The sequence below is a fragment of the Syngnathus floridae genome, chromosome 17 (assembly GCF_059516105.1).
Source record: "Syngnathus floridae isolate MCC-2025c chromosome 17, RoL_Sflo_1.0, whole genome shotgun sequence".
Classification (NCBI taxonomy): domain Eukaryota; kingdom Metazoa; phylum Chordata; class Actinopteri; order Syngnathiformes; family Syngnathidae; genus Syngnathus; species Syngnathus floridae.
In genome coordinates, this window is record NC_142429.1 from 4,258,717 (window position 1) to 4,394,301 (window position 135,585).

The 135,585-nt window shown below is 46.3% G+C and overlaps 14 protein-coding genes and 3 long non-coding RNA genes across 28 annotated transcripts in view; 12 read left to right on the forward strand and 5 right to left on the reverse strand.

Moving 5' to 3' along the window:
* The first annotated feature begins 22,478 nt into the window (after positions 1-22,478).
* On the forward strand, positions 22,479-30,594 carry nptx2a (neuronal pentraxin 2a). 2 transcript variants are annotated; one of them, XM_088358386.1, is made up of 5 exons: positions 22,479-23,233; positions 25,133-25,379; positions 25,528-25,772; positions 27,003-27,182; positions 27,707-30,594. In XM_088358386.1, exons 1-5 carry the CDS (start codon positions 22,667-22,669, stop codon positions 27,932-27,934), a joined length of 1,467 nt encoding a protein of 488 aa, XP_088214512.1. In that variant the 5' UTR covers positions 22,479-22,666; the 3' UTR covers positions 27,935-30,594. The 2 variants fall into 2 exon arrangements, with proteins under 2 accessions (XP_088214512.1, XP_088214513.1); XM_088358387.1 differs by having other exon boundaries at positions 25,136-25,379.
* An 8,097-nt stretch (positions 30,595-38,691) lies between these two features.
* baiap2l1b (BAR/IMD domain containing adaptor protein 2 like 1b) lies at positions 38,692-49,685 on the forward strand. The gene is made up of 14 exons (XM_088358509.1): positions 38,692-39,056; positions 40,244-40,319; positions 40,392-40,478; positions 41,986-42,047; positions 42,796-42,867; positions 43,502-43,636; positions 44,625-44,777; positions 44,854-45,009; positions 45,094-45,211; positions 45,276-45,495; positions 46,653-46,715; positions 47,033-47,255; positions 48,991-49,037; positions 49,239-49,685. The coding sequence occupies exons 1-14, from the start codon at positions 39,006-39,008 to the stop codon at positions 49,309-49,311; spliced, it is 1,536 nt and encodes a 511-aa protein (XP_088214635.1). The 5' UTR covers positions 38,692-39,005; the 3' UTR covers positions 49,312-49,685.
* Positions 49,686-51,676: 1,991 nt separating this feature from the next.
* On the reverse strand, positions 51,677-60,969 carry smc6 (structural maintenance of chromosomes 6). The gene is made up of 27 exons (XM_088358508.1): positions 60,840-60,969; positions 60,453-60,645; positions 60,076-60,211; positions 59,807-59,912; positions 59,487-59,623; positions 59,221-59,282; positions 59,067-59,147; positions 58,894-58,995; positions 56,951-57,070; positions 56,768-56,866; positions 56,554-56,700; positions 56,393-56,481; positions 56,157-56,321; positions 54,796-54,974; positions 54,512-54,719; positions 54,318-54,432; positions 54,091-54,251; positions 53,880-54,015; positions 53,691-53,771; positions 53,444-53,614; positions 53,178-53,315; positions 52,972-53,117; positions 52,723-52,848; positions 52,539-52,644; positions 52,309-52,463; positions 52,144-52,239; positions 51,677-51,981 (listed from the first exon to the last, which is right to left on the reverse strand). Exons 2-27 carry the CDS (start codon positions 60,579-60,581, stop codon positions 51,897-51,899), a joined length of 3,276 nt encoding a protein of 1,091 aa, XP_088214634.1. The 5' UTR covers positions 60,582-60,645; positions 60,840-60,969; the 3' UTR covers positions 51,677-51,896.
* Positions 60,970-61,445: 476 nt separating this feature from the next.
* Positions 61,446-64,806, reverse strand: bri3 (brain protein I3). Of its 2 annotated transcripts, none has more exons than XM_088358510.1 (3): positions 64,218-64,793; positions 62,858-62,954; positions 61,446-62,454 (listed from the first exon to the last, which is right to left on the reverse strand). In XM_088358510.1, the coding sequence occupies exons 1-3, from the start codon at positions 64,396-64,398 to the stop codon at positions 62,322-62,324; spliced, it is 411 nt and encodes a 136-aa protein (XP_088214636.1). In that variant the 5' UTR covers positions 64,399-64,793; the 3' UTR covers positions 61,446-62,321. The 2 variants fall into 2 exon arrangements, with proteins under 2 accessions (XP_088214636.1, XP_088214637.1); XM_088358511.1 differs by lacking the exon at positions 61,446-62,454 and adding an exon at positions 62,520-62,591 and having other exon boundaries at positions 64,214-64,806.
* Positions 64,807-65,523: 717 nt separating this feature from the next.
* tecpr1b (tectonin beta-propeller repeat containing 1b) lies at positions 65,524-73,906 on the forward strand. Of its 5 annotated transcripts, none has more exons than XM_088358515.1 (26): positions 65,524-65,686; positions 65,783-65,871; positions 66,658-66,889; positions 66,963-67,145; positions 67,256-67,378; positions 67,447-67,569; positions 67,962-68,136; positions 68,217-68,317; positions 68,396-68,497; positions 68,726-68,853; positions 69,027-69,589; positions 70,085-70,188; positions 70,271-70,426; positions 70,499-70,648; positions 70,716-70,873; positions 70,976-71,103; positions 71,197-71,290; positions 71,368-71,464; positions 71,562-71,641; positions 71,954-72,010; positions 72,094-72,268; positions 72,517-72,652; positions 72,745-72,837; positions 72,913-73,019; positions 73,096-73,215; positions 73,298-73,906. In XM_088358515.1, exons 2-26 carry the CDS (start codon positions 65,840-65,842, stop codon positions 73,430-73,432), a joined length of 3,552 nt encoding a protein of 1,183 aa, XP_088214641.1. In that variant the 5' UTR covers positions 65,524-65,686; positions 65,783-65,839; the 3' UTR covers positions 73,433-73,906. The 5 variants fall into 5 exon arrangements, with proteins under 5 accessions (XP_088214641.1, XP_088214644.1, XP_088214645.1 ...); XM_088358518.1 differs by having other exon boundaries at positions 71,200-71,290; XM_088358517.1 differs by having other exon boundaries at positions 65,546-65,686; positions 65,810-65,871.
* Positions 73,907-74,285: 379 nt separating this feature from the next.
* On the reverse strand, positions 74,286-86,356 carry lmtk2 (lemur tail kinase 2). Of its 2 annotated transcripts, XM_088358513.1 has the most exons (14): positions 85,877-86,356; positions 84,707-84,828; positions 84,478-84,631; positions 84,293-84,369; positions 84,096-84,214; positions 83,895-83,982; positions 82,498-82,628; positions 80,871-80,955; positions 80,414-80,535; positions 79,635-79,784; positions 76,696-79,555; positions 76,467-76,599; positions 76,174-76,404; positions 74,286-75,958 (listed from the first exon to the last, which is right to left on the reverse strand). In XM_088358513.1, exons 1-14 carry the CDS (start codon positions 85,977-85,979, stop codon positions 75,930-75,932), a joined length of 4,404 nt encoding a protein of 1,467 aa, XP_088214639.1. In that variant the 5' UTR covers positions 85,980-86,356; the 3' UTR covers positions 74,286-75,929. The 2 variants fall into 2 exon arrangements, with proteins under 2 accessions (XP_088214639.1, XP_088214638.1); XM_088358512.1 differs by lacking the exon at positions 74,286-75,958 and having other exon boundaries at positions 75,993-76,404.
* Positions 80,619-81,374, forward strand: LOC148383705 (uncharacterized). The gene is made up of 2 exons (XR_015853508.1): positions 80,619-80,977; positions 81,154-81,374. It is a non-coding gene; the product is annotated as an uncharacterized LOC148383705 (long non-coding RNA).
* Positions 86,357-86,571: 215 nt separating the features above from the next.
* On the forward strand, positions 86,572-89,159 carry LOC148383706 (parvalbumin beta-like). Its single transcript, XM_088358520.1, has 5 exons — positions 86,572-87,230; positions 87,639-87,709; positions 88,153-88,285; positions 88,574-88,683; positions 88,907-89,159. The coding sequence occupies exons 2-5, from the start codon at positions 87,649-87,651 to the stop codon at positions 88,930-88,932; spliced, it is 330 nt and encodes a 109-aa protein (XP_088214646.1). The 5' UTR covers positions 86,572-87,230; positions 87,639-87,648; the 3' UTR covers positions 88,933-89,159.
* An 815-nt stretch (positions 89,160-89,974) lies between these two features.
* On the forward strand, positions 89,975-91,852 carry LOC148383707 (parvalbumin beta-like). Of its 2 annotated transcripts, none has more exons than XM_088358273.1 (5): positions 89,975-90,125; positions 90,684-90,753; positions 90,911-91,043; positions 91,193-91,302; positions 91,381-91,852. In XM_088358273.1, the coding sequence occupies exons 2-5, from the start codon at positions 90,693-90,695 to the stop codon at positions 91,404-91,406; spliced, it is 330 nt and encodes a 109-aa protein (XP_088214399.1). In that variant the 5' UTR covers positions 89,975-90,125; positions 90,684-90,692; the 3' UTR covers positions 91,407-91,852. The 2 variants fall into 2 exon arrangements, with proteins under 2 accessions (XP_088214399.1, XP_088214400.1); XM_088358274.1 differs by having other exon boundaries at positions 90,040-90,125; positions 90,687-90,753.
* A 1,725-nt stretch (positions 91,853-93,577) lies between these two features.
* pvalb8 (parvalbumin 8) lies at positions 93,578-95,341 on the forward strand. The gene is made up of 5 exons (XM_088357319.1): positions 93,578-93,972; positions 94,121-94,190; positions 94,715-94,847; positions 94,924-95,033; positions 95,151-95,341. The coding sequence occupies exons 2-5, from the start codon at positions 94,130-94,132 to the stop codon at positions 95,174-95,176; spliced, it is 330 nt and encodes a 109-aa protein (XP_088213445.1). The 5' UTR covers positions 93,578-93,972; positions 94,121-94,129; the 3' UTR covers positions 95,177-95,341.
* A 1,950-nt stretch (positions 95,342-97,291) lies between these two features.
* aimp2 (aminoacyl tRNA synthetase complex interacting multifunctional protein 2) lies at positions 97,292-100,019 on the forward strand. 2 transcript variants are annotated; one of them, XM_088358091.1, is made up of 4 exons: positions 97,292-97,538; positions 98,229-98,447; positions 99,082-99,316; positions 99,424-100,019. In XM_088358091.1, exons 1-4 carry the CDS (start codon positions 97,416-97,418, stop codon positions 99,810-99,812), a joined length of 966 nt encoding a protein of 321 aa, XP_088214217.1. In that variant the 5' UTR covers positions 97,292-97,415; the 3' UTR covers positions 99,813-100,019. The 2 variants fall into 2 exon arrangements, with proteins under 2 accessions (XP_088214217.1, XP_088214218.1); XM_088358092.1 differs by having other exon boundaries at positions 97,292-97,424.
* A 191-nt stretch (positions 100,020-100,210) lies between these two features.
* Positions 100,211-103,591, reverse strand: zbedx (zinc finger BED-type containing X). Of its 2 annotated transcripts, none has more exons than XM_088358086.1 (2): positions 103,233-103,591; positions 100,211-102,401 (listed from the first exon to the last, which is right to left on the reverse strand). In XM_088358086.1, exons 1-2 carry the CDS (start codon positions 103,422-103,424, stop codon positions 100,689-100,691), a joined length of 1,905 nt encoding a protein of 634 aa, XP_088214212.1. In that variant the 5' UTR covers positions 103,425-103,591; the 3' UTR covers positions 100,211-100,688. The 2 variants fall into 2 exon arrangements, with proteins under 2 accessions (XP_088214212.1, XP_088214213.1); XM_088358087.1 differs by lacking the exon at positions 103,233-103,591 and adding an exon at positions 102,973-103,123.
* Positions 103,043-109,076, forward strand: cacng4b (calcium voltage-gated channel auxiliary subunit gamma 4b). Of its 2 annotated transcripts, none has more exons than XM_088358088.1 (4): positions 103,043-104,769; positions 106,986-107,069; positions 107,340-107,480; positions 107,598-109,076. In XM_088358088.1, the coding sequence occupies exons 1-4, from the start codon at positions 104,544-104,546 to the stop codon at positions 108,128-108,130; spliced, it is 984 nt and encodes a 327-aa protein (XP_088214214.1). In that variant the 5' UTR covers positions 103,043-104,543; the 3' UTR covers positions 108,131-109,076. The 2 variants fall into 2 exon arrangements, with proteins under 2 accessions (XP_088214214.1, XP_088214216.1); XM_088358090.1 differs by lacking the exon at positions 103,043-104,769 and adding an exon at positions 106,192-106,779.
* A 1,316-nt stretch (positions 109,077-110,392) lies between these two features.
* Positions 110,393-114,354, forward strand: cacng1b (calcium voltage-gated channel auxiliary subunit gamma 1b). Its single transcript, XM_088357972.1, has 4 exons — positions 110,393-110,937; positions 112,841-112,915; positions 113,274-113,411; positions 113,523-114,354. The coding sequence occupies exons 1-4, from the start codon at positions 110,697-110,699 to the stop codon at positions 113,753-113,755; spliced, it is 687 nt and encodes a 228-aa protein (XP_088214098.1). The 5' UTR covers positions 110,393-110,696; the 3' UTR covers positions 113,756-114,354.
* A 4,141-nt stretch (positions 114,355-118,495) lies between these two features.
* Positions 118,496-121,747, forward strand: LOC148383713 (uncharacterized). Its single transcript, XR_015853481.1, has 3 exons — positions 118,496-118,699; positions 118,783-118,872; positions 120,417-121,747. It is a non-coding gene; the product is annotated as an uncharacterized LOC148383713 (long non-coding RNA).
* A 377-nt stretch (positions 121,748-122,124) lies between these two features.
* The window catches only part of pitpnc1a (phosphatidylinositol transfer protein cytoplasmic 1a), a 16,695-nt gene continuing 3,234 nt past the window's right edge, over positions 122,125-135,585 (forward strand). The window contains exons 1-5 of the mRNA XM_088358461.1: positions 122,125-122,537; positions 132,726-132,874; positions 133,368-133,456; positions 133,887-133,894; positions 135,190-135,261. Coding sequence (XP_088214587.1) covers positions 122,490-122,537; positions 132,726-132,874; positions 133,368-133,456; positions 133,887-133,894; positions 135,190-135,261 — 366 coding nt within the window. The 5' untranslated portion in view covers positions 122,125-122,489. The remainder of the gene's footprint in view (positions 122,538-132,725; positions 132,875-133,367; positions 133,457-133,886; positions 133,895-135,189; positions 135,262-135,585) is intronic.
* Positions 133,991-135,585, reverse strand: part of LOC148383715 (uncharacterized) — a 2,579-nt gene continuing 984 nt past the window's right edge. Inside the window, exon 3 of the long non-coding RNA XR_015853493.1 lies at positions 133,991-134,602. This is a non-coding gene — a long non-coding RNA (uncharacterized LOC148383715). The remainder of the gene's footprint in view (positions 134,603-135,585) is intronic.

Genomic DNA, 135,585 nt, shown 5'->3' on the forward strand with positions numbered 1-135,585 from the left:
CCGGAGATTTCATGAGCTGCTTCGACTTTGCAAGAGTTTCCCTAATAATAGGTTCACACCCAGGTGAAAGCGCAAGAGAGAAATCATGTAAATTGGAGAACCAAACTTCGGGCAACCTAAGCATTATGAAAGCAACTGTCAGACAAAAAAAAAAAAGTTTCTCCAGCATCACCTCCCACCAGAGTGCTCATTAGGCAGAAAGCAAACACGGAGCCACTTGCAATGTATAGCCTGGCTGACTTTGTACTTTGGCTACACAAGGAATTGCAAATGCTCAAGATTTAATCAGCACATTCGCTGCAATGTCAAAAATACCAATGAGCGACAGCACTCCAGTTTGTGATTGCATGGGAGTGGATGGCTGTGGGCAGAGTAAATGAATGAATGAATGAATGAATGAATGAATGAACGAACGAACGAACGAACGAACGAACGAACGAACGAATGAATGAATGAATAAGTTAATTAATAATGGATTTTAGGCTGTATGAGCTCAGTGTCTAATGTCGTGATTCTCTAAAGAAGAAAGAAGGTCAGCACCATTCGGTTGTATTTAACTTTGATATTCTATTTGCATTTCAACTATTTTACTCAGTATCGGATGGGAAAGTAAATTGAGGATCAGTAATTATCACAGGCTCATTAAGCTTCATTGTGGAAGCCTCGCTTTTTAAAATAATGTCTTTTTTTTTTTTTTTTAGCAAGGACGCATGACGCGTGGCATTAATACGAGGCAGCGGAGCAATGCCGACTCACTCGGTTTCATTTGGAGCCACAACGCATAAGCGCGTCTAATCAATCAATGGAAAAATACACAGGCGGCTATCTGCATGTCTACTCACAGCCTAGCAACAAATTAAACCATTGATTGCGCTCCATGTTCCACCACTGCTATTGATCCGTCTCAGACGTCTGAATAACCTCCAGCCTGGGTACGCACAATATTAAAAAAAAAAAAAAAAAAAAAAAGACACAAGGCAACAACGAGATCTGGCAGTCTGTCTGTCAGTCATTGAGTCAGTCAGTCCCCCCCGGCTGTACGTGCCATCGATCTGCCTGCAAGCAATGCCGCACGCTCGGAAAGGAACGGCAGTGGAATCTAATTGAGAGACTAAATGAAAACGGAGAGGCAATTTAGAGAGCCAATGGAACGTCAGCTTTTTTAGGAAACGGAGTCCTTCGTGTGCGGGGATGCTTGTGGTGTGTTCTCCCTCCAAGCAAAAGTTCATGGGGATCGCACTTCCCAACATTTCGGCCCTTCACTTTACACAGAAGCATGAGCAAAACAATCGCCACAATATGCTAGGACCACAAATAAAAAATCTTTTAAATATAGTTTTATAAGAAGACACTTGGGCATGGTTCTTCAAAGAAGCGGCACATTTTAACTCCAGATACGATTGCCACCTACATTTTGACCATCGAATTGACCTTTTTGTTTGTAAGTCCTTGCACATCCAACCAAAGATAAAAATCACCTTTCTACACTGCAATTGTATAGCTGTAATTAGTATAAATGACACTGACTAGTTATTTGTTTAGTTAATTGCTTGATTTAAAAGCAGACCTTTATTATTTTTGGTTTATTTTCAACGTTTTTTTGTTGTGGACACCTGGGGGCAGTATTGGGGGGGAACGGGGGGACTAAATAATTAGGTTCTGTTTGCTTATGTGGAATAAAAACAAGTAATGTCATTTTGTACAGCCTGTAAGAAAAACCAAATGTACCAATGTAAAATGTAATGTCAAACAATTTACTTGATTGCTTAAAGCAGGGGTGTCAAACTCATTTTTTTCGCGGGCCGCATTGTAGTCATAGCTCCTTTCGGAGGGCCATTATGACTGTCAACCCAAATAAATGTATGAGCACCTCATATTATACACAGTAAAAGCTACAAAACAAACTGACAAATAACTTGTTTTCAAATCAGACGAGTAAAAACTGGTCAAATATTTAAAATATATATATATTATTAAAAGTGAAGACAATTTGCAATTCTAGTAATGACACACGAATTTGATGCACAGTTTGTCTTCGCGGGCCACATAAAATGATGTGGCGGGCCGTATCTGGCCCCCGGGCCTTGAGTTTGACACCAGTAGCTTAGAGTGTGGTGGCTGGTGGGTGCTTTGCTTGTGCTTCTGCTGCTTGCTGCTCTTTGTTGGGTTTGATTTTGAAGTTTTTTAGACTTGGCGTGATCATCTAATGCAGTATTACCTTCATATTTGAGGAGAATCTTTACTGGGCACAGGGAGCAGCTAGCATAAAATGGATTGCCTGGGCATGGTCTTAGCCACATAGGGCATTTCTCCTGTTTTCATTGTTAAAACATGTCGAGCGTTTATATTTTTACTTTACTGGCCTGTCATCACCTCCTGTAGCACCATCGTCATCCGTTTCTCCACCCATTTTTACGATATACTCTTCTTAGTCACTGGATCCTTTCCTTTCTGTCTCCTTATCCTCCACACTCTCCGTTTCCACCTCACCATTCCGAATACGACGCCACTACCCACCACAAATGAGTATGCTACGTCATTTTTCTACAGCCAATAAGGACGTGCATAGGTTTATGGATGTAGGCAGGCTACAATAAAACTGAAATGCAGATTTTGCATAACATGTGCAAAAATCTGGGACATCTCAGTGTCACGGACTTTTTATTTTTTTTATACCTGGACAGACCATGAAAATGTGGGACAATCAGGACAATCCGAGACAGGTGGCAACACTAACTCCAGATGAAGTTCACAGGAAAACTGAAAAGCTGGAGAAATGTGAAAAGAGTTTGAGATTGAAAAAGCTCACATAATTCTTGTGAGCATTTTTGTGTTTCCCTGTGTCTGCTCACAAAGTGACATTTGCCAGTAAATGCTTTTGTCAATGAATCAAATGTCAGCACAAGAAAAGTAAATGGCAAATGCTTAGCTGATTAAAAAACAAAAAGGCCTTTGACAATTTGTGTGTCCATCAGAAAAAAGAAAAAGAAACAAGATCCCATCAGCAACTTGAGCTTTAATCAAAACAAAAGCATTGTTTGTTTGTTTTTGCTACTAGATCGCATTATAGTGTGTACCTAATCGTTTGGCCAGTTTGTGAATTCAAATTGATCTAAAAAGTCTACACACCTTTCACATGTTGTAGTTGACCCCCCCCCGAAACCCAAATTGAGTTTCATGCCAAAGGTCACAACTAGGTCAGAAAAAATATGCAACTCACAACCTTGCTCTCATTTCTTTATCATTCACGTGGCATTTGAAATGGGGCGTGTAGACTTTTTATATCCACTGCACAATGTACTATAACGAAACCAGCATGTGCAGCCTACTGCATTTTCTGTTCATGGAAAATCTATCAGCGCCCTCTAATGTTTGAAACAGCAACACCAAAAAGAATCGGCATAAATTTGAAAAAAGGCTGAGCGCAGCGAGGTGTCACCTGCAGAAAGACACATACGCACGCACACACACACACACACACGCACGCACACGCGTACCCCCGTACACACAGTCACCACGTAAGCGCACGCGCCAACTAATTGCTCTGATTTAATGAACGATGAAATGATCTTTTGGCTGACCTCAGCAATTTGGCCTCAGCACGCCCTTCCACTTTACACATCATTACATCAATTAATTAAGCACGTTAGGGTCAGGCCTGTCGAGCTCCCCGTGCACCTTGAGCTCCAAAGGAGACTGACTCTGTCAGTTTCTTCCATTTGGACATCCTGCAGGTGTTTTTTTTTTTTTTTTTTTTTTTTTTTTGCAGGTGTACCTAATATTGTGGCGAAAGCCTGCTCACACGACGTCCAGTCAAGTGTCGTCCAGAGTTCTTAACAACAGGGCCATGCTTGCACATGCTGCAATTCCAACAATCTGCCAAAAGAAGTCGCTGTAAGATAACAATACATCCGCCTCAGACGCCTTCATTTACCGAACCCTTTTATATAATCCTAATCGTGATTTAGTGCTTTCTTAGTGACCTATACGACTTGAAGATTTCAAATTTATTTGAATGAATGAGCTGCTTCACATAAAAGGCAAGAAAATAAAATGAAAAGAAAAGAAGATTTCTAAAATCCAGATCCTTGAGTTGCTGAAGCAAAGGCATGTCCTTCTGTGTTGTTCCTATGAATGGCAAATCAACGTGATGAATAATTGTGGGGGGGAAAAACAGCCCTGTCAACATGTGTGAGCGACACGCAAGCATGAACTGAACCTAAAATTTTCATCATGTGTTGCCCCACCCACGCCAACTGACTCCTAATCTCTTAATCTCTCCAGTCAGTCAGGAGCGTTGTCCTAACGTGTGTGTTTGCGTGTGCGTGTGTGTGTGTGTATGTTTCTGCAATGTCCTTTGCAACAAAAAAGCTCTTTTTTTCCTATCATGAATGTGTACCTTCTGTACAGAAAATAAGACAGAACGAGTGAATGGTTGCACGTCTCTATGTCTCCTTTGATTGACAGGTGACCAGTCCTCAAAGAAGATTTGAAAACAAAACATATGTAGACAGCAGTCTGGCATATATTCTTTATCCTCGACTGATACCTCATCTTATCGAGTTGTTTCACACACACAAAAAAAAGCAGAAAATGCTCCACTTGACAAAGAGAGATGTTTGATTTCGTGAGAATTGTCGGTAGCGATAAACCCGGATTTCAAGTAGGACTGCTGCTTCGCCTCATTCTCTTTCATCATTTGGCCTTTTTCACTTTCAAGATTCTCTTCAAAGATCTTCTTTTTTTTTTACTATTTCTTTTTGCTATCAGCTGTCTTAGCCGTTCATTTCAGTGGTGAGAAAAATTGTGTCACGAGTGGATGTATAGAAGCAAGGGGGCTACTTTCCTTAACAAAAAGGAGAAACTTATTCGGGGAGGCTGGAACGGATTAATGGCATCTCCATTCATTTCAGTAGGGAAAGATGATTTGCGATGAGTGTCAAGCCAAATGAGGACTTGGATACGGATGCTACTATAATTGGGGTGCTTTTATTGTTATGCTCTTTCAGTCATCGGGAGCAGCTACAATTAGAGGCAGCTCTTAATGAAGCAAATGTTGTGCCATTAAGCAGACAAATCAAGTATCATGCCCTCTCTCCTTGTTGTTAAAGCCAAGCGTCATTGATGCAAACATTTTCACCACCTCATGTAACATGCAAATCTGATTCAACTGATTCCCACGTGTCAATGAACAGACAGAGTTATTGCGCAGCCAGTCGAGCGTGTCTTGCAAAATATCCGCGAGATCATAAACAAGAAGTGAGCGGGGGAAAATGTGTTGTAATTTGCTTTTCAAAAACAAACAAATGTAACAACAAATGAAGCGACGCCAGCGAGAGTTTGCGCTCCGAGCAAACAGAAATCAAAAAGGTCCTTGAGGCGCTGCAATGAGACCTTGGGTTCTTTTAGCCAGAGACGATAGTGTTGCCATGGAAACGCCTGTTGAACAGAGCTTTTATGAATCTTTCAGCCCAGCCCTTTTTGGAAAATGATAAATGATTATTTTTCATTATACGATCCTTCCCCAATCTTCGTTACGTACGGGACCTACTTTCCATGACGGGCGCCGTGTCCCGTACTCGCCAAACGGGTCAGCGTGCCGCACCAACTTAGATGTAAGTGCCTCAGTCTCTTCAACACCGTCATGCATGTGAACACACACACACACACATATATGTACATATATGTACATATACGCACGCACATACACACAAATGCACGCATACACATGCACGTTAGGCATTTGAGCAAACACGGCGCATGCTATAAAGATGTTTGAGGCACAAGAATGTAACTCAGCCTGGCTTTGTTTTTACGATCGCAGGCAAACGTTCATCGAGTTCATGGTGACACAATGAACAACATTCAGTAGCTTCGATTTGGTGTTGTCACGAATCGGATTGGAGTAGGGCGACCAAATGCAGCTTGGACCAGGGTTTATTGGAGAAAACAAACTAACAGACTCGGCAAACTGACATGACTTAACAAAACAATAACTAGACTGACTGACTAGAACGTGAGACAAGAAAACAACAGGACATGAAGACATCAAGACACGACCACGACGACGACGACGACGACGACGACGACACAATTATCCGACGGGGCGTGAGGGTCTGACAGGACTTATATACATGACAGGTAACAAGAGGCAGATGAGAATAATCAAACTAATCATGGGCACACAGGAAGGGAGGGGCGACGCGAACAGAGACTATGGCAACCCAGACACATAGCAAAACTGGGGACGAGACGTGACAGGTGTCCTTGTGCCTGCCACAAAATTAAGCGAGACCAAAGAGTTGAGCTACAAACTGCAATTTGAATGAGAGCTAGTCGGAAAAGCCAGGGGAAAAAAAGGAAAAAGCAATCATGAGCCGCACCTAGCCGCATGTACTTTGACTAAGTATGAGTGCGCGAGGCCTCGGTTCTGGACGATTACAAACGTTTTGACGGCGTTTGGGGCCACTGAGGCCTTTCAACTTGGGATTCTTGTTTATTTGCAGCTTGTCTCCGCTTGTCTCCCAAACACAACGGAGAAGGTCGATAAGTTATTATTGTCGCCATGACACATATGAATGCTCCTGACATCACCCACAGTAGTTCAAGTGCCACAAAATAAAGGTTAGGTGCACTGTGAGGAGCAGTTGTCATGGTTACTATGTGGAGAAGAAGAACTGAAAACAAAAAGCAATAACCTGCTTGAGGTAGGTTCAACACTTGGGTTAACACTCCGCGGACTGGTTTTTTTTTTCTATGTTCCTTATAGATTCAGAAAAGTCCTAACTGAGAACCAATGATGCTAAAACTGAATAAACAAAGTAATGCAATATCTTTAATACATTGGGTTATAGTACAAGAGAGATGTTTGATGAGAAATTGGTTCATTTGAAAATATTGATTTACTGGCTTGGATTAAAAAGACATTTAATTATGTCAACAGCGTGTGCTTTTATAAGGTATATATTTTTGAGTGCCATTTTCCTTATAAAATAGATGACAAAGGTCTGGGGGTCTTTTAGGGGGGGAAGCTGGAACACAATGGCATTTCTTCTCATGTCAATGGGCAAAGACGATTCCAGGTACGTTTTGCGTTTCCAACTGCAACAACTAGGGTGTCCTTTGTCTTCAAGAGGCAAACTCCTTATCAAATGAAAAGGTTCCTCCAAAGTGAAGCTCTCCTCTTATGTGGTCTTAAGGCAGAGAGAGGAAAAAAAGCAGGCTGGACAAATGGACGCATAGAGTCGGAGTCCCCCGAGTAGAAGTTGAGCCTAAGCGGCGATCAGCGTGGGTGATGAACGCATTTGCCTAATTGAAGCCAACGTGAGCATGACGAGCCGCCGCTCGGGAGAACGTGAGGAGCTATTATCCCCACCCCGGCGGACAGGTGAGAATGCGAAAAAGGCCAATTCCGAGAGTCACTTGAGGATGTGACTCTACAGGCCTGTAGAAGCTCCTTTCATGCAAATTAAAATGAATGCTTTATGTTGGCATATTGAAGGAGACATATGGCTTTAAAAGTTTGTTTGCTCGGCTAATTAACGTCTTCTTGTTTCCTCTCTCAGCATCAAACGTGTGCGCTTATGTTTGGAGACAAGTTGACAACAAAGCTTGAGTCTGCTTTTATGACTTTTGAGGCAGTGTGAAAGCACAACAGGAGCGAGCTGCTCGCCTTCAATGCAAGCACTCGCACTAAACATGCAAAACAAATGAAAGTTTTGCACATTCAAACCAATGGCATGCAATGAGCTGAACATAGCTATCGGATTTTGTGGCCGTTACTGCATCATGCGAGCTTATTTGAAAAAATACAAGATGGGGTTTGTTGATGATTTATTCAAGCAGAGTTGTCACTACACTGCAGAAAGTAATTCTCACTAGTGTATATTCCATTCTCAACGGCACGTATGCAATGTTTCTCATTTATTAATGTTCATCACGCGTGCTGTGCACAGTTGAGCATTTATTTATTCATGTACGGACACCACATACTCTGCCGGCGCGGTTGATTAGCGCTCGCCTAACCAACAGATATGAAAAGTAGCTGTTTGTAGAAGTGAGAACATCTGAAAATAATTGATAAAATTAGTACAGTATAGTCATGCGCACAAAGAAGAGTTTCACAGCTACTGTGAGTGTCTCAATTTGTTGCTTTTCGTAGATGATATTTGTTAGCCTGTTCGTGGCATTTTGCATTGTTAGCATTAAGCTAGCGGACAAAATGATTCCATGCAGGGGGGAAGCACCTGGGTTATACGAGGCGTTCTACACGCAACCCCTCCAGTTTGTTTGTCATCAGCTGCGCCGCGGACTCGACAAGCTCTTCAGATCAAGAGAGTGAAAAGCCACAAATTGAAATTGAGCCTCAAGGGTCCAAACCTGAGGAGTCGTGCGCGGCGAGAAGGCAAAGACCGCAGGCGATGCCGATGCGGAGCAAAGCTGCAGGGATTCCACCGCTGGCATTGACTTTTAATGCAGCTTCGGGCTTTTTTGGGGGTGGTTACGTGCTGCTTTTCAGCAATTTAGGGTGGACACACTCCCGACCACTGCGCCGAGAGACCAGAGCACTGCAGTCTGGAAAGCCTGCAAGGGTCCGCTACCAGCGGCCATGACATTAGGTACACTCCAAATCAAACTAATGTTGAGACAAAGGCATTTACACATTATGAATTTACACCGGGAAACAAGTTCTAATGAAAGGGCCCGCTAGCTTAATGCTAGTCACTGACATGCTAACTATTAGCATATTAGCAACATCTCTTTGGGTGAGACTTGATTTGGAAAATACATGAAACGCTCCCATAGAACGCACTTTTATGCAAAACGCAACATCATGTTTGTATTTACGATCGTTTTTTAGCTGTGTCTACCTTTCTCAAATTGCAGCATTTGGACAAAATGATGCTCACCGACGCCTCATCACAATAGCAGCACTTTAGCGTCTCCTTTGAGTGCTTCTCCATTTCGACTCCGGCGTGAGGTATAACGCTGCACTCGTCATGCGATCGGCAGCAATAAAACTTGCCCGGCCCGCCGAGCATCTCCACGCGCGGAGGCGTTAAGAGGGATTGAGGAAACGTTATTTTTATCATGATTGAAAATGCAACTCGATACTGCCCCCGTGGGAAATAAAGGCGAATGGGCTTTGACGGTTATTGTTTGCGCCCGACGTGGATAACGATGGGGAGGTAAGCGCCGAGGTGGGACGCAAAGTGGGTCAGAGAACAAAAGCTCAGGTGCAAATGGGCCTCATTAGCTACACAGCAGCCACGCTCGCTTGCTCGCTCATAGACAATGATCACGCACGTGCACCATGAAAATAATCAACAAAAACATCTCCAGCATTTTCTTTTCCATCCGCACGTTTCTTGCAAGTGTGCCAGAAGAAGACAAACTTCTAACGCGGGCATGGAAGAGCCGATGTGAAAAGTTCAGGTGGAAGCTGCGAGACAGTTTGTTGAGCAAAGCGCTCGAGGTTTGTGAATAATTTAACTCTGAGCGAGAGCGTTGTGCAGAAAATTGACGACTCGCGCGCAACGCAATTTTTTTCACCCCCTCCTTCTTTGCCTCTCATTTGTTTTTCTTGGGTTTTGTTGATGTTGTTTTTTTTTCATTTTGATTACGGTCCAGTTCTGATGCACGTCTTAATGATCCTACCCTTACTTTTTAAAAGTCATTTTTTGTTGGGTAGTTGTGTTTGCAGCATCTGTTGAGTTGCGAACGTGCGCACTCGAGTGGGCGGAATACATTTCATTCGCTGTGTGGGCACTTTTCCACTCCTTTCCTTTTCCATTCCGCATGCAGGTATCAGGAAGCGTCGGCTCCGAGATCTCATTATGAGCCACAGACGTGTGGTGTGGCAAGCTCGTTATGCATTTTCTTCCGACGCTTCTAAACGTCAACCTGTGCCCAAATGGTGTCGCCAGGGTTTTGGGCCCCGCAACCGCTCTTCATTCATTCATTCATTCATTGGACGGACATAGAGGAATATACTGACTCTGTTACCTCTTACATCACGAAGTGCATCGATGATGTGACTTGCTCGAAATCCGTCGTCACTCGCGCGAACTGGAAGCCGTGGCTGACGGGGGCTGTCCTCAGACTGTTGAGGGCCAGGGACAAGGCTTTCAGAGCAGGGGATGAGGCTGGCTTGAGGACAGCGAGGGCCAACCTGTCCCGAGGCATCAAAGAAGCGAAGAAGGCGTTCTCGTGCAAGGTCTCCACCCATTTCAAGGACAGCAAGGACGCACGTAGCCTTTGGCAGGGCATTCAGACCATCACAGACTACAAGCCCGCGCCGAGGAGCTGTGAGGGCGACGTCCGCCTGCTGAACGATCTGAACCGCTTCTTTGCTCGCTTCGACGCCCAGAACAGCACTTGCCCGCTGAAGACCACTCCCCCCCCACACGAGCAGCCCCTGCGCCTCTCTGCCGACGGTGTGAGGAGGGCGCTTGCCGCTATTGACACCCGTAAGGCGGCGGGCCCTGACAACATCCCGGGTCGAGCGCTGAAGGACTGCGCTGGGGAGCTGTCGGGTGTCTTCACAGACATCTTTAACGTTTCCCTGCAGCAGGCCATCGTCCCCTCGTGTTTCAAGGCTGCCACCATCGTTCCTGTGCCGAAGAAACCTGCACCGTCCTGCTTCAATGACTACCGCCCTGTGGCACTGACGCCCATCATCATGAAGTGCTTTGAGCGGCTGGTCTTGGAGCACATCAAGTCCGTTCTCCCCCCCACCATTGACCCTTTCCAGTTTGCGTACCGTGCCAAGCGGTCCTCTGAGGATGCCATCTGCTCTGCCCTCCACTCGGCCCTCACCCACCTGGAGAGGAAGGACTCATATGTGAGGTTGCTGTTTGTGGACTTCAGCTCTGCCTTCAACACCATTGTGCCGCAGCGACTCATCTCCAAACTCGACGAGCTGGGCCTCAGTACCTCCCTCTGCAACTGGATACTGGACTTCCTCTGTCAGAGGCCTCAGGTGGTGCGTGTTGGCGACAAAATCTCCGCCAGCATCACGCTGAGCACGGGGGCCCCCCAGGGCTGCGTGCTCAGTCCATTGCTCTTCACCCTGCTGACGCATGACTGCACTGCGACCTACAGCGACAACCGCATAGTGAAGTTTGCTGACGACACGACTCTGGTGGGTCTCATCACGAAGGGCGACGAGACTCGGTACAGGTCGGAAGTTGACCTTCTGACCACGTGGTGCAGGGACAACAACCTCCTGCTGAACGTCAGTAAGACCAAGGAAATCATTGTGGACTTCCGGAAGGGTCACACAACACACCTGCCGCTGATCATCGACGGTGCTGTGGTGGAGAGGGTGAGCTGCACCAAGTTCCTGGGGGTGCACATCAGTGAGGACCTCTCCTGGTCCGCGAACACCTCGTCACTGGCAAAGAAAGCTCAGCGCCGCCTGTATTTCCTGCGGAAGCTCAGGCGTGCATGTGCTCCTCAGGCAGTCCTGTCTACATTCTACCGTGGCACCATTGAGAGCGTCCTCACCAGTTGCATCGCTGTCTGGGGTGGTAACTGCACTGAACAGAACTTGAAGGCCCTGCAGCGCATAGTGAATACGGCTGGTAAGATTATTGGTGCTTCGCTTCCCTCCCTGAAGGACATTTACACCTCCCATCTCGCCCGCAAGGCAACCTCGATTGCCAGAGATGTGAGTCACCCGGCTCACTCCTTGTTTGACCTTCTGCCCTCTGGGAAGAGGTACAGGAGCCTGCGCTCCCGCACCACCAGACTCGCCAACAGCTTCTTTCTCCAGGCTGTTAGGGCCCTGAACTCGCTACCCCCTTCTGCGTAGCGTGCGGCACTGTTGCGCTATTTTCGGGAATGTCTGCTGTACGCGTTTTTACGCTCCTCTTAATTAATTATTTATTTATTTATTGTTGTGTTATTTATTCATTATTTATTCAGCACGCTTTTGTTATACTTGTTTACTGTTTGTCTGTTGTGAGCCATGTCTTGTCACCGTGGGATAGGGGGGAACGAAATTTCGGTTTCTTTGTGTGTCTTTGGCATGTGGAGAAATTGACAATAAAGCTGACTTTGACTTTGACTTTGATTCATTCATTCATTCATTCATTCATTCATTCATTCATTCATTCATGCATTCATTCATTCATTCATTCATTCAATAATTCGTTCGTTCGTTCGTTCGTTCGTTCGTTCGTTCGTGCGTTCATTCATTCGAGGGCCCCATTCAGTCATTACTAAATCCATCTGACAAGTGGTCTTTTTTTTCATTGGTCAGTTATGAATGGGTAATGAATTCTGAATGGCAACAGATGGCTGATGATTTATGATTGAGCCATCTAATCTGTGCCAGGTGACAAAATACGCAACTTTATCAATGGCTAATGTAACAGTTAGGGTATAATTGAGGCGGATGAAACAGCAAACGGTGATTAGCCCCATTGACCTACAGTTCAGATCTGAACCCGTGCCCGGGAACAAGCAGTCAATTTGTTTGCAGCGCCCACGGGGCAATTACGATTGAGTCGTTTAGTCTCCGTCTATTAGCAACGCGTGCCCGTGCAAACGAGTGCGGCACATTGGGCTGAATTTACGTATTCATTTTTTAGCTCAAAATGATGCATTGTTGCTCATCTCTCTATGCTGCTGACATAGTATATTGACAGGCAGAACAGTTAAATGCCCTTCCACTAGATGGCAGTAGGCACAATAATGCGCTGGCTGGGTGAAGGTTTGAAAGGACCATACGAGTTGATTCAAATGTTACTTCTGTTTAAAAGTTTCATAATTAGTTACAAGGTTGTACCAGTGTGCTTCATATCACTTTAGTTGGAAATGAAATTAGAATTGCAAAAACGCAGAACGAGAAAGGAGAGTTGTTACCCGGCCGAGGATGTTGCCAGCCATTTTTCCGTTCATATAAAAACGCCAGCGAGTGTGACAGCAACTGTTATTTTGCCAGCCAAAAAAACACTACACTGAAATGACCACATATTGGCAATTGAAAAAATCTTGATAAATATTCAGTCACTGTCATCTATTTTAATTGCCTGCATGCAACTTTAATCTTTTCAATTTCATGTATAATTTGGCGGCGTGCTGCAAATCCATTTAAAGAATGGTTTTTATCTGCCGCCTCTCCTTTGCCGGGGAAGGAACCACTTCTAAATTCATCCTCAACATTAATGCCTTGTCAAAACACACTGCGAGGCTCAGCCCCCCGCCCCACCCCCACACACTTACCCCGCCCCCTCCCTGGCTTGTCGGCACACAAACCAAGGCTTTGACAATGACAGCTGTCCGTCCGGTGCTCCACACACTGAGCCCAAACATCCATCACGCGTGTGACCACCACGTGGCAACTTGTGGCTCAAATTAGCAATGAGAGCAAGCCAGTGTGGGTCAGCGTTGTCTTGGCAGCTCTCTCTGGCTCCCGCATACCCTCGGGAGGGGGGGGTGATAATAAAGAATCCATGATGAGGATGTGCGAGGCCGAGAGGCCCAAAAGAATCCAATAGCAGTGGGGGGGAGCAGCAAGTAGCGCACGCTCCATTTGTAAACACAAACATTTGGTTCTTCTACGTGTGAAAAAGATGAAGCAGCATGCGGTTCATGAAACCAATTGTTCCTTTTTGTTATTGTTCAATAAAAGCCTTGCTTCGGGTTCCGTCGGGTTAACCCGTAAACAAATTGCTCCTGGATGAATTTAACGATCGCCGTACTGGAAAGTAGCTGCGGTTTCCTTATTTGTCTGCTCTGATTTATTGAGACTTGCTGATGCCCGTCCGCCGATCACGAAAGGCAAACATGTCTTGCGGAGTGAAACGCAAACAAAGCCAGTGTGAAAATCTCTCTGAGTCGCCTGGATTAGGTGGGATTAAATGTTCATAACGCACGTGGGCGCAAGAGTTAGGTGACCTTCAGTAGTCAATACGAAAAACTGAAATCTCTTTCAGAAGTTTAGCAAGTGAGAAGCACTCTCAGCATTGTTTCCCATTGACAAAAATCTTTCATCCTTCAAGCCTCAAACGTCACAAAGTAAAACAAGTCGACTTTGTGCGACACAATCACACAGGCCTTGGGCTGCACCTTCACTTTTAGTAAAAAGAAAAAAAAGATGGCAGGATGGAAAACGTTTCTATTTCTTCAAGCAAGTTCCCCAATGACGCCAGCTGTTATGACGCCGCCTGCCCGTCATGGCCACCGGCAAACATTTCCAGAGTGGCGGGAGGCCGATTTGCTTTCGTCGTGAGAAGTCAAAGCGATGGGCAATAAGAGCGAGGCGGAGGATGGCCGCGGACGGAGCGGCAGCCCGGCGCGCATTTCTCAGCGGGTCGCCTTCTGGCACCGGCGGGCATTAGCTACGGCACGTCACACAGAGCGCGGAGTTTTTTTTTTTGAGAGATCAATTTTATTTTGAGCTTAAAAATAGAAAAAGATATCAGTAAAATACAAAAGGAAAAAGAAAAGGAAAAAGAAAACAGGACAATATCAAAATGTCCCAAGCAAGTCGTAAATAACTTAAACAACAACAATTAGGACAGCTCAAAAAGGAGTGGGAAGAAGTTAAAGAACTTTTCAAATCCTACCCCCTATCTCTTTTATCTGTTCATAACACAGATTTTTCTATGCCTATGTATTTATATACCATAATTATATACCACACACATTACTACACTTATGTAATAATGCACAATAATCAGAACAATAATACCATCTGCTAATATGCAATAATCAGAATACCGTATTTTATATACGGTAATCAATAATAATCAATGATATAATCATCAATACATTATGATCAATGCCATAGTTTTTGAAAACCATAAAAAAACCATAGAGGTTTGGAAAAGATGGATTTGGCAACCATGGAAACTGTCGCCGGCGTCATCGGAAAGACACGCTTCCATCAGTCAGAAGAAGAAGAAGAAGGGGAGACGACGAGCAGGACAGCTTGACGCGGCCGAGACTTAAACGAGGGCTTGAGGAGCATGTGTCACTGCATGATGACCTTGGCGTTCCATTTTACTCAATGAGGCTTTCCAGCACAAAGATGGATTCAAGTGATGAAATGTTGACTCATGTTCTCCTCAATTACTGCAAGAGATGATTTTGCTGTCATCAACCTCAATAAGACTCTGAAGGGCTTTATCGGAGAAGTTACACTTTTTGAAAATCTTTGCAGTTCCCACATGGGAACGGGGTTCGCTTGGGGCTCAAAATATGCCAGACATGGTTTTCAATTTGAATTTTGAGTGCGACTCCAGACTTCCCAGAATGAGCAATTTAGCGTCCCGTTGGTCATGTTATATTAGGAATTGAGTCACGTAACGTTCAATGCTATACAATTATTAGTGTGGCCTTAAATCTTCTTTTCCGAGGCTTAATTCCAAATACCGTACATCGCCGTGCGCACGTTTTCTTTCAATGCAAGTCTGAATGGGAGACAAGTCTCAAAAATGCGTCTCGCCAGAATAATCTCCTGCAGGATTGAAGAAACACTTGCAAACACTATTTATTATTCTCAACTCGCAAATGCGAAGGTTATTTTTTCTGCGAGTGGCTCCGACTTGAAGTTTTTGTACGAAGCGTATTTTGAGAGTAGAGCGAGGTCATGCCCACAGTGCTCGCTTCCTGACTGACGCAAGTGTACTCTTTCTTTTTTTTTACTCAAGGGTTGCGAGGCTGCTGATGCCCAAAATGTGTGCAAGTTTCAGCCCATCTGCCTGAAACCTCGGCAGGTGTTGTTTGCGTTCATCCGAGCAACGCGGCCGCGCACGCACGCTCAAGCCGGGGGCGGCACGGCCAGCATATGTGTGACGGGCGACGCTTAATTCAGAGGGGCGCCAACATGCCCCCATGTGCTTGCTTGAGCTGCCTGCCATGCATATGCACGAACAAGAAGAAAAAACGGCATCTTTTCCACCAGAATTGTTTGAAGTCCAGTCACAGTTAGCTTAGCGGCGGCGGCAGCGGCAGCCTGGCTGCTGCGTGAGGAGAAAACTAACGCACGCTGCACTCCGGTGAAGACATCTTGTTTTCATTTTGAGACACAATTCACTGATGACGAGCATCCTGCGTACGTGGCCGGACTTGAGCGCTTGTTTTTTTCCCGAACATTGTTTTGACGGTCGCTTGGGAGGGGGCAGATTACGACACCAGCAATTTGATGTCAAATGTATCAAGCTCCGCAATTGACAGGCCCTTGTTGCACAAGTCTTGCAAAAGACAAACGTGCCGCCCCGTCTCTGGCCCTCGACAAGGCTGCTGCTTTGCAACAGGTCTGGATGACATTTGGCTTTTTTTTTTTCAATCCGCAGGTGTGGACGCTGTCAAGGCAGTAGCGCCGCCCTCGGGGTCGGGCCAACAGTTGTTGAGCGCAGCTGGCCTACTTTTAGTCAAAAATTGGCTCCTTTGCTGACTTTTGTGTGCTTTCAAAGGACTTCTTCTACTCGAATTGATGTGCTTTTAAAAAGCAACAATTTGTTTGCTCACAAGGAAGCACTCCTAATGAAGAAGGCGCAAAACAGTGATTCACTCACACGGCCGAGCGCGGATGGCGCAAGTGGGCGGCGCGTCCCTGCGGCAGCATGCAAATTACGTAACGTCAACCTCGTTTGTTGTCTGTTGCAGACGAGTCATTAGGAGCTGTGCGGCAGCGCAGCCAAAGGAAAATTTAGACCAGCCAGCTCAAAGATCTCATTCAGCTTTGAGGAGAGGCAGTAACGGGACCTTCAGTGGGGATTTAGGAACAGGGGTATGTAGACTTTGGATATTTAATGCAGTGCAGATATTGTCAGCGCATAACTTGACATACTTGGCTGTTTGATGGTAGCTAAAACCAAACTTCAACACATTTATCAAGTAAGCATCTGTGTCACTCTAAACATGACAAAACGCATCGTATCTTATTTTTTTTCCCATTCCTTCAACGCTAAGTTACAGGCAGACATGACCTTGAAACAGAATTGGATCCGCATTCATTTGCCAACGATAATGCAACTCACTGGCCACTACATTAGGAACACCTATACAAAATCTCAAGCTTGAATAAAAGGACCCATTTCAAAAATTGGCCCTTTATAAGGCTCGTTTTTAATCCAACGCTTTCATACTTTCAGTAATATTTTGATTTTCTAACCAGATGAGGAGTGGCGTGCGAACCAAATGGCCACTCCAAACGGGCAAGCCAGGACGACAATCGCACGGCGCTAATGACTTCTCACGCAAATTTGTGAGAAACATGTTCAAGCAAGCAGGAGAACATCAAAAGCCATACGTTGCCAATGAAAGCTGAAGCAGTTTGATACCAAGGCGGGAGAGGAGTGCATTTCAAACACAATTGCTCGATGGTCCTGGACAAACGTTAGCAGCAAAGCCTTCACGTCAAACGCGTTCAAGTGCGTCAGTGGCGGAGCCAAAGTCTATTGATTCCAAATGCTAATTTTCTTCGACCGCCTTAAGGTAGCCAAAGACAAGGTTCAATTTGTTCAAACTGATGTTTTCAGCTACCTTCAAATTTGATTTCATTTAAGTCTAACAAGGAACGGAGATGTAATCGTCTGGTTTAAAGACGGGCTGACATCAGCCAAAGTGCTTCACAATATTGAAAACATTCAGTGGAGCAAAAGAAGAAGTACGTCAATAATAAATGAATCACATGCTTCACTGAAAAATCAATTTCTAATAATAAAGTGTCTCAGCACTTTTTGCTCTTTGTCCTCTCCAGTGTGCGTGTGTACTTTTTTTTTTTACACGTTTCCATACTCTCCTTTTGTTTGATGCCATTCAGCAGTCACACACGTGTGATGCAGCTCATCATGCAACGGCACCGTATGAGTCAGCAGCAGGATTTCATATGCCGGTCACGTTTTGTGGACGATGTGTATTGGCGCAATCTTCCAAATGCCCCCTGACATGAACGAAGTAAGCGAAATGAATGTAATACGCATCTTCATAACAGCCTGAAATGATCTTGTTGACTCAATCAGTTCTGCCCATCTGCACCAAATAATATACACCAGTGGATGGATATTAAGGATCCATTTAGGCTTTCCAGGAAATATCACACCTAACTAAAAAAAACGGACTTGCATGGTGTTACTTCTACAAGTGCAGAAAACAGGAGATCTTTGCCTTAAAGGCACACATGATTAGAACAGTAGATAAAATTCAAAGCCTGGGGGCCGATACGATTCTAATTCAACAGCCCCCTTGCTTAATTAAAAAGATTCACCGTTGAGCTGTAGGGAGATGGAAATAAAAAATGCTCATTTACGTCAGGGACATATGATATAACCGACAAATAAGAAGGGGCCCAAAGCAGAAGCTTGTGGCACTCCTTTATGGAAATTGAACGGGTACTGAAGCTAATCCTGAGGTCATTTGAAAACATGTGCTCTGACGTATTGACAAATGCGTTTGACAAACCGACAAAAGGAGAAGCACGGTGTGGAAGAGTGCCACAAGAAACCATCGATGCTCCTTTTGTAATTTGCACAAGCCGAGTAAATCTCCCTCTCGCTAAAGCAATCCTGGGCTGAAGTGTTTTACGTTTGCCGGCAAAGTCAAGCGAGGAGAAGCTTTGGATTGCGGCCTATTTGCTAACCCCTCCGCGAGTCAAGAGGATTAGAGAGGGAGCAGGAACTCGGCCGACGCTCACCAGTCGCCAGCATAAAAGGGAAATAACTCCGCCCCGTCAACTTTCAAGTCAGCCATGTCATCTCTCCTCTCAGGGGTCCTCAAGTTGAAGACGGTGAGAGAAAAGGTTGCCATGGAGATATATCTCGTCCGTCCTGGTCTCTCAGGGGACTTTCCATTCTGTTCCTTCGACGGGTTTTTCTTGGCCTTTTGAACCCTGGCGACATCCGGCAATTCTTTGCGCCTGACATTTAGCCTGCGCTTTCTTGCCGGGAGATACGAGACGGCGACCGCAAAGTTTTTCCGACCAAATCTTTCGGAAGCCGAGACCACATTTGACGATCTGCGTCCCGATGTGATATTCTTCACAGCAAGATAAACGAGTGAAACAAGTCCCCCAACCAGTACACAACCCAAAATGGTCAAATTCCAAAGTTTGGCCAGTTTACCACACGAGTCTGAGTGCAAAATGGTGTTCTCATGCTTCAAGCCGGATTAAAACAAACGCCAAAGACCACTACAAGTGCTCTGGTGGCCTCGAAACGATCCTTCTTCTCAATCCAATTTATTTTATAAAGCACATTTAAAGAAAGTTGTGCCGTACGCCAATAAAAAGGTAAAATAGAGCATAACATGAAACCGCCAGCAGGAAATAAAGGCTGTTTATGAGAAGGCAACAGAATTTGTAGAAACATAGAAGCAGAAAGTGCCAATGCTAAGAAAAACAAATTATTTTCTAAAAGAGATTCAAACGCAATGTTAGATAGGTTCTTCAAAGTAATGCAAAACAAGCCAACGTTCTCGGGCCCGTATCAGATTGTCGCAAATTCACGGAATCGCCGTAGCACATTTCAAGCTGTAAAATAAATTATTTTTGGTTTTGAATTTCTTTTTTTTTTTTTTTTTTTACAGTATAAAGTTTCCCATTAAGGTTGACATTCAGTCAACCCGCCTAAGTCCAACACAATCTGTGATGCTGTTTGAGTGCCAAAACAATTTATCCCATCGGAAATCCTATTTAGCAAATTAATTAGTTCCAGACTCAAAGTGTCACAAATTTGTTAATTAAAAGTAGGATTTTCTTCCTTAATTATCATAGGTCACCACTTTGTATAAAATATATATTATATACATATACCGTAATTTCCGGACTATAAGTCGCGGTTTTTTTCATAGTTTGGGTGGGGGGGCGACTTATACTCAGGAGCGACTTATATATGTTTTTTTTCACAAATTTTTACTTGATCATTAAGACATCACTTACAAGTATAGTTGACCACTTCCCATGTTATTTTTAGTATAGTTGATCACTTCACATGCTTTTATATCTTTATCTTGAACATATTCAAAACATGAAAAATAGAGAAAACATCAAATAAAGCAATTAACACTTTAAAGCACCATATCCAAGTCCACTGTCTGCTGTATGTACACTTGCTCCATTTTTGCTCCTATTATATTTATTATTATTATTTATTATTATTTGTTTATTTATCATTTATTCAACACTCTTATTTATTCATTGTTTGTGCCTTCTTGTTTTTTTTGTGTTGCTTGTATGCACATGTGTACTATCTCACCAAGGGATAGTGGAAACGTAATTTCAATCTCTTTGCGTGTCTTAGTATATAAAAAAAAAAAATCAACGATAAAGCAGACTTTGACTTTGATAAAACAACCAAAAAAAATTATATTTTCAGACGAAACTGGATGAGGGCGCTCTAAATTTCACCGTTGGCCGTGACTCATCAACTGGGTGGGCTTAAGAAAAATGGCACCAAAAAGAAACTCATATTTTGCACGTTCCAAACTTCAAGTTGTAAAATATGCAGCTGAAAACAGTAATCGAGCAGCAGAAAGAAAGTTTGGAGAACTGTGATGTACCAATGGATTACTATTTCAAGTGACGTCAGTAGCGCGGCGCGGCGGTTGTTTACATACAAACGTGCCCACACAAGGACATCATTAGCGGTGATCATTTCTAAGTGACACGGAGGACAAAGAGTTTGAAGGAATTAAGGATTTGGAGTGACATAGAAGGTTTGAAAAACTATTATGGCTTTTACGCACGCCCGGTCCTACTCTACTGAGTCGGGGGCCGGCGCTCGGCCGAGTGGTTGTCCGCGAACGGTGCGCGGGGCTCGGACATGGCCATTACGCACGCCCGGTCTGTCTGGAAGTCCACGCCCCCACACGCTTGGAAGTTTGTTTTGTTTAATAAAGAGCCGTTTACCAAACCCACGTCTATCCTTGTACTTTGTTAACGCTACAATATAGTAGTTATATACTAGATCTGTGGAATAAAGACGAGGCTGACGTCAGGGCGCACGCGCGGCGATGTTGACAAAGGACGAGGAATTTGATCGATGGATTTAATGGAATTAAAATGCACGGATGGTTTGATAATATTATTGGCTTGTATTATAGTTATTTGAAATATAGTTTATCTATCGTTATATGAGCCTGTGGAATATGTGGAATATTTTGAAATGCAAGCGTCCTCAGCCGTGCGCACCCATTGTTGACAAAGAACGATCGATGGATTTAATGAATTGAAGTGACACCGATGGTTTTATAAACATGTTATTCATGTAATAGTTGTCCTTAATCACTCTATATGTTACGTCAGGCCCGTTCTCAGCGATTTGTTTGTGTTTGTCACGTTAGCATACCTATCGTTTAGCCTGTTGTTGCTATTTAATGAATTGGAGTGACACCGATGGTTTTATAAACATGTTATTCATGTAATAGTTGTCCTTAATCACTCTATATGTTACGTCAGGCCCGTTCTCAGCTCTTTGTTTGAGTTTGTCACGTTAGCATACCTATCGTTTAGCTTGTTGTTGCTATTTAATGAATTGGAGTGACACCGATGGTTTTATAAACATGTTATTCATGTAATAGTTGTCCTTAATCACTCTATATGTTACGTCAGGCCCGTTCTCAGCTCTTTGTTTGAGTTTGTCACGTTAGCATACCTATCGTTTAGCCTGTTGTTGTAATTTAATGAATTGGAGTGACACTGATGGTTTTATAAACATGTTATTTATGTAATAGTTGTCCTTAATCACTCTATATGTTACGTCAGGCCCGTTCTCAGCTCTTTGTTTGTGTTTGTCACGTTAGCATACCTATCGTTTAGCCTGTTGTTGCTATCGTTTAGCCTGTTGTTGCTCGTTCATGACTGTTTTTGGTGTGGGATTTTGTCGAATAAATTGCCCCCAAAATGCGACTTATACTCCGGAGCGACTTATATATCTTTTTTTTCACTTTTTGGGGCATTTTATGGCTGGTGCGACTTATACTCCGGAGCGACTTATAGTCCGGAAAATACGGTATATGTATATAATATATAAAAAAGGATCAGGTGAAACAACTCACCTTTATAAAATGATGCGAGAGCATGTCGCCGTGGTGACATTTGGTAGCAAAGTGGTGCCTTGCATACTGACAACACATTTTAGGCTATCGCAGCCGCTCGTGCCTGCAGAAAAAACAAAACACAAAGAAAACACACAGTTGTCAAAAAAAAATGTCTTGTCATAATTGCGCACATGCCAGCATTTGTTTGAATTTTTGGATGGATTTTGCTGATTGATTAGATTGAGAATTCCTGATAGAGAGATGTGTGAGTGTGCTTCATTTGTGGTACTTAACATTAAAAAGTGAATGAAAGCAACCCTGAGCATGCGGATGCATTCCACTAAGATACTCGATGATGGCGCACAGGCTGCCGCGTGGAGCGCGCGCGCTCACTCACGCACCTCGCCATCATCCTCATCGTCATCCTCGTCATCATAATCCTCCTGCCTGCCTGCCTGCCTGCCTGCGCAGTTCAGTTGCGTGTCGGGGAGCACTCGCTGGGTGATGCCGGAGCGAGCAGGCACGCTGGCAACTTCTCTGCAACCATTTCTGGATCTTTTGGGTTTTTTTCCCCCCAGTGAAGGAAATATCAGCTGAGATGGTCATATTTAACCAAGCACGCGGATGTGTGATTTGTCATCGCTCCACTTTTGTTTTGAGCTCAGCAAACACTTGAATGGGCAAGGGTAAAAGTTGTTGTAGCAGGAGTACACCACCCCCCACCCCACCCGCAGCCCGCCCGCCCCGATCCAGCCAACTTTCACGCGGCAGAATGCTGTCTGCAGCGGTGGCGCTGCTCTGCCTGCTTGGCGTGGTGGCGGCAGCGAGCGCGCAGGACGCGGCAGCCGCAGCCACAGGTGGCCGCTTCGTGTGCAACGCCATCCCCCCGGGTGCCGAGCCCGGCTGCGGCTACGCGGCGAAGGGCAACCGCCTGCAGGTGAGCGGCCCCGTGGAGGACGAGCTGCGCAACACCATCATCCGGCTGCGCGAGACCATCCTGCAGCAGAAGGAGACCATCGTCAGCCAGCAGGGAACCATCAAGGAGCTCAACTCCAAGCTGGCGCGCTGTGAGGCGGCAGCCGACGATTCGGTGCCGCCGGCGGGCAAGTCGCGAGGTCACGGCTCCAGGAGGAAAGAGCTGGGCAAGAACACCATGGGGGACCTGCCGCGTGACCCCGGCGAGACCATAAACCAGCTTGGGAAGACCATGCAAAGCCTGAAAGGGCGCTTGGAGAGCTTGGAGGTAAGACACGTGTGGCTGCATAAATGTGATTGAGCAGCCAGGGGTGGTTCTAAAGCGCCAAAGACAGGGCAAGGTGCCCCCCACCACACCATTTTTGTTCATGCCCCTAAACAGGACATCAGCATTTGGCCGAGAGACAGCATACACCTGGGACTGGTCGCCAGCCAATCACGCAAAAACAAACAACCATTCATTCTTCATCTTTCTTTGGATGAAGCTAACATGCTTGTTGTTGCAATATTGGCAGCTAGCACTTGGACGTATATTGAGTCACTGTAAGGTTTTCTGCGGGAATAAAGCATGCAGAGATTGGCGAGCGTACGTCACGTGAGCCAATTCACTCGTGAGAGTGAAAGGACCTTAAAATGGCGGCCCCCATACGCAAGTAGATGCAATGTCTTAAACACATTTGTTAAATAAATGTCTCACAGATTTAAGGAAGTGATGTCAAAAGGTAAATGGTTTATCGAAGGTTGTCGTTTATCAAATTATTGTTGATCAAATTATTGTTCAGCCGCACGTGCCTGGACCTTTGCCGTGCAATTGCTTTGTCATTAATATGGTCCAGCATTTGCCATCTCCCGGGTCCCGAGGCAATTACTGGCGTTGACTGCTGCGCCTGCGATGGTCACACCTGCAATTCATTTTACAGCATCACACTCGCACGCACGTCGGCTAACAAGTGGGCGATAACGTCAGAGAGGGCCCCACTGGATTCGAGCTCGGAAACAAAGCCAGCTTCGTGAGATTCAGAAGGTTGTCACGCATTCAGGCATAAGACCAAACGGGCCTTGGATCAGACGAGTATCAAAAAGTGTTGCCAATCAATGTCAGGAAGCGACTTTGGAGGTCTTTTTGCGCTCGATTCAAGTCTGTCGCTCGACAGGTCACCAGAAAGTCAAGCGCATGCCAAGGTGGAAATACAACTCGGCTTTATGGGCGAGTGAAAAGGCATCTTTCACCATCTGCTACACACTCGCCATCCTGCTTGATTCAGTTCCGTGTTGAAAATGCTGCAACGACTAAAACGTCACTTTTTTTCCCCTCCCTCATTGTTGCCTCTTCATCTTTGCTCGATTGGAAGCTTTATTGCCCAGATCGACCGCCGATCCAATTGAAGAGGCGAACCGTATTTCATTACGGTTACGCATCTATCGATTCATATCTGCTAGATTTCATGATGGATGAGAGCACGAGGCTCCTGTCGCCAATTGAAGCTCATCGATGAAAATGCAAAATTGGATGCGAAGCTTCAAGACAGGACTTTCGACAATCTTGCGGGAATCGAATTAATCTCGTAAGATTCCAGCAAATTTTGTTTAATGTCAGCATGTCACGTTTCTCCTAACAATTGTGTGAGCGTGAAGAATATTGAAATGTTCCTTCATAATCCTCTTTGCTGTGAATGGAAGCTTTGTGTGGAAATTTGGAGTCTGCAATGGATTACAGGGAAGCTTTTAATTGAACAAACTGGAGGCCGTCCAGCACCGGAGCGTCCGCCGTGTTGATTGACACAAAATAATCAACAATTGTGCGGATGATGATGATGCTCACATGCGGCTCACTCTCTCGTTGCATTTAATTTTTAATGCTTTACCTTCAGGAAAAGCAGATTTGTCAGGAAAGATTCATCAAACTCGGTGAACGGGAAGGATCCAGATGGGCGGGGTCAACCAAAATATGACACATTTGTATCAGAGCTCGGGCATGGGCAGTTTTTGTCCTATTTTCAAAAATCCGTCTGTTATTAGGCCTGGTGTGAAGTCTGGGTCAGGTCACACACAGCTTTTTTTTTTAAACTCATTCCAGCCGTGGGTGTTTGCTGGGTCAGCAAGCAAGCACAGGTGCACGCCGACTCTCGACATGCATTAATTGTTTTTTTCCTATTCTGTCCTCCAGCAGCAGAGTTTGCAACTCCCCGGCGCGAACGCGTCAGCCGGAGGTGTTCCGGCACTGAGCCCTTTGCCGCCGCAGCTGCGGGAGCTCCTGGGCCAACGTCTGGGCCTCCTGGAGATGCAGTTGCTACGAAAGGTGGCCGAGCTGGAGGAGGAGAAGAGCCGGCTCTACAACGAGACGGCGGCTCATCGCCAACGCACCGACAATGCGCTCAATTCGCTTCTGGAAAGGATCGCTGAGCTAGAGAAAAGTAAGCGCTGCAGACGGAGCTGTAAATTCTTGTATTTGTTTTCCTGGATACCAACTCAAAATACATTTGGAAAACAAGTGTTCCACTGAGCAGTTGGGAATGAAAGAATTGAAGTTGTATTTTGTAATTGGATCCAATTTGTGGTCAGACAACAACGCCTTCAAGTCACCCGAGGACTTCAAGGTGTCCCTGTCGCTGCGCACCAACTACCTGTACGGTCGCATCAAGAAGAGCCTCCCCGAGATGTACGCCTTCACCGTCTGCATGTGGCTCAAGTCCGGCGCCAGCCCCGGCATCGGAACGCCCTTCTCGTACGGCGTGCCAGGCCAGGCCAATGAGATCGTGCTGATCGAGTGGGGGAACAACCCCATCGAACTGCTGGTCAACGACAAGGTAACTTTGTTGTCTCTTCTTCTGTCCTTATTCTTTGAAGCCCTCCGGCACGAGCGGCATCGCGGCTCATTAAAAGTGCCTTGGTGCGCTTGTCGTACAGCGCCATGCGTACCTTTGAGCGTCTCTGACCTTCAGCGGTAATTATTTAATGAGCATCTTCAGAACGTTTCATCCAAGTGACCCACATTCCACATTGGCTCGGCAATAACAGCAATTCATTAGAGATTTGCTGTGCTGATTTGAGGCTATCTTGTTTTTAGCTCCCACTTCCTGTAAATAATAAAATGGCAGCTGCACTCATGTAAGCGTCCCAGTAATCGTTGAGAGTTGCTTATGCACAGGTGAAACTAACGCTCAGCAGTTCTCTGCTCCCTGATTGGCTGATGCTGCAGGTGTACAATGTGCTGTTTTGATTTTGTTTTGTGATCTTTTGCATCTCCAAAAGCAAACTTAATTTGGCTGTTTGGCTTTCTTTTGCATTTTATGGAAGGTTCCCTATACCGGCGAGAAAGAAAAGTGTTCTTCCCCCACTGGTTTACTTACATTGGAGGAGTGGGGGGCAAAGCTGAGGCGCAGTCAGTCAGCTCTCCTCACTGCTTTTCCTCTGTCATGCATTATACATGCGCTCAAGTCAAACAGATGAGAGGAAGACGGTGCGAGGAAGGCTGGTGAATACGAGACCCCCTAAAAAGGAAAACTAGATTCCAGGTCTGCAGAGACTTGGAGAGGGGGAGAGCATGTAGAGAAGATGAAGAAACTATGACAGAAACTATGACAGATGAGACGGATAGATGAAGGCCGGTGAATATGACGACGGCGGTCATGTGTCCGTTCCACGAGGTCAGGTTGGTTATGAAATTGTGCTATCGAAAAAAGCACCTCAAAAGTCCAGAAAGCTGTCTGGTTGTTTTCGTTCTGCAACTCTGGAGCACAGCAGAGATCTCAAACAAAGAAAAATACTTTTCGTATGGATTTAAAAATGAAGAACCGAGTGCAACACGCATTACATAGATGGACTAACGGATGGCCGTAGCGCTTGTGATGCTGGGAAAGCTCCTCACCCTCTTTGCTGCGAGCGTCGCATCACCTGGGTCATGTATATTTTATTCGGCCGGAAAATTTGTCGTTTGAAGCCGCCCTAGCCGCTGCTTTTAATTGGCGTCCTCGTTAGCAGCGGTGCAGCACTTTCGGGCACGTCTCATCTCGACTCTGGTTCTCTCCTGCGTCCAGGTGGCGCAGCTTCCTCTTTCAGTGAGTGACGGGCGTTGGCACCACATCTGCATCACCTGGACGACCAGAGACGGCTTCTGGGAGGCTTACCAGGACGGCGAGAGGCTCGGCACCGGGGACAACCTGGCCCCCTGGCACCCAATTAAATCTGGTGGGGTGATCGTGCTGGGTCAGGAGCAGGTGAGCGCTTGAGATGGCCCGGGGGGGTGTTGTTGATGTATTAGTGCAAGGAATTTTCCAGCCCCCGAGGCAGAGTGCAGAGGGGTGAAGTGACTCTTCTCACGCTATGATGTTCCTTTTTAATTATGACCTCATTCATCTGCTGCAAGGACAAAGCATGATGTCATTTCATTAGCCGGTAAACCGGATGACTAATTTGCTTTCATAATCTTCAGCGAGACCTTCATTCATATTGGATGATGTTTGGCTTTAAAGCGCACTCAAAGGGAGATGGCTGCAAAGATTGTGCTCAATGATATCAAAGACAAGAAGAGTCATAGTCAACTGAGCTTCTTATTTATTTAACTAATTCTCGAAACGTGTTAATACGCTACAAAATCACATCTTTAAGCCAACAAATAAAACAAACGAGGGTGTGATATTTTCCCAGGAATATCGCGAACTTAAAATTTGGTTCATTACTAACTAAGAATTGAAGTCAGACGATGTTTTCTAAAGCTTGCATCATCTGATTGTGTACCAAGGACATCGTCGGAGGTCGCTTTGATGCCACGCAGGCCTTTGTGGGCGAGTTGAGCCAGTTCAACATGTGGGACCGAGTTCTGCGGCCAGCCGACATCGCAGGCCTCGCCAACTGCTCGGCGTACATGCCCGGCAACGTGGTCCCTTGGATAGACGCCAACGTGGAGGTCTTTGGCGGGGCCACCAAAGCGCCACTGGAGATCTGCGAGGACCGCGCCTTTGAGTCCTAGTGCCAGGAGAGCTCGCAATTGAAAAAGAAAAAAAAAGAAAAGACAAAAAATAAAAAGCCAAGTATTCAAGATCATCGCAACGACACTGATGTCAAATATAAACCCATGTTGGCTTCAGTGTGTGTCATTCCAGTCTTAACCAGACCATGGAGGAAAACTTGAGGAGGAGATGGCATGTTGACATTCTGGGCTGCTCACCAAACAGATGGGAGTGCAAGCTGAGAATCGGCTACGCCAAGCTTCCATGTTTGAAAAGCTAGAAGGAAAAGAATCACGACATTCCATCCGTGCATTCCAATTGTGGAGCTTCTGAATGAGCGAGAAGGAGTCAGCGAGAAGATCGTTGCAACCTGTTTCCATGAACAAGTTTAGGATTGTTGTCAATCAGGCCAAGTGTCTTTTCTCTTCTTTCATTTGAGTCAACATGCTGTGCGTTCGTGCTGCGTTCGGGCTGCCTTTCATGTTGTGTGGAAACATTCTTCCTGTGTCGAGCAAAAGGTTGCACGTCCGCGCTTTGAAGAGCGCACCATCGAGGGGAAGGCGTTCAAGAGTCGGCGGCATTATTGTTGTCAAGCAGCGGCCATATTTAATGCATGAGCATTGTTTGGCAAAGACAGCGCATGCCTTCTTTTAGTGTGCACGCACGTGTACGTTCCAAACAAGCAAGCGTGTGGACATTACGTAAGACAATGTCTTGCGTGATAAAAAAAAAAAACAGATTAGCAGGGAGGGAGGACATTTTGATTCTTGTCAATCTCCGCTTAATACCTCTCTGGCCCTTGAGCGGCTGCCATTTCCCAAACAGCTTTACATGAATGCCGGCGACGAGCCCACAGCTGCCCAGAACCAGCTGAGAGCTGGCACCCGACGCCCGCCGTCATGCCAGAGGGATTGAGTGGGAAGGACAAACCGTAATTCCGCCATCATCAAGTGCGCTTGCGAGTTTAGGTCCTGGTGTTTAGTTCCACGCTCACAATGATCCCAAATAAACGTTTCCCATTGAAATGGATGGAAATGGCGTTAATCCATTCCAGACCCCCCGAAAAAAAACTTCAATGACTACTCAAAGTGGAATGTAACGCATTAAAAACAATTTGCAACATGAGTTCATACTTGAACAGACAAAGATTTCAGTTCTTTGAGAGTTTCTAATCGCCTGTCAATGATGTTTAATATGCGTTGAGCTAGCAAACTGTCATAAGATGTGCTTTGGTGAAATACACCAGGTGTCATTATTAGTATTGTTTTGTGTTTTGTTTTAAAGTAAATGTAAACAGCAAGTGGCAAGCGACACAACGGTTAATTGTACCGGCTCAAAGTCAAACTTTTGCTTACAAGACAAAGCAAAAATTGGCTTGTAGGTCAATGTACCACTGAGTGCTTGTGGATGTTTTTTCTTGTTCAATGTTGGAACGAATCATCATCGATTCAATCTGTGTTTGAATATGAGCAGCAGTCTGGACATTATGAATGTTGAATAACAATCATGCTATTATTTGGGGGGGGATACAGAGATTTTAGCACTAGTTTGTGCATAAATGAATTACAGTGGCAGCCCGCATATTTGCATTTCTGTTTTTGTGCTCCAGCCAAAGCCATGTCTAACACAGTATAAAATGTTGCTTTGGAGCTCTCGTGGCATTACAAATCTTTGCGAGACGATTCTTGCTGCTTGCCAATAATGGCTGCCCACTGTCCTTGTGCAGCTTCATTTGTGTTTGTAATTTTGTTTTTGCTCAAACTTGGCTCACAAAATCTTCAAGGTTGATCTGAGGCAAGAACAAGATAAAAAGCAAGAAGCTTTCATAGAACAGAAATGTCAGCAATGGGCTTTTTAATCCCTGTGTGCTTTCATTCATGCTTGTATCCACATTTGTGTGGTTGAGTATTACACATTGAAAAGGAAAATAATTAAAAATAAAATTATAGAATAAAATTGTAATTTAAATATCAAATACGGAATAGTAATTGAATTACATTACATTTGAAGAAGAAAAAAAGAAAATAATTCATGCTAGAGACTTTTACTAGAAATATCCTGCAGGATTGCGAGGGTAAAGGCTTTTTTTCATGAATATTAGCAATTCCCGACCAGAACTGAAATTTATATTTTGCATGACGTTCTTCTCATGAAATTACAACTTGATTGTCGGTGCACATCCATTCTTCTTTTAAGTGCAGAATTTGATGCAGTAACCTTCAAGACAGCGCAGAATGTCATTGTCGTGCTTTGGAAATCATGAAAGATTGTTTTGGTTTTTGTTGTCTTGTTTACAGAGCAAATTGTCCTGCTCATTTCTGCTTGATTTTTGCTCATTAGCAGGACAAAAATGACAAATGGCCTCTTTTGAAACAGCTTTTGTTTTTGCAAGAGGAAAACAAAAGAAGACATTTGATGTTGTTTGATTAGGTGTATTGTTGAGGTATTCAACCAAGCATTTGCAATCATTAAAAAAAAGATATCTTAAAAAAAATATTTCAGTGAAGAACATTTTTCCCAATTTTTCTTTTTTTTAATCTGTGCATCAATCTGTAATTCCGATGAACAAAGACCAAAGTACTCAGTCAGTTTTCATCACACAACCTCATCGTGTATGCGTGTGTCATGCACCTCACTGGTGAGAGCAACCACAAGAATAAACCAAACCAAAAAAATTGTCCATGGTTTGTTGTTATCCTTGTTTAAAAAAAAAAGAACAAGAAAAAAAAACTGACGCAACTCTCTGTGGCCTCTCATACACAAACCCGATACAAGAAGTGTGTGTGTGTGTGTGTGTGTGTGTGTGTGTGTGTGTGTGTGTGTGTGTGTGTGTGTGTGTGTGTGTGCGTGCGTGTGTGTGCGTGTGTGTGTGTGTGTGTGCGTGCATGTGCGTGTGTGTGCATGTGTGTGTGTGCGTGTGTAGGTGTGCGTGTGTGTGTGTGTGCGTTTGATTGGATTTTCCGCACATGCTGATGTTTGCAAATGTCAGCTGTAGGACAACCAATAAACAAAACATTCCAAACCTGCACCTAAGATTCATGCAGTGTCTTTTTTTAAAATTATTTTTAGACTTACAAACGTGATGCAGACAAGTTGCATTAAACTTGGATTTGGCAAACTGCAATATTCTCTTTGCAAGCCAAAGTGTTTTTTGTGGTGTCATAACAAGATTGAGTGGTGTTGTCATTGCAGACAAGATGGCCGCCGTGTGGCTGTGCCGGATACACTTCTGTGCCATACATGCTTTTGTGCTTTGCTTTCAGGTGTCGATTGAAACATTGCAGCCACAAAACAAAAGTTAACAGATGAGATCAATCCAATTTATAGTTTCATTGTTGCACTTTACTTGAGATGTCTTGGTTTTTACACCACTCCATTTTTTCCTGCACTTGCCGGTTTTTCACTGCGAGATAAAAGAAGCGAGAAAAGGGGATTTTTTTTTTCCATCTTGACAGCCAGTGTGCAGAGCAGCACTTGGCTCTGGCGCTGCCACTTTGGAGTACCTCGTTGTCACAGCAGGAAAAAGCCCAGTGAGAGACGTTGTGGCTACACGAGGCTTTTTCAAGATATTTTTTTCATGGCTCAACATCAAACACCTTTCCAATTCATGGCAGTGATATTTGATTGACAGTTGAGCGGGGCCTCATTTCAGTCCAATCACCACAAGGACTTTAGTTACTTATTTTATTTTAAACACCAACCAAGGTTTTTGTTTTAATAACGTGGCTCAGGAATAAGATCTAAGAGAGATGTTACTCAATTTGTTGTTTTCTTGCGCCATGGCGCATGTTTTAAACATTGTTTACCAAGTGAAATATTCAACGGAGGCCCTTTGGCAGCGCATTTCCATCCAAGCACATGTCGGGAGAGCGAATACGCTAGAACATTCTGCAGTGTTGCCCAAGGCGAGGCAAGGTCAGAAAGTGCGAGCGGCCCAAATTCAAACGAGAATGCAGGTGCCGCCGAACCAAAGCGCCATCACCGAGAAGGAACCACAAGTTGAGCGACTCTGTTCTCCAAGCAGCTAATTAAAGCCCATCAAGAAGTCACTTCCAGGCATTGGATTATTTTTTTTTTTTTTTTGTTCAGGATGTTACGTACGAAGCCTTCAGCCTGTATCGCTTCTCTCGGGAAAAGAATATTCTGTTCCTATCGTCACTTTTGTCTTGCAGCTACTTTTAAATGAGTCACACGCGTGCCTTCGCGTGTTGGCGGGCAAAACTTTGTTGCCAAGCAGCTCCCGCAACACAATTATGAAGAACAATCCTGTTCGAAAGAGTCGTACTTTTTGAAGGCAAGCCAGCAAGCGCATATTTGCTCCACCAAGCAAATTGCTCACAGGCGGCAGATGCCGCCGACACAATCAAAAAAGTCACACCGAGACGAGCGACCGATGCGTCGTTTGAATGATGAAACCTCGCCAACGTGCTCACGTGTTGACAGAAAAATCACTGGCCATTCACGAGCGGAATATCAAATGCCGTTTGATCAATTTGTATTGATTAGCAGCTGAGGAGTGCAAGATATTAGTCGGAAGCCATGAAATGAGTTTGAAAATTGCAACCAGCTAAATAAAAGTGCCAAACAAATCAGAATCTCTGTTTAAGATGTGGGATTGCCCATCTAAATAAATATATATTAAAGAAAAGAGTGGGCCACCATTTTGTGACATGTCCCTGTGTGGAAAAGTTCAGCGGGGGATAATGCGGCACTTGCTCCACTCCCACCAGCGCCGCAAGCAAAACAAAAACTTGTTATGAAAGTGAACCAAGTGAGTCAGACGAGAGAACTCGCCTCAAGTTTACCGCAAATCGGCTCCACATTCAAACGTGGTTTATTATCAGGTGTCAATTCAGGGGGATACCCCCCCCCTCCCCCCCCCCCCCCACACACACACACACACACGTGTGATTGGCTGTGGTGCTTTTATCTGTGCAATCTAATGTGATGATATAGTAGCCCCCCTCCCCCACAGGGGCTGCGCCAAGTCTATTATCTAGTTCATCCAGCGCTGCTAACAAAATCATCAACAGCCCGAGAGAGGAAGCCGCCCTCCCATCGACCCACTCTCCGGCAAACACGCACACGCCACTGTGATTAAGTCCTGCTTCTCTGCTGCCACCAGCAGATCACGTGACCCCCATCCGGAAACGGACCTCGAGATATAAAGCTGTTTTGTTTAATCCCTTCCCTGTCTATTTATAGCACCTCTGTGGCCGCTTACTATTTACGCTTCTGGACTTCCTGTTGCCGCTGAGTCCATCCGTCTTTGGTTCAGGCAACAAAACATGTCGTTTATGACTTCTGCTGAAGATGCACAGCAGGTGGCCTGGTTGGAGTCGGTGATTGGTCCAAATTCAAATGAGCATTTGTTGCAGAGGGAGCACAAGAGGAAGTGACAGATGGGCAAATAAGCATCTGTCCTTTTGCGCGAGGGGGGGGGGCGTACGAGAGGAGCGCTTTGGATACGAGCAGAGCAAAATGAGCCCGGATCGACAGCGCCGCCGCATTTTTCAAATGACCTCATGCAAAATACCCAGCAAATGTCTCATTTTCCTAAAGGCTTTCGACTTTGAATGATCATTTTCACAGACGTTGTTAAGAGCATGATGAAAATCTCCTATCTCATCGCTCCATTCAAAGCAAAAGTAGGCAAAGTTCTACCTGTGTCCAATTTTGTAATCCTTTCGTCCCTTGAAGCAGGGAAGACATCAAAGTGCAACAGGAAAACGAGGTCGGCTGAGCGGCAGATAATTTATTCCACAAAGCGGCAGAACAATTTCCCCAGCGTCTCCTATAAGAGTTTGCGTTAGGGCGCTCAAAACACAGCACAAGTTTGGTGCGAGCCTGATTGTGGGATGTACTCATCTTGAAGATCTTAATTATTTTGCTTCCCCCTGATTTGTCTACCAAAGTTTCTTTTTATAAACGCCCGCCCTCTGATGCCTCCTGCTCAGACTCTGGGAACGTTTTCTGACTGTGACTGCTCACAAGATGACCACAGAATGGGAAATGAAAAGTGCCTTTTAACTCATTCAGTGCCAGCATAGTTAAAAAATATGTCTGACGTCTAGAGTCGTCAATGGCAGTGAATGAAAACCTAGGCCACAAATCTGTTCTACCCACCCATCGAGAAGAAGACAGTCATTCCATCCGTTTGCCTCACAAGATCTTCTGAATGTCTGAATTTGGGCGAAGCACCTGAGCTATGGTTGCCACGATTGAGCGCCGACAGCATTTGAAGCAGGGCCACCGCCGTTGCCGGCTTCGCGAGACTTTCAAGGCTGCTCACATAAGAAGCTGTAAATTTGTGCGCTGTGTGGGAGCCGTAGCTCAGCCGAGAGCTACGACGAGCTTGCAAACAGCCTTGTCAGCTCGTTGAGGGTGTGAACTTGACTTGTTTGTGCAACAAACTTTTTATTTATTTATTTATTTATTTATTTATTTATTTATTTATTTATTTATTTATTTATTTATTTTACACGCATGCTGCTTGAGATGTAAGCACTGTTCAGCGAGGCCAAGTTCAAAAGTCTTTCTCTGCGACACTCATCACTTATGAAGCGTACTAAACGCTCGCTCATTGCGTTTGCATTTAGCGCCGATACAAACAGAACGCATCGGATGACGGAGGCGTCATTGTCACAAACATACACGTGGAATATCGAGACAGCTCGCGAATTTGTACGCGCATGTTTGCGAGGCCTTTTCACGCGGGCGTCAAGGTTCTCGGGCTGCTTCAAAATGACAGCTGGCGGGCACAAAGGAACGCGGCGACGTGGCGTGTTTATGGCGAGCGACGTTCACGCTAGGAACACTCAGCTGAACGCTTTGCGTAAATAAAGAATTTGAATGGAGCGACTAGGCCACCAGAAGCGCTCACAGGATGAATATTCGTGCTTTTAAACACTCTCCATAAATACAGTGACACCGTTGTATTGAAATAGAGGAGGAAAAAAAAGGAACCAAAAAAAAATCTAACTTGTTTACCATTCACTTTACTTTTGGAATGAGAAGAAGAACGTTTGTCATTTTGTCTTCATACATCCACGAAGGCATTCAGAGCCAAACAACCAGCTGCTGTTTCATTTTTGTTTTACTATTCCTAATTTCTCAAATGATCTGCTTTGGGCCCACGCGGTATGAGGCAAAGACCAGCTGTGGCCCATTTAATTGGGGAATTTTTTTACAAAACACATTAGGTAAAGTAGAACAAACGGCATTCAATCAACAAACAAAAATGTTCCCTAATTAAATTAAAAGTTCCTCGCGCAGCTGTTTACATTTCATTAAATAGCAGACAACGTCAGTACAGTAATCCCTCGTTTATCGCGGATAATTGGTTCCAAAACCCACCCGCGATAAGTACAGTCACCAACAAGAAGTACTGGGCAGGATAACGAGTTAGCGGAAAGATACTACTTCACAATCGTGCTAACACGCAAAAACGGACTTCTAAAGGAATGTAAACGAACATTTGGAGCAATACTACATTTTCCTAAAGGTTAGACACATGTTTCCTCAATTTAGAATTTTATTTTGACTTTTAAATGTTTTTTTTTATTTGAAAAAAAATCTGCGATGTAGTGAAGCCGCGATAAACGAAATGCGAAGTAGCGAGGGATCACTGTGTGTGTGTGTGTGTGTGTGTGTGTGTGTGTGTGTGTGTGTGTGTGTGTGTGTGTGTGTGTGTGTGTGTGTGTGTGTGTGTATATATATATTTATCTATTATTTTCTATTGCCACTCTTGAATCAGTCTGAATGTTTTTGAATAGGAAGCATTTGCCAAATGTCCTTGCACCCGGCTCAACGAGATGCCACAACAAACTTTTCCAGGCTGAAGAGAAACATTCTCGAGTGAGCATTGTTTTTTTTTTTCTTTTCTTTCTTCTCTATTGTACTATGGAGTTATTATTTTCAGTATTTTTTTACTTTCTTTTCTTGTATTTCTTTAAATGTTCAAAATAAACAAACAAACAAACAAGCTTTGTTGCCTGAGAATATGCCGAAAAGCAGAGCGGCCTTTGCTTGTCCTCTCGCTCCTTGTGATGCAATTTGCAAGGGCTCACATATAGCGCATCTCGCTCGCCACAAAACGAAATGTTTCAAGCTTGACATCGTTGTATCACTTCAAAATCAAAAAGAGCTAATAAATGTACCTGGTGAACAGAAATGTTGCTAATTGCTGACGTCTTTGTCAAGTCAAGTTTATTTGTATAGCCCTAAATCACAAGCAGTCTCAAAGGGTTTTACATGTACAAAAAAAAAAAAAAAAGACAATTAGGGTGTTTTCACACTTGGTCCCTTTCAGCCCTCTAAACGAACTCAGATCGATGACTCAGCATTTTTTGTGCATATGTGAACACACCAACCGTACTCAGACCCCTTTAAAACGAACCGTACTGAGACCACCTCCGGAGGTGGTCTCAGTACGGTTCGCTAAAAATTCAACGGTACGGTTCACCTAATCTGTGCATTGTGAACACAAAGCGCACTGGGTTCTCTTCGCCTTTTTGCATTGTAATGTAACCTCCTTGGCTTGCCGTAGATTGGTGACGTGACTGCAGGCGCAAAAACAAAACTGTAGAGATCAGAGAATCCAAAGTATGGCAGCAGCAAGTCATGGTCGTGGTCGTGACCGTGGTTCTAATAGTAGAGAAGCATGTGCCGTTCAAAGTTCTGCCACGGCACCTGGACGCGGCATAGTTTGGGGAGAAGACAAAACGGAATGTCTTTTGGAAATTTGGAACGACGACAGCATTAAATCACAACTATCTACGACCCACCGTAATGCGAAAGTATTTCAAGAATTTCTGAGAGAATGAAAGCAGCCGGTTTTGATAGAACTTCTATACGATGCAGAATAAAAGTGAAAAAAACAACTGAAAACTACCCAGAATGCAGTGCAGTGGGAGTGTGAGAGCTCGAGAGGACCTAATGTGAACAGAAAGAGAACTGAGGCCCCATCAAGGCTGAACTGAACCAGAAAGAGAACTCGGTCCTCTTTAAAATACACTCACAATGTGAACACAAAAACAACTGAGTTTGTTTCCTCTTGGTCCACTTTTTGGTCCACTTAAAGAGGCCTGACTTTGGTTCTTTTAAAAGGGTCCAGGTGTGAAAACACCCTAATTCTCAAAGCATCCCCTGATCTTAAGCTTTGCTCGGCAGCTGAAAAGAACACATGAGCAGGACATAAGACCTCCTCATCTTCCTTTTATTTCAACTTTCAAACAGATCCCACGTGTCTTCTGTCCAAATATCCTGATCATTGGCAATTGTAGGACGTTACACCCTAGATTTTGTCTATCGAGAAAATTGCACTCTCTTTCTCTTTAGCTGCAAATTCGACTAGTAGGTAGCGTTAAGTGTAAGCAAAGGTTCCCATAAATATGCATGCCTTTGCAGATGAGGCACACTTTGCTCATATCTCATGTGCGCGGGCTTTCACTTTTTTTGTAGTGTCGCTTCTCAGCAGGGAGCGCTCCTAAAGGTGGAAAACATCAAATGGCGCTTACGAGGCTGACTGGATGATATTTGCAGAACGGCTCTCCCATCCACATTCGACAGTAAACATTCTAAAGAGGCGAGCTTGTATTCAATATTCAAAACACACAAGTCACGTTTATAAAACAGGACTTATTAAAAAATGGGTCGGACTTGATCCTGTCAGTCTCTGTGAAAAACCAGTTGACTCTTGTGACACCTAGCGGTCGGTTAGGCTCAAGCGCAATACTGCGGTGCTGCTCAAACTTTGAATGAGCAATGCTCAAATTAATATTACTAACGCAAGATTTAATGAACTAATGCCACAATTATACCTCTAATCTCCAGCACTTGATATGCGTTTTATTTATGGAGGTTGCGTACTATTTCTATTCCCAGAGGGCTGATGAGTATCTTCTCTTGGCTGCCGCATTGCATCACATCATCTGTATTCATGCCTGCCTGGTGCGTTCCAACTTCGCAAATATCTTGTTTTTCTGGACTTTAAACTCCCCTTTTAGTGTGAGTGTGGTAATGATTGGTTGCCTCCAGGGAGCGCGACTTTTCATTTTTACCCTCGTTGTTCGCTTTCCAGGTTGTACACCTGCGTTGCAGTTTGTGTCAAGTTACATAAGGATCCGCTACAGACGACAATAGTAGTGCTTTCAAAATAAAACGGGCCGCTGGCGATCCATTTCAATGTTTTTTTTTTTTTTAATTCTAATTTAATGGGAACCCCCCACTTACTTGAATAAAGAGAAAAATATTCAAAATATATACTTCAGTGAGGGTGGCACGGTAGAACACTGTTTAGCACGTCGGCCTCACAGTTCAGAGGGTGCGGGTTTGATTCCATCTCCGGCCCTCCCTGTGTTTGCAGTTTTCTTCCCGTGTCTGTATGGGTTTTCCTCGGGAAGTCCGGTTTCCACCCACATCCCAAAAACATGCTTGATAGGCTGATTGAATTGCCCATAGGTGTGAGTGCGAGCGCGGATGGTTGTCCGTCTCTGTGTACCCTGCGATTGGTTGGCAACCAGTTCACAGTACTTAAGTGCAAGTACAGATATGTAACGAGAAAAACTCGGGTAAAAGCAAAGATATTGATTTAATTGGAAATACTCTGCAATAAAATGAAGCAAATGTTTCCCAAATAATTATTCGAGTAAAAGAATTGGTAAAAACGAACTTAAATATGCAGGACCAAAGTATTTTTACTTAGTTCGTCTTTGTTTTAATTTGAAACCGATAACCGGAAGAAGTTGGGTGGACTAAAAGAACTTCATCTGAGCCTGCCGCCTCCCCTCGCGCGAACTCGCCAACCTGCAACAAGTTTGACAGCAGTTTAGTTTCCCTGCTTGGCAACCTGACGCAGCCGGGACTTCCCTCATCTTTTTAAAAAAACAAAACAAAAACATTTTAATCGATGTTGCTTTATGAGCCCGTTTCGCTTCTCTTCTCGGCAATGACGACTTTTCTGCGACCGTAGTTTTTTTGGCCACCCTCCCTCTCCTCCTCTTTGTTGTCGACCGAAGGTGGACATCTTCAACCGTCGCGTTGGAGTTGTATTTTTGTATCTCCATTTTTTTTTTCGAAAGGGATTTAAATATGTCAAGGAGCGCGGAGGAGGTGAACAAGCTGACTGAAAGTACATACAAGGTGGGTCGATCGGATCCTGTGGGAACACAACAGGTGTGCCCACAGAAGCGCGCAAAGGAGGAACACAAGCCGGAAAGAGCTCGCGTCTTCTAAAGCGTAGATAGACACGTTGCAGTTTTGCGTCAGTTATCATCATGCTTTAACATCTTACTTTTGATTACCTTTATCCTATTAGTACAATTGTCCGTGTCATTTTTCAGCAAACAAAAACAAAGCAAGAATCCTGAGCATAGCTTGTTTGTGGACTTCCATATGACTGTCAAAACAGACAGACAAAATTTCTGTCTTTGACGGTTGCTATTTCTTTGACGTAATAGTGCTGCTATAACAACACAATTTCAATCACGGGATGAATAGACTACCAATACTAGAAATCATGTACTGAACAGTATTTGCTTTCTGACAACTTTTTTAATTTTATTCCTCCAATAATTGAAAAACAGATTTCTGTACGATAAGGCTTTCTTTGTTATAACAGACTTATTGCTTTTTTCAATCTCCCCGGGTGACAATATGATGCAACAACAATCAAAAATGTGCAACAGGTGACATCATCAAAATAATAATAATCATCATCAATCATAATAAGAGAAAAATGAAACAGCAATAATTCGTAAAACTGTCCGCTATTATCAGTAATAGTAATAATAATAATAGTAATACTAATAATAATAGTTACAACCACAAATTGTTTTCTATCTTGCTGTCACAGCATCTTGGTGGGAACACAGAAACGGCTGCAGATTTAATTATTCATGGGTGTTGTTTGGGAAGCTTATACAGCAAGAGCACCTAATGATTTCCATCCAACGAGCGCTATCTATAGTGTCTCCACTTCACACGTCATTCATTGGCAAAAGGTCATGACAAGTTGCTTAAGGCGGCGGAAATGTTTGGCTTTCATCATTTCCTGCATTCTGAGTTTGGGTGTGAGTGAGCCGGACATGGATATGCACACAAGAGGAAAAGATAAGCACACCTCAACGTAAGCAGCACAATTCTTCCTGCAACTGGATCACACATTGGTGATTTAAAAAAAAAAGGGAAAATCAGCTCGGGCATTTGACAACATTCCAAGTTCCTGAGATGCAGACTTAGTGATGCGCTAAGTTTGGGAAAGCTCACGCTATCCCCAACAGTGTGCGATTGTCATTCCGTTTAACCAAAGTCTCTTTCTTTGCACATAGAATGTGATGGACCAGTTCAACCCGGGTCTGAGGAACCTGGTCAACCTGGGAAAGAACTATGAGAAATCTGTAGCGGGTGAGCATTTTGCCGCCGCCCTCGTCTGGGAGCACTTTGAAGACTTGATGTCTTTTCTAATTTTCTCCCCAGCAATGACCTTGGCGGGAAGGTTGTACTTTGACGCCATGGCTAAAATTGGCGAGAGCGCCGTTGTGTCTCCCGTCTCCAGAGAATTAGGTGAGTGCATTGGATGACTTTGTAAGCAGACGCTGGATGTTTGCCACCGGCCTTGTGGCTGCTAATTAAATGAAGCGGCCCAATGGGAGCTGGCGCCCGGTTGCTCTCCCGCCACACGTTGTTGTCGTTGAGCGCTCAACATGAATGCGGCCGCGACGTCAAAGACCGCCAAACACCAAAGGGGTGTCGCTCACGAGGCCGCTCAAGACCTGAAACCTGAGCTTCAGTGACGCGTCGCAGGCCAGAAACGGGACACCCTTGAGAGATATCGGAGGAGCGCTGCGCCTTGTCCTCTTGCTGCCTTCCTTGAATTCCTTCGGCCTTCCTTTTGCTCCTGGTCATCCTCCTCGACCGCAAGAGGTCAAAGGTTGCCACTTCTTTCCTTCCAACACTCGCGCAATCCCTAAGTGTAAACGCAGCTGAAATGCTAAGGGGAACGCCGACTTCCTTTCCTGTTTGCATGCTGCGTCACGTGGTGCTCACCATGCCAGCATTATTTGGACCACAAAAACCAAAGTGTGGAAGGACTGTGGGCTGCTTTGCATGGTGCCAGCAAACTGCTGCTTGGAAGGGCAGCACTCGGAGAGCTCTCCTCCCGAACAATGATGGACCCTCAGATTGTGACAACTCTATCACAAATTTACGTTTATCATCCGAGTTTAGGTCCTTTGCTATGACCTCGGTTGCTATGGCAACGGCCAATGAAACGAGGCTGTCCGCTCACAGTGGCACAAGCGACACAAAATGAAATAATGCATCTTTCCTTTAGTCTTCTATTTGTCGCCACCTTTTGGGACACTTCTGTGCTTTCCATGAGAAACACTAAGTCATGTGTGATGCGTTGTCAATTGAGTGCGCAAGTCGCCAAATGTAGTGGTGGCACCGTACACATGCAGCATGTTCGAAAGCAGACGGAAGTGAGCCGGTACGCTCGAGCCGCATATTGATTTTTGGTCCTCTTCAATGTCAACCTGTTTCATTGTTTCCAAAGGTTTCCTTACATGTTGCTTTTATGTTTCAATCTCAACTATGGCGCTTTCAACATCAAACGCCGCCCTCCTGAAAGTAGGCCAAGCGAGCGCACCAGTGGTCAAAGGGAGGCTTTTTCTTTTTAAAGATCAGTTTTGGGTTTGCACACGTCCTAATCCTGAATTGATGATTTTGGCGAGGTGCACACAGAGACATCAAATGGCCCGCCCGCCCACCTGCCATCTAATCTCTTTCTGATTAGCCCAACACTTGCCGGTCCAGTTTTTCTGGTTGCGACGCACGCCTTTTCATTTCCTTTTTCTTTCTTTGAGCAAAATCTTTTGTAAAATCATCCGAAACTGATGACGGTTGACGGGTCCGAGCTTGAGGGTCAAAGAATCATTTTGCAATATGTGATGTCGCAGTTGGCTCGCTTATCAAAAAAGAGCAAGCAAACGTGCTGGCTTCTTGCTTATCTGCTGTTCATCAAGCATCGCATTCCATTCATATTTGAACTTTTTTCTTCTTTCCTGGGCAGGAATGGTGCTAATGGGAATCTCTGAAGTCCACAGGAAAGTTTTTTTCGAGTGGGAGGACAATGTGAGTACACGTTATGTTGTTGGCTGAGTTGACTGTCTGGTTAGTCATTGCCCCCCCAACTAACTAAACATTTACAATACAAGAGGACCTGACTGTCTGTAAAAGTCACGTCGTTTTAGTTTTTTTACAGTGAGCCTCATTTAACCTGCACAAGCTCCTACTTGTTTGTCATTGAAGGGGAAAAACAAAACAGGGCATAGCCCAGTTTGATACTGTGGAAAAAAACGTGCGCGGAAGCACAAGTGTCGACAAAGTTGCGAGCCGCTCCGCCGAAATGCTTTTTCTCAGAGTATGAGCACAGTATGAGTGGGCAGGCTTGGGCTGGCTTGTGGATGGACAGTGAGTCACGGCATGAATCCACGTCAGAGGAATTGATGGGAGGGGCACAAGCGGCGGTCATCAATCGCGGCACGGCGTGCGGTTAATAGAAGGGTGATTTGGGCTTGCTCTATAGTGCTCCGTGCGGACGCCGCATGCAGGCTGGGCCGCAGGCTTGGCCACCCTCGCACCATTGAGCCAGAGTCACAGCTGAAGAGGAAGCGGGATGAGTCTGTGGGCATTCCCACGCTTGCTTTCTGACTCACTCACAAGGGCAACCTTGAATCCAGCCAGCCAGCCAGCTAGCGCCCGCCCGCACACATGCACCAAAACAATCTCAATGCTCTTTCTCTTATTTAACACGCTTTTCCTCATCCACGTTTCTAATTGTCTTCTCTCCTCTTTTATCAACCCTGGTGGCTACCTGAAGTTCAAGAGGTTCCACAGGGAAATCATAAGTGAGCTGGAGCGAAAGACCGACATGGATGTGAAATACATGACTGTGAGTAAATGCAATTTTAAAAAAAAATGGTTTTGTGGAGGGGTTGGAAACCCTTCACCAAGATGAAAAATTATGACATCACAGGCCAATGTAAAGCAAGAGACAAAGTCAAGTTTGTCAAAACAGATTTGACAGTTTGACTCGACTGCAAGCGGATTGATTTGGAGAAATGTCCCCACATGCTGCCCATCCTGAACTTGTCTAAGAAGGGCTACCCAAAACACAAGCAGAAATGTGGGGCAGGTGCAACAACATTTGCTCAGCAAACAACTTACGTTCGGGTCATTTTTGTGCCACTTGCGAGCAGACACCACAACGCCACTGAAGCCAATTAGGCTCATTTGTATTTCGAGCAACTCTCCCCGAGTGTCTTTGTTCTGACTGTTTGGCAGCGCCAGTTGACATTGGAGTCATTATGTCATTACTTCTTTTAATTGCGGTTCTTAATGTAAGCTGGCTGTAACTGCTTTGGCGTTAAACAAATTGAGGAGTTGAAGTTGTGGTCGCCGCCAGCTAACGTGTTTAAATCCAAAAAGGCACGTGCTGCAGAAGAAGTCGCAATAAAGCAACACTGTCCAGAATTTAAAAAAAAAAAAAAAAAGACCTGTGCATGACGAGATTGTGCCGTTTGCAGGCCACGTTTAAGCGGTACCAGATGGAGCACAAGATGAAGCAGGACTCGGTGGAGAAATCGCAGGCCGACCTGAAGAAGCTCAGGAGAAAGAGCCAAGGCAAAAACGCCAACAAGTACGAGAACAAGGAGAGCGAGGTGAGACGGATGCCGACGCACTGCCAGACACCTCGCCGCGTCCCTTCACCAACACGCACACGCAAATGGCCCATATTAGCCAAGATGTAATTACGCCGCGTCGGCGGTTTTGAGGGAGACCCCGGTTGAGCAAACGATCTCTCGTTGAGGAGCGCCAACATTACGGATCACCGAGTTGACTTCTCCGAGGATAGTAGACAGCGCTCAGCTTCCGTAAAATACAGGTTGCCCGTAGCAACAGGCATGGTCGGGCGCCCACGGGTGAAAAGTGAAAAGCTTTGTTTGTCTTCGTCGATGTCCGCCGGAGCCATCTCGAAACATTTGCATGCCTCGTTTTGGTTTTCTTGCCTCTTTGAATTGTTAGTAGGAAAGATGCCAACTGGCCACCTTCCACGCTTGCTTTGTTTTCCGAGCTCTGCCCGAGCACTTGCTTTCAAAATATCAGTCTTGGCAAAAAATGGCTCGCTTCTACAAAACCTTTTCTAACGATTAGATTATCTTCATTCATTACACAGTCCCAGTCACAACATTGTTTTCTTTATTTTAATTGCCTCTCCTTTTAATTGACAAACAATAGCCCAAAGCTTGCAAGCGAATGACACCTGATTTATGACACAAAACAATGATTTGGTGCATAATAAAGAATATCCGCCAGTGGGTGAGCGATTCCCGAAGGGGGTGAAGCAAAGCTTTCAAGGAATCATCAATCGATGCAGCCTGCAGACACGCACGCCTCTGCTTTTTGGAGATAACGCACTGGACGTGTCCTGCCCCCTGTTTTTTGTCCATCCTTTCACGAGCCCTTTTTGTCCAAACCCATGACCCGCTGCCCGGGTGCGATTACAAAGTGGAAAAATGGAATCGCTTCATCTTGAGAAGCGAGTCTTTGGCTGTCTAGCATGTGGACGGCAAGATAACGCCACGTAAGGTTGCCTTCCCGCAAGCTCGAGACAGACCGGAAAGCGATTTTGTGTGCGTGTGTGGTCAGTGCGTGGAGACGCTGACAAGCCGCCAAATGGACATGCAGCTGTTTATCGCCGACGGCTGCAAAGAGGCTCTGCTGGAGGAGAAGAGGCGCTTCTGCTTCCTGGTGGACAAACACTGCATGTTCTCCTATCAGATCGCATCGTTTCATGACAAGGTGACGCACGCGACACGACACAGCTGACAGTTTGCACGCCAGCCCTCCGCAAACATTGTTTTGCTTTTCTGGCAAGGCGAGAGAGATCCTGATGTCCAAACTGAGCAGTTGGCAGGACCAGTGCAACGACGCCACGGACATGCCTGAAACCGTCACGAGCATGATCGAGGGACTGCGTACGCCCATCTCAATAACGCCGCTGCCGTCCCCCACCCCTTCGCGACACAGTCTGGTACGTGGATCTATCCCCCCAAAAAAAAGTCAACAGGCATCGCAAGTGCTCCTTTGCAAGCTAACATGCTCACAACGCTGACAGAACATCTCAGCTCCGCCCGCTCCATCGCAGAAGGCGCACGTCAGCCCTCTCGTCAACATGTTCTCTCCAGACAGCAAACAAAGTACCGGTGTCACGAGCAGCACCACCACCACCACAGGTAGCGCGCTGGCTTTCTCAGGTGACCCCCCCAGCACCCCACTCGAATTTTTTTCCGCCGGCAGATCACGAGAGCAACGGCGAGAGCAATCTGGCCAGGTCGGTGTCGGTGGCCACGGGTCTCAACAATGTGGCGAGCAAAAGGCCGCGGGTGCGCACCATCTTCCCCCACACGGCTGGCAACAACAACACCCTGCTCAGCTTCGACGAGGGCGACGTCATCATCCTGCTCATACCCGAAGAGAAGGACGGCTGGATGTACGGCGAAATGGAGAAGAACGGAAAGTAAGTGTTGTGTCGGTTGCTCCTTTTGCTCGACGTGACGAGAAAGTCCGAGTGGCCAAGCGCAAAAACTATCCTAGTTCTCTTAAACAAGTCTCACGAGCGTCTCACGAAATACCGTGTAAAGAATTTGACTGTTTTTTGCCACTGCCACATTCTTACCCCCATCTACGGAACCTTGTGCTCCTCCTTCTGGTTTCCTACTTAGCCACTACATGTATCCGGACTTTGTACAAACATCGAAAGGAGCTTGTCAAAACTCCTCAGAAAGCATGACAGAAGATGACACGACATTGGTCGTTCTTTGCAGAGGCGAAAGAAGATATGCCTTAGGTCTTGTGATCATCTACATGTTTTGCTTCACTGGTTGTGGTCAAGCAAGTGCTGTTTGTTAGCCCATCAGAGGCACTTTGCCTTTGTTAGCGTTAAGATGACCAGACTTTTATTCATCAAAGACAACATTTATATTTGTAAATTCTGGTAAACGGGATCCCTCATATTTCAAGGCAGCTTGTACTTGCGAGAGAATATGACAAAATATGCATCTCGAAATAGCCAAATCATAGAAACAGAAAAGTCTGATCTGTTGGTGGGGGAGGATCAAGGTCTAAGATAAATCACGGCTCAAAAATTCAAAAGAAGTTGACAAAAAAGAGAAAGAGGAAGGTCTCATGGTGCTTATCTGCATTGGACCTTGTGAGCAGGCTACATTGTGCTTGCTTGCTTGCTTGCTTGCTTTTGTCTCCAGCTCTGATAATGTAACTGGGCAACTCACCCACGCAAACACAAGTGAGGAAAAGAAAAAAATCATCTTCACACTCACGCTGAATTTGAAACAGATGGATCGTTAAGTTTTTGGTTTTTTTCTGGCAACTGTTTTATGGCGGCGCCGCTCAGGTCTCAATTGTGCCGGACGCTACGAGTCAGCACGGGCGACCGTGTATTTTTATCTTGTGTGCAAATATTGACACACACGGAGAGAGGGGTGCGGTGGCATTCACCGTCAACGCCTCGATAGAAACAAAAGCGGAAGCGCAGCAAAATATGAATCTGCTCAAGCAAAACAAAAGTTGCCGAGTGCCATCTGACACGCTCCCAATTTGAAATATTGCCCAGAAAATGTTAAGCTGATTCATCATGTGTCTTTTTCTTACTTGCAGGAGGGGCTGGTTCCCCTCATCATACTGCCGTGCGTTCTCGGAGCCGCTCGTGAACAACAACAGGTAAGGAGACTCCGACCAACACACACACACGCACACACACACACACACACAGGTCTCACATTGCAAGCAGCCGCATTGTCAGCCTCTTGGAGCGATAAGCTATGGAACCCTTACGGGGTCACCCCTCGCTCAACATTTGCTTCTCATTGTCACCCCAAGCCCCCTCCCACAGGTCAACCCTTCTTTTCCATTGAGTGTGCTGTGAACAAAGCAAACTTTTTCAGCTTCCTAAAATGACTGTGGGGGGGGCAAGCTATTGAATGTCCATTTTGCTCATCATGACCACATGTGCTTTCTCCAATTCAAATGTGCTGCAGTGCGTCGGCGACGACGCCATTCCGCAGCCGCAGTGTGGTCAACCTGCACCACCAGGACACGGAAACAGACGAGGCCACCATGATCCTCCCACCGGAGGACTACGGCGACGGCCCCCGCCGCGCCGCCATCAAGACTCGCCAGCCCTTCGCCGCCAACAATCACAGGCACCACTCGCCCACACCCTCCGCTGTCTCCTCCTCCTCCTCATTTGATCATCACACGGTCAGTCGCGAGCTCACATGGTGCTCATTCTTTTGTTCTCAAGTCGGTAGACAAACCGTGACTGTATGATACTTCACCTGACACTCTCTAAACGCTCCCCGCCCCTCCGCAACTTGAGGAAATCAAAACAATTGATACACGAGGAATTAACTCCCTTGCAACAATACCAACGGAGGCCGCTCCCAATTGTTGTACAATAAATGTGCAAAATGACACTTTGAGCCCATAGAGGGTCTTTGTTGCCATTCTAAAATACATTTCCACCATTAAGTGTGACATCAAACTTCAGACTTGAACCGTTCACAATTGCCTCCACCCCTTCTCCAAATTCTGGAATGTTGCGCTCCAGTTTTATCTTGTGCTAGTCGAGGTCATCGTGTTTCTTTTTCTTTGACGCATTTGTACTTTAAATTAGTCTGGTTGGATGAACACATCGTTTACTGTCGTGTGCGCAACGGCCGCCGGCGATATTGTTATGTCCTCGGTTGCCCAGTTACAGAGAAAAACACCTGCAACTCCCTGACAAAGCTTTTCTGCTTTAGCGCTTGCACACCAACTGCCACACAGACGCAACCTCCATTTGGCCAAATAAAAAAACTGCTCGTCTTAACGTAGCGGCAACCAGGTTTTGACGTTTTGGTCGGTTTCAGTCAAGTGGGGAACCTTTCCAACAAGAGGCATTTGAATTTTTCGAAACCCCTACCGAAGGCCACAATGAATTTAGTATTTCAAGAATTCCGCAATAGATGAAAGAAATGCTAATAATTGCAGGCTGTGGACATTGGACGATTAGATGTATGGGAGAGTATTTAGAAAATCCTTTCACATAAATTGTTTTAGTGTCCAACGGATTTTGTCCAATCGCTATAATCAAAGCCTCAAATTTGACAATTTCACCTACAGCAGAACAGCGAGCGAAGCCTTCACAATCAGTAGCCTGCAAAGTACGCCCGAAGGCTTTGTTGAAAATTGAAGAGAATCGAATCAAACTAACAGAATAGGAGAAAGGCGGGCTGAAAGAGGGGTGTGGTTTCTCTGGAATGCATTGACACCAGGACCCAAAAAAATGCAACCTCACTGGTTTGCTGTTGAAAACGACTTCCACCAAACGGAAAGAAATAGGTCAATAAAGTGTGCCCCGGGGGGGGGGTTCATCACCTCACATTGTTGGACGGGAAAGGTGTTATATTTTTAATGACACGAATGACGGTAGGAAAATAATTGAGTGGGACGTGCAAGTCTACCGAAATGGTTTCTATTTTTGTTTGAGGCATAAACCAAAATGCTGATGTTTTTCTGTGCTTGCCTGCTCTCTTGTGGCCACTGCGGAGAACTGCAGGTTGCAGTGAAAGAGACAATGTCCAAACAACCTCATGCAAATTCAGAATTCCCAATAAGAGTACCACACGAAGTAATGCAAAAGGAACTATTTTTAAAAGTTACTTTTTAGTCTGTGATGAGATTTTTTCAACCCTTTAAACTGTGGCTGTTGAGTAGATTATGCAATGCGTATATAAATTCAGCTCAATTAACAGTATCATAACGAGAATATAGTAAAGACGACTTGTTGTCCCGACTGGCACTTCCAGACAATCAAGATTTCGCACGCTGCCTTGTGTTGTCTTTCGCTCCACAGAAACATGTTCAGTGTTTTTTTAAGAATGTTTCACAAAAGGTATTTGCCAACATGTCATGTAACTAAAGAGAATTTTTTTTTTTTTTATTTCCTTCACAGACGAACCAGATCAACGGCACTTCCAGACCTCCACCGGCTTACCTGGCGTAAGTCGGTCACTGTTGTTCAAAATCATTTACTTTTTTCCTAATCACTGTCAAGACAGTTCTATAAAGAGAACCCATACGTCCAAAAAAAGAGAAAAACTAACGTTATCGATCGACCGGCGCTGGTCCTTGTTTTGTCTTCTGCTATGATCTATTGCTCGACCCATCGGTTAACGCACTGATCCTTCCCGTGTTCTCCAGGGGTGGCAACCCGTTTTCCACCGTGCGACTACGTCCGACAGTCACCAACGACCGCTCGGCCCCGGTCATCTGACCTCGGGTCAACTTTTACTTCTACAGGACTGATTTCATGATTTCAACACAAAATGTCTCTTCGGGGTGGTGATACTCGGAAACAGACACACGCCGACTGTGCACGAGGAGCCAGGAGAAATAACTGTACACATACGTACTTTCACATCTACAGTTGTCAGGATGATTGTTGTTTTGTTGTTGCCTTTGGGAATGGAGGAACAGCTCACCCATCCATGTAGGCGCTAGGCCCAGCTAGTTACGCACTACTTGTCTTCAAGTCTGGAAAGTTTATTCAAGTTGTAGTTTCACAAGAAAGTCATTTTCCCAGCATAAAGTTTCAGTTTTACTAGATCACCCCCGTTCTTAAAGAATAAAGACCAACCAGTGTAAAAATGTGCATAATACAAGAAAGAGTTGTTTTTTTCTGGGGTAAATAAGAAGCATGTCTCCCAGCCGCTATCCAGCCATACAACAGTTCATACTGAACACAGAACCAACTGAAAATACTACATTTTCAAACCAAGTGTATGTACAGAATCTAGCCATGCCAACGACATAACCCGAACCACTAGATGGCACAAGACAAATGCAGTAATCCCTCGTTTATCGCGGATAATTGGTTCCAAAAAGCACCCGCGATAAGTGAAATCCGCGAAGTACGGTCACCAACAAGAAGTACCGGGCAGGCTAACGAGTTAGCGGAAAGATGCTAATTCGCTATCGTGCTAACACGCGAAAACGGACTTCTAAAGGAATGTAAACGAACATTTGGAGCAATACTACATTGTCCTAAAGGATAGACACGTTTCCTCAATTTAGAAGTTTTATCTTGACTTTTAATTTTTTTTTATTTGGAAAAAAAATCCGCAATGTAGTGAAGCCACGATAAACGAAACGCGACGTAGCGAGGGATCACCGCATATCCAATTTGTTTTCACCCTTTCGAAAATATCGTCGTAAACTTCCTAAACTAGCGTCCTAAGTCAAGTAAAAAAAACACGAACAACGGAACCAAATGTTGAGTATATGCATTCACAAACCCGCCTTCGAGGTGTGACATGTAACAACTGTTGAGGAAAAAAACAAAACACGACCGACATAAAAACGAGTGTACCGTTAATGAGAAATACAACTCACGAGAAGGGCGAATCAGTCGGACGAACTTCCACGATCTCGCTTTACTTTGTTGTGGTGACCCTAATTGCGTCCCTCTTTCATGATCACGTTTTTTCTCTAAAAACAACGAAAGATTGAAAGTCCATCTTTTAATCAGGGGTGCTTGTTGTCCAAATGCCGAAGCAATTTTGCAGGCATCATTTGCTCGTTTGCAGCCTTAATTGGTTGAGTCACCTGTTGCTGCATTCAAGCAGCGTTTCAAGTCTAAGGACTTCTATTATTATTTGTTAAAAGAAAGACTTGTTCTTGGAGGTAGTAGGCTCCTCAGTTGGCATTTTCCCGTTGAGAAAAAGTATCGAAGACTGATTCTCACTAGTTTGTGTGCTTTTTGGGGTTACTCAGCTACCCGAGACTAGCATCATTACGTAATCAAGGCGCACCGGTAACGTTACGTCGGAAAAAATCCGTTTTTTCCAAAATAATACATCTTTTCAATTCATGCACTACAACAGAAATTTAAAAATGTCTATTTTGGTGTGGCCCAATTAACAAATGCCTGAAGATGGTAAGGTCATTCGAAATCTGCTTACTTGATATGACGTTTGTTTTTTGTTGCTCGGGACTAGAAGGCGTTTAAGATTAAGCCCAATGAATTTTGACTCGCAACTGAAAATTGTGGTTAGTATACGACACATTCCATTGGTGAACGGAGCACTTCCGATTGAAATAAACTTTTGGTTTTGACTTTATGGGGCATTGATGAAAATGAAAAATGTCATGTATCCTTGCTAAGCTACGCGGCGTTGTACTCGAAGAAAGAGTGCGTTGGAGGCAAATACTTATTTTGGGCTCTTAGCCACCTTATTTGGAACTATGTACACATGCACTTGTTGCTTCATCGGTTAGAATGGAGAGAAAAGAAAAAAACTTAACCGCTCGACATATCCCTTTTCAGGTGGGCATGACCTTAAGACCATAAATGAAAGTTTCTCAACAACTTGCGCCCCCTCGTGTCATAACTGCGTTAGAACACTGCATTAGAACATCAGTATTATATCGGTCTCAGCGTCCGAGTACACAAACACAATTAGGCTTTATCTTAACCTTGTGACAAAAATGCCAAGAGATATGTTAAGAACTACAGTGGCCCTCCGAGACCAAATTGAATCACTCTGAACTCTGTCAAGGCACACTCCCATTACATTCTGGAAAATACTTTGTGTTCTAATAAAGACGTTTTTGAGCAACTGAGACAAGCATCAATTCAATTCAAGGTGCAAAATAGTTTATTGTGTTCAAAAACAAATAAAAAAAATATATTTTTGTGCTCAACATACTTAGAAAACAAATACTTGAGGGCAGGGGGTGGGGGGGTGAATGGAGACAAACAACCACAAACGCCCCTCCACAATGTGAAAAATGCAAACCTTTCAAATCTATGTAAGAACATTTTTTTGTTCAACATAAGATGCAAATCTCACATGCGCATTAGGATTGCTCATCTTGGTTTTCTTGGCCTCGTTGCGGATCCTTGAGACGGAGGATGTTGATGAGATCGGTTTCCGGGAGAGAACTTAAAAGAGGAGAAGGAAGATGTAAAAAAATGTTTTATAAGAATCAATTAAAACAAAGTCACGGTAGGTGCGGTGCGAATGACTCGTTATTTTGGGATGCGCTTTGTCGGTCTGATTGTTACTTTGTGAGACGAAAGAAGAAAATATTTGACATTCTTTACCTCATGCTCTGTGGCGTGAGGAAGATAAACTGGCGGTAGCGCTGGCTCTCGGCTACCTGCAACATCATGTCCATGGAGATCCTGCGGTTCACCATGTCCTAAAGTCGACATCAAAGCGCACGTCAAGACGCGCTCGTTTGCGAGCGTTGCCATCAAACTCGACTTTCCATGTAAACGTCAAATTCGTCCAGGCAGCGGAATGGCGCCTCCGTGATGGCCCAGAGCGAGAGAACGAAGCAGACGGTGGAGAAGGAGCGCTCGCCCCCCGAAAGTGAGCGCATGTTGACCAAGTCACCTTCGCTTCCTCTTCCGGGCTGCACCTGCAGGGACCAGATAAGACCACCTTGAAGATGCGGTCGCTGCAAAACTATCCAGGTAGGGGGAGGTCTCCTCACAGAGATGACGAGGGTCTCATTCTTGTGGTCGAAGTTCATGGTTCCCGTGTAGCCCCTCTGCGACAGCATGACACTGAAGTAATATATACAGCGCGCCGACAGAAAACTGAAAACAACGCGTGGAGACTTTTCAAGTTCGGACGCAGCGCACAGGGAAAGAAGCATGGCGGCTTTCCCGGCCTACCTCCTCAGGTCACCAAAAACTTTAAGTCTTTGATTCATCACCCTGTCCAGGCTTTTGATGAACATGTTAAGGTTCTTCATCTGCCGCGCCGTGTTCTTGTACTTTTCCAGAGCGTCACGGTATTCTCTGCGTTTTGTGAGGGAAAAAGAATCACATTGCAGGATCCGCCATTGACTGTGGCCACCATGAGCTCCCCCCAACCACACCCTTTTTTTTTTTTTTAGTACAATTCTACGTGTGTGTGTGTACCTGATGATTTCGTGGCGATCGCCCTCCTGCTCCTGCTGGGTGGCAAGCTTCACCTTGAGTCGGCTGATCTCCGTGTCCAAGCTCTTAGCGGTGCGCTTCACTTGGAGGCGCTCAGGCCAAATCTGCGTGGCTTTGAGCACGTTGACCTGGCACAGAAGGAGCGTCCTGGTAAATCCTTGCCCAACGTGCACAGCGGACGCTCCTACCTGTACTTCCTGCTCTTTGTTGCGCAAGGTGTCCTCCAGCTCCTGGATGCTTTGGAGATGGCCACCGCGTTTGTCGTCGTAGTACTTCTTGTGATGTTTGCACTTCATCACCTCCTGGTCCACTTTGATCAGCTCCTCCTTGGCGCGCACAAGTGTGGTGCGATGAACACGTTTACGGAAGTTCTCCAATAGCAGGCTTCAAGCTTGATGGAATTGCATCACTGCTACGCTGATGCTAAGTGAGCGACAACACGAGAACCGCCTACCTTGATGGCGTCGGCCTTCTCAACGATGGTGTTGATGCGCTCCTTGTGCAGGTTGTACTCCTGCTCCGCTTTCTGGTAGTTCTCCTTGAGCTCAGACCTCTGGGCTCTCGCCTCGTCGCACTTTTGGTTCTCTTCCGCCATCTTGGTGACAATCTCCTGAAGATCCTCCTCCTGTGAAGTTTACAGTTGAGCCGACCGGAGGAAGCGCGCTCCGACTCGTGCATGGCGCGCTTGGCGACCAACCAACCAGCGGCTTGAGGTCCTCCAGTTGAGGCTCTTCCAAGTTCTGCAGGTCCGACAGCTCCAGTCGATACTTTGTGGCTTTGTCCTGCAATAAATGCGCACCTCTGAGGAGTTCCGCACTCAAGTCATACAATGTGGTTACAATCAATTTGTTCAACATTTGACAACAAACTCAACGAGAGGGAAGCAATACAATGGCAATCTTCATTTCTGCTTGGGCTTCCATCTCCAGTCTCTCATTTTGTTTGATCTCCTCTTCCAGCTTGCTCATTTGCCGCTGCAGGGTCGACGCCTGAGATTTTTTAGTCTCTACCTCTCTTTGCAGGTGTCTGCCAAACAGGAAAGAGCAGCACCGGTTATGACTCCCGTCTGGCGGCGCCAACACCTGGCCAGCAACCTTTTACCTGATCTCCTCCTCCACGTCTCCTGACAGGTAGTTTGCTCGCGTCTGCTCGGCAGCGTAGCAGCGGTCGGCAAAAACCTGGTCGCCGTCTTTGGAGAAAGCCTGGTAGCAGTTGGGGGGCGGCTTTCTGGAAATCATCACGTCACAAGCCTCGGCCCGATTCTGTGGGGAAGCGCGCGTGAAGTCAACGGAGCCCGAGTGGCATTTTTTTGTTTTTTGATATCACACCTTGATGAGTAAAATGCTCTCAATGCCCCTTTGATCAATCAGACAATTGGTCACCACCGGGTCATCAATTTCTAGAGTCTGAAGCACTGATGGGTAGTCCGGGTGGTTCACAGCCCTAAATGAGACAAAGCAGGCCAAGTTCAACCCTGGATATGCGTGTGAATGTGTTCAGTTCCAGCCGGAGCCTCCCTGACCTCCTCCTGGTGTCGTGGACGTTTGGGAGAAACTTGCAGGTGATGATGGGAGGCCGGCGGCCCGACTGCGGCCCAAAGACTCTGCCCATGAGTCCCTTCAGCACTTTCTCGTCGTCGTAGTTGTCACAGGTGAAGGCCTGCAGTAGACTTTGCAAGCACACCTCGATGGCGAGAGCCTGCTCCGGGTCCTTCAGTCTGATCAGGTAACCTGCGGCGCACAAGTTGACGCACGTCCACACCACAGACTTGTTGGAGCTGCGCGGAATTCTCGGGTCGAACATTACCCAGGGGTCCTCGTGGCTTGTGCTTGAAGAACCCCTGCTTGTGCGCATCCTGGATGGCGTAGAGCAGCTCAGGCATGTGTTCGCCAAAGCGCCGCAGCCGATTGGATCGACTGCCTTCCATCGCCCGCAAGTTCCTCGCCTGGGCTTCAGTGGACTTCTTCAGTGCATCGTGCTCTCGTCTGAGAGCACGTCAAATCAAAAAAGAAAAAGAAAAAAAAGAGAGAAAGAGCGAGAGCATGTGCGAGAGAGAGAGAGCGAGAGAGAGAGCGAGAGAGAGCGAGAGAGAGAGCGAGAGAGAGAGCGAGAGAGAGAGAGCGAGAGAGAGATTTTGGCCAAGTCTTTGGTGAACTCAAACTAAATTTTGTCTATACAGTGGAGCCTCGGTTTTCGAACAAAATCCGTTCCAGAAGGCTGTTCGAGAAGTGAAATGTTCGAATTCTGAATCATATTTTCTCATTATAAATAATGGAAAAAAAATTTATCCGTTCCAAACAAAAAAAAAAAAAACGCCTTTTTTTAAGCATTTTTTCATTTCCGCATTTTTGTCCAATTGCGCAACTGCAGCGCGTTGTCAAACGCACAACCGTAGCGCGTCGTCGACCGCGCAGCTGCACCGCGCTGGTCACATTATTGTGACAGAGCCGTCACTGAAATTTAGAAAATATTTTTGAAGTCCTGTTGTACTTTCCAAAATTTAAGTGGACATCAGTGCGCAGGGAGCTTAATTTTGTCCAATCGCGCAACTGCAGCGCACCGCTGAACGCGCAACCGTTGCGCACCGCTGACCTCACAACTGATCGCATTATTGCGACAGAGCGGTCGCTAAAATTTAGAAAATATTCTTAAAGTCCTAATGTACTTTCCAAATATTAAGTGGACCTCAGTGCACAGGGAGCTTAATTTGGTCCGATTGCGCAACCGCAGCGTGCCGGGCTCTCAGTGTCGCATTGTTTTAGGATGGCTTTACTGCTCCCACTTGCTTCCTTTGGAGGCATGATTAGAGTTGATGCAATCCTCAGAGTAACGAGAACGTAATAACGAACGGAGTCAGTTAGCATGCGGGTCCTCTCAGCTCGTCTCGCGAGGTTTGACAACCGAATTTCGTCCGACATCCGAAGCAAAAAAATCTCGAATTTTTTGTTCAAATACCAATTTGTTCGAGAACCGGGGCGTTCGAAAGCCGAGGCTCCACTATATATTTATTTGCAACCCGTAGATACAGCTTAGGTTATGATAACAATGTGAAAAACGTTTGTTTCTTTTTAAGCCCAACACGGCTTGGGATTTTGTTTAAGTATTATTCCAAGGATATTACCATATGTTTGTAGGCCTCCCTTCATTGTTTTTGTTTGTTTTTTTACCGTATCTTGGCATGTTCCTCCTTGGCCCGGGCGCAGGCGTGTTGATACTGGCTAATCTGCTGGCCCAGCGTTTCCGTCTGGTGATGGAGATCCTCCAGGTGGCGGTTGATGCGCTGCATGCTCTCAACCCTGGCCTGCCTGGCAGAGCCCGTCGCCCGGTTGATGCTGGAAGGATGTGCCGAGTGAGAACGCGTGAGAGGGCGAGCACGCTGCACGTGAGCGTTTGCATGTGGCACCTGAGCTGCAGATCGTTGATCTTGGAAGACAGGTGAGCCTTGTCCCGCTCCAGGTCCCTCAGGCTGACCTGGCATCTGTGGACCGCGACCTGGAGACGAGCGGGCCATTGCTATGGATGCATCCGACTTTTGTTGGAACGGAAGACGCTAACAAGGCAAACCTCGCTGGACTTGAAAAGGGCATCGCGGTTCTGCGCCTCTGCCTTGAGCTCGGCACATTTGGGCTGCAGTTCCTGCACCTGCTGTGTGATGCCCTCCAGCTGTTCTTGGATCAGTTTGTACTTCTGCTCGGCTTCCTTGACCTTGTTCTGGAAGCAGAGGCGGGCATGCTCTTCATGTGGACGAAAACACTCGAGGCCGCTGCGGCGTTATTACCTTCCATTCGTTCACTTTCTCATCGTATTTCTCCGTAGATTGTTTATTGGCCTGCAGTTTCTCTTTCAAAGGCTCCAGTTCCTTCTCTATCTCCATCACCTGCCAAAATTTGCCAGGTCCGGCCCAAAATCATTTCAGATAAAGTCTCTTTGACCTGCTTCATGATTCAAGCGAAAATCGAACCAGAGCCCAGGCCATTTGCTTCTGCAACTCCTCCAGCTTGGTCTGCATCTCATCCACGGACGACAGGCTCTTGTAGCGATCCTCTTTCTCCAGATACTTTCGCCTCAGCTCCTTCAAGTACTGCGACACATTCAAACAAATGTCCAAGATGAACTCAAACCGTTCTCAGACCTCGGATGGCTGACAAGAGGACATCGTGTTTAATTAGTTCACCACCATAAGAATAAAATAAGAAAATAGTTTTTTTGTTGCTTTACCTCGCCAGGACACTGTTTACAGTGGGGATGGCGTGCTGCTGACCTCGACTGGGGACATCGTGAGTCGGTGGGGAGAATACTTCGAAGACCTCCTCAATTTCACCTACACGCCTTCCATTGTAGAAGCAAGGCCTGGAGACTCTGAGGCGGACTCTCCAATCTCTGGGGTCGAAGTCACTGAGGTAGTTAAAAAACTCCTCGGTGGCAAGGCCCCGAGGGTGGATGAGATCCGCCCGGAGTTCTTAAAGGCTCTGGATGTTGTGGGGCTGTCATGGCTGACACGCCTCTACAACATTGCGTGGACATCGGGGACAGTGCCTCTGGATTGGCAGACTGGGGTGGTGGTTCCCCTCTTTAAGAAGGGGGACCGGAGGGTGTGTTCCAATTACAGGGGAATCACACTCCTCAGCCTCCCTGGTAAGGTCTATTCAGGGGTGCTGGAGAGGAGGGTCCGTCGGGAGGTCGAACCTCCGATTCAGGAGGAGCAGTGTGGCTTTCGTCCTGGCCGTGGAACAGTGGACCAGCTCTACACCCTCAGCAGGATCCTCGAGGGTGCATGGGAGTTCGCCCAACCAGGTCACATGTGTTTTGTGGACTTGGAGAAGGCGTTCGACCGTGTCCCTCGGGAGGTTCTGTGGAGGGTGCTTCGGGAGTACGGGGTGCAGAGCCAACTGATAAGGGCAGTTCGGTCCCTGTATCACTGATGCCAGAGTTTGGTCCGCATTTCCGGCAGTAATTCGGATTCGTTCCCAGTGAGGGTTGGACTCCGCCAAGGCTGCCCTCTGTCACCGATTCTGTTCATAATTTTTATGGGCAGAATTTCTAGGCACAGCCGAGGCATTGAGGGGGTCCGGTTTCAGGACCTCAGCATCGTGTCTCTGCTTTTTGCAGACGACGTGGTGCTGTTGGCTTCTTCAGGCCGTGATGTCCAGCTGTCACTGGAGCGGTTCGCAGAGGAGTGTGAAGCGGTCGGGATGAGGGTCAGCACCTCCAAATCCGAGTACATGGTCCTCGGTCGGAAAAGGCTGGAATGCCCTCTCCGGATCTGGGATGAGATCCTGCCCCAAGTGGAGGAGTTCAAGTATCTTGGGGTCTTGTTCACGAATGAGGGGAGGATGGAGCGCGAGATCGACAGGCGGATCAGTGCAGCGTCGGCAGTAATGCGGACTCTGTACCGGTCCGTCGTGGTGAAGAGAGAGCTAAGCCAAAAGGCAAAACTCTCAATTTACCGGTCGATTTACGCTCCTACCCTCACCTATGGTCACGAGCTATGGGTCGTGACCGAAAGAACGAGATCCGGATACAAGCGGCCGAAATGAGTTTTCTCCGCAGGATGTCCGGGCTCTCCCTTAGAGATAGGGTGAGAAGCGCGGTCATCCGGGAGAGACTCGGAGTAGAGTCGCTGCTCCTCCACGTTGATAGGAGCCAGATAAGGTGGCTCGGGCATCTCATCAGGAGGCGTTCCAGGCATTTCCCACCGGTAGGAGACCCCGGGGACGACCCAGGACGCGCTGGAAAGACTATGTCTCTCAGCTGGCCTGGGATCCCCCGGGATGAACTGGATGAAGTGGCTGGGGAGAGGGAAGTCTAGGAGTCCCTCCTAAAGCTGCTGCCCCCGCGACCCGACCCCGGATAAGCGGAAGATGGATGGATGGATGGATGGACGGACGGATGGATGGATGTTACCTCGCCATGTTGCGCCACTTTATCTTCGGTCATATTCTTGGTGGCTTTAATGTGGATAAAGTCCTCTTTCATCTGTTCCAGTTGCGTGGCCTTCATGAAAAACTGAGCAAAAAGAGCGAGACGAAAATCTGTCTTGAGCACAGAAAACACAAACCTCGGGTCAATCAACAAACCTTGTACTTGTCTGCCTCTCCTTTGGAATGCAGGAAGTTCTTACTCATCTCTTGGTTGAGAACTGACACAGGATTGTGGACCTGGGCAAGCAAAAGGACACTTGATCGTTAGGCACTCTCATCAGCAACACAAAGAATCTCCATCCTCTCCAACCTGAATATTAAAATTGTCCAGAATCGACGCAAGCTCCTCCTTTTTGGTCGAGATTGTTTGCCCTACAAAGAAAAAGAATGAATTACACTTTTGTTTGGACAGTAGAAGACATACAATAGGGCGTAAGAGCTGCTGTCGAGCCCAGCTCACGCTCACACGTGCTCTCGCTGACGTCACCCGCCACCCAGCGGGCCCCGCATTGTGTTCATTTTAGTACAATCTTCAACAACCCGTCGTGTTGCGTTTGAGTGTTGAGCCAGGTATACCGTTTTGACTCTTCAGCTTGTAGGTTCTCACGCCGTCGTGGCTGAGCCTCACGTCAATGATGATGGAGGCACCGTACAGCTCAGGTTTGTAGGCGTCCTTGCCTCGGTTGCGCAAGGTGACGGACACATCGGCCGAGCTGTGACAACAAAGAGGCAAAAATGAGCATCATGAATTGAGATGATGGCACTGTGCGGAGTTGACAGAAATGCACCACTTGCAAAAATACATGAAAGGAGCTGAAAAATGGCACAAAGGCATAACATCAAAATTTGAGCCTTCGGTCATCTGATGCAATACAACTTTGGGGTAAAAGCTTTACCTTTCACCTTCCTTGACAAAACTCTTGAGGGACGACCCCCTGCTTGTGGCCTGCGCGTTGCCACCTAAAGAGACAATGAGCGCTGTCAGGATGGCGCTCTTTCCACCTGCACAAAAAAAGAGCACGTGAAGCTTAATTACTAAACAGAAGGGCAAATAGCAGCATGCCGTCACAATTAGGGCTGGGCGACTTCAAATAAAGTTATTTTTATCATCCTGACAAAAATCGATTAATTGCCCAGCCAGGGTACAATTGACACAATAACTGACTTCCATTACGGCCGACGACAATGTTAACGTTGGATCCGAAGTTGATGGGGCCAAGGAAAGAGTGGCACATGAAGTTCTTCAGCGTGATGCTCTCCACAATGCCGGCATCACTCGCCACCTCAGCCACAATTTGCTCCTGAACAAGACAGGTAGTTACTTAATACATTTATATTCCATAAAAGAACGTTTTGTTCTTTAACTTCCCTTTTTGTGAAATTGGCGTTCCTAGAAAATGAAAGTTACCAGAAAATCCCACTTGATATTCAAGTACAGATACTTATTACTTTGCAGAGTGACTGTTAAGCTCCACCAGGGTTTCTGCTATGATTCTTGCAGTTACTCTTTGTACAAACTTCCACTGATCAGCCCATGTTTACCTGTGTGCAAAGTTGGTCTTGGTCTTCAGCTTGGTCTTGATCTTCATCTTCTTCGTTGTCGTCATGCTGCACCGATGTCAGTCGTTTGTGGGGAGTTGATTTCACAGGACTGCCTTTCCTTTTGGACATTCTGCGCTCTTTCTTCTAAGCGAGATGAAGGAGAAGGGCACGCTGCCGGCCGCTCACTGCCAGGCTGTGAAATGAACATTGTCATTCGTTCTATTCTGAACCGTACGTCACAAAGTAACCCAACAACACCACGGCGACGAAGCGTTAGCATTAGCTTGCTGTCGAACGGTGACAGCAAAATGCGAGCAGTCGTTTTGATAGCCGCTGAGACTTTTCACTAGGTCTTGAGGACTCTGAAACTTTATGGAGGCAGAATACCTTGCGTTCGAACAACGGTATAGACGAAGATGTGCCAGAAAGCGGTGCAGAAGTAACAACCTGCTAGATTTGGAAATCGAAATTCCGCCGCCAAGCATTCTAATGAACATCTCGCGAGAACACACGAGATCGCGTTCAACATACACCGCTTTAAAAATTACATCATGATCGTCTATTCTCTTTGCGATCAAAGTACTAGAAAATGTTTTTAGAACCCGCTCCAAAATAGTATTGCATTTTTTTTTTTTGCATTATTGCATTTGTATTGCATATTCTCCCACAAGCCTTGACCGTGTTCTTATCAGCCTACACTGACATTTTGTTTATATTTGTGTTGCATTTCTCTATGCCCTCGCTCGCGCTGCAGACACTTAGTAGCATTAATGATTGCAAAATTCCACTGACACTCGAACAGGAATCAAGAAAATTGGTCCATGGCAGGGATGGGCAACTGGCGGTCAGTTTGAAGTTGGAATAACAGTGTTCATCACTTAATGACAGACATTGCTTACTAGCTCTCTCTATCAAGTGATGAAGCAAAGAAGAAAAGCATACCAGAGAAAGGTGTAATGCAAACAAGTGTCCAGAAAACAATTGGTCCACAACTTGGGTAGCATGTTTTTAATATCATAAACTAGCATAACAGTATATAAAAAAAGCACAATAATAGGAACGAGCATGCGTAGTGTTTGTTTCCAAAAGCAAATATGTTTTTTTCCAAAAGACATTTTTCTTTTTCTTTAGAAGATGACACCTTTGCTGGGATGGAAGACAACGACGACATGTTTTGATTGTCTTGCCGAAGAAGGGGCCACTGAGACAAATCCAGCTGTTTCATTTTTCTGAATAATTTCTGCACTCTCAACATGAAGAGTCCACTTTTCAAACAGTGATGAAGGTGAAAGTACCTGAGGTCGGTGTTTTTGGCCCTGAAGAAGATGCAACAGGGAAACAAAAGCAAAAGCAAGCAGAATCATCAACCATCAGTGCAAATATGGCCCCCAGAAACAAATTTACGAAAAAATACTCTGCGGGCAGCTGTCCATTTTGTTTACATCCTTCCTTCCTGGTTGTCCTTACAAAAATATATGCTTGGTCAGCAGCACTGAGCTCAACCTGAACTAAAAAAAAAAAGTATTGCGTCAGTTCATGACTGATAAAGAAATTACTGGTTCTAGAATATAATGAGGGGGGGGGGGTAGGCAGAAAACAAAAAAGGCAGAAAAATAATGGATTTTTGTCATGTACACTGGTCACAAAAAGTTAAGGATGTTGAGCTTTGGGCTGAAATGAAAGGATGGACCTAAAATGCGATTGTAGTCAGAACCTCGGCCCTGGCGTGGGCTTTTTAGAGCGCCTCGTTGTTGCGAGGGTGAAAAGGTCACGCCACATTTTAGCTTCCTCCTGAAATTTCACCTCAAAGCCTAAGTGGCACTCTTTAGTGCCTTGTGCTTGAGTGCCTGACACGTTTGTTGGCTTGATCTATCCAAAGGTGGCGCCGCAGTTGGGACATCGCCTCTGCCGCAGGGCGAAGCAGAAGAGGATGCCCAGTGGAAAGAAGAAGATGGCACACAGGATTCCCAGGCAGGTGAAATCGTCTTCCAGAACGCCAACTCTGTCAAATCAAGTGGGGAGAGAGGAAAGAAAAAGCACTTATTAAGCGGCGATCTGCCGTTCTGCTCGTGAATTAGCAATTCACCTTTTGCCACGTATGGCTCGACATGTGACTAACAGGATGCTGGCTGACGTGCACTTAAAAAAAAAAATGTGTGAAAGTCATATCCGCTCACAAGACCCAAGATATGCAAGTGTGTGCGTCATTGCTCAACCTTACATTAACCAATGACAACGGTGGTTGCGGCAGTAAAAGAATACAAGAAGGCTTAAAGGCTTCGTCACGCCGGCCAAGTGACACTCACATTGCTCAATTTGTCCAGAAGGTTTTGGTTTTTTTTTTTAATTACAAGTGGCGACATCATCTTAAGGTGCCAGTTTAAATGAGATTTGTGTGTCTTTACCTGCAGGCTGGGCATCCTCCTACCACCACGACGGAGGGTTGAATGACCGTATAGGTTCCGGCGTAGGGCTGATGGGACACGGCCGCTCCCAACTGGCCTGTGTTTGACAAGAAACATGCACATGATTGCACACAGAGCTGAAAAAACAGGAAGTTTCAAATTTTCCCAAAGCAATTTATCAACGTCAACCTGATTAAATGCTCTGAAATGTGGCCTCTTAATTGTGACACAATGGAAATGACTGAGGTGTTAAAATATTCCCGTGACCATACTATCATTATGGGGAAAAGAAATCAATCATGTGAGTAGCTCTCAGACAATATTGACAGACTTGAGAGCCGCTTATCTGAACTTTGATACAAAGATAGCACGTGAGAGCAGAAACACGTGTTTGGGGGAATGTGAATCCGCCTTTAATTCACTGAACATGCTGTAACCATTAACAAGTCGAACAACGTTATGTTTCTTGTCACATTGGATAGCTCCAACAGGTGCAGACCATGCTGGGACTCCCCCTTAGCACCCTATTGTAGCCTATAAAGTTGCGTTTTTTTGTGCTGTTCGAAAATGTAGTGTAGTGATTCTCAAAGTACAATATTAGAACCACTTGTGTGGTATGTAGCCTGACTTGGTGGTATGCAAAAGAATCACTGCTGACAGTTCAGTTGGATTTAACTTTTAACAATACATTAGCATTTCTTTAGGAACAGCTTCTCAGCTTTTAATACTACCGGGTTTAACAGTTGTCATGGTATTTGGAAACTTGAATACACAGTGTTTTAAATACAGATTTTGATTTTAGTAAGGTTTAACGGTAGTACAAAAAAATGTTTTCGTTTGGCTGATGCATATAACTAAAATAGTCCATGATACAAAAATTCCTATAAACTTTATAATATAAAGTGATTACGGACGAAAGAATAAGTAACTGAGCAGGCAATGGTTAATGTGTTTATCCTGGGTGTTACCAAAACCGCCAGTCTAAAAAATTTTTTTTAAAAATCCACAATTTTACTTCCGTGATATAATCACGACTTCCGCCTATAAAATCACCCGAAAATTAACTAGTTGGACCTCCATAAACGAGCATACTACTCGTTAACGCCCAAAAAAGTGTGCTCCGTGTAGTATATACATGACAACAGGTATACATATATATGATAACAGGTATAAATATCGTAGACGCTTAAGTTTTCGGCACATTTTAGTCCCTTTTAAGTGACGCTGGAAGCAAAAGAAAACATGCAGTAACGACTGCGGAAATGCGTGCCGGTGACTCATCTTCTAATAAAGTCGAGTTTCGTTTAATGTGAAATGCACAATGCGACACAACACACAGAAAATCCTTGCTCGTACCCACCATGGCCGCCGGGTGGGTACTGGTAGGGCGGCGGCGCTACGGCGGGGATAGCCCCGTAGCCGTGCGGCGGCTGTTGCTGCTGCTGCTGCTGCTGCTGCTGCTGTGGGCCATACTCGTAAGCCCCAGGGACAGTGTTGTAGGCGGGAGGTCTGTCCTGAAGAATGGGTTTGTTGTCCACCATGTCAGCCAGAGTTGTCCGGCGTGCCACCTAACTTTAAGGGAAGGACGCCGAGGCGCGTTCACGACTTTACCAGTTTGCTGTCGGCCTCCGCAAAAAAAACAAAAAAGAAAAGAAAAAACGACACGACACAGGTTTACAAAAAACGACGTTGCGTCAAAAACGAAAGTTGGTCGCGCTCCATGCGCCAACTTTGTCCCTCGCGACACATCAAAGCCCAGTTTACAACATCAACGTCGACACAGGAATGCTCCGACAGTTAACTGAGTTCCATCGTTGCTTCTTGGGCGATACAACAACAATCAGCTGTCACCAAAGCGCATTGTAACTCTGCTCAACTCAGGCAGGCTTCCCCCCTCATCTGTCGATTGTCACAAGAGAGGAATCATGTGATGAGCGGTTAGTGCTCCCCTGCAAGCGCCCAGGCCTCTTTAAAGAGACAGTGCAGCAAAATAAACGGCCCGCTTCCATTTTTGTCACCATTTGCACGTCTTTTGGAGTAGTCGATGTGTTATACTGTACTTCTTGGGCAACAAAGCGTGTGTAAAACAGAAAAGTTTGTTTTAAATAATAAATTGTATACATATTTTTATTGTTTTGAAAACATCTGGGACAGGCTAATAAGCAAGGTTGCTGTTTATAACAGACAAGAATACGTAATAGTAATAAGGACAATACTCATGGCTTACTGATTTCATTCCGTATACAAACGTAGTGTCACCGTGAGAAACTCTTGTACAACACATGATAGTGACGCCTCGATGTGGATGGGGCTACTTGACCCCCCTTTGTAGTTATTTACGTTTTTATTCTTATGATTCATTCATACAAGTTGAAATATTCAGTTGCTTCGTTTTAAGATCAGCAAACAAGTTTACACTGTACTGAATTGCGTTTTTAAAGACAAAGTGTATTCAAATATTAAGTATCGATGATAATAATTGTGGACACGTAAGAGGCGTCAAGCTGTTATATGACGAGAAGAAACCTTAATCTTAAATAATTAAAAACGCTCACACTTGGTATAAATTATTGAAATATTGCACGTCAATCAGACATCAACAAATGTCACGCGCTTCCGGATTGGACCAATGAGTAAGGCCACAAGCCCCGCCCTCTTTGCGCTCTCTTAACCAATTGGAGCGCAGCTACCTCCATTTCCTGAGTTGTAAAACCAGCATTCCGCTACTCTCTAATTTAAAACGCTGTTGTGGGAAAATGTTGGCGTGACTTCACTGGCTGGGACTCTGAGTGGGTCGCTTAATGGAATTGCGGAGCCACATGTAACTAAGTAAGTGTTGTGGGTTAAAAGAAAAATGTTCAGATATGCAGTGAATATGCAAACAGCTTATAGACTACTTTGCGATAAACGGGTCCACTGGCATAGGTGTCCACCTTCCGCAATGTTCCAAAGGTATGCTGTGACACCTTCCTCCACATTCCCATGACAACCGCGTATCGGATACCAACATTCAGGTAGGCTACCTGCCACTGCACGCTCCCAAAACAATTAATTAATGTTATCAGTGAATTCTGCATAGCTCCCCGTAGTCTAACGCATGCTTTTAAAACTGTTCTTGTTTCAATAACAATAGACAAAAAAAACAATTACAACACGAAAAAAGAGCTGAAGGGCCTGTTTGGAATCAGGCGACAGCTTTGGTATCTGGCAACATAGCGGATTAGTATCCGTCTACAAGTCAAAGTTCCGGTCTGGTGTTTCAAAGTAAAACTAATGAGCAGTGCTATTCGAAAATCACCTTTTTAAATATACTGTCAACCTAACGAGCAAGAATAGCAGCTCCTTCCGCAGCAGACTATTACACCCACGGTGTAGGAAGGAGAGGTTCCACAGGTGCCTCATTCCCACTGCTGTCAGACTCTACAACATGGCACCTGATCATGTGTTGGTTTCCTTCCATTTCGTCTCTACCGCGACTAGTGGCACGTGTCTTTGTCCTTGTTTGTCTGTTATTAATCAATTTTTACATTTGGTACTTGTTTCTTGGATTCTTGCTCTCTTGTACGCTGCTGTGACAAGAAAATTTCCCCACTGTGGGATAAATAAAGTTCAATCAATCGATCAATCAATTTCCATGAATAACTACCGTTTAACAAGAACTGATCTCAAAGAAGTGCTTTTGGACATAAGAAAAGTTCACCATAAGGGTTAATATTAGCATCATCATAAATCATCATAGTCTTATGGTCATGTATGATGCATTCACCTCTCTTTCTGCAATTCCACCCTGTTTGGTTTAGAACCACCATGTCGATCACGCTGCTGTGGGCCGTAGACGTGTACGGGCGGGTGTACAGCGTTTCCACCACCGGCCAGCGCTGGGTCCGTGCCGACGACGCACTACTGGAGCTCAAGCGCGTCAGCGCCGGGAAAGATCGCTGCTGGGGCATCGGCTGTGACCACCACGTGTACCTCAACATGATCCCTCATGAAACACCCATCCGCTACAAAGAGGAGACCTATGAAAACCAGGTCAGGATTAGACGGGACACTCAGGGGTCCCATCCATCTATTTCTTATTCTGAGTTGTTGATGTTTATTTCAGAGGTGGAATCCCGTGGACGGATTCACGGACACGCTACTGCCCACCGACCGCTGGCCGTGGAGCGACGTGATTGGGATGAATCCTCAACCATTTGACAGCTTTCGGTTGCCGTCCCGCAGCTGGGAGTGGGAGGGGGACTGGTATGTGGACCACAGCTGTGGGGGCGAACCCAGTCAGAGCGGGGTGAGAACACACGTGCGCCCAATTTTGACTGGCTCACGAGAACGTGCGATGAGTAGCGAACCAATCGAGGCGCTTCAAAGCCTCTTTATGCTGTTTACGCTTTGGTGCAGGGTTGGGAATATGCTGTCGACTTCCCCGCTAACTTCTCCCCCGACAAGAAATGGAACTCTTGCGTGCGTCGTCGGCGTTGGATCCGCTACAGAAGATACACGGCGCAAGGCACCTGGGCCAAGGTTTGGACTCCGGCTTGTCTTTAATCTCCAGTCGCGTGCTACAATTGGATGGAAAATTCTGCTCGCAGATCCCCTCGGCGCATCCCGGGAAGCCTCCGCTACCTCTCTGTGACATCAGTTGCGGCGGCTGGGAGATGAGCGACGAGTCTGGGAGGTACCCTCACCTTTGGGCTGTGTCCCAACAAGGACAGGTCAGAAGGGTTTCCCATTTCTTGTCAATAGATCACCTTCATTCGAATTGTCTTCCTAATCAAAGCTTATTCTGTGGAATAGGATTCACTTTAGCTAATCATTTGAAATAAATTCATGTATTGCGCATAAGTCTTCAATTTTTTTGTTCACTACTTTAAAATAAATACAGCATGTCTTCACTTTACATGCAAACGGTTACAAATCTGCTTATAATAGAGCAAAATCGTATTATTTTTGGTGATTGGTCGGCAATTGGGTGAAACTCTGCAAAAGAGCATCACGGGCTGCTGCGGCATTTGGCCTCAAGGGGGCAGCATGACTTCAAATATTTGTCAGGCAGTTTCTGTAGGTGGCCTTTGGAGAGCTGCAATAGTCACCTGATGTCTTTCAGGTGTGGTTCAGGGACGGCATCCACCCTCGGGTCCCTGAGGGCACCGGCTGGGAAGAAGTGGAGGTACCCAAGGAGGTGTCCCAGCTGGCGTTGGGTCCCAGAGACCTGCTGTGGGCTGCGCTATGGGATGGCAACCTGCTGGTCCGCGCAGGCCTCAGCCTGGACAGTCCCACCGGTCGGCGCAAGCTCACTTCCTGACCACGACAGTCAAACTTTCATGATGGTATTAAAAGACTCGTTTTGGTGCTCCTCCAGGCACGTCGTGGCTGGAGGTGGAGTCACCCCAGAAGGAGGTGGAGACTCTCCATGTGTCTGTAGGGGTCAGTGTTGTGTGGGTGATCACTAAAGACTACAAGGTGAGCCGCATTGATGGCGATGATGATGATGTCGTCAGTTCTACACGTGCTCATACCGCTCAACGATGTCCGCGGCAGGTGTGGTTCAGGCGGGGCGTCAATTCCCACAATCCCTGCGGCTCGGGATGGATCGGCATTGTCGGCGAGATGATGATGCTCGATGTGGGGCTCAACGACCAGGTCACGCGCTCGTCTGTTCCTTTAAGTCCATGTTAATCACGCTTTACAAACTCGCACTCACTGCTAACAATTTCATCTGCACGATTTAAAAAGTTGAGACGATCACAAAACAGCTTTGACGTGTTGCAAAATATTTGCGTGTGGCTTTTTGTCTCGATGTCAAGATGACTGCCGCGAGGCAGGTCATTAAAAGTAGCGGTAAGCCAAAACATTTTTTTTCACTGCCAGGTTTGGGCGGTTGGTGAGGACCGCGGTCTGTATTTCCGAATTGGGGTGACCCCATCCGAACCGAGCGGCAACGGCTGGATCCCCGTATCCGCCGAGTGGGGCAGCGCTCGAGACACCGTCCCACTCAGGTCTGTGCGCATTTTTAACCGAGACAGTGAACACGGTCCGATAAGTACTACTTTGACTAACATCAGATAATAAGTGGATAGGTGGAAGAAAATGGATGGATGGAGCAAAACCTCCGCCTAGCAATATAGCCCAGTGGTCGTTTCCCTCCCTAACTTTAATTATGTTCTCAAAGGGACGGCTGTAAGCTGAGTAGGCAGCCGGCAGAAGCCTTCCAAGGCTCAGCGCTGAACTGCACCAACTCGGACTCCGAGTTCGGCCCGACGGAGCCGGTAAACAGCACAAGTAACACTCCAGTCCTGGAATCGGCAGACCCTTCAGTGGTCCCCTTAGGAGGAGTCCCCGTCGCCTCTCAAGAGACAAACGATGCACCTGCAGCACCTCAAACTTTAATCCCCGCAAGCGATAGCTTCATTAACAGCCTGGTTTCAGACCGCGACAAAAGCTCCTCAAACCAACAGTCAAGCGTCCCCCTTGAGGAGGAAGGGCAGTTCTCCCCGGCACAAATCACCCTGAGCCCAGACGCCTTCGGGCCCGGCGCCCCTTGGAGCAATGTGGACTTGGAAGGCGCCGAGGCGGCTCGAAGTACGCTAGCAGAAGGACCCCGCTTTAGCGACGGACTGAGTCTGGACGGTGCACAAGGTGTTGGGGAGGAGGAGGGTCCCGTGTGGGCTTGGATTTCGGGAGGGGGCTGCAATGTGGACGCCGCTTCCCAAGTCAGCTGGCTCAGCGCTACAGGTACAAGGACAACTGCGATGGGTTGATGTACAAGTGCCCTGACTTTTTTGTTAGGCAGTCTACATTTTTCTGTGACTGTTTGTATGCCTTTACTACACTGCCTCCAAGTGGCCATAGTGTGCACACCCAAAGGAGCTGCACAATGTCCATTCAAATGGTCCAAAAACTGTCATTTCTTTAAACAGGTCATTTTATATGATTTCATGAAGTTAAGTTAAATAATTTAATAACACTACATTGAAATCAACAATTAATAATTGTCCAGTTCTGCTAAGAGCGTAGTCATAGTGTAGAATGAACGGAACCCGAATCTCAAGGCACCACTGACGTAACTTTTCAGACATCCCACACATACAATGATCAAAACACATTTCATGTGTGTTCATGTCCATTTTGTGGGTTGTGTGTCTGTTGTGCAGCTTGTGCTCACATGTGCTGTGCCCTATTTGTGGTTGTCTGCACGTTTGTCTGACTTTCCGTGTGTGTGTGTCTTAGGCCCACTTGTTAGCTCTTGGTCACTGACTCCCGTGCAGTCTTCAGCCTGGAGCAATCAGGAGCCCAGAGAGGAGATCAGCAAGAAACCTCTGGAAAGAAGCAATGTAGGACTAGTCTTGTGGGTGGGTGGGGTTGAGGTGGGGGTCATTACTCATGTGTTACTATGCGTGTGTATACCTCGCATAGTCCATCTGGGTGCGTAAAGGCACGCTACGGTGGTGGAGAGACTGGAAGCCACAGCGCTGGCTGGACGTAGCTGCGGCTCTGGAACAGTCTACCAAGTCGGACGGCAGGAAGGACAGCATCTTCTTCATTTACTACACGCAATATGATGAGAAAAAGGTACGGAGGTCAAGTCCCGCCCTCGCATCGAGTCCTCGACTGACTCCAGTGTTGACTTGCTGAATCTTGCAGTACATTCACATCTTCATCAATGAGATAACCGCGCTGGTTCCAGTGGCACGGGACTGCCACTACGCGTTTGCCGTCTACACAGGCTACAGGACCAGACAGAGGAGTCCCCTGGTTCTAGCGGCCCAAACAGAAAAGGACATGAATGACTGGGTAAGTCTTCAGATGATGGGGGGCGGAGACCTCGGCATCATCCCGATGTGTCATTTCTGTCCTCCAGCTGAGCTTGTTGTCAGACGTTTGCTGCGAGTGCCGGGGAATTGCCACTCCACCGTCCAAGCAGGCCCTGTGGTCCACAACCTCCAAAGGGGACATTTTTGCCCACGAGCCCTCCTTTTCCCTGGAGGCGGCCACGCACACGCAGTCTTGTGACCTCATGTGAGAGCAACACCGGCACGGCAGTGCATTCTGCATCCATTCATGCCAACGGATTTTTATGTTTCTGTCTTCCGGTCTCGCCGCTCCAACGCGGTGCTGCAGGTTCTGGCGCCAGGTCCCCGGACACATGCGCTGTGTCGAGGCCAACAGTCTGGGGCTGGTGTGGGGCATTGGGTGGGATGGCACAGCCTGGGTGTACAGCGGGCACCCCGGGCGGCAAGCCAACCTGGGTAAAAATCTTCACTGCGATTAGCATTGCGCTTTAAAGAGCAGCCAAGCTCTGGCCCGGTCAAAAGGTTTTTTTCTGTCTGCTTTGGTGGCAGAAGATGCGGGTGACGTGCACCAACAGATTGACATCAGGAGCATGCACGTGTATGAGAATCAAAGATGGAACCCCGTGACTGGCTACACGGACAGGTAGCGCCATGACCGGCCCAGCAACTGTGGAACAATTGTGGTTTTGGCCTGACTGTTGTTTGGTGTCTTTGTGCCAGAGGACTTCCCACCGACCGCCCCATGTGGAGCGACGAGAGTGGACTGCGGGAGTGCACCAAAGGAAACACCCAGCCACCCTCCCCCCAGTGGGCATGGGTGGGTGGCCATTCCGTCTGGTTTCAATTTAATACGGCACAGTCATTCACTCCGAGTTGATTTGATCTGGGCCGCAGCACTTTGTTCTGCGTTCCAGGTGTCTGAGTGGGCCGTGGACCACAATGTTCCCGGTGGGACGGACAAGGAAGGATGGCAGTATGCTGCCGACTTTCCCGTGTACGTATCATCGATTGCATACGTTTCCAGAAGTGCTTCCCGTTAGTCAGATAATCAGCCAGGTTACTCGCCAAATTTTGCCCCCGATCTGGATTGAGACACTTTTGTGCTGTTACAGTCTGCTTACAATGGGCTGCAAGTGGGGCGGTGACCCACTCACCATGTCTGGTCGATGGAAGTGAAAGACAGAAAGGTCATGTTGCAGTCAGCAGCCACTTTGTAATGTGAATTCCCGCCACCTACGGGACTGGAGTGGAACAGTCACACTATAATTTCTCAAATGGATTGAAAGGTTTTGCATGTTTCTTGTAGAACATTTCATGGCCACAAAACGCTGAAAGATTTTGTCAGGAGAAGACGTTGGACAAGGTAAGCGTGCTCAGCTTCACATTCACAAACACATTGGCGCTTTCCAAATTCACAATGACGACTTTTGTCTGTCGGGTGTCCAGGAAGTGCCAGATCACACTGAGCGGCCCGTGGCGGCCGGTCCTGCCCATCCCCCTGAGCGACGTCTCCCTGATGCCCTGCCTTGCCCACAGCAGCATGGAGCAGGTCCCCCTGTGGGCCCTCAGCGACAAGGGGGACGTGCTGTGCCGGCTGGGCATCACCCCACAAAACCCGGCAGTAAGGTCATCGTTTGTTGTCTCAGGGGAGAAGGACAGAGCCCTGCCTAGAATAATTGATGTTTCCCCTCAAAAGGGTTCCAATTGCTAAGCGAGAGCAACAAAACATGGCACGAAGCTTCTCAACCAGCTTCAATATAGGTCCTTAGCACCAAAATGGTGTCTTAACAACGCTTGTACAATGGTGTCCAGAGATTGAGTGATTTTCTTCTTCTTTTTAAATTTATTGGTGCATTTGACCTATTCCAGGGAAGCTCCTGGCTTCATGTTGGCACAGACCAGCCCTTCAAGTCCATCGCCATTGGTGGCGCCAATCAGGTGTGGGCCATCGCCAAGGACGGAGCAGTCTTCTACAGAGGCTCTGTCTCCCCGCAAAACCCTGCAGGTAAACCTCCAAAAATGACAAAAGCTAATGCTAATTAAAAAAAAAAAAAAAAATCACATGAAAAAATCCAATTTGTTGTGGTGCCACCACAGGAGAATGCTGGTATCACATTCCCTCTCCATCCCGCCAGACCTTGAGACAATTGTCTGTGGGGCGGACGTCCGTCTTTGCTGTGGACGAAAACGGTGCGTCCCAATTTGAATAATAATTGTGCTTTCAAGCCTCCAAATAACAACCTCCCTTCCCCACCTCTCCCTCAGGCAACCTGTGGTACAGACAAGGCCTGACCCCGAGCTACCCTCAAGGTTCGGCTTGGGAGCTCATTTCCAACAACGTCACCAAAGTCTCGGTGGGGCCGCTGGACCAGGCCAGTACCACCGCACTGCCCATTCTTACTGTGCGTGTGTGCGCACCACGCCCTGAACAGAATGTTTTGTTTTTAGGTCTGGACGATCGCAGATGCAATGGCGGGCTTCCCCGCAGAGGCACCGGGAGCTGTTTGCCACAGGCTGGGTGTCGGACCCATGCAGCCCAAAGGTCAACGGTGGGACTACGGCATAGGGGTGAGTCTTAGAGAACAGTCACTGTGTCCCAACACTTTTATCCCTCCGATTCATGGCCTGGTTTTTGCCTCTGGCTCCCAAGGGAGGATGGGAGCACATCAGCGTGCGGGCCAACTCGGTGGAGGCCCCCCGCACGCAGCAGGTGCTTGCCGCCGGACCTCCGTCGCCCCGCAGCCCGCTCCCCTCGCGAGTCAACGGGGCCACTGCGAGTGTGTAACGTGAGCACCGCAATTGGAAATGCGCAATCATCTTCACACGGGTTGTGTGGGGAATCGCTCAGTGAGTGAAGAATTCCAAACACAGGCCCAATGACATTTTCTGTACTTGGACAACCAGCTGACAAAAAAGGGAATATTATGAAATCTTGTGCATGTGTGCATCCTTTTCTGCTATTCAAATGCAAAATATCCGATCAACACTGATTAAGGGCTAAAAGTCTCAAATCATCCTAAATGGTCTTCGATTGATTGTTTTGGGGTCTTGTTGTTTATTGTGCATGTTATTTATGTTATTATTTATGTCTTGTGCTTGTCTGATGTACCTTTTGGGCCTGTTTGCACCCCGCCCCCAAAGACACAAACGAGATATAACAAAACTGTACATACAGAGAAACAATGGGATGGACCCTTCCTGGACTCTGCAATAATAATTCTAATAATAAAAATAAAGAGATCTTCCTGTTAGCATCAAATGTATCAATGTGACTTGTGTGCAGCATTTTCACATTAATAATAATTCGGGGTGCCCATCCATCACCTCCAGCCAAACGTTCCACACACAAATTTCCCATATCTTACACTTGTTTGCTACTAAACTGTTAACTACGCTACCTTCCGCCATTTTAATTTCCAAGACGCCAAAAAGTTCTATTTTAAAGTTTTGCTGACCAAACTCCCATATTGCATCATTGCCCAAGGTACAATCGTGAAGTTGCAAAACACCATATGCACTTAAAGAATGAAAATGTGTATATTGCATCTGTGTCATATTGACACGTTTATATGTATTTACACTTTTAAATATTAGCCTTGCATAGTGCTCAAATATAAATTAACATTTCAGAGTCACACTTTGGAGTTCATTTGCATTTATTTTCATATTAAACAGTGTAATTATAAACATCTCATTCAATGACATTAACACATGATCAATGTGACGTAAAAATATCACCACTTTTAAAATGGACACGTCTAAACAAAAGCATGATTCCATCTCCATCATCATCTTGATTGGCTTGGACTGCGACTAAGATATGTTCACACAACCAAACCTCGTCCCCGCAATGATCAACATTTATATACATCAGTACAGTTTTTTTTTGTTTTTTTTGTCAGTTACATTTTGTGTCAAATGTGCAAGTTGAAGCAAACGTCGTCGACGACGTTTGTCCACTCAAAGTCCTTAAATAAACCTTCAAGTTTGGATGAGGAGGTGCACGAACCGCAACTTTAAAAATAAAAAGGTCAGGGGATGCGGACGAGGGGAGTGGTGTCAGCTACGCAAAACTCCCATCTGAGGTTCTTTGGGTACGACCATAAAAATAAACACAAATTTGAATGTCGAAAGACAAAATCAAACAAAACAACAAAAGGAATAACAACTAAGAGACAAATCAAGGCAAAGCAGTAAAAAAATAATCTCTACGGAATCATAATCAAAAGGAAAAATAAAGGCAAGGAAGAGCAGAGTGTCATGTCGATTGCGGTTCTGCTCCTTCCCCCTCAATTGAGCTCACCCATTTCACCCCAGTCAGTATAAAGTCATTGCACGTTGTTTTTTGTTCGCATTATTTTTTCCTTTTCTTTTTTTTTTTTTACAAACATCTGCATTGGCTCATTTAAAAATCAAATTTGGTAGCGCTGCGAACCGACGTGAGCGGTCTTCTTTATTTTCCTCAATTACAAAACTTTAGTGTTTGTCACAAGTGACTTCAAGTGAGTCGATGTCAGCAATTGCAAAGGGTATTATCTAAAAAAAATATATACTTAGTGTTAAGCGACGGCTCAAGTGGTCCTACGAGTGCACCGTAGCGTGTAGGCGCGCTTGAGGTGAAGGATAGCAAATACATTGTGCAGTTTGGCCCGGCTCGGAGCATCCTACTGCTGTGCCAAAGCTTTCTTGCTAGTGAGAACAAAGTGCATCCTTTTCTTTAAAGTCGCTTGAGCCTTCATCCGTGTTCTCGATATCCACGTTAACGCTAACACTGGTTGCTTCTATGTGGCCTTGAAACATACACATATTCTCCTGCAAAGAGATGTGGTGACTCGTGAATATGAATGCAAAAGCACCAAAAAGCAAGATCACAAATGGGGAATGACCAATGGCAGTGACGATGGAAGAACAACACTTGAAAGAACCAGGTCCAGGTGGATTCCAAGAGAAGATTCCTACTTGGCTCTTGTGCCACATTTCATCCCCCCAATTTTTTCTTGTACAGTTTTTGGAAGGGGTGGCGGGGGGGGAGGGTGGGGTCAGTGGAGTTGTGGAAGAAAGCAGGAAGCCACCAAACGTTCATTAGGAGCACCTGCCATGACGTCCCTGCTTCGGCCCGTTCGTCACCCCCCCCAAGCGGATTTGCACATTCGTGGAGGGCTTGCTCATCAACCGGGTGGGTTCTTGTCTTGACCCCCCCGCTGCGTTCTCCAGGCCCCGCAAAAAAAGTGCAAGTGGTTGTTAGTGTGATGACAACTAGTGGAGTGCCTTGAACTCGAAGGCTAGTCTTTTTCGCCATCCTCACTGCTTCCTAAAAAGGCACAACAAATAAAAAAATCAGTGTGAACAACATGCAAAGGCATTCTATTCAAGAGGGACAAAAAAGAACAAACAGAAGAACTGGTCTGCTGTCTCGAGTCTGGTGGATAAAGAATAAGTCAGAATGCATGCAATGTTAGCTACTTTAAGGTGGTACTACACTGGCTTGCTATAATAAAAAGCAAAGTAAGAAAAGAGAAGCACAACCTCCTTGTTCGATGTCAGAATCGGTGAGGTGCGTCAGAGAGAAGCTGGCGATGCTGGCCGGCGAGATGGAGAAGCGCGAGTAGTTGGAGGAGTTTCCCCAGCTGGCAACGGCTGGGGATGAGATGCGGGTTGCCGCTGCCGCTAAACTCTTTGCCGGCGCCGCGTCTTTGTGTGTCTTGGAGGGGAAGGCGGGCGCCGACGGGAAGTCGTCGTCCCACTCGAAGCCGCCACCTGAAAGAGGAGCAAAAGGCTGCTGAGCGCACGGAGTGTCACGCTTACGCGCAAACATTTACCTTCTTCGTCCGTGGAGCTCTCAGAGTTGGTGAAGCGGTTCAGGTAGTTGGTGCTTGGCGCCGGGTCACTAAACTGCGGCGTGTGCAAATTGGAGCCCGCTGAGTGGTCGCCCAGCTCCTTGGTTGGGGTGTCCTGAATCACAATGCAGAAGTTAGGACGAGGTCCAAAAGTAGCATTTTGGTTCATCTAAACCCACCCACATTTAAGAACGAAAGAGACTAAGCGGACCTGGTCAAAGAGGTAGACGGTGACATCGTCAAAGAAGGACACGGCTCTCCTGGTGGTCGTCGATGGAGCGCCGGTGTTGAAGGTCGCCGGCTTCAACAAGCTCCTCAGGTTCTTGGCGCCGCTGTCGTCCGAGACGATGAGCGGCGCCACGCGTGTGCCTTCGTCCTCGCTGTCCGAGCTGGAGCTGCGCAGCTGGTAGGCGTGAATGTCCTCGTCCGAGTCGTCACTGTTTTCATTCTCCTCGTCAGCGTCCATGTCGTCCTCCGGGCCGTCCAGTCGGGCCAGGTAGCGGCCCTCCACTTCGGGCTCTTTCATCTTGTGGGCCTCTCCAGCGTAGGTCCTAGTCAGCTTAGCATGAATGGCGTCCTCCCCTGAACGGAGCGGACTCATGAGGGATGACTGCTCTGGCTCGGGAGACTCGGGTAGGTCGCTGAAATACTCCGGTCTGTCTCCGTCATGATTGGGCCAAGTTTGAGGTTCTGTTTCTTTACTTTTTGAGTCTAAATGCATCTCTGGAGCTTGATCTGGTTCTCTTCTGACATCGCCCTGAGCTTCTGGGGCAGAGGCACCTTCTTTCTCTGGTATTAAAGACTCCACAGGACTTTCCCGTACTGGGACTGGAATGTCTGTCGAGTTCTGCAATGACGTGACTTCAAAAGTACCTTCCACTTTTGTTTCTTCAGATTTCTTCTCCGGCTCGGATTCATTGTCTGAGAAGTAGGCGGAGTCTCTGTAATTACCGCAGATTGGCGCTTCTTCGAGAGGAACGATGTCAAGGCAATCCCCGGCAAGAGCGTCTGGCGAGGCCTCAGGTTCAGAGATGACAATTTCCGGAGGAACCAGATTGGTTGGAGCTCTCATTTCTGCGGGATGGTTTTCCTTTTGAGCTCCGCACCCAGGCGAGAGGTCTTTGTCATTGGGCTGAGTGTTCCACTCGGGAGACTCCAGGTTCTCCGTCTCATAGCCACTGTCAGCTATCTTGTACGGCGGCTGCAACTTGTGCTGGTCTCCGAGCCGCTGAATGTCCAGCGAGTCCAAAGAGTCGGGTGTTTCGGCCGAGTGCTCTGCGGTGGGGAGAGTGGTGGACGTGCTGTCCTCCAACAAGCTGTCTTGGCTGAGCTGATCCAGCGAAGGCCCGGAGACCAATAGAGAGCATCTCTCAAGAGGTTGGCCGTTGGCATCCAGAACGAATTCGTCGTGAGCGAACAGATTTGTTTCCATTTCCAAATCTGCATCGTCATTGAGTTCACTCAACAGATCGGCACTCGTCAGATCATCAACGTGTCCGCTGTCGGAAGCCGAGGCTCCGATAGGCGCTTTCTCGGAGATTTGCCTTTCTACGACTTCTTGAGCACTGCTCTTTGAGATTTTGATGTCAAGCTCAAGGCTGGTGAGATTGGCAGCGGTGCAGGACACCTCTGTTGTGGCACTTTGAGAGAAGATGGGAACCTGATCATCATTCTGACTCAGGAGGATGTCCAACCTGTCCGAGGTAGAATGGAAATCAGAGTCTTGGCCTCCGTCTGACGGTTGGAGCAGAGTGAGGTCCTCAGTAGAAGAACGGTTACTGTCTGGCAGCCGGTTGCTTATTTCGTCTTCTGAGAAAACAGCAATGGAAGGCACCAGTGTTTCATTTTGTCGCCGAAAAGGATTATGTTCCCCAAAGTTGGTGTGCGACGAGTCCAAGATTTCCTGACTTGGGCATGCGCCACTCCATACAAGTCTTGAATCAAAATCTGTTGTCTTTAAGATGCCGGAAGGGTCCAGGTTGTCCCAGGAAGCCATTTTGAAGTTTTCTTCAGGTTCATGGACAACGCCAGGTGAGAGAAAATTTTGCTGTGGACTGTGTCGAAACATTGTGTCTTCTTTCAACAGGTTCAGCTCTTTAAGAAAACTGAAGTTCTCTGCTAGTTTGTCACTGTTGAGCAGCCTCATTCTCTCAGCGTTGGCTTCCTCCAGAGTCTGGCGAGCGGCTTCGGAACAATCGCCTAAAAAAGAATCCTGTGCATTCACCTCTTGTCCATGCAAAGGAGTATTTGCACAAAAAGGGTTCCCGCTGCGATCGGGAAGCTCCATAAAATCTCGTCTCCAAGATACAGAGTCCTCCTGCGTGGACTCTCCCTCTGTGAAAATGTTGGTGTGGCATGGACTGTCATTTTCCAGAGATGACCAGATGTGACTGTCTGGTAAATACGAATCCTTGGAGTCGATACTGTGGTGGAAGAAGTCGCCCTCCGTGCTCGATTCATCCAAGCGAACATCTTGAAGAACCACAAAGTCCTGCCGGCCGGAATCCAAGCCTGTTCTTTGAGCGCCGTCTTGTCCCTCAAGTTGTACGTAACAGCCAGCTGCCCCATTAGCTGGCTTCTGGGCGTGGAACACAGGCAACATTCCAGGCATTCCGGACGGAGCATTCTCACCACCGGCGGTTGCCGATCTGGTGACGGGATTCGGGAAATGAGCCTGGATGTCTTCCGTGGAAGCGGGAAAGAACATGCTGTGGTAGTTGACCGTCGCATCCGAGCTCCGGTGCGCGTGGCCGCCATCATAGTGGTCCTGCTTGGCCGCCTCCCAAACGTATTCAAAACTCAGACCTTTGCTGGTTTCGGTGACGGTCAGCACCTCATCCATGTCCTGCTGCAGGCCATCGTCGGCAAATTGCTCCAGGATGGGGAAGGAGGAGGGGCCGATGGTCGTCTGTCGCACCGAGACACTCGGCTTGAGAGCGTCCCAGCGCTGCTCAAAGTCTTCTTCGATGTCTCTTTGGCCTTGCATGCGCAGGTAGATGAGCAAACGGTGGACTTCCTCGGCTGTGGCGCGCTTGTCGGGGGAGAGCCAGCAGAACTGCAAAACCTCGTACCTGAAAGTAAAAACAAAAGAATGAAGTTGAAAGCTCTTTTGCATTTGTGAAGAAACAAACAAAGATGAAAAGAACTCACCATCTGTCCGAATAAGGAAGCTCGAGTTGCGGCTTGAAGAGTTTGACTTGTTGCTCCTTGATCACGTGATTGAGAACCTCCCGGTCAGACAGATGAGGATACGGTTGAGCGGCATTCTCAAAAAGCTCCCACAGAGTCACCCCCAAGGACCTAGCAACAATCAAGGAAAAAAACAAAAGGAAAGCAACCGATTAGCATTTGCTTTTTGTGATGTCATCCATAACATGAATCGCATTTGGACGGGGCACAGTTGGCACAGAGCAAACAGTCTCCCGTCAAAGTGGGAAACCGATCCTTGATTCCAGCTGGCAAACATCGACATGAAACACGATGCTTCACCAAGCTAAAAGGCGCTGCGTGATTGACATGGCAAGTCCAATAGCAGGTGGCAAACTTAAACCATTACCTAATGAAGAGCAAAGTAAAGCTTAACAGGGGAGGATATTTTGACTTTCAACGCGTCTTTATTCAGAAGGTCATCCGGTTCTTGAAATTGCGTAACGGAGTTTATGAGCGGCAAACATTTGGCCAAGCGACGGCGCAGCCGGTCGACACATTCGAGCAACTCGCACGCGGTCGTGCCTCGTTAGCAGCAGACGGCACCGGCGGACTCGACTGGGATTTGCGGGCTCGCGTCGCCAATCCCGTTACAAGCAGATGTGAGCGTCTGCTAACTGGCACGTGATGGCCCTGCCGCTATTCAGTCTGCAACTTTGGTTCTACTCGTCAACTCTGTTACGTCAAAGTTCCTGAAGTGAGAGTTTCTTTTCTATACGTACCAAACATTGCTGGATTTGGTATGCTCCAGAGTGATCACACCCCCGTGTCGTTCGCCGACCAATTCGGGAGCCAACCAGCGAAGGGGTGCGAATACATCGTCCTCTGTGATGATGTAATCCTCCTGATGACAAAAAAGATCAGAGGGCAATCTTACTAACTAGGTTGCACTCGAAAGGGGAAGAGGGGGGGGGGGACAATGTGACAACAAAAGCTTTTATTGTTTGGGGTCTGCAAAAGTGATTGATGCTCTGATGCAGGCAGGCGGGCAGCACACGCTCACTTGGACTCACCAAGCACTCCAGAAATAGCACCAGTGGGTGACCTTATCTTATGAGTATTAAATTCAAAGTGACAGATCAGCAGAATTTGAAGACGGCCGCAGACAGGAGGACCTCGGCGCGCTCCGTTAGCGCGGCTTGGCACCTCGGAAGACAATTATGCAGTATACGTGCTCACTTTATATGCATAGGGCCCAATTCCGTAGTCTCCGACTTTGACCGTAAGATCCGCTGTCAGGTAGCAGTTCCTCAGAGCTAAGTCACTGGAAAGCAAATATCACATGAGTGAGTTTCACAATTTGTCATCATTGCTGAGTCAGGTGATAAAACTAAACAAAACTCGCTGCCACCATTGCTGCCATTTTATTTGGAACTTTCTTTACTCTCAAAAGATACTGTGGCAAAACACAACGTGCTTTTTGTTCCGGAATGTCTGTTTAGTTTGCACATTTGCTTTTCAGGCCCCAGAGCAGGAGAGGCTTAAAGCTCCGAAGGCTCAGTCAGTGGTTCGCCCTGCAACAAGACCTGCGCAACTTCTATTCCTGACTGGTGCATACAGAAGCCCGGATATTCTTTCTTGAGGAAACTGCAGCCCGCGCAAACGGTTATTTGTGTAGTTGCCAGGAGATGGCGCTTGGTGAACGGGCTTCTCCAAATTCAAATTAAATCACGATAAATCACAGTCAGAGACATTCACCGTGAGTCGCTTTCCGCTTTACTATTTTCTTTCGCAGAGATGAAAACAGGGCAGCCGCTGCTGACACAAGCGCTTTGGCGCGACCGTGGCCGGGCTCGCCCGTGTCAAAGCCAGCAAAACCTCTGGAAGACAAATGATTTATTTTGAAACTTCTTGTCCGCGCCGGTCTCCAGTTGGCCACATGCCCGAAAGCGGGAAACGCAGCAGGAAAAGAGAGAGGGGGAGGGGAGGGCCTACGACGCGACCCTACAAGGCTTACCGTCACGCTCGGATCGCATATCGGCTCGCCTTTGCGCATATTAACGCAACATGGGTGTTCCATGTATACGATTTTAGCGCTGTCTTTTGGATGGCCAATCTCAAAACTGGCTAAAGTCTTGAGAAGAGCGCACGAGCACGCTAAACGCTCGCCGACGTGTCAACGTTTTCAGGATTGCCGAGCGGAATCGCCGGGGATCCTCCAAGTTGTAACTAGGATTGAAAAGACGTCTTCCCAAGCAGGGCTCTCCTTTTACACGCAAAGAGCAGACTCATCATCTGCCGCGGACAGCTGACACTGCAGCAACGCCTGGGAGCCGTGTAATCAGAGGCCGGCAGCTTATTCCGAGCATGCAAATAGACCTGACGAGCCGGGCGGCCGACATTCGCCTCAGCCGCACTTTGACGGCAACCCTCCCAACCTATGGGGGGAGAACGGAAATGAAACGCCGCCTCTCCTGCTTGCAAACCTTTTTTGGAAAACGCCTGGGAGTGGGTTAACATGGGGCAGTCCAGCGGTTTAATGTTAAGCTCCTTAACGCAGTCGTATCAGTTACCTCATGGAGTCACAATCATGAAGCGCTACCAGAATGCTGTTTGCAGAAATTCTGATGTCTCTACAAGCGTAAATATGAAGACTCCAAAGAATATATTATGGAGCTCTCCAGATTCATCATTAAGACAAATCCATTGTGGGAAATGTAAAGTTTGGCTTCTTTTGTGGTCGAAATGTTGAAGGATAGAAAGGAAGCGTGCCTCGAGGCCGCGATCAAAATGTTGTTTGAAATAGAGGCTGCACGGCAAGGTGGGCTGAGGCAGGCACAAAGCAGACTCATTTGGCAAGTGCTACCTGTGCACAAAGTTGTATTTGTGAAGGTGAGTGAGGCCGGCAGCGATTTCGCAGGCCATCCTTTGCAGCTGCAGCATCTCTGCGCTTCTGAACGTCCAGTCCTGCTGAGACAGATAGCCTCGCAAGTCCCCCTGCAAACACACACAACACACAAAGCAAAGCCTTCCAAAAATTGAAGCCAGAGAGTTTATACTCCCAGTGAGTTGGACAAGTCACATGGAGACGTTTTCAAAATGGGTTGTAAATGTCGTCTCTTTTGGGTCCCCACGTGGGGACATTCCAAGCACGCAAACATTTAGAAAGCAAACGGCCACGACTATCGTCTCACGCATACTTGTAAGTGATATTACTTAAAACGTTGTAAATGGATTGCATGCTTTGCATGCCTCTTTTGTTATTTTTAACACTCTGTTCGACAGTAAATTAGTTCTGCTATTTATGTAACTGTCAGCCTGCCGTTTCCAAAGTGTACGTTGAATCCTCAAGAAAATAATCTCAATATGATTTCCACGCAACTATATGACCAAAAACAAAAGTATGGATTTTGCTTGTATAGAAAAAGTTTCAAATGTGTCTTGTAAATCTTTGGGTGGGAATGGTAGTGTATTTAAAAAAAAAAAAAAAGCTTGCAGGAGGAAAAACAAACAAATATTAACCTGATGTATATGAAGTGAAACCAAACTAAGGGCAGGTGTTAGTACATGCAGCGGTAGTACATGCGGACATGCAGTGTGCCGAAACCGTCACATGGGGCGGTCATTTACGCAATTGCTGTCTTCTCGCGTTTCTCACGAGTGTCCTGAACTATTTATTCAGTGCGGTCCGCTAGTTTTAAGGGCTTAAGTGTGAGAAAGAAGATAATGAGGTACAAACACACACGAGATAATAAGCGGCTCTTGTGTTGCATTTGTGTTATGCTGCTCAGCAGATGGCCCCTCGCCAGAGTTTTTGAAAAGTTGATCCGCGCCAGGCACTCCGCGTACACTACCGCCGTTGAGATCAAAAGATTACGCGGGTCTTTGTGCTTGGACCAGTTCCGGGGGGACTTGGTGTGCACTGACAGCTTACAAAGCGCGGCTTGCGAATGTCGCCGGCACCTGTGACGATCATTCAGCAATGTGGAATTGATGGTTTTCACTTTCTTTCTTGACTTTGGAAAGATCTATTATGGCTCCCAATTAGCCCACCCAAAATAAATCACAAGAAAGAGGAACGCAATCAGATGCCGTGACGTCGCCTCACCTTGCCGCAATAGAAAGCCGAATTGAAGATTGAGACGGTGGGCCTCGAGTACTAAACGTCAATCAGTAACTGAGAAAAGCAGCGGAATCCACTGTGCGTGTCGTTGCGGATGGTGTCGAAGCTTTCAATCACGAAAAACCGTTATGGCTACTTACCATTTGACAGTACTCAAAAACAAGCAGGAAAGGAATGGCTTCCACACACTGGCCAAGGCACTGAAGGATGTTTGGGTGCTGCAAGACTCTGGCAGGATGAAAGGATAAGACAGAAGGTAAAGCATTTGCGTTTAGACTCGTGTGCGTGTGACGAGAGACAGCAAGTCAGTCCGGCTCGCCCTGGGCAAGCCGTCCGTTCACCTGTAAGGGTCGCCTTGCTGCAGGAAGTCATTCTGCTCATTGGCATTTGCGTTGGCTTTTAACTCCTTGACGATGACTCTGGTGCCGCCGGCGTCAGTGAAGATTTCGCTCAGGATCGCCTGTCAGCCAACATTCAGCCAGTTGAGAACAGATCCCAACAAGACTTCGGGCTACTCTCAACGAGAAAAAAATCTTACCTGGCCAAACCATCCGTTGCCGATCTCCTGAATGTAACTCAGATTATGGCGGGCGATCTGCGAGCCTGCCGAGCCCTCTGGGAATCCCAAAACATAGACAACACGTTTGCCATTTGACATGTCATAAATGAAATCCAATGCATGTCGCCGAATAACAGCCCAAGGAGGGCGTGCCTGTTTCCAACCTGCGCTCGGTGCAGGCGGTTGGAGATGCAAGGGTCCAGGCAAGGCCACGGGGGATACGGCCAACGTGTACACCTCGGCCGACGAGCGCATAGACGGCGTGTCCTCGGCCGGCGGTGTAAAGTCAATCTCGTGGTCAAAGTGGTCTTCAAATTCCTGCGTCGACAAACATCCAAAATGTCAGCCGCTAAGAATACATAAAGACGACATCAGTCGGCTTAAGCGTCTCACTTTGAAGTCGATCTCCCTTTCCTTGCAGCAGGTCACACAGTTCCCCAGCAGCACCAGTAGGGCCGCCAGGGCCGCCAGCGCCAAGGAGGCAGACACATAGGATGGGTGGCCCAGGCCGTCGTCTACAACAGAGCACAAGGCCAAGTCGGGTGTTCACCACTTGACATGTCCCCGTTATGTCGGAATTCGAAACACACATATGATGGCTTCTCTGTATCCAAAGAAAAGTGAAAATCAATTTTCCCCGTTGCAACGCCATTAAACCATTCCAGGTGCACAGAAAACAGATGTTTGGGTTATGTGTTTTGAATTCCTTAATTGGCAACAGGCCTTTTTCAAAGTTGCTACATATTTTGTCTGCCCGGCTTCCTTCCGATTCGGTTCGTGTTTTAGTAAGGCGGTCACACAGAGGCGCAATTAACCCACATTGGTGAATTCCTCCCACCGATAGTAACAGCAGTACAATGTTGAAGAAAAACTAGCCCTTGCATTGCATTCCAATACGTTCATGTGATTGGGCTTTTAAGACGGGGCAAAGGACAGGTCATCGCTGCAATGTCTTAAAAATCATTACAACATGGCATCAACATTTCGTTTCTGTGTGCTGTCTTATGATTGAGGACACAACACCAATGATTGACCAGAGATAATAAATTTGGAGTGTGTGACACGGTTATAAATTAGCAGCTTCACAACAAAATCTTCACTGAATCTTGGCGAGGGACCATGACAAACCTACACATCTGATACCTTTTTAATACCAATGACCTAAGATCGAAATGAGTGAGTCATAAGATCTGACCGTATTGTGCGACACATGTCAACAACCAACTGAACCCTGTATAAAGGTGACTGACCTCTCTGTGCAATGCCACTGAAGCTTCAAAAGAAATTAAAAATGAAATTTGGCTGGTTGGTGCAACAGTATTGATTCTGAAGGCCCTGGGCAGATTAGAGTGGCATGGCAACGCGGAAGCTGAAAGGTTTTTAAATCAGTTATTATCAGATATTTAAATCAGTGCAGCAGAAAAAGACTACGAGATTAAAAGAGGGGATTCGTTCTTTTATTTTTCCCCCAGTGTTAGCTCTCGGCGAGGAAATCATTACGAGGTTGTTTAAAATTTTGAAGTGGAAGGGGTAAAGCAACCAACAATTCCTCCAAAGCTTTACCTGCGCTGTGGTGGGACTGAAGAGGAGCACCTTGAACCGACCAGCATGCCCACAGCAAGATCGCGTAGAGCAGCAGCAAAACATATCCATGACAGCTCCTCATCCTCCACGCTTAGCTCCAAAACAAGCTGCTCGATGGTCGCAAATGTCGTCGTCAGCAACGGAGAAGTCGTTTTTCAGTCATTAGTTAACGATGGAACGTTGATGGCGGTGGCACACACAAGCATTCTGTCGCTCTTTAGCCACTTAGCTTCGGCTAGCATGCCAATTAGAACAGTCCTAGCTAGCAAGTACAAAACGCCCGTTACCGGTGTCCATTCGGACAAAAGGTGCTAACAAGCTCGTTGCCGAGTCATATTTGGTAAATGCCACTTGGCGTTACTCAAGAAAATGCTAACTGGGCGGAATAAATCAAACCGGACTATAATGAAACTCATACCCGCCGAAGCGCCATATTCCTTCTCACATAACGTCACGAAATGGGGCGGGTGATGTCACGTGATTGAGGCCTCATCCTAGCCAATCCTGGCTTGGAATACTGTGGCACAACAAACAGCCAATCGGCAACACTTGTTATTTGTCATGGAAACAAAACGCATTTCATGAAGGTTGTGGCAAGTTTAAAACAACGTAGCCAGAGGTGAAAAAAGCAAACAATTTTCTTAAGAAAATTTCAAAAGAAAAAAAAATCTAACCTTGTTTAATGTTCAACCCTGTTTTTATGTGACAAAACAGAAGTGGGAAAACGTGTAGGCCCCCCACCTCTGGCAAAATTTTTGAGGAAAACAAGTTGACGCTTGATTGAATTTTGCAACATTGTTGCAAGGGGAAGGTCAGAATTGTACTCTTCATTATTATGTTTCAGTTACAATTAATATTGTGAAGAAAAAATAAAGAAGGCTAAACGGACTTCATAAATCCAAGACATTTATTATATTTTAATTTGACTATAATGGCAGCTGCAATAATTCAACCAAAAGTGAATTATTTACTCTTGCTCTGAGCAGTCTCATACATTTGCAAAAAAAAAAAAACAATATGAGTAAGAGAATTATGTGTTCTGGTTAACTGATGAAGGAGGAGGAGGATCCCTGCCGTGATGAGGTGAGGAAACTCTTTCTCGGGCCCTCTCGGCTGGCTGACGCACACATGGAAGCATCCCTCATTTGTAGCCCTAAAAATAGATGGGACTAGTTGACACATTTGTTTTGCATCTTGGCATCCGATACCATGCAGAGCCCAAAGCTCTGTAAATGGTGTTGCTGGAGAATATATAAGAGGCGAGCTTGGCGCCCTTGGGACATTCGCTCAGAATCCACCTTGGTCTTTTCACTCGCCTCAACGCAGCGCAAAGGTGAGTGTGCACCCCCCCTCCACAGCACCCCAAAACTGAGGATTCTGCACACAATCTTGAGATTTGTTACGCCCCGGCCTGGACTATAATGACGATAATGAGGAGGCGACGGTGCCACCAGATCAGGACTCTGGAGGACTTGTGGAAGATGAACATTTGTGCAAAGGGATGTGTCATCCAATGCTATGTGCCACTATTTTGGGGTTGGGGGGGCAGTGACAACATGTTTGTCGTCGATCTTATCGGGAAGACTTGCCAACATAGCAGCGTGAACATGTTTGGCTCAAACTCAGTCATGCTCATTAGCAATCTGTCAACTTGAAGCCACACTGATATTTTCAATCTCACCAAATATGGCCATTTTTAAAAAAAAAATATTTTTGATGGTCGTTGTTTCTCCCTTTGTAGATAAGCAAAAATGGCCTTTGCTGGTGTTCTCAATGATGCCGACGTGAAAGCAGCTCTGGATGGCTGTGCAGGTACCCGAAATTGAGCGCCTCAAACATGTCCATCTTGTCATTTCATTTAATGATTGCAACAAAGCGAGTTTGGAAGCATAGAATTAGCAACAAGGTGAAATGTAGCAACACAGCCTATATAAAAGCACATTGCCATGATTCACCAAAGGTTGGATTTAAAAAATAAATTCAGAGAGTGATTTTGGGAGCAGGACTGAGCCAAGATCGTTGGATAGTTGTGATGAAGAGAATCACAAATTTGTGGAAAATAGAACATTTCTTCAGATTACTACTTATGGTTCAGCCTACAGCTATCCATCACTAAGCTAGCTAGTTAAGCTATCTAGATGGCGAGTTTACCTCGATAGTTTAACAATTTTTTCTCGTCCCTCTTATCTAATCTTTTTTATCTACTTTGCTTGTATTGTACATATTTCGATCATATTTGAATGTTTGCTTTGCAGGTGCCAACACGTTTGACTACAAAGCTTTCTTCAGGGCGTGCGGTCTGGCCAGCAAGTCTGCCGCCGATGTGAAGAAAGCCTTCAGTATCATCGACCAGGACAACAGCGGCTTCATTGAGGAGGATGAGCTCAAGTATGGCGTCCAACTCAAGCAAAACGTACATTTCAATCGCCCAATAGCGAACTTGCCTTAGGTCACACTAGCAGAAAACAACACAACAAACCAGTCCAGCATTAGCAACCTTTTTACAAATTTGAAAAAAATGCAAATGAATGCAACAAGCATACAAAGGCATTTAAATTAAATTTGTACGTGTCATTTTATAAAAGACGTTTCGAATCATTTTGGTTTTTTGCATTAAAAGTGAACACATTTTTGTTCCAGAATAATGCTGACTCATCGTGTTTTTCCACTTTGTAGGTTGTTCCTGCAGAACTTCTCAGCCTCTGCCAGGGAGCTCACCGACAAGGAGACCAAAGTCTTCCTCGCCGCCGGTGACACCGATGGGGATGGCAAGATCGGAATTGAGGGTGAGACGTCTTATACTCCTTGCATAACAAAGGTCAAAGGTCGAGGCCAAATAAAGAATAATAAAAATTGGAATCAGCATTAACATTCATGTCATTTGGAAATAAAAAAAAAAAATCTCAAATGTAATAAGTGCCAATTTCAACAATATCAAAAAGTGATGTCAGTTATCGTCCAAAATTCAAGAGCCAAAAGCAAACAATCATTTGCTTTCTCCTCCTATAGAATTTGCAGTCCTCGTCAAGGCCTAAATTCCCCCTGACCAAGATCGTCTTGATGTCTTCGCCGGATCCGGTAATCATCAGCTGAAAGAATATTTTTTATAGCTTATTTATAAGTTGCCTGCGGACTATTTCTCAACAACTTTCACCGCTATGCGTGAATGTTCGGAAACTTGTGCAAGTTGAAACCCATCTGTACTCTTGAGGCGGAGTGAAAAAAAAAACGGGAATAAAAACTCCTTTGGTGTAAAAATCAACTCTCCTGCACCCCGCTTGTTTGCGCATCGTCTGAGAATCCACGCTCACACGCACGCACACACGCAGACAGTGATGATGTCACCGCAAGGGGCTCGTGAATTTGGTGGGGGGAAACGGCAACCGCGCCTGCCAGGCTTTTTTAATACGAGAGCTTAATCGCACAAGTGACCTACCTGCACTTAATTGCTTTGTGCCGGCACACATTCTAGACACAGTTGCAATGGCATACGAAGATTTCTGCTGGGGCTCGCTGGTGACTTTTCCAATTCGAATGGTTTGACTCCAATCGTGTGATTGCAGGGTTGCAGCCTTGCACAAAAACAATCTTGGACAGCCGAGACGCTCTCCAATTGGGACTCTCTTCATGGCTTGGTAGCGTGAAAGGTGACGGCTGACCCCCAACATCATGGGATTGTAGTGCCACCTAGATGCGAAAAATCATCTGCAATGTCAAGTCCGGAACCACCACCGGTCTGACTTTCCGTTTATTCTAGTAGGGATGCAAAAACATTCCAGTTGGCATTCGGCTTAATTCTTTCGAGTTGTTGCCATTTCCAATTTATCGCTGGATTTTCATTCAAATTGAAATCTGTACTGCCCTGAGTTGCCAGCGCCACTTGCAATTTGTCCCCCCGCTGATCGCACTATTCTTAGCAAGGGGGGTGGGGGTGGGGGTGGTTGGGGGGGGGGGCACAGACGTCTTCAAACGCACCTTTTTAAGCGTCTTCGTTTGTGAAACTTTAAAAATAGAGCGCTCCCTGGCTATGGCACAAAATTTTCGCCCCCCACCTCTTCTACCACCGCCCCCCCCCTCCCCATTTGAGCGGTGTCAATTATCCAGTGCCTCAGATTTCGATGGGGTGAACCTATAAAAGGTCAGCGGTGACACGGGGGCGAGCACTGCAGTCGACTTCGCGACCTGTCCCGCATCATCCGTAGCGTCCAAACAGAGAGCCCCCTCAGAGGTGAGTTCCATTCAACGTTAGATGTCAAAGGACATAAAAAGGAGAAATATATCAACTTTTTGATAGCATAAGATGACGTTTGGGAGAGGCAGCAGCTGCTTGAAGAAGACATGTGGCTCTTGGAACCTATTGAATTACAAACTCACATGGGACCTGTCATTCACAACTGTATCCAATTGACGAAAATAGATTTTTTAAAATGAGTGCATGGATAGAATTGGAGAATTCTAATTTGGCTTTTTAAGAAGTCCCGCGATCTGTTTCTTTTATATCACTCCTACTGAAAAATTGCATGGCGGGCTGAGTACATTGATGCAGTAGTCTGCTGTTTGGGATCTGAATCGAATCAGTTCAACTATTCTGACTATTAACCCTTGGACATTCCATGTAACAGTTTATTTTCTTCATTTATTCACTGCTATGGTTATATAAAGTGTCCGGTATGCTTTTGTTTAACAGAACATCCATGTCAATTTGCTTAAAGTGGAACACTGATGACTTAACTATGTCTAATTTGCTATACATGTTCCTGTTGACACATTTTCTCTGTGAAAACAGCAGATCACAATGGCCCTGCACAAAATGCTGAATGATGCTGCGATCACTGCAGCCCTGGATGGATGCAAAGGTGGCTAGCAAATTCATCTTTGCACACATACACACACACACACACACACACACACACACACACACACACACACACACACACACACAAACAATCACACTGCTTGCACGCTGAGGGTTCTTAATCTTCTTAATTGTGACATCCCCGCTTGAAAATTCAGACGCCGGAACGTTTGAGCACAAGAAGTTCTTCCATGCATGCGGCCTGGCCGGCAAGTCCGTGGCCGACTTGAAGGAGGCTTTTGACATCATTGACCAGGACAAGAGTGGTTACATTGAGGAGGAAGAGCTCAAGTAAGAGAAGGGATACAAAATACACATTTCATTTTATTGCTCTTTTCTGCTGTTTAGTTGACTCACCAAAGGCTGAAATAATGTATTTCAAATCCTCATTTGCAACCAATAATGTATGATAAAATACTCAACAATAAGATCCTTGGCAGGCTGTTCCTGACGAACTTCAAGCAGGGTGCGCGCTCCCTGAACGACGCCGAGACCAAGGCCTTCCTCAAAGCCGGTGACACCGACGCCGACGGCAAGATTGGCGTTGATGGTACGAGCACCACCGGTAAAAAGTGTGTGCACAATCAAAGCAAATGATGCTGACTCTGCCTTGTGCCCCACCCCGCAGAGTTCACCACCTTGGTTCACGCGTAAAGAGTCACGTGACCAACAGCACCCGCTCTCATGGAACAACAACGCCCACCTCCCCCCTTTCATCTGAAAAATCATTTTTATACATCTGCTTAAGAGACGTTTCCTCCTACGCAACACAAACACACACACATTCATGCAAACACACACGCACACAAGCACACACACACACACACACACACACACACACACACACACACACACACACACACTCTGTCCAACAAAGATGATGATTATCGTGATTATCGTTCGGCTGTGTTCATGTCTTAAATATGAAGTTTGCATCGTGTCAAGTCTATGCACTTTCCAGGAATCGACGGTAGGAAAGAGGAAATGTTCTTTTGCTGCGGTCGCTCGGTCTTATCGGAGGTTCATCAAGTGTCATTTCAAGTATGTGACAATGTGACTGAAAATAAAGCACCGAATAAACTTGTGGACAGGAAAACCGATGCATGTTACGTGCCATTTCATCACGTGACAGGAGAACCAATGTTGCGCTGTGTCCTTTACGTCAACGCAGACGACTTTACACTTAGCCACTAGATGGCGCCATCCATGGTGAATTGAAAGGGATGTGCTCGAGACCGGGCATTCTGGCCTGCATTTAGTTTTTTTTTTTACATGAACCTCTTTATGATATTAACTAAATAAACAAATTAGGGCAATTTATATATATTTTTTTAGGGTTGACAAAGTTTTAATATACAAACATTATGCAGATTATGCATGCAAAAAATTCTTAAAATGAAATATCGATTGGGATACAAGCTCAATTTCTAAAGGCACTCTAACATTATGCACAAACCATTAACACTCAAAGTTTGCATTATTAGTAGTGATTAATTGATGACTGCGCCTGCTTTTTAAGTCTTGACATATTAGAAGAAAATAGCGAGCTGACAGTCCCAAAAGCCAGGAAGCAGGGGGTCATGGGGGGACATTAGTGAACGAAAATGAATAAATGATCATCAGTAACAGAATAGTGTGCAAAGGTATCGCCTTGGCACATGACATCATGCAACGACTGCGTTGCGGTAGCTTGAGTCCCGCTGTCTATCCGATGTCCGACCTGCTGTCCAGCCCGCTGTCTGGCCCTTTTCTGGCAGCCACAATTGGCAATTGGATAACGAGTTACCATGCAGGATTTTTGGCAAGAATGAAGACTGTGTGTCACTCTAACTTATTTTTGCAAAAACCACACGGGAGACAGTATGCCCTTTTAAACACTTGCAAGTGGAGAGTCATTCGTTGCTGTGCATACAGCGATGGTCGAATGAGGTCTTTGGATTCTTGCAAGAGAGTATTTATTTAGAGAAGGCAGGGTGGGGTTGACATTGGACATGTTTGGTGGTCACCTCAGCAACTGGTTAATCAGTGCAGAGGGTCCCAGCTCATTGTTTTACAAGGTCGTGGAAACAGAAACTAATAGAGCATTTTAGATGACTAACTAAGCAAGAATGTTTCCACACCATTTGGAAAGTTTCAACAACTGAATGGTTAAACTTTTCAGAGTCAAGGAAAGGTAAAAGGTTTAAACAAAGTTAATAATTCTAGTCTACATTCCAACATAATCATACGATCAAGATAATCTGTAAACCCTAACACTGTGTGCTTATTTTTAGTAATACACTTCCCCTTGTGTTTTCCAGTTAGAATGAAGTTCGATGGTGACAATCCTCCAATAAGGACTCCCCCCCAAAACCCAGCAAAAATGCTTTTGGAGGCTCACAGGCCTTTAATTAACATTTAGTGCAATGTAATGACAGCTCAGGTTGCTGATGTCCCCGGCTACTGGCCAGCTGCTGTCAGCATGACGGGCGTCCGTGCAAAAGAGTCAAATAGTTAAGCATCTTTAAATTCTTTCTGCAACGCCACAATAAACTGTAACTGTATCTCTTTCTCAATATATACAAACAGGGATGTGTTGACTTAAATCTACTAGAGCACTCCTACACCTACTTGGTAAATACTGAAGTTGCATTATTGACTGTCAGTCGGGTTCACAGAAATGAATACATAAGTGAAACAAGCTCTTGTTTTTGTTGTATGGATAATTTAGTTGAGTTTTAAGCACCTGCCATCCAAGTGAATTTTGAAGCACAGTTACACTTAGCATGGTCATTCTGTGTTTAGTTCATTCTTGTGATGCGTTCGGTAAAAGGATACATCCATGAAGTGATAGGTGGGGGTGAGATGAAAGAATGGCAAAAAAGCTCATTTCTCACGTTGTGTACAAGCAAGAAGGTTGGGAGTGTCGCAGCGGTAGTGGAGGATCCTTTGGAAGTGAATTTGCTTTTGACAAGGGCGTTCCACGGGTCCCAGCTCTTTGGCCGTGGGCGTTTATAAATAGTAAAGGTTAATTAGGTAGCTGGGAAACTGGATCGGGGCGGCCAGTTTGAATTTGATCCCCGGACAGGTAACTCAAGTGAAGCCCATTGTCGGTGCTGCAGGGCCTATATAAGCCACCTGGGCGGACGGCAGCCACCACTCGGCCCAACCTCCTCGCCCTGCTGCTCTGCTGCTGCTGCTGCTGCTGCATCGACAACCGGCCCGCCCGACTCCTCACCAGGTGAGTTTATCTTGCATCACACATGAAAGGCAAGAAGAGCTTCTTGATTTGATTGTCATCCATGAGGAAATTCTTCAAAGCTGTCTGAGTTTTTGCCCCAGCGTTCGGCAAAATCCCATAACCGTTGGACGTTTGCGTGCACCCGCAGGTAAAGAACATGTCGCTGTCATCGATCCTTTCTGCCGACGCCATCGCCAGTGCGATCAAGGACTGTCAAGGTATCGTCTTGCACTTCTTTGTCATTTGCGTGCATCTGTGTCACTCGCTGTTTGTGTCGCTTTCTTTGGGACGGTCATCAGGCCTGATTCCAAAAAGGAAAAAGAGAGGAAAATCTTAAAGCATGTTTCTCCTCCTGGCGTGTCAAAATGTACATTTCCCATGTTTGCTGTTGGACACATCATGTAAATTTGACAGGATGGAAGAAGGCAGTCAGAGTACATATCCTGGAGGAAGACAAACACACAAGGCACCCTGTCAGCTGATCAGCTCGCTCGACCATATGAAGCAGCACTGTGCATGAACGTGTTGGGGGTTCCTGTCATAAAAACATGCTCATTGACAGCAGGGATCGTGTAAAAACAAAAGGACTGGGGATTTCCTATTAGATGTTGGTCCAGGACTCCCACAATGCTCCTTGATTGACTTGGTACCAAGATGACGCCAAAGATCCCAACTGACAAAACGATGCAGACTCCGCAGATGATGTCGCTAACGCGTCCCGCTCTGTCGTTGATCTGCTTAGCGCCAGAGTCCTTCTGCCCAAAGAAGTTCTTTCAGGTGTGTGGCCTGGCCAAGAAGAGCCCCCAAGATGTGAAGAAGGTCTTCGGCATCCTGGACAACGACGGGAGCGGCTACATCGAGGAGGAGGAGCTCAAGTGTGTGCGGCCGACAGCTAGCGACATTCAGCCTGTCCGGCTGCCATTTGCTTTTCTGGACTTGTGCTCTTTGCAGGTTTTTCCTCCAGAGGTTTTCTCCCGCCGCCCGGGTCTTGACAGAGAAGGAGACCAAGTCTTTCCTGAGCGCCGCCGATGACGACAACGACGGCCGTATTGGAGTCGATGGTACCAGAGTGTCCATTTTTCAGAATTCTTTCCAGAACAATGGAAGATCTCGTTGGCTTTCTATTGTCAATAAGAATCCCAACGGAATCCTGACAACTATTTTGTTTTTCTCCACAGAGTTCCAAGCGATGGTCCTGTCCTAAACACGAGGAGCCCTTTTCTCAGCTGTCCTTCATTTTACACGGCGTCAAGAATTTCCTTTATTTAGCACCATCATCGTTTTTTTCCTTCGCTTTTGCCGTCATGATATAAATAATGCCCAAATAAATGTCAAGGTCATCTCATACGCCCATACAAATAAACATGTGAAAACCACATAAGTTGGCTCATTCTAATTTATCCCAGTGTGCATTTTGTTTTGTAAAATTCATGAGCTCATACTGTAAGCACGAGCAGAGGAGGTGACCTTGGTCAGAGCGGGAGTCCTGCTTTGGCGAGATCAAATGTCGCCAGAGCTCAGCTTTGTCAAAGAAACCCCAGCCAACCTGCGGCGCACGTGCAAGGCCACGAAAGCAGCGGCGGCGACGTAAACATGCGTCAAACAAACTCCTCAAAGCGGGATCTGGAGGAACCCCAGGTGGGAGACAGCTCCCCTCAAGGATTGCGTGCGTATCAGAGTGAGAAGGTCCGAATAGGACGCAGGAGGGGAGGCCTGATTATCTGCCAAGGTTGTCAATTATTCATTCTCTCATTGCATTGTCTTTGAAAAAAAAGTCTTATCAAGAAAGGTGTGTGGGGCTCATCTTACTCATTGAGGCCACTTAAAAGTTTAATGTGTGTCCCATCTTCAAGTCAGATCAAACAAAACGCGCTTGCACAACTTGGACAATAAGCAGAAACATCAACATCATGACTAGCATATCCCCCTCGTCTTGCCTTTCTGTGACTCTTTCAGTCTTTCCAGCGCAACCAAACAATCAAAATTACGGTGTTCTTGTAACATGAACATCAAACGATTTTGTATCGAGTGACGCAAAACTATTGACCTCATTCCACAAATACATTTAACAGTTACGTAATCAAACAAATGAATGGTTCAGGTAGTTATCTACTTATTGCACTGTTCTTTCATGAATATTTATTTTCAATAATTCCATCTGCTCTTGGCCACTATCAACAGGAGTTGACTGTATTTACAAGTGTTTCTCCTTGTCCGACCACACTAAACATTTACGATTGTTGTAAGAGTTTGGTGAGCTTCGGGCTCCGGCGGCATACGTACCAGTACCAGTTCAACCAGTCTCGTGTGTTTTATTCATCAATAATCGCACATGCTCGTCTTTGCGACGGCAAAACAAATACACATTTACCAGAATCGACATGACATCACATGACGCATGACATCGGCGACTTTACAAGGCTATCGTCGCCTCAATCGTGTGACCTGGCCAGCGGCCTTCAAAAACTCTGTATCCCCTCTTCGTGCATCATTTAAAGCTCCGGCCCGTCACTGTCGGGTTTCAGCAGTCGTCAGGTTTCATGTGCAAGCATTATGTGGCGGAGAGCGGATGTAGCTCAGGTGTAAAGCGGTGACAGGAGCCCACCGCGGGGGGACACGTCAATGTAGACGATTCGGCCAAGTCCAGACCTCTTGAGTTGCTTCCTGCTGCGGGATTGTGTTGCCGTGTCCGATCGGGTCAAAAGACCACTCGTGATTGAAAGGCTTGCCTGGCAAAGACTTGCTTTCTGATTCTGAAACTGCTTTTTGCAAATTATAGTTTAATATTTGTTCTTTGAAATTAGAGTATTTATTCCCAATTATCTACTGTCTTCATTTGGTTGCATTTCTCTCAGCTGAACTGCTTGCAGCATAAGAATGCAATAAAGGATTCATTTTACCCAATCAGATTTTGCCATCATGCGTTGCCACGTCAATCTAATCTGTCCTGGATCTTCGCAATCAGTTGTTCTGGCGCATGTGCCTCCAACTATATTAGCAAAGAATATATTTCAAATTCATTGAGTTCAAGTTCAGAATTGCGGGCACTTTTGCCACCTCTGGAAATTCATCAGCTCATCAGCATCAGACTTTATCTTTACGTGAACGGCTGCTCGAGTAAATCAGACAAAATGCTCGTGCGCCCTCTGGCGTATCTATACCAGATCCGGTAGTTTCTTAATTTTTTTTTTTTTAAATTCTCTCACTGTAAATCAAAATAAACCGATACGAAAAAATGACCTGTTTGAAGACGTACTAAGTCGAAATCATTTAATTTAAAAATAAAAATAAAATAAAGGTTTTGTGGACTGACGTCAGGTGGTGTTTCCTGTCTCTTCTGTTGACTGCTGACTTTCACTTTGCTTCCATTCCCGAATCGCTTTTTTTCCATCTGCTTGTTTGCTTGTTTTTTAGCCGAGTGAAAAACACTTGCGCCCTCCAGCATGTACCAGGTAAAGCCGATCTGCGGGGGGGACATCAAGGTTGATTTGCCCACCTGCATGTACAAGCTCGCAAATATCCACGCGCAGCCGGCGAACAGCTGCACCCACGAGCACGCGCTGCAGGTAAACGACAAGCCATTTCATTGGCAACGAGATGATTTCCACTTTCGCCTTGCTTTCCTATACGTCGCCTCGTGTGTTATACGTACGTAGTAAATGTATAGCCCGCGACTTAGTGGCGGTGTCATTTCTTTTTGGAAACTGGTGAGCTAGCTAGCTAGCCCGGTCGAGCTAAAATAGCTTTCAGGCTGCTGATGCAACTCAAACGCAGTATACGCTTGCCGCAACCTTGAAATGGTTTTGATACTGTTATAACATGTAATAATGATTAAAAGGAAACTCCTTACTTTGTTGCAACCGTCTGAAATAGACCAAAAAAAGAAGATGTTAATGGTAACCTCTCGACTCACATTTATCTTGAAATATTTGATCTACAGGTTTAATTCATCCCGTGACCTATTTCAATTCAATTCGTATTGAAAATAATTTAAAGTCCATAATTTCCATAAAACATTGCTTTTAATTATAAAAACGTAATTGAAGAGAATGGAAAGGAATTAACCGTTGTTACTGCGCATACTGTAGAATTGGCGTGTTGGACGTTTGTCTGTAAGGGGCGTGGCTTATTGAGTGACAACTGAAGCTGGGGTTGGTGACCCCTGCTACACAAGCTCTGAGATTGTATGGTGACCAGTCCAGGGTTTACCCTACCTCTGCCAAATTTAGCTTGCTGGAATTATTTTCTGTACGCAGAATGGCGAGGTGGACCCGTCCATCAGAGCCCTGGAGGCTCGTCAGGACGAGATCATGCGCAAATTGTACGAGCTGAAGGCGGCCATGGAGGGCCTGACCAAAACAGTGAACACGCCCGACGCCGACATGGACCTAACGGTCAGCGGCAGCCTCTCGTCCCAGAGCTCCAGCTCTGCTGCCTTCCGGGGCGCGGCTGACCTGGACACACTACTAGGGAAGGTAGGACGCAATTGGAATTATCGTCAGTGCCATACATTTAAAGGGCCGTTTGATGTCGTTGCATAAAGTTCAGATGTTCTTGTAGGTAACCAGACTCCAAAAGTGGTACAAGTCAAAGGAGGTCAATCACCAATTTTGTTTAAGGGGGGCTGATATGGACAACAACTATACTCTAGGCACCCCACTACTGTATCTAAACACTATCTGGGTGAAATGTTGCACGTACAGGAAGTTCTACTGTTGGCGGAGCATTGAATGAGTGCATTTTGGTTCCGCGGGGCTAAGGCTCGCCTGTTCCACATGCTTCGATTTACATTGAGTCTTTGACCTCCGCATCTTAAGAAAATTTGACACACGCACTCCACCACTGGAGTTCCGCTCCTCTCATGATTTTCTAAGTGAAAAAAAAAAAAGGTAAAATGTTGAACTTCTCATATTTAGCAATACTGCCATCTGGAGGTACAGCACAGCACTCATCAAGACTACATTTTACATTTTATGTTTGTAATTTTTTCTTGTTCAAATACGTTGAAATATTTTCAGTGTGCAGAGGAGTTAGAAAATGTTCTCTATATTGATGAAGACTGTTGAAACAAAAATCGTGTCTTGACGTCCCTTCCGCCGGCATCCCAAGGACCTCGGTGCTCTCCGCGACATCGTCATCAACGCTAACCCAGCGCGGCCGCCTATCACTCTCCTGGTTCTTCACAAGATGCTGTGCCAGCGCTACCGGGTGCTGTCCACCGTCCATGTCCACTCTTCGGTCAGCAGCGTGCCACCTCAGCTCCTCTCCTGCCTCGGCCCACGCCATCCCGACAGCTACGCCCGACATCTCTTCCAGCTCGGCTTCACCCTCATATGGAAAGATGGTAAGGCGCCGTTGGAACGTCTCAGGTCTATTTTAGCTAAACATGCGCCTTGTGATGGATGACAACTGAATTTGACAGTAAGCAGCAGTTGGCTTTTGCCTCCTCAGTACCCAAACTGCAGATGAAGTTCAGCGTTCAGAACATGTGCCCCGTGGAAGGTGAGGCCAACGCGGCACGCTTCCTCTTCAAGCTGCTGGCGCCGTACCCGTCCGATGCTGCGTTGGCTACCCTGGTGGACAGCTGGGTGGACGCGGCCTTCTTCCAACTGGCCGAAGGCGGCGCCAAGGAGCGGGCCGCTGTTCTGCATGCTCTCAACACAGCCCTGGGCCGCGGGCCTTGGCTGGCTGGCCGCGACGTCTCCCTGGCTGATGTGGCGTGCTACTGCTGCCTGCTGCCGGCCGGCTCCGCCTCCACGATCCCCGCCAATGTCCAACGCTGGCTGGAGTCCTGCGAGAACCTGGGCCACTTTGGCCCCGCCAAGGTGCTCCTACAGTGACCTCTGAGGGCAAAGTGAGAGGAAGACGGGCTGACCGTGGGGGGAACGCCTTCTTGCGATTTCCGCACACGTGGGCTTGCTTTCTGCCTAGCTGCTTTTTTAGAAGTTTTGAAAGAGGGAGGAAGCACGAAAGGAGTGTGAGGACAACGGTGCGCTGACATCTTTCACCCACTTTGTGCCTACCAAAATAAATGACACTTGGCAAAAGGTCTGTGCTCGTGTGTTCTTAGCAGTTGGTCTTCAAAGAGTCACATGAGATGGAGCAATATCATTTTGGGATGAACAAGAGGCAGGCAAGCGAACGGCATTGTTTTCTCACAAAGACTCAAGCAATAATGGCTGAAACGTCTTAGTTCTAAAATCAAATGAGCAAAAAAATAGAAATCCCACTACACTGCTTTTTATCTCATAGTACAGTATTTTATAAAACATACATGATGTTCTCATTCAACAGCTGTAGAAAAAACATGAATGACCAACATTGCACCGAAAACCGACCTAGTAAAATCATAATTCTATTGCAGCGTGGTCACTGTTCGGGCGATTGTCAATCGAATCGTTCCGTACACATGAAGCGAAGTGCTGATGATTAAAAAAGGCCTCGTTTACGTTTGGACATTTTCGGCACTAACTCCATTTGAAGAAAATAAAATGTCGCGTTTTTGAATAAAGGGATGGAAATTATATGTTTTTTGATTAATGGAACAAATAATTGCCAGACAAATTCATTATTGACACAATAATGAGCCGCAGCCCCCAAAATGGCGCAAAGGCCTCCCAAGAGCGACAACATTGGAGGAGATCAACGGACACCACGTGAGGAATTGTGCCATGCGTGGAGACGCAGCTCGGTCTGGAGCGTGGCCCGAGGCGAGCTCAGCTGTTGAGCACGGAGCACACGTTGATGTTGTATCGCAGCAACTGAATGCGTTCAAAGTATTCGTCGGTCAGGAAGTTTCTGTGCGAGGCGGCCAAGTTCCCTTTCTGGCTGAAGAGCCTCTGGATGGGCGCCGTGGACGGCAAGGTGGTGTTGTACTTGAGGAACAGCTGCCTGACCCTGGGGAAGTCCTGCAAGGACTCCAGGCTCTTGCCCGTGCCCTCCACGTACTTGCGGATCTCTTCGGCGACGCCACGCTCCTGGATGTGAGCTGTCAGCTTGGGCGAGCCGTAGCTGAAGAAGTCGTCCTCGGATTTGATGGTGGAGACGTTGCGGGTAGCGCCCACCTCGATCACGTCGCACGGGTCCACTTGGGAGGCCTCGCCGGCCAGCAGGGAGCACATCTCCTCCCGTTCGGAGTCGGGCAGCCACCACAAGCGGAACTGGGGCGTGGTGGCCGTGGCCAACTTGGCCTCGTCGCTGGCAAACAACTCACGGAAGCGCGTGTCGATGGCGCTTGCCACCGAGACGATGACGTCGCCAAAGTACTTGGCGGAATCCTTGTGCTCGTTCAGCTTGTTCTTCAGACTGAGGACCGTGGGGATGACCAGGCCCAGGTAGCACTTCTGCTCGGCCTGGAAAAGCTCCAGCGCGAACGCCAGCGGGTGGAAGACGGCCACGTATTCTCGGAGGAAGTCCATCTCCTCGGGCTGCAGGCGCGCCACGTCCAGGCGGGCCGATAGCTCTGTCAGCTCCCGTTCCGTGAGCGAGACGATCTTCTGCAGGGCGCAGTACTCCACGTTCCAGCGAATGACGGCCGGGACCAGCAGGGCCATTTTGCGGATGGCCTCGGCCGCTTCCATGCCCACCTGCAGGTGGTGGCACTTGCTCCAAATGGAGAAGACCTTGGACATGGTGCTATAATACAGCTGGCACATGGGTCCCTGCGACACAGCCCGCCAGAAGTCCTCGGCGACGATCCTCTCCAAGGTGTGCGAGGCACACCGCTGGATGGTGGGCAGGAACAGGAGCATGTCCTGTTCCGGCTCGCCCTCCAGCACGGCACCCACGTTCTCGTGAATGCCGACGTCGTCATTGACATCGGTGCCATCCGGGGCAAACTCTTTGAATACGGCGACAAAGGGGCTGGCATTGTCGGTGACGGTGGTCTGGACTTTGCTCTCGATGCCGTACGCTGCGTGCACGTCGCGGATCCTACCGGCCACCGAGTCGTACGTGAGCCGGCCCTGCATCCTGGCGAAGCCCAGAGCCGCTGACTTGCGCTCCAGCGATTCACCGTCAATCCAGTGGCAAGTCACACCGAAGAAGCTGCCACCACCGGCGCTCCACACGTCGGCCGTGGTGCACACGTACTGCACACTGGCCAGCTTGGTCGTCAGCTCCTCGCGCATCCTCAAAAAACTGTGGTCCACCTTAGCAAAGAGGGTCACCCTGTCCATGGGGTGGAGACCCTTGGTCAAGCCTGCAATCAGCTTGTTGAAGCCGGGCTGTTCCAGTACATGAAAGGGCTGGCAGTCCTCCACGATAAATCGGAAGACGAGGTCGTCGATCTTTTCTTGCGTCGTGCATTTGGAGAGGATCTCCGCTTTGATCTTCTTCAGTTGACAGTAGCTGCTTTCCTCACCGTTGTAGTCCTCCTTCTTCCTCCCGCGCTTGGCATCGGGCCTGGCATCGCATCCGAGATGTGTTCTCTGAAAGATATGACGTTTGAATACCCCTCATTAACAGCATTTGCTACAGACGATCAAAGTTCACTTCAGAGCTGATCTGAAACATGTTTGTAGGCTTGACGATATCAAAACATGTTCTGTTTGCTGCAAATGTGATTGTTTAAGATTTCTCTCTTTGCTATTGAGGGAATCCGAGTTGTCATTCATTCGATCAATCGTCTTCTCTAGCTAAAGAGTTTTATGAACAAATGGAGTAAAAATAATACATAATTAGCATTCACTTCATGTATTATAAGGAAAAATACTTGCCATGCATGTCGTTATCAAGATATAAAATAAGATACATTGAAACAGAAAATTCTGTCGGTACTGCAGAGCGCTAATTGGCTGTAACACTGCGAACTAATCAGATGTGGAAAAACGATGACTTCATTGTCGGATTGGTTAGACAAACAGTCTCCTTGCTAATTTAGTTGAAAGGTTTTCGGCCAGCACTTCTGATTGTGAAGGCCATGGAAATAATGTGCATTTACATGTCAACATTTACAGGCAGCAATGTAAAAGGACAAGAAAATTGAACCTGAACACTCACGTCCAGGAAGTCAGGCAATGGAAGGCGTTAACATAATTGCATGAGCCAAAGATTAGAAATGTCATTGCTAATGTCGGTGCTAATGCTCAGGCCAGTCGAGCAGCCAGGCCCGGTTGAACCTGACCGCCCACCGCCGGTCTTAGCGTGCAACAACACTGACGTGATGACTAAAATGAACAATCAATGTTTATTTTCCAACATTGACCTGGCGACGACTGACAGCGACGGCTCAAAAAGTTCATGAGGGACTCGCAACTTACGTCCAAGTGCTTCTTTAGATTGGACGTGGACGTCTTGGACGTGGACAGCAGGTTTACCCTGGGAAGGCACAGATTACATTGCACGATGATATTTTTTCCTTGATCTGCCTTGTAGGTGAAATGGTGGCGATAACGCCAAGAATGGATGGCCGACTTGGTCTCGCCGCAGCCTTCATTGAACTCCGCGTCCATTTGGGAACCCGCGTGTGAGTGCCAAAAGCACTTGAAAGGCAATCGAAGTGTCGTAATCCGATTTAGTAATCGTGATTACACGTAAAAGTAACGATGGGCGGCGGAGAAATCCTCATAGAGGAAAAAAAGGGGGCAGGTCTTTGTTTAGACGGAACCAGGCAGGAGTGGACAACGAGATCGTTCCACCAATGGCGGCTCGGTGAGGTCACGCGCATGCGCGGAGGGAGTCGAGCGACGCTCGCGACCAAGTAGGAAATGCGCTTGCGCAACTTTCCCCCACCACACAGCAAGCTAGCGCCACTGTGTGGAAATCAAATCTATGGCAACTTTATTTATTGTACACAATGGCTGTTTCCATGATGCCTTGAGGCAACAACAACAAAAATGTTATGCCTGTATGTTTTAGCTATGTCATTCCGAGCCAACAGGGAAAGAGGAAAACGACTTTGTTAATTTGTTTTCAAGATTCAAGAGTTTTTATTCGCCATGTTTGAGCGTGCCAAACAAGGAATTTGATTTCGGTAAATCACAGCCTCTGTTCAACATTTAGGTGACTAACAACACTCAGTACATGTGAAATATGGCAAATATTCTCAAACAACCCCTGATCTTCCGTTGATCCAAAGTGGGTAAAAGTTGACAGTGGCAATTCATTTTGATTTTAATACTTGGGTACATTTCAGTTTATTTTTTTTAATCAAGCAATTAAATCAGCGCTACTACTTCTACAAGAGTATTTTTAATGGCAAGCATCCATAGATCTACTTACGTCGAGCATGTCAATACTAGAACCACCTCTGACGATCACCGATTGCTTACCGCGTTCCCCCTTCAGTCGCGCTCCTCCATTGGTTGCATTTACATGAGGGTGGGCTCTCTTTTCAAAGATTTTGACGTGCACACTGGAGCCGAGAGATGACTGGAAAGTTTTTTTCAGCACGACTTTCTGCGTTGTTTTCCTGAGCTTTGGCCACTATTCATGCAAAAGTGAGCGCTCGCCTCAACAAGTAGGCGCATGGCCCCCGCGCACTGACGCACTCCGGTGCGCGCGCGCTCGCCTCGGTGCCCGGACCGTGGCGTATCCCGACGTATACCGTCGCGTGTCTAGCATGAGGAAGCATGGCTTGGTGTGAGCGCGGGGTTCAGACGCTGTTGGCCACGGTGGGGGCTTTCGCGGCCTTCAGCCTCATGAGCATCGCCATCGGCACGGACTACTGGCTTTACTCGCGGGCGTACATCTGTAACGGAACCAACGCCACCGCCGACGAGACCCAGCCGCCGCCACCCAGGAGCAGGAAGGGGGACCTCACTCACTCGGGACTCTGGAGGATCTGCTGCATTGAGGGTGAGTCTGGAATACTGGCATTTGTAACAACTCATATTTTACGCACGCAAAATGGTTTTGTTGTACTTTAAGGGGCGTCGTTGCTTAGGTGGGAAAAGTGGTCGTCTCCCATTCGAGATATTCAGGGTTCGATCCTCAGCACTTGTGACCATGCTGAAGTCTCTTTGAGCAAGGTGTTGAACCGCCAGTTGCTCCTGACACCGCGTAGAAACCGTTGAAGCAGCGTCTTGAATGTATGAGCGCGTTTTGGAGCCAGTTTTAACGTGTCACATTGGGAGGTGAAATAATAATTTATGGTTGGCATATGTGCCTCAGTGTTCTACGACTGGAGGTTTGAATCCCAGTTCCACCTTTGCTGTGTGGAGATTACGAGTTCTCTGCGTGCTTGCATTGGTTTCTCTAGTTTCCTCCCACATTCCCAAGTCATGCATGTTCGATTCACTGAAGACTCAAAATGTCCCACATTGAGAGTTTTGTTGTCAGCTGGGGTGCTAATGACAAAAAGGACAAGTATAAAGACACAAAAGAAAAAAAGCATTCATGGCATTACATGACATACATGACACTTGAGCCCAATGTTGAGACCTGTGGTGAATTCTACCTGGGCTGACCATGATGGTCTTCTCCTCTCACAGCACAGTGTAGCCTAAAAGTTGCTTGCAGTTGTCTTTGAGACATTTTGAGACATTTTTGAAACAGCATGACTTGCAAATGGAGGCAAAACAGCAGACGGCGTGAATGGGAGACGTGCTGCTGTGAAAAGTTCAATTGGCCATCGAGGAACAGATGAAAGAGAAAGAAACACATTGCATCCAAGCTGCTCTGTCTCCCCGTGAAAAACTTGGTGCGCACAATAGCAGCTAAAGGATTCGCGTCAACACTGCGAGGGGGGGGGGGGGGGGCGACAACGAAAGTAGCGTGTCCATTCACTGCGAGCAAAGTGCTCAGTTATCGTCGACTTTCATTCACGTCTTTCGTGATGCTGTTGCTTGGCAACTTCCCTGGAATCGCTATGGAAACATGCCCGCTGATTTAAAAATAGATGACTGGGAGGCTTGTCATGTCCGAGCACAGAGGTGAAAGTAAATATATTTTTTAAAATGTGTCAAGCTACTGCTACGCACGCTAGTGCGCTGGAGGTGACGTCTCATTTTAGATGCAGGCAGACGCTCATTCATTGACCGGTCTGAGCTTTCCTCCCTCCCGACACATAGGTTCATTTGTGGCCGCTGCCGCGGTGGCTGCATCGATCAACATAATGACAACGTTGCTGTCGACGGCATCTCGTTGTTAACGGGAACACAGCCGCTTCCAACACGGATGTGTCCATGTGGGTTTTCGTCCTTCACCGTGGTAAAACGTCCACGTGTCTAAAAAACAGTAACACACAAAAGATGATGTCAGGAGCATCTCGTTGTCATGTAATTAACTAAGGGGCGTCGCCATGGCAAAGGAGGCGCGGATGCTGGGTCAGGAGGCTTTAATAATCTCTTTGCCTTTTTGCTCATGTTCAACGTTAAAGCTAAAACAAAACACTGATTATTTGGCGTCCTGCAGCAAAAAGACAAAAACACACTTCTTTATCATTGTCCACTTGTTGCTAGGCAGAGTTCATAGACTGCTATTGTTCGCAGGAGCCCACTATTTGAAGAAGTATCATAATTGTTGGCTTTTAAAATATTGACGGGAAGATCTCTGAATGTTCTGAACTCCCTTTTCCATTTTAGCTTAGTATCAATAACGGACAAAAGTATTTGGACACTTTTTTTTTTTAATTTTTAAAAAATATTTTTCACACCACATCTTAAACTAGAGCAAAGCCCCATTTTCCATCTGCGACCAGACACAGAAACTTGTGCTCCATTTCTGCTATGGCACTAATTAATTTGCATGTCCCCCATTTGACAGCGGACCTATTTCATGGCCGCTGAACCATTTCAACAGTGACAAGGTGGCTCAGCATCTCGTACTTTGTACGGATGCACTTTGCGACCGCTGCGTCGACCCACTGTTAGCATTTGAAGCTTCTGACACGTGAGCCTTTATATTGTATGTTCCTTCAGCCACGACGCAGTCATGATCACGGCATTGCATAGATTGAGAGTGCGACATTAAAATAAAAAAGCTTGCTAGCTTTGATGTCATTTTAAGATTATTAAACCGTCATATCTCCTCACAGAATGCTGAAAGTCTTTGTTTACGTCTTTGCCATGCAGGCATCAATCAAGGCAGCTGTTACCGAATCAACCACTTCCCTGATGACAACGACTACGACACGGACAGCTCTGAGTACCTGCTACGTACGTACCATGATTATAACACCTTATTGCAGTTTTTTTTTTTTTTTTTTAAGATTTTGTGGGGGTCACAAACAGATATCCAGCCTCATGCAACCTGATTCAGCCAGGGAGCCATTTAATTTCATGTTGTTAATATTTTAATTGCAAAACAATGCAACTTGTCTTTTAATGGAAAAACTGAAATGTAAAATAAAAATCTTTGTGAAAATTAGCTCGACCAAATGCTTTGTTGTTTGACTGGACTATATGACTATTGTGTGTGCGTGGTAGGCATCGTGCGAGCCTCCAGTGTGTTCCCCATCCTCAGCACGGTGCTGCTCATGCTGGGCGGCCTGTGTGTCGGCGTTGGCCGAGTCTACGGCAAGACCAACAACATCCTCCTCGGCGCGGGGATTCTCTTTGTGGCCGCAGGTGAGGCAGAGGTCCAAAAATGTTTCCCTGTCATCGCTCAGCCCTCCTCCCCCTCCGAGTAGTGTCACATCTAATGTGCTTCGTGCCCCCTCTCGTTGTATGTGCTCCGTCAAGCAGGTCTGAGCAACATCATCGGCATCATTGTTTACATCTCGAGCAACGCCGGCGACCCCAACGACAAACGGGACGACGACAAGAAGTACACATACTCCTATGGTTGGTCCTTCTACTTTGGTGCCCTGTCCTTCATTGTGGCCGAAACGGTGGCCGTCCTGGCCGTCAACATCTACATCGAGACTAACAAGGAGGTGCGCTGGCGGGCGCGGCGTGAATTCATCCGCTCCCTTTCGTCCTCGTCGCCGTACTCCCGCATCCCCAGCTTCCGCTACCGCCGGCGGACGTCTCGGGCCAGCTCCCGCTCCACTGAGGCGTCGCGGGAGAACTCGCCTGTGGCGGGCCCCAAGGGGGCCGGGGGGACGTCCCCCGGTGGGCCCCTGGATGAGCTGTCCATGTACACCCTGGCGCGAGACAGCGTGACGGACAACGCGTACAGCCCCGAGCACGAGGCGGCCGCCGACTTCCTGCAGGTGCACAACTGTTTCCCCAACGATTTGAAGGACAGCGTCAATCGCAGGACCACGCCCGTGTGAGACGCGCAAAATGAGGACAAGCCGGCGGGACCGAATGACTTGCGTGCTCAACAAGTGAAAAAAGTACTCACACTCTGTGCTCTGGTAGAACTCATAATAGTCCTGAAGAATACTGATCCAACTCCTGGACTTGAGTACAAGTACAGACTGAAATGTCCTCAAGTGATTGTTTCCTGTCTAGTTTGGCAACTTACACAATGAAACAACAGCAAATTTTAATCCACGATGGCTTTATGTGTCCCTTAAAGTACTTTTGATGCTGACTTCAAAACAGCAGATCGAGTCGGTGAGCTATCTTCATAATTCTGTTTTTCAGTTCGACCTGTAAAAACCTGCAGCAGTTGCTGAATCTGAGCCTTAATTCATTCAATTCATCTTACTAAGTGGGGACTGCTACGTGGAGCCTAACAGGACGTGGACTCAGTGCTCCAAAGGAGCGCAACTTGTGTAATCATCATCATCCAAGTGCATTCAGACTACTAAAGGCCTCCCCTCAACCAAGCGCCTTAGCCTTCATTATCGAGGAGCGCCTCATCGTCTGTCCACTGGAGCCTTGCGAGGTTGATGCACAGCATACAAAATGGCCGCCTCACTATGAAGCCATACAGCCACATTAGCAAAGACATTTCATATCATTCCAAATGTATTATACAAATATCTGATTTAAATATAAGGAGACAGATAAATGACTTAACGAAATGTGTGTTTCTGAGTTTGTATGTATTTTAGCGCCCTACAAAGACTTTCAAAAATGTGAACAGGGCATCATTTGATTTCCTAATTTTATTTTATTTTATAGCTATATGATTGTAATGAATATGTTTAATAGAGATTCAACTTTGTCTGAAAGCCATGTGTACGTATTTCCTTGACAATTCAAATGTGTGGGAGGGAATGTAAAGTTCTGGCTTACAATTACAATCAAAGTTGCAGAAATAAATGTTGGGGGGAAAGAGTTGTGAGCATCATTGAAAAGAGAAAAAAGAACACTTTCCTTTAGTAGAAGTCAAGGTTTGGGTTTCCTGACTCGCAGCGCTCGCTACTCCAACGCAGATTAATGGAGCAAAACGGGTCAAAGGGGTGAGGACGGCACTGGAAAAAAAACAAGCAGCGTGCCGACGAGTGTTGCTTGTCATTGGTCAACAAAATGCCTCTCAAGGCAGAGCAATCTATTTTGCTACGCAGAAAATTAGCTACCAATTAAAAGTGTTTTTCACTCCCACTACAGAAAAAAAAATCTTCACAGGGCGGCTGGCAGCTGTAATTGAAGTTAATCACAGCGTGGCTTCGTGGAGTTAGTCACGGATGCTCATTTTTGTCACTTCAGTCATATAATTAAAAAAAAAAAAAAACTCAGGAAATCAGGGTTGGCGGTGATGCGTCGCCATGGCGGCCTTGTTGCCTGGAGACCAGGCTAATGTCGACTTTGCCTCCCAGCCTTGCTCAGAAAGAAAAGGAAGGCAGAAAGAGTTCAAAAGGGTCATGAGGCCAAAGGCAGTGGCAAAACACTTTTGAATGATGGTTTCTGTAATTGCAACTTGGTAGTGGTTCTTTCAAAAAGGTGGAATAAATCTGTTTGTTGACAGGGTCACGGGGCCAAACGGTGCCATGATGACACACTCGGCGGCCTCAGGCTCTGAGTCACTGTTGGGCTGCAAAGGCGTCCAGGTGGAATGCGATAATGAAACAAGCGCCTTTCCTCTGCCTGCTTCCTCCTCCTTAAAAGCCAGCCGACCATCAATTTCCCGCTCGGCTAAGCTGGCGATGGTGTTTAGAGAGAGCGCTGGCTCTTTCAAATAGCATGACGCGTCAGAATCGAAAAGCGCAGCTGGGGAAACGCGGCCAGCGGCCGCTTGTGCGTTACACCCGCAAAGTGTAAATGGAAGAAAACAGACGCGGTCCCACAGCGGCCACTCGGCCGGGAAAACTGCCCACCAAAATGTGGAAGAAAGTTGTTGCTCTTCCCAGTTAAACAGATTTTCCCCTGGACCGCAACGACATGGCTGGTCAATATTTTTTATTCAATATTTAAAAATATATATTTTTATTGTGCTACGCAGCATTCTATGAAAAATGATTTTTTTTTTAGCGTGTCTCTAAATGTGGATCATCTGCATGCCTTCAGGTGGGACCCACTTGTGAATCCTGATTGGCTGAGGAAGTGGATCAGCTCATCTGACAACTAATAAAGGAAATCTCCCCCTGGGAGTCCCCTGACACGCAAAAGATTTTCAAAGCTACTCAGAAGATGACACCGTTCCACAACTGCAATTTTGTTTTGGAGGCCCGAGATGTGTTAAAATGCGAGTGGGGGAGCAGCGAGGGAAACACAATAAGTGACCGAAAGTTTACTTTAGTAAGTCTTTGTCATTTAGTGTGAGGCCTCCACTCGCCAAATAGAAAGCGGTGAGGGAGAGCAAGAGCGGAGGGCTAGAAAGTAGGGCGCCGTTTTCAGGTCCCCCTTTTATTTTCAGCAAGCGCAAGGCAGAGCGCAAGAAAGACCAGAAAGGAAGAGTCACTCGTGCCGACGGGACCAGAGGACAGCGAGCGACAAGAACCACATAGCATGTTGGAGGAGCAGGCCACCAAGGTGAAGATGACATGGGTGGTGATCGTGGCGGGCATGTCAGCGATGCTGGCCGCCGTGGCCACGGACCACTGGGCCGTGCTCAGCCCCCGAGTGGAAAAGCTCAACGCCACCTGCCAGGCCGTTCACTTTGGCCTCTGGAGGCTGTGCAAGAAAAACATCTTCATGGTGGAGGAGGACCCGCAGGGCAAAGGCTGCGGCCCCATCGGCCTGCCCGGAGGTACGATCACTGACGCTAACATAACAAAGGGGAGAGAAGCGAGCAAGTAGCGTCCGTTTGGCAGGTCGGCACTAAGCGTCTGAAAAATGGCTACTTTACTTTGAAGTTCCCAACTTGACCGAGTCATTTTTTTTTAAACCCCTCTATCTGTGCTTAAGTCGAGAGTGTGAGGACTTTTCCCACTTCTGACTCTTTGAATGTAGCCAGCAGCGTTGGGACGAGTCGTTTTTTTTAGCCGCCGGCATTGCGCACGGGTTTGGACGCTTCAGGCTTGGACGCTTCAGGCTTGGACGCTTCAGGCTTGGACGCTTCAGGCTTGGACGCTTCAGGCTTGGACGCTTCAGGCTTGGACGCTTCAGGCTTGCGATTTCTTTCATTGACTTTTAGCCCGGCAGCTCCTCATTGGGACCGACCTTAATAAAGTGAGTCTCTGCACTCCATCCCAGAGCTTAAAAGCACACCTGGGAGACTTGAGTTGAAGGGGGGGGGGGGGGGGGATTGACAGGGTGAATAAGGCAATAAGGTTGAATGTTAACGCTGAATGTCGAATTTGCTGTCAAAGCACCTGTTTGGTCCAATTTTGCCTGAGAAAAACATCCACATTAAGCAAACGCGTCTGTCCAGCTCTGATAAAAACTGCCACCACGGCAAATTTTTTTTTAACAGTATCTTTCGCATAAAGTTCAGCAAAGAACAGCTGAGACCCCAGAATGAAGCGGTCAAAGAAGGCCGTCAACACTGAGACACAAACCAGATTGATTGGCGAGCGGCGAGTGAAGTGAATTTTAAAAATCTCTTTGAATGACAGCTGGGGAGGAAGGAAGGACAAGCACGTACCCGGAACAAAAACATTTCGATGCCCTTGTCCGCAAGGTCGATGATGTGGCCCAGTGTGCTCCAATCGGTTCCGCCCTCGTTCGGGTAATGAACGCCACATTTCATAAGAGACGCGCTCGACGGCGACCGCCAAGATAACATACCGAAGCAATCTTGCGACTTTTATTGCATTATCGGTAAGTCGGCTAGTGCGCTCGTAACGGACATTCTTGCCAAATGCTTTTGCTAGCACAAAATAAATCAGTAACCCTGCGAAGACGAACCTCAGACGCAATTGCCTTTTGGGCGCCTATTTCAAAAAGAATCAGAAGGGCTGTTGCTATTAGCAACGGATCAAGGCAGTCGTGTTCATGCCCACAACGACGCTCACCACCCATTTCAAACCGCTGCGAAGATACCAAAACGAAGTCAAGTCTACCCCAGGGCGTGGTTCCACAACTTGCGTGTGTCATGAAAACGGAACCCTCAAGAGGCAGGGAAAATAATTTTGCATCCCGGACTGGAAGCAACGCAGCTCAATCAAAAGTAGCAGTAAAGGCAAATAGTGCTAGCAGCCTCTAATGGATGATTTGGTTTGCTTTGTATCAAACACGCACACACACATGCGCGCACACCCATGGTCCCCTTGCTATGCCTTAACATGTGGATGAATTGGACTGGCCAGCACTGGCAGCAGCCTGTTGCTAGGTAACCTCTTTAGTCATTCGTTCTCATCCCGGGTAACAAACGGCTCCTTTGTTGCCTGCTGTACACATATACACACAAAGATAGATGGGAGGGATTATTAGTTTTTTATTTTTTTGCTTCTTTGATTTGTCATGAACATGAAAAGGAGTTGTGCCAGCCTCGGAATTGTGACATTTGCATCCCTGTGCTGTGCTCGAATCAACTTGGATTATTACGACCGCTTTTTGCAAAGTGGTGCATACTACAGATGCACTCAAAAGAAAAAACACAGTTCAAATAACACTAAATGAATTGGGGGTGCTGACTTTTTTCTCGCAGATGAGGTTTGTGAAATGTTGCGCAATACCGATTTGTGTTTTTCCTGTGTGTTCCGCCGCAGCCAAGAACTGCTCCTACTTCAAACACTTCACATCAGGAGAAGAGGCAGAAGTTTTTGAAGTCAAGACCCAGAAGGGTAAAAGTTGCAACGGCGTTTGCGTTTATGAAACAAATTTTGTGCTCATGAGGAGGAACAGGAAAAAGCGTTGCTGTACATCGCAGTGGTAATATACTCGTCACCTCTGGCTAGACTTTTATTCCCGCCTTAATTTATCGCAAGACTCACGGGATCTGAAACAATTTTTTATCATGATGCGATTTAATATATAGAGCAACATGTTTATTCGTGTGCTTTTGAGCTTGGCACAAAAATATTTGGATGCCATTTGCCTTGATTCAACGACTAAATGGAAACAATCGACATGTCATCGAGTCGTAATTAATGATAGTGGCCACGCTGAGTGGCTCAGCTGCAGACCACATTTTGTTGGCAGAGTACAACATCTCGGCGGCGGCCATCGCCATTTTCAGCCTGTTCTTCATGATCCTGGGGACCTTGTGCGTCATCTGCTCCTTCGGGAAGGCCCGCGACTACCTGCTGAGGCCCGCCGGCATGTTCTTCGCCTTTGCAGGTGCATTTTCACGTTTTATCTGTTTCCAAATGTAAAGTCATCAGAACGATGGTGGCAGATGACCAGACACGAGTAGGGTGACAAGGTATAGGTGACGTTGCCCGCCCACAGGCCTGTGCATCGTCATCTCGGTGGAAGTCATGCGTCAGTCGGTCAAGCGGATGATCGCCAGTGACGAGACCATCTGGATCGAGTACTACTACTCGTGGTCATTTGTGTGCGCTTGCGCCTCCTTCACCCTCCTCATCCTTAGTGGTGTGGCCCTGCTCCTCATCTCCATGCCCCAAATGCCCCGAAACCCCTGGGAGACCTGCATGGACGCTGAGCCCGACACCTTGGATTAGCTTCACGCCCGTTCGCACGCACTGCAAGCTACAGTAGAGCTTTGAGAGAAAGATCAATTTATTTTATTTCATTTTATTTTATTTTATTTTATTATTGGGTCTGGAACATATTGAGCGCTAGTTTCAGTCCCTATCCACGTGGCTTAAAAATGTCTTTAGACAAAAAAAAAGTGTCCTTGCTCGCAAGCTAAAAACACTTTGTAAATGAGACAGTTGTTTTTGTGTGATTGGTTGTCACGGCCCACCAGTCTTTTCTCTTCTCAAAAGACTTTTTCCAATCAATGGGAGGCCAAAGAAAGAAGCAACACTAAGCTGGTTGTCGCGGCCGAACAAAGAGGTGACGTGACGCGATGCGACGCTCGTCCTGTTGTGCGCTTCTAAAAAGGCTAAAAATCAATTTGTTCAAATCTTCTGACTTGTAATGTTTTTACTGCCAGTGAAGCATTTGCACCTATGAGACAACAGCAGCCATTTGCTTTTGTGACGGACTGAAGGCTTGTCTTTTTCTGGTTGCTGACCAATTCTACCATTTTAATTGATGCCAGCGTAGCAAATTGGTAGCTTTTTGGTGTGTCTATTAAACTGGCAATTGAACAAAATTTTGTGGTGTCTTTTGTTGTGTTGATATTGATGTGTAGCTATATGGAAACAATCCAAGGTATAGTTCCAAGCGATATTCCGATTGATTATATTCACACATACACTCACCTAATGCCCCCACCCTCCGGTTTCTTTGATGAACCCGTGCCAAACACTCTCTGTGTCATTGTCCACACGCTTGTCAAGAAAGAAAATCCTTGTTGAAGGAAAAAGAAACAAGACAAATTCTCCAGAGACAAGAGAGTCTGCTGGAGCGAAAGCATGCAAGAAGCCGCCCGCATTAATCTTTCATGAGACCTTTACCTTCAGCCTGTGTCTTCTTTACTCACTGTCATGTTTCATTTCTGGGATTCGCGCACGCAGTGGCATTCCCGCCGCTCGTGTTCAATAATCAACTTTGCATGCATGAGTGTTAGCGTGTCACTTTCAAAAGTCCCGCGTGGCTGCGTAAACAATCGGAATGATCTGCACTACACGTTTGTTGATTATTCTGCTGTCGAGTGCCAAAGGTCAAGATTGCTTTGCTGAGGAAAGCTCTTTCCCACCTGGGTCTTTCTTTTTTGGTTGTTCAAGCAGCCACTCGACCGTTGGGCTGAGACAGACATGTAATGAGGCAATCCAAGCGTGCCCTGCGCCGGGACTTGATGTGGACGTACGTCGCAAAATGCACTCTAGCCCGGAAGATGACAAGCCTCGAGGACACATGCCAAGATAACACGAGTGTGCTTGAATAAATCTGCCATGACCGCTGACAGATAAAGAGAGGGGCTGGGATTTTTATTTTTCGAGAGAGGTAAGCGTGTCTAACTTACAGGTGAAGCACTTGTTGATGATAGAAGACCATGTCAAGTACGGATTCAGTTTCCACAAGGGGCAGATATAAAAGTGGTTAGATATTGAAAGCCTCAACTGAAAAAGCAAGTGCAATCTGCAAAGTTTTAGGATGGCAGAAAATCCATACAAATACTACTCACAAAAAAAATTAAGGATCAACAGCAAAAGTTAACATAACCAAAACCTTAAGTCAGTGATTTCATTTTGTTGAAACGGCTTCAAAAGCAAAACGCAAAGGTTGACTCACGCCGCTGCCAGGGGCAACCAGACAAGTGCAAATGTCGTAAATTACAAATGCGAGACTGTTTTCAAAAGGTCAGGAAATCATTGCAAATAAACACACAGACACAAGAGAAACAATTGTTTAGAATGACGGGCGCCGAGGTGTTCAGTTGCTCCACTCTTGTGGAAAATGGCTTTTAGCTGCACCATTACAGGTTTGTAAATGAACAACATATTTCATAACGGCAAAGAACCGATGACGGAATGTAGAAGAACAGGAGAGGGCCAAGAATGGATCTCTGGGGAGCACCACACGGAAAGATCGCGTGAAATGAGTTACAGAAAAACATTATTTTGCCAAAGGGACCTATGTGCTTCGTATTTGTTTTCCTTTCTTTGTGGGTACAAATGAGATCAGATGAGCTGAAAAAGCACAAAAAGTGTTTTTGCAGTCAGGTTGGACGAGCAAATAGAAAATGAAAACTGATTCTGATTACACTTTTAACGTGACGCCATTGAAATGTTTTCTCACTTGCCAGCTGACTAAAATGCGGGCCTTTTGTGACTCATTCACGGGCAAAACGTGGGAGGAAAGAACATCATAAAAGTGCAGACAAAGTTTGCACAATCTTCACTTAAAAACATCATCTCGAAACACGGAAAAGGAGCTTATTCTTTTTCGGTCGCCATGGTGACGGCGCAGGAGCGAGACCCGATGATAGCCGAAGAAGAGCCAGGGTGAGAAGGTCACACTGGCTGGGTGACTTCTGGCGTACGATTCTCCGCTCTGCATTTCGAAGATTTACTTGCCGCTGTGGTGTCAAATTGAACGATTCAAAACAGTTTGCAAAGTACCAGTGGTACAACATTCCAAACATGAACGAATGAATTTATTGAATGGCGAGCAAAGCAAGCGTGGATCCAGGCAGCCCATTTTCCTCGAGGGGATTCAAGGTGGACAAGTGATGTCAGAGTCCAAATAGTGGCAGACATCTCATCAGGAGGAGACAAATTTGATTAACTCTCTATCACAATTCCATTCTGCTCTTTTAATTTACTTGGTCCCCGAGTCACAGGCGTGAGCGGAATAGCCGCTCTCCGCCAGGATTTCATTAATTGAGTTTGGGAGAGGCCACTTCATCACACATTCACTACAAACGTGATAATTTGCACGTAAACTTTGGGAATAGAAGATCATAAATGTTTGTTTGATATTTTCAAAGGACGAATGACATTTTTCCAAACCAGACGAGACTTCCTGCATGAAACGAGACGGCGCCTGCCGCAGGTGAACGAGTTTGCCTGTGGAATGCCGAGACGGAAGCGATCGGCACGCACACACACGCAGTATCGCCGCCGCCGCCCACCTGCCGACACTCTGCATGACAACTCGGCACATGCAAACGTAATTTGAATTGCAAAGCGGAAAGTAAGCGGCTCGCGTCGCTACACACACAATATTTCCTGCCGCTGTTATTTGGGAGAACGTTGATGACTACTTTACGGGATCACAATTGGTCACTGTACAAAAAGATTTAATTGAATAGGGATTTTTATTTGTTATGACTTTCTCTTCCTTTTTTTTTTGCTTTACGCCCCAATTAGCACATTGCAAAGTTCATCCATTTCTCTCGTTCAACTCGAAAGGTCAGACTTGCAAAAGCACAAGCGGTGACGAGCAATTGGAACTTTTTCACTTCTGCAGAACAAAAAAAAGCTCAATTTCAGCCTGCTGGGCTTTCTCTGCATTTGCACTAAGCTCGACTAATATTAGAAGAAAGGAAATTTCCCTTTTGTCAAGGTGCAGGGGGCAAAGCAAAATCCAAGTGCAGTCCATTAGCAGCGAATGCAGAATATATGTGCACAAGTATTGTTATATTGCCTGTTTACATGTGTTGCTCCACTGTTTGTGCTCAATTAAACACTCCTTGGAGGGTCCTAAGAGTGCTACCACTGCTATTTGGGAGCTCATCTATAGCCTTTCCCTTAGCATTAGCATTCAACTAGCAGACTTGAAGGCTATGCTAAGTGGTTGCTTTCAATACACAAGACAGCAAATTTCACCTCTTTTGGAAGAATTGCTCACAAATTCGATGCTGCTCGTCATGAAGCGTATAGCAACCGCTGTCGCCATAGTGACGGGAAGGCGGCAGTTTAGAGGGCCGTGGAACGTGGGGAGATGAGAAGTGCACCCAAAATGTGTTATGACCACTGTGATGCTCTGTGTTAGACACACACACACACATTCTCCTCTCTTCCGTGCAACAAATATCACACCCTCACACTGGTGTTACTGAGTGGTTGTCATTTAATCAGCAAGTGGAAATGCAAGCTGAGTTGAAAAAAAAACAAAACAATCACTCTGTACTGATAAAATCCATTATGCAAGAGACAATCTTGCTAGGTCCGATACCTAGCCGGACGGCCAAACAAGGCGCTTCCAAACTCATCTGTTCAACTTGACTTCCTGCATGTTAGATTGTAAGCAAATCAGAGAGGTGGCTCACATCGCCATGGCAACGGCGCGGGTGGCTAGGCGTCACTTTGCTGAAGGAGAAGGATGCAAAACTCACATCAGAGCTTGCTGCTTGAATTTCTTGGCTGGCTGTTTATAAAATATTGATCTTGCAGATTTAGGCCGGAAAGCGCAATTTGCAAAGAGAGCTTGTGAGAAGGAGCGCTGGCTGGCAGCTTAGTGATGCCCTTTGGTGGCCTCGTGTTTTGCCAGCGCTTCATCATCTTCTTCAACACAGTGTTTTTTTTTTTGGGGTGAGTGTGATAGTTTCCTGGTATGAGTGAGAAATATTGCGAGAAGTTTTATGGCGCTGATTTTTGGTGTGAGTTATTTTGTGAGGTTTTGTGATGTGTAAATTGAGTCGTTTTTTTTGTAAGATGCGTATAAGTGTTTTTGGGGTGTGAGTTTTCTTAAATATAGATTTCAAAGTGGAACGATCCGCTTTGCTTTGATGCAAATGATTTTTTGTTTTTTGTTACAGCCTTAATGGTACCCCCCCCACACACACACACGCACGCACACACGCACGCGCACACACTTCACACGCCTGGACGCCATCATTCAGATGCTCGGCCACAGCCACCTTCCACCAGAGGGTCACCCCCCTCTCCCCGCCACCCCTTGCGACCGATGCTTCCAATAAGGTCGCTTATTAATTTTGTCCCCGCTGCTATGGAACGTGCTGAGAAAAGAGGCGCTTCCCGCGCGGCCGTGGGGAACGGACGGACGCTAAAGGCCAGCTCAATGATGTGGAGAGGCAAGGAGGAAAGCAGGTCTCTTAGCAACCGCTTCTCCTCGCCGCCGCCAACTCCGACAAACGCGTTGTTTGATTGTTTGTGTGTGTGTGCGCGAGCAGATCGGAATGCGCCGGCCAAACCGTGACAAGTATCATCGAAGCGCGGGGGTCAGGAATCAGCAATTGGAGATATTGCCTCGTGCCAACTGAGTGAGGAAATCTTGCAACATTTCTATGCTGTGTGTGGGAGAGCGATGATCAAAAGTATCAATTACATGTGCTGAAGCGATTAGCTTAATTGCGTTTTTCGCAACATGCTCACACAGCTGCATAGTCATCGGAAGCGCTGAATACAGCACTTAGATTTTTTTTTAATTCAGACAGTGTGTCTGATTCAATTTCACCCCCCATTATAAATATAAAAATTGACGAGTGCAAATATTGTGGGGGTTTGCTGTCCAACTAAACATAGAACAAATTTTGTGTCTTGAAAACAAACACAAGATTGCCTTGCGCTAGCCTAATGCTAACACATTAAGGTCCCAGTGGTATAACAGCTTTAAAGAAAAGCAGCATTTGAACACAAACACTACACAGTTGTATATTTTTTATGCTGTGCAAAAAACGACCAACGTTACTTTTCTGCAGGGGTCTCAAACTCCAGTCCTCGGGGGCCGCATTCCTACATGTTTTCCAAGTTTCCCTTGTTAAACACACCTGATTCAAATGATTAGTTCATCCTCACGTTGCGCAGGAGATAATTGAATCAGGTGTGTTTAACGAGGGAAACTTGGAAAACATGTAGGAACGCAGGCCCCGAGAACTCGAGTTTGAGACCCCTGCTTTACTGGTTGCTTACAATAATTGGCGAGTGAGACACTTTTTCATTTGTTTTAACGTCTCATACTGCCCTCTGGTGGCCAAGTGAGATACCAGAGGGCATTTGTCAATCCAGCCATCCATTTTTTGTAATACTTGTCCCCACGGGGGTCGCGGGCGTGCTGTGTAGCCTTTCTCAGCAGTCTTCGGGCAGTAGGCAGGGGACACCCTGAACCGGTTGCCAGCCAATTGCAGACTCGCACTCACACCTACGGGTAATTTGGAGTGCTCAATTAGCCTACCATTCATGTTTTTGGGAAGTGGGGGGAAAACGGAGTGCCAGGAGGAAACCCACGCAGGCGAGGAGAACATGCAAACTCCACGCAAGGAACCCGCACCCTCTGAACTGTGAGGCGGACGTGCTAACCAGTGCTCCACCGTGCCACATACCTCAACATGTCTCAGTGAATTAATCATAATGCACTCCGTAATAATAGTGTATAATGCAATCTGCTTAATCTTAACACTATATTTAATTGTGTCACTGTTTTTGTAAACTTTATAAACATATATATTTATAAACATTTTACAAACATATTTCCATTCATTTCAATAGGGAAAGATCAAATAACAATTAAACTTGAATCTCAAGGTACCACAGTAGAAGGAGTCACAGAAAATGAGTTGAGCAATTATTACTCTTTTTTCTAATATTTTTATTTAAAAAAAAAAAAATCAAAGCAGTAGCACATTTGAGAGCATGGCGCCCTCATGTGTTCAAATCGCCAAAATGTCATTTGCATCCCCCATCCGCATGCTTATGTGTTTACTGGACTGCATGTACAGAACGCAGTAGTGTGTATAGAAGAGACTTAAACTCCCCCTAATAAGGATGGTTGAATTCTTCTAATCAAAGTGCAAATTTAATCATCTAGATTCGCATTTACGAGGCGACCGACCGAAGCGTTCTGTTGGCTGCACGGGTAACCTTAGCAACGGATCGTTGTGGACAAGCTGCAGCTTGAATTCTGTCCAAAGGCCAACAAAGCAGAACACAAAGTCCAAAGCTGGAATGGATCGATCGACGATAGCAAAAAGAGCCAGCCGGTCATAATGTGTCGTTTGTTTGAGGAAAACTGAAAGATCACAACATCCACCCACTCTGAGACTGATAAACACCAGAAGCGTATTTATCACATTGTCAGCTTAATAGCGTGATTGGCTTAACTACTTTTCAACATTTTCCAGTTGCATCAATCCACGCTTGATGGGTTACCATGACCTGGATGGCTGACAAGGGGGTGGGCTGTTTTTAGCAAGCGTATTGATTCTTATATTTTATTGACACTGTGACGTGTTAAAAGGGAACTACTCGTCTGATAGTGGTAATATTTACACAATTCAACAACACAACTACTCTTACTTTCTTCACCGCCAAACTCAACCATTAGTCTCACTTCAATTTATTGTCTTTTTTTTTTTTTTTTTTTTTTAAATCTGATGCTACGCATGTCATTTTATCTCGTGCTTAATAGCAAACAAACACAATAAGGTGACACACGTTTCGAAAGTGTCCATTCAATTGAAGAACAGCTCTGGAGTGACATCTGCGATTGTAAAGGAGAAGTACAAACAATATTTTAAAAGGGCTAATGTGAATTTCGATGTTTACATTGAGAGGGCAATGTCAGAATTAATATTTAATCATATTTAATCATAACAAGCATATGCAGTAGTTGTTTCCAGAATTGTACGTAATTGCACATACATTGAGTTTGTTTTAAATTCCCCCCTGTTGTGTTGGGGTATTATGGAAAAACAACCCTGGCGTCCAACCTTCCATTTAGTACAAATGAGATTTTCGACCTTCAGTATAAGAGCGAAGGAACATGTGGAATTTGATTAATATTTAGATTGATGTGAACTCTTGAAGGTTAGTGCGTTCTGTCATTTCAGATGAGTTCTTACTTTAATGGTTAACACACAGTATATACCAGCAATTTATTTGAAAATGCATTACGTCTTTCCTTTTTTTATAAATGTAAATCTAATTGGTAATTATGGCTACATTTCAGGACCAAGGTCAGCTCCCATTAGTTACGTTTCACACAAACGATGTCACAGCTGTTGAGAAGAATCATTGTTATCATGTACATTCATTTAATCATTATTAGCAATGCGTGTTTTGAAGAACAGTACCGAAAAAAACAAAATTATGTAACATTATTTCTTTTATTTTTTTAAGGATTAAGGTTCAGGTAGCGTGTGATGTGATTTAATCCTCCTCAGAATGTATTGAATTTGTTTAAGTTGTGTTTTCAATTCAGAATCGTTTTTGTGACTTTTAAATCACTGAGGTCATAAAGCCTTATCTGCGCTACTGTTTGGTGAAAAATAAACACTATCCAATTTTCCTGTCTCCAATTCCAAAATGAAATTTCATTGACTGTCACATACACCCTCCACTAAGATATAGCCACAAATTTAGACGTGTGTGGCTTAAACCACCGTATGAAGGAAACCGCTACTCTAAAACGAGTTAAAATGTCTTAGCTAGCGTTTAAAAGCGCTAGGAAGTTTTTATTTGGAAATGCCCACTTTCCTACTTCCTGTTCCGTCTCCTCACTATCTCCAACTTGACTGCGTCGCTTCGATTCAGACCGCCGTGTTCTTTGACTGCACGGAGCTGCGCGGACCCAACGGACTAGCGGAGTTCTTGCGAGTCGCCGTTGGCTTCTGCGATTGCTCGCTTCTTCTTCGCTGCTTACTGGCCTCACTTTGAAACTTGCCACTTCCACTCCGACGGATCCCAAGCGAGAGAACCACAAAAGTGATTAAATAAGCAAGGTGGCATCTGTGAACTTTGCAGCATCTTTGGAGGAGGGCAAGCAAACGGCTGTCATGTCTCTCGATTAATGATTTGAACGCAAAGACTAGCTGGAAGCTCCACGCGTGACACGCAAGTGTGCTTTTAAACGAGAGAAAGAGCATTTGGGGTCGTCAAGACTATGCTGATGAAGGAGTACCGCATCTGCATGCCCCTCACCGTGGAGGAGGTAAGGCACATGTATTTGGAATTAGCCACAAACCAGTTACCTTGACTTTTTTCATTCTATTCCATATAAACTAATCCTATCCCGCATTACCAAACAACAAAAAATGTTATGGTTTTTTTTTCCCATTAGAAAAATGGCACTCTAAAGGCTGATTTTATTTACTTCGTAGAAACGTACTGTAATGACACAATTAAACTCCAATATGAAGAATTAAACAGTTTGTGTATAGTGATTGCCTGCTTCATTTCATCGTGGTGCTTCTGGTGATGTTGCCAGTCTTGGCCATTAGGGGGCAGTATTATAAAGTATCCCATAGGATAAAGACTATATGAATCCTATTTCAGCTCAAATATTCATCTCCTAAAGCAGTGGTTCTTAACCTTTTTGGAGGTACCGAACCCCATCAGGTTCATATGTGCATTCACCGAACCCTTCTTTTTGGGGGTGCTACCGGTGTATTCGGCCATCCGCGGGCGGGGCGGGGCAATGACATACCAGCTCTGCCGAACCCCTGAAGCCGACTCACCGAACCCCTAGGGTTCGATCGAACCCAGGTTAAGAACCACTGACCTAAAGGTTGAGAACACCGCAACTGTCGATGCTGGCTTTTTCCATTATGTGTTAGCATTTAAGCTAATGGGGGCGTTTCAAAGGCATATCCGTTTGAAATACACAAAGTTGTATTTTTTTATTTGTTTTATTTTTAGTTTAGCAGTGTTGGAATCATTCGGTTTGATATTAGCTTGAAATGCATCTGGGCTGACTGCACCGTGCTTACGTGACTTTTCCTCAGCTGGGTTGCACTTGTTTTACTTCGGATCTAAAGACTTTTTTTTACTGCACAATCTAAAAATCTTCAATGTCGTCGTTAGCTAGTGTCGAATGGGAGAACGACAGCTGCTTTGGGAATCAATCAGTTGTTCCCTGTTCCCTTACAATCACCATGACGACAATGATGACAAATTTCACTGTCACCTAAAAGTCAGCCTATGGTTTCCTCTACCAGGACATAAATATGGCCGCCATGTGACCGGACCACCAGTAGAAATTTCCAAAACAAATATGATGTGCCACGATTTATCATTGTGAATTTCCCTAAGTATTGTTTAAAATGTGGTCCAGTGCCAGTTGTGGCAGAACCGCCCCAACTTGGCTCATCGGGCCACCAGCCCAAAAGCCTTGACGAGCGCAGCGTTGGCCAAAGGTTTGAACAGTTTATGGCGCGAGCTAACCTTCCACCTTATGGAATCATTGCAACTATAAATAAGCGTGTTGCCATAGCGGCTCGCGGAATAGCTTGAAAGTGCGCCGTTAGCGGGCCTGTTTACTTTGCTTGATTGTCTTTACATTGGCTGCAGTTTGAAATTTAACTCATCCATACTTCCTAGCCTCTCCCTGAAGTCTATTGATCCTAATCTTGCTTGATGGCAACATTTTAAAGCTTTAAGTGGTTTCTCAGAGTCCGGCTGTAGATTTGTAATTAACGGCGTGCTACTTTATCACAGCTCGACTTGAAGCAAGAACGGCCAGATAGATAACAGCTGTGCTCGGAGCAGCTGAAGGCAGCCAAGATTAAAGAAGACAGTTTTTCAGTTACAGTTTTGATGGCAACACAGAGAGATATGATTGGATGGGAAAAAAAAATAGAAATCACATTCACATATTGGAAGAAATCTAACAGAGAGAAATGCTTCTAAATGAAAACATGTTGAGAATAAATTAATATAATTTCCTGGAACAAATACTAGCTTTTGGCTTGTAAATGTACAGTGGATATAAAAAGTCTACACACACCCTGTTCAAATGGCAGTTTATAGTCAAAATAAAATGGTACAAAGACCATTAATATGCCTTGGCATTGGCTGCTAATTTGAATGTTTTTTTTCTGACTTTAAATTGTATTTGCTGTTTATTTTTGTGGCCGCGATGATATTATTCATTTTGCAATGTTGTGCAACAGCAGGTGACATTATCTTGTCGTGTTAGATGAGTTTTGTTTTTCGCTCGCGTGTGCACAAATGTAGATGCTCCGTGTCTGGGCCTCGACCCAAAAGGTTGCGTTACCGTCTCCCGCTGTCTTTTGGCTCTACAGCCTGACTAATGTGACTTCTGCTCCCTTATTGTTCTCACAGGAGGTCACGTAGCTCGTGACTTTGCTCTCTTGCGCGCGCGCGCGCACGCACGCACGCGCACATACACACACACGCGCACATACACACACACAAACCAGATGGTTTCAATGTTGATAGGCCAGATGTCAGAGGATGAGGCATTGGGGAGTCGACACGTGTACGATGCTGGCTGACTTAGTCAGCAAAATTTGCCTGCGTTTTGGTAGAAGAGCATTTCCAAACAGCCGCTCGTCAAAGAGCATTTGTTGAGAGTTTTCTATCACTGGCATGGTAAACTACCAGGCGAGGAAAGGAGCTGTGAGTAAAGAGCAAAAGATGCTGAGGTCAGCATCATGCTTTATTATTGGAAGCACGACGGGAGCAAAAAGGAAGTTTGCAGATGAATGGCTTTAGTTTATCTCAAGGTACCGCTTCTTAGCGACAGAGCGCGAGTGCTCAAGTTCGGCAGCGGGGCAGACATGTCGGCGCTACAACAGCAACACAAAGGGTCAAAGCGGCTTCTATTAATATCAGGGAGCTGACTAAAGTTAAAGCCGGGACATTTCTGCTCAGGTGACTGAATCAAAAGTTTTAACGAGGACGCAGAATAAGCTCAGTTTTTCGTCAGCGAGTCACAGAAGAAATGAGAATGGCAGTCTGAAGGAAATGAACATTCCCTGCCGCCATTTACTTGAAAGAATGGCTTTAATAAACATAAATTGAGTTGTGACAATCTGTCCGAGCACAATGTTTGTCTCTCTTGAATTAAAATCATGAATCAATAAGGCCACAGGGCTGCTAATCACAAATGAAGGCGACCGTCCTGAGCCTTCAGGCCTCGAAAGTTGCCACTACTTGTTATTGATCTGCCCTGCTTTTTATCAGCTTCCCGATGTCGCAACATTCACAGCAGATACTTTCACCTTAGTTGTGCAGGCATGCTGGCAATTCACTCACTGAATTTGTGCCCATGCAGCCGTGAGGACAACGCTGCGCACGCACGCACACTCGAAGCCGGAATAAATCATTCCTGCTGTGATCTCAAAGATCTCAGGATTCACTTGAAATTTGCCATCTGCTGCCCGGCCCACAAACTGCATTTCCCTTGACAAGGCTTTGTGTAACATTTACTTATCAATGTTGCAGTGTTCTGTTATCTTGCTCTCATTTCCCATTTTTTCTGTCCGAGCAGCGCAAAAGCAAGGAATAAAGACGAGATTCCTTTGGAGGCTGTGCAACAGCATGTCATGATTCGCTAAAGCTCACCTCCATCATCTCATCACATCCACGCCTGAGGAAACAAGCAATTTGACGCATTGCTTCGGTGTAGGGTTAACCCTGTCACTAGATTTAGCATCGGGTGGCTAGCAGCTAGCCGTTAAGCAAAACTTTTTAAAGGCACTTTAATACCCCAAAAACCTGCCTGGCACGGTTGCTGTTCCTAACAATGAATTTTTTTAACCGACCCGCCTGACTCAAATCTCGCTCGGGTGGCTCTGACATCACAAGACACGACGGAGGAGACGCAGGTGGCGCGGCAGCCAGCAACAGGAAGTCAAGGCGACAACACGCGACAGGAAACTCTCGGTGATCTATCGTCACGTCAAGCCGCACTTTGCGCCGCCTAAACAAGACGCCGCTGAGAATAGAAGCGGGGCGGCCAGACTTACGGGACAGCTGGTGGGGGGCGTGGGAGGGGAGCAGCTGGCCGCGTCGCAGCGAGCGCCCAACACAATGTATCCGGACGCATTGTGCGCTCGGTCTGACGAGGCACAAGTCAACACGCTCATAAACGTGCTCCCAAGTGGCCGTCATCACGTCTCATCTCTTTGGATGAGTCTTATTTTTGTCGCCCGCAACTGCACTAATCGGCTTTTGTGCCGCCGATGTGAATACAAATCAACAACGGTATCAAATGGCTGGCAACAGTAAAAAGCAAGTCAAGCAAATAGTTTCATGCACTAAACATGAATACTTGTCAGCTTTAAATTAAGAATTACCAAGAAGCCCTTTTGGATGTGCTCCAAAGTTTGTTAAGAAAGAAATAATGTTGATCTAATTCTTTATTTCAATATTCCTACTGTGGAAAAGTATTTAAAATATTTGACTATGATGCCATCCTGGCGATGCTTTTAATTTGTTGCTGTCACGAATCGGATGGAGCATGGAACAGGGCGACCAAGTGCAGCTTGGACCAGGGTTTATTGAGGGAAAAGGGAAGTGGAACGAGGTATCGAGGGAAACAGACGAGAACTGGCAAACTAATAACATGACAGACTGACCGACAGGGATGGCAAACGGAAACAGACTCGAAACAGACAGGAACCACAAGGACAGCAAACGTGACGACATCGACGATCCGAAAGAGAGTGAGGGGCAGACAGGAGTTATATACACGACAGGTAACGAGAGGCAGGTGGGAATAATCACACTGATCATGGGCACACAGGAGGGGAGGGGCGAGCACATAGACACACGAACAAAACTATGACACAATCGGGGACGAGTCGTGACAGTTGCGGATCAAGCACCCATCTAAATGTTACCTTTAGAAAATCAAAGCACGAGATTTGACTTGGTAAGCGACAGCGGCGCGTGCGCCGGTGAAACTCTGTCATTGAAATTGTAATGAAGCCCCTTCGATGTGCCGATGACGCACCAGCGAGGAGGGACTATTTTGGGCCCCAGCGTCAAATTAAAAATAAAAATTTCTAGAGCCCTCGGCTTGCTACAGCCGAAATAATTATCATGACTGTTAGCGGTGTGGCCGCAGAATCAATGTACAGTACGTTTCCCTGTCTACTGCAGTGTCCAGGTTGCTATGGTAACATCCCACAACTGATGAAGAGACCTCCTTGAAGATGAAGTGTTCTTGCGTGTGCCGCACACCTTGTATGCAAAACGGAAGGTCAATGACCCCCGCATGAGTGTCGCTCCAGTTAGTTAGCCTGCCTTACACATTTAAATGAAGATTTAAAAGAAGAGCAGTACGTGAATGCATGGACGTATGTAACCTTGACTTGGGTAATGTTGCTGACAACATTGCTGTGCTTGTAAATGTGCGTCAGATCTATTTTCATCAGCTGAAAATATTCACGATAGCTAATTAGTGAGACTGAACGACAACTTGGAATGATAATGAACAAAAGTTTTGCGCTCTGGTTATTGAGACTTGGACAGACTACTTGACTAGTTGACTTTTACTACTCGCAAATGAATGCGTCACCTTAAGTGATTGAAATTGTGTTTGTGATATAATAATAATGTGCGAGAAAATCTGCCAAGTTGCCTTTGGCTCTTCCAATCGCTGTCCGACACGTCACACTCGACACCGGCTCGAGCGGGTGCTTGCATTAATTTTTCATGCGTCTCTGAAAGTAAAATGCAAACACAGAGCGCTTGACTAAGTCTGTTCAAAGGCACAGATGGATTCACGCAGTCTTCATTTCAATTTGTCAAATCTTGTCAATGGTACTGCTGGACTTGTGTACGTGTGAAAGTTGTTTCCATGGCCAGCGCCAGACTGATCTATAAAATGTTGTGTAATACCATTTGTGTGGCTTTTACGAGTCCTCACACGCCTCCGACTGATATGAAAGTTAGCTAGCACGCTTGCGTTTGCGCCTTCTCCCCTCTGTTCTTCTGCATCTCTCGGCTTTGCCTCATCGCTTTTCGTCCGAGCAGGAGACGCGAGATGTTGGCCGTGCGCTCCAAATGCATAATCAATGAGATGGACTCCCTGGAGCAAGTGGGTTGAAATTCAACTTTAAGCAAAACAGCCTCGAGTGTGACCGAGGCTTATGTAACCGGCTGCGAGTCTTGTTTATCAAGACGCTCAATGAGCCTCACGAAGACGAACGGAGTCACCTACTTGGTGGCCGCAGGTAGCAAAAATGAGAAATGAGACACACAACAGAAATATGCAGTCTCACCCTCGCTTACAGTTCCCGCAAATGTAAAAATCAGCCAACACGTCTTTGTGCTGACAAAGTATGTACCATCTTTCTCAGCGTGTTACTGGAAGACAAAAAAAAAGAAGATTGTGAGAAATTGGTGAGAAGTGTGGATGTGAGCAAGGACACAGAAAATCGTTCTTCCCTTTTTGATGGATTGCGCAATTCTACCCCTCCACCATTCGTAAAGAAATGAGCCAAGGCAGGTAAGGAAGACTGAAGACATGTCTTTTGCCATACTGGAAGAGACGAAAAAAGTCATATCACCTTACGTAATAGCTCCCCAATCTGCCTGTTCCCTCCGCAGCGCTTTACCTTTTGCTACGCTTCTCACAGTCCTTCTGATCTTCTCAACCTCAACCCCCTCCCGTTCCACCTTTCAAGCAAGCCACCCAGTGTGCCGCGAGGCGGGGAATTAAAAAAAAAAAAGAAAAAAAGGATGTGAGGATCCGTAGTGAGTGATTTTGACGTTATGCAATGGGCGGTTGAGTGACCTCAGACACTGCAGAGATGCAGGGTGAAAACATGAGAGGAAGGACAAAGAGTACAAAGATCTACGTACCTTGTGGGGCGAAATAAAATAAGACTACATCGTATTGTACCCCATAAACACCTAGAATCTCAATAAATAGAATAAAAAAATTCAACTGGATACCATTGAGACATCTCAACTCCTCTCAGCTCATCAATACGGCACTAATATGAGTCATTCTCGGCAGAGGATAACAAATATATGATTGTGAATACATGGTGTGAATCTCTCTTCTCTGAAAATAATTTTCTTTCCATCAATCATCTTCTGCTTTGCCACCAGCATGACTTCGTTGAGATGCTTTTGAGAAGTGTTTTAATTCAAGTGATCATCCACGAGTCAGAGCTTCCTATTTGCGCACGACTAAAACGGCCTTGCGTATGTTTTGACAGCTTCGTTCCTCTTGGATTGAGCTTCTAATCGAGTGCTTGAGCGAAAAAGAGAAAAGGCAGCTTGTCTCCTTGCTGCCAGAGCACCACCGCCCCCTCCCGACGTCCCCCTCCCTCTCCAATGCGCATGCGGCCCAATCCGATAGAATCAAACTATTCCAGGGAGCTCTGCTTTTTTGCTGAATGGTACAAACTCAGTCGGCCGTGCGCTGGCTCTCGACAGCGGCGACATTTGGGCTTGTGCTGATCCAGCAAAGGAGACACACGGAAGCTCCTTGGGGAGAGAAGGTCCCGCGCTTCGGAGTGACGTGGTATGAAGCTGCCTCACCGAGTCTTACGACGGTCCACAAATAGCCAAGGGCATGTTCTTGTTGTGCTTGATGCTAGCAGGCTAATGTGGTGCTTTACTTGGCCTGGCCTGCCAAGCAAGTTTTGTTTCCCTCAGGGAGGGAACCATGTGGAAAACTATTTCATTTTTGTCAATAACAAACAGAAAGGTCACAAGTCCACTTTCATGTGTTTGGGACTGCGCAACAACAACAACAAACTGGTTAACCAATTTGCGCTTTTGGCCTCGACTGTGCTCTCTTAACGCTCTTGCTGTTGTATTTCAAAGCTTCTCTCCAAAGATTTTCCTCAATGAAGCCCAGAATATCTTTCGTGTCACTCACAAGGTTGCACACTTGACTTGCTTCCTGTTATGAGCCCAGCTCAGATTTTTTTTTTTGGGATGCATCCTCCTGTTTACACATTTATTTATGGCAGCGGCGCCCCGTTGGAACCTCGAATCTCTCAAGCCGCCTGGAGCACAATGTCGTTTATTACAGAGTGAACCGACTCGGCTCTGCATGATGGCTGATAGGGAACATTATTTAAGCGAGGACTGTTTTCATGTTTGCAGTTCTTTGTGATGCTAGCTGCTTTCGTTACATACAACAAAAAGGGCGTGCGTTGGTCTGTTGGGTTTTTTTTGGTGCCGAGTCAAGCGGTAATTCAAGAGCAGCCATTTGATATCTGACGAAGTTACAGACGATTAAACTCGCCTACCTGCAACATGTCCCAAAGGGAAATAACCAAGCATTTTGTACGAGCCACCCCTACAATTTGCACATAACATCACGCATCTCTCACTTCTCGAAGAGTACGCCCCGTTCAAACCAGCAATTACGCAGAATTTTAATTCCATTTAGCACGGTGCCCACGACTGCCTTTGTACAGGAAGTGTGTGTGCGCTGACACTAACGCACTCCTTGGCTGCGGCACAATGACCAGCACGTCGTCCCCATCTCCTCAGCCTGCCTCAGTGGCAGAAAAGACGAGGCTTTGATCCCATAAATAGGCTCGGCGTCTTTGTCTTGCCGTCGTCTTTGAGTGCGTTTTGCCACGGCAGCGGCGCCGCAACACGCCAGCCGATCCGTTTGATGTTCCCATGACGGCTCGCCTTGCGTTTGAATTGAAAAATACATGGCTTCCCACGGAGTGCCACATTTGACCGTTACCATAGCGACCATCACACAGGCCAATCATTTTAATTATCACATTGTCACCGGGGTTGTTTACGGACCTCATCTGCATTTTCGCTCGCCATTTCTGCGAGGTGAGGCCTATCGATCATGGCGCGCGCACAACAAAAATTCAGCCAAGCGTAACGGTAACGCTTGGTGCTGAGACACTAAAAACTGGGCTGCATTTCCTCTCACAACGGCGCAAACGCCACATCTACATACATCAAGCATTATGTACAAAGAGAAGTACGGTTTGCTACAAGAAAGCCGAAATGACGTGAGTGTATTTTGCTTTAGTGTGTCAGAGCAACATCTTGACTCGTTTGCGTCATATTGAAATCCTGCCAAGGGCCTCTTGTATCTTCCCAGAGAAGGTGAGAGTGATGATAACAACATGTTGAGTGTGCTCCAAACACAGCCACTTCTTCATCCAATTATGCAGAGAGAGGAAGAAGCCCAGATAACAAATGTGCACATTAATTCTGTATAACAAATGAAACCAAAGGGAAAACGATCTGAAAATGTTTCTTCATGTCGTCACCTACATGAATGCTTTCCACTGCTTGTCTTGCCATTGCGGCTATGCTAATGCTAACGTGTACTAGAGTGACAGCAAACAAGCTTCTTTTTTTAATCACGCCTTCTATGTCATCCCCAGTGAAAAATGACGCGGCGCACCAACAGCTGCTCGGTGAGAAACGAAGCCCCTTCCAAATTCCCGCTTCCCTTTCCTCACCTGACAGTCAGACGGAAAATTGCGACCGGCATTGTGACATACAAACTTGCGCCCCAGGGCTCCTTGGCCGGATTGATTTTCCGTCACGCAATAACACGTTCCCGGCTTGTTGTCGTTGTGCAGTCACAAGCTAACTTCACAGCCACCCTCCTCGCGGGGAGGGGGTCCCGTACTTTACTGCAAGTCTTTTTTCCATGAGCTTAACAAAGCAATTCCGCCGTTGGCGCTCGAAATGTGCCTGCATATAAGCCACCGCGCATTCCCGCTGAGTGTCAGAAGTCAACGCAAGCACCGTATCCATTTCTCAGACCTGGAAATAGGCGTACGACAAATCCGAATTCTCCCTCTCACCGCAACACTTGCGCCAAATGTATGGAAAATAGTTGTTGCCTGCCGCGGTCTTCCGACCTGCCGAGAGTTCCCGTACGAATCTGTCACGGGGCCAAGTGGGTCGGTTGAGTGATGAATGAAAGGCGAGAGGGCTCGGCCAAATCAAGCTTACAATTGAGGAGTCTGGTACTAATTCAGGATTGGCCGCTTTGTCATCACGCAGCAGACAGCTGCTAATCTGCACGGCTTTGCTTTGCTCCGCTGCGTTGGCCCCGGTGGCAGCAGGTTCAAATGGTTCCACCACTGTCGCTTCACGACTGCTCTAAAATTACTGCCATACCTCGACAAACAACTTTTTGGGGGGCACATCCACTTTCACGAGTTGAATGAACAGGACAAAAAGTCAAACACAAAAATGAGAATCCTCTCAAGGAACAGCTGTAGGCCACAGCTCACATCCAGATGCTCACGCGGAACTAGCCGGCCCATCCGACTCCAGTCTAAGCCTGGCTACTAGGCTAACACTGTATTGGACAAGAACTTTTTGCTTCGTTTCAGTTTGAATCAGACGTAATTCGCTCATATCACAAGGAAGACCTTCATTGCGTAATTGTGATTATCCTGTCTTTCAGTACCGCATCGGGCAGCTGTACATGATCAGTAAGCACAGCCACGAACAGAGCGAACGCGGCGAGGGGGTGGAGGTGGTGCAGAATGAGCCCTTCGAGGACCCCGAGCATGGCTCAGGCCAGTTCACCGAGAAACGCATCTACCTCAACAAGTGAGGCCCCTTCCTCTCCTATTGATTTTGTTTGTTGTATGTATTTGCCGACGACCGCACAATCGCACACTTACCTTCATATTCGCTTCCACTTGTGCTATTCTCAAGACTTTAAAGTGCCAGGTGTATTGTTAACCCACAAACAACACGCTGCGGTCATTTTCTCGCTGAACAGCCAACCAATCAGAGGACAGTCAGCCTACATCATCGAGGGAAGGCGCTTTGGTTCTGTCAAGGCAAATTTGAAAGCTGATTGGTCAAAGAAAAAACATCCTTTTGCTAATGTAGTGGAGGTTGTTGGGCCAGCAAAAGGGATTCTAAAGGCTCAGGGCAGAGTCGGTTGGCATGGCAACACATGGAGGCCCAAAAACATACAACAGCCACGTCGCCTTACTAGAAGCAGTGCAGCCAAGATTCATTTTGTTCCAACAGAAAAATAAAATGGACACCTGCTGAAATGTTTGCTTCCCTGTTGACGTTTTGTGTCTTGCAGCAAGCTGCCGAGCTGGGCCCGAGCAGTGGTGCCCAAGATTTTCTACGTGACAGAGAAGGCTTGGAACTACTACCCGTACACCATCACCGGTAAGCTCCGGTGACTTGCCATCAAAACAAAAAGAAAAAAAATTGCACTCGTGTCTTTTTCGGCCCTGCATAGTATGAATAAAAAGGTGCAATCAGTCCAATCCCAAATCCCATCAAAGTAGTCTTGTATGCTTCAAGGATTGAAATGTCAGCCTGCAAAAATACAGTTGACTTGGCACACCGTAAAAGGTGAACTTTGATTAGCCCCACGCGGATGCGAGTGTGGCCTCGCGTGCGGCTGCCATAAAATTGCTTCCGTGCGCTCCGCACACCAAATCCACGTTTTTTTAAATTAATTTTGACCAAATGCTGTTTTTCTCTATCATTCACGCTGATTTTATTTATTCCTTTGTTCTCTACCTCCTGCCTGACCCCCCACTTCGCACATTCTGTCCATTACACCGACAACCACTGCTGGGAATTTGATCAGAGTACACAGTGAGTACTTTCACACATAACTGCACACATGGAAATGTCCGTGTTGCTTTTAATGACGCTTCTAGTGCATGACATCAAACAGCAACAGTGGTGGCAAGTCAACAAGTACACATACATATTCCAGATTCCGATCATGGCATATGATGTGCAGACGTCGCATTTCTCAATGCATCTGAATTACAGATGGCTGAAGAGCCAACTCAACACCAAGTGCAAAAACCTTGGGAGCAAATATAAATTCATTTTTCATGTTTTCGAAGGCCCAAATCTGCACTCAGCACCAATAAAGTGCATTTCACAGTCAAGACATTCCAGCCGTCAACCCCTCTCAGCGAACTTGTTAATTGATTGGAGCTGAGATGAAGCGCTAATGACTTCAGATGGCCCATTGAAGGCAGTCCAAACACATCAATAGGGAGAAAAAAAAAATCACAAGTTGAGCTTTTTACTGATTGGTTTACACCAAAATCCATGGGAATTATATCCAGGAGACTCGTGAACGGCGGAAGTGGAGACATACGCTCAGTGTTTACACTTTGCTCCAAAGACTCAATGCAAAAAAAAAAAGAAAAACTAAATGTTGTAATTAAAGTTGATGTTGGCAGAGGTCTGCCGTGTCCGCCGAGGGTTCCTGATGGATTAGTCAAGTGTTTTGGGGCTGCTCATTAAAGCTTGAGTGGCTTGGGTTGATGTGAAGAATGCTTGAGTCTGTATCATCAAATACAAGTTGTCATGCAATTATTTGTTTTCCATTGGACGGGTTTATGAAAAAGCTTTTCAGCAAGAAACCGAGAAATACATGCAAATTTGCTTTTTGTCATGTTTTTGATGAGTTCTTAGGCCAACTATACCTTATGCCACATGTGTCAAACTCAAGGCCCGGGGTCCAGATACGGCCCGCCACATCATTTTATGTGGTCCGCGAAGACAAATTGCGCATCAAATTCGTGTGTCATTACTAGAATTGCAAATTGTCTTCACTTTTAATAATATATATATTTTCTAAATATTTGACCAGTTTTTACTCGTCTGATTTGAAAACGAGTTATTTGTCAGTTTGTTTTGTAGCTTTTACTGTTTATAATATGAGGTGCTCATTCATTTATTTGGGTTGAAAGTCATATTGGCCCTCCGAAAGAAGCTATGACTACAATGCGGCCCGCGAAAAAAATGAGTTTGACACCCCTGCCTTATGTATTTGAATGTAGGTCGTGATGGCGTTACTTGAGGAGCTACTTGATTTTTTTAGGTGTGACTTGGTGGTGTTCAAATTTTAATTGTTTGTGTGTGGCTAGTGCTCCTTCCTGCCCAAGTTCTCCATCCACATAGTGAGCAAATATGAGGACAACAAGGGGAACAACGATAACGTGAGTAGAAAGCTGTGCAACGCTTGCGTGATCTTGCTCATTGTTCCACCATTGTGCCTTTTCTCCTCATATTGGCTGCTATCTTATTCCGTAAAAGCAGCTTCGTGAGGACTTTATTCGGTGCGAAGTGCATTAGCGAGAGCAGGCAGTGATGGCCTGGGAGAACAAGCGGGGGAGAGCGGCTTGAAATTGGAGTGCCAACTTGAGCTGGTTGAGTGTCTGAAGGTGAACGTGAAATGGACCATGATGTGAACGGCAGGACGGGAACACTAATTTAATCATAAATGGGGATTGGAAAAGTGGAGAAGATGAGTGGCAGCTCTC

Excerpts from the sequence above, each read along its gene's own strand:
- aimp2 (XM_088358091.1), top strand. The coding sequence starts at position 97,416 with ATGTACCAGGTAAAGCCGATCTGCGGGGGGGACATCAAGGTTGATTTG. Across the intron at positions 98,448-99,081 it reads TGGACACACTACTAGGGAAG|GACCTCGGTGCTCTCCGCGA; the intron begins GTAGGACGCAAT and ends CGGCATCCCAAG. Across the intron at positions 99,317-99,423 it reads CACCCTCATATGGAAAGATG|TACCCAAACTGCAGATGAAG; the intron begins GTAAGGCGCCGT and ends TTGCCTCCTCAG.
- nptx2a (XM_088358386.1), top strand. The coding sequence starts at position 22,667 with ATGGGCAAGGGTAAAAGTTGTTGTAGCAGGAGTACACCACCCCCCACC. Across the intron at positions 23,234-25,132 it reads GGCGCTTGGAGAGCTTGGAG|CAGCAGAGTTTGCAACTCCC; the intron begins GTAAGACACGTG and ends TCTGTCCTCCAG. Across the intron at positions 25,380-25,527 it reads GATCGCTGAGCTAGAGAAAA|ACAACAACGCCTTCAAGTCA; the intron begins GTAAGCGCTGCA and ends ATTTGTGGTCAG.
- baiap2l1b (XM_088358509.1), top strand. The coding sequence starts at position 39,006 with ATGTCAAGGAGCGCGGAGGAGGTGAACAAGCTGACTGAAAGTACATAC. Across the intron at positions 42,048-42,795 it reads TTTTCGAGTGGGAGGACAAT|TTCAAGAGGTTCCACAGGGA; the intron begins GTGAGTACACGT and ends GGCTACCTGAAG. Across the intron at positions 43,637-44,624 it reads ACGAGAACAAGGAGAGCGAG|TGCGTGGAGACGCTGACAAG; the intron begins GTGAGACGGATG and ends GTGTGTGGTCAG.
- tecpr1b (XM_088358515.1), top strand. The coding sequence starts at position 65,840 with ATGACAACCGCGTATCGGATACCAACATTCAG. Across the intron at positions 68,318-68,395 it reads TGATCACTAAAGACTACAAG|GTGTGGTTCAGGCGGGGCGT; the intron begins GTGAGCCGCATT and ends TGTCCGCGGCAG. Across the intron at positions 68,498-68,725 it reads ATGTGGGGCTCAACGACCAG|GTTTGGGCGGTTGGTGAGGA; the intron begins GTCACGCGCTCG and ends TTTCACTGCCAG.
- zbedx (XM_088358086.1), bottom strand. The coding sequence starts at position 103,424 with ATGGACGCGGAGTTCAATGAAGGCTGCGGCGAGACCAAGTCGGCCATC. Across the intron at positions 102,402-103,232 it reads ATCTAAAGAAGCACTTGGAC|AGAACACATCTCGGATGCGA; the intron begins GTAAGTTGCGAG and ends CATATCTTTCAG.
- cacng4b (XM_088358088.1), top strand. The coding sequence starts at position 104,544 with ATGGCTTGGTGTGAGCGCGGGGTTCAGACGCTGTTGGCCACGGTGGGG. Across the intron at positions 104,770-106,985 it reads GAGGATCTGCTGCATTGAGG|GCATCAATCAAGGCAGCTGT; the intron begins GTGAGTCTGGAA and ends TTTGCCATGCAG. Across the intron at positions 107,070-107,339 it reads CAGCTCTGAGTACCTGCTAC|GCATCGTGCGAGCCTCCAGT; the intron begins GTACGTACCATG and ends TGTGCGTGGTAG.
- bri3 (XM_088358510.1), bottom strand. The coding sequence starts at position 64,398 with ATGGTGGACAACAAACCCATTCTTCAGGACAGACCTCCCGCCTACAAC. Across the intron at positions 62,955-64,217 it reads GTACCCACCCGGCGGCCATG|GCCAGTTGGGAGCGGCCGTG; the intron begins GTGGGTACGAGC and ends TGTCAAACACAG. Across the intron at positions 62,455-62,857 it reads GGAGGATGCCCAGCCTGCAG|AGTTGGCGTTCTGGAAGACG; the intron begins GTAAAGACACAC and ends TTGATTTGACAG.
- smc6 (XM_088358508.1), bottom strand. The coding sequence starts at position 60,581 with ATGTCCAAAAGGAAAGGCAGTCCTGTGAAATCAACTCCCCACAAACGA. Across the intron at positions 54,975-56,156 it reads GAGGAACATGCCAAGATACG|ACGAGAGCACGATGCACTGA; the intron begins GTAAAAAAACAA and ends ACGTGCTCTCAG. Across the intron at positions 53,316-53,443 it reads AGAAGGCCGACGCCATCAAG|GAGGAGCTGATCAAAGTGGA; the intron begins GTAGGCGGTTCT and ends GTGCGCGCCAAG.
- LOC148383706 (XM_088358520.1), top strand. The coding sequence starts at position 87,649 with ATGGCCTTTGCTGGTGTTCTCAATGATGCCGACGTGAAAGCAGCTCTG. Across the intron at positions 87,710-88,152 it reads AGCTCTGGATGGCTGTGCAG|GTGCCAACACGTTTGACTAC; the intron begins GTACCCGAAATT and ends TTTGCTTTGCAG. Across the intron at positions 88,684-88,906 it reads TGGCAAGATCGGAATTGAGG|AATTTGCAGTCCTCGTCAAG; the intron begins GTGAGACGTCTT and ends CTCCTCCTATAG.
- lmtk2 (XM_088358512.1), bottom strand. The coding sequence starts at position 85,979 with ATGAGGAGCTGTCATGGATATGTTTTGCTGCTGCTCTACGCGATCTTG. Across the intron at positions 82,629-83,894 it reads TTTTTGAGTACTGTCAAATG|GGGGACTTGCGAGGCTATCT; the intron begins GTAAGTAGCCAT and ends GTGTGTTTGCAG. Across the intron at positions 80,536-80,870 it reads TTGGGCCCTATGCATATAAA|GAGGATTACATCATCACAGA; the intron begins GTGAGCACGTAT and ends TTTTGTCATCAG.
- pvalb8 (XM_088357319.1), top strand. The coding sequence starts at position 94,130 with ATGTCGCTGTCATCGATCCTTTCTGCCGACGCCATCGCCAGTGCGATC. Across the intron at positions 94,848-94,923 it reads ATCGAGGAGGAGGAGCTCAA|GTTTTTCCTCCAGAGGTTTT; the intron begins GTGTGTGCGGCC and ends TGCTCTTTGCAG. Across the intron at positions 95,034-95,150 it reads CGGCCGTATTGGAGTCGATG|AGTTCCAAGCGATGGTCCTG; the intron begins GTACCAGAGTGT and ends TTTTCTCCACAG.
- LOC148383707 (XM_088358273.1), top strand. The coding sequence starts at position 90,693 with ATGGCCCTGCACAAAATGCTGAATGATGCTGCGATCACTGCAGCCCTG. Across the intron at positions 90,754-90,910 it reads AGCCCTGGATGGATGCAAAG|ACGCCGGAACGTTTGAGCAC; the intron begins GTGGCTAGCAAA and ends TTGAAAATTCAG. Across the intron at positions 91,044-91,192 it reads ATTGAGGAGGAAGAGCTCAA|GCTGTTCCTGACGAACTTCA; the intron begins GTAAGAGAAGGG and ends GATCCTTGGCAG.
- cacng1b (XM_088357972.1), top strand. The coding sequence starts at position 110,697 with ATGTTGGAGGAGCAGGCCACCAAGGTGAAGATGACATGGGTGGTGATC. Across the intron at positions 110,938-112,840 it reads CCCCATCGGCCTGCCCGGAG|CCAAGAACTGCTCCTACTTC; the intron begins GTACGATCACTG and ends GTTCCGCCGCAG. Across the intron at positions 113,412-113,522 it reads CATGTTCTTCGCCTTTGCAG|GCCTGTGCATCGTCATCTCG; the intron begins GTGCATTTTCAC and ends GCCCGCCCACAG.